Source organism: Pleurodeles waltl, chromosome 8 (assembly GCF_031143425.1).
Source record: "Pleurodeles waltl isolate 20211129_DDA chromosome 8, aPleWal1.hap1.20221129, whole genome shotgun sequence".
In the NCBI taxonomy this organism is placed as follows: domain Eukaryota; kingdom Metazoa; phylum Chordata; class Amphibia; order Caudata; family Salamandridae; genus Pleurodeles; species Pleurodeles waltl.
Window position 1 is genome coordinate 1,269,589,556 of NC_090447.1, and position 144,179 is coordinate 1,269,733,734.

Sequence of the window (144,179 nt, forward strand, 5' to 3'; positions counted from 1 at the left end):
CCCTTCAACGAGAAACAACTTTTTGGCTCTGAAGTGGATACAGCCATTGAAAAACTTAAAAAGGACACAGACACGGCCAAGGCCATGGGCGCACTCTACTCCCCGCAGAGCAGAGGCTCTTTCAGAAAAACTCCATTTAGAGGGGGGTTTCGTGGCCAACCCACAGACACCACCAGCCAACAAACAAGAACCACACCATATCAGGGTTCCTTCCAAAGGGGAGGTTTCAGGGGATATCGGGGGGGTCAATTCCCAAGGAGTAGGGGAAGATTCCAGACTCCAAAAACACCTCCACCTAAACAGTGACTTTCAAGTCACGCAACCCCTTCACTCAACACCAGTGGGGGGAAGACTAAGCCAATTCTACCAATCTTGGCAACAGATTACAACAGACAATTGGGTATTAGCAATAATCCAACATGGCTATTGCATAGAATTCCACAACTTCCCACCAAACATCCCCCCCAAAACACGCAAAATGTCACCACAACATTTAGAACTTTTAGGACTAGAAGTTCAAGCACTACTGCAAAAGGATGCAATAGAGTTAGTACCAGTACAACAAAAAAACACAGGAGTTTACTCCCTGTACTTTCTAATTCCAAAAAAAGACAAAACATTAAGACCAATATTAGATCTCAGGACACTAAATACCTACATCATATCGGACCATTTTCACATGGTCACACTACAAGACATCATTCCACTGCTCAAACAGCAAGATTACATGACCACATTAGACCTAAAGGATGCGTACTTTCATATACCAATACACCCTTCTCACAGAAAGTACCTACGGTTCGTATTCAAAGGAATACATTACCAATTCAAGGTGTTGCCATTCGGAATAACAACTGCACCAAGAGTGTTCACAAAATGTCTAGCAGTAGTAGCAGCACACATCAGGAGACAACAGATACATGTGTTCCCTTACCTAGACGATTGGCTAATCAAGACCAACACAGTAAAAAAATGCGCAAACGACACCACATTTGTCATACAAACCCTTCACAAACTGGGGTTTTCCATCAACTATACAAAATCACACCTAGAACCGTGTCAAACACAACAATATCTAGGAGCAACCATCAACACATCAAAAGGAATTGCCACTCCAAGTCCACAAAGAGTGCAGGCATTCCACAAGGTAATAAGTGCTATGTTTCCAAACCAAAAGATACAAGCAAAACATGTGCTAAAACTTCTAGGCATGATGTCATCATGCATAGCCATTGTCCCAAACGCAAGACTACACATGCGACCCTTACAACAGTGTCTAGCATCACAATGGTCACAGGCACAGGGTCAACTTCAAAATCTGGTGTTGGTAGACCGCCAAACATACCTCTCGCTTCTATGGTGGAACAGCAAAAATTTAAACAAAGGGCGGACATTTCAGGACCCAGTGCCTCAATACGTTATAACAACAGATGCTTCCATGACAGGGTGGGGAGCACACCTCAATCACCACAGCATTCAAGGACAATGGGATATACACGAAACAAAATTTCATATCAATTACCTAGAACTGTTAGCAGTATTTCTAGCGTTAAAAGCCTTCCAACCCTTAATAACACACAAATACATTCTTGTCAAAACAGACAACATGACAACAATGTATTATTTAAACAAACAAGGAGGAACACACTCAACACAATTGTGCCTCCTAACACAAAAAATTTGGCAGTGGGCGATTCACAACAACATTCGCCTAATAGCACAATTTATTCCAGGAATACAAAACCAACTAGCAGACAACCTTTCGCGAGACCACCAACAAGTCCACGAATGGGAAATTCACCCCCAAGTTCTGAACAAGTACTTTCAAATTTGGGGAACACCCCAGATAGATTTGTTCGCAACAAAAGAAAACTCAAAATGCCAAAACTTCGCATCCAGGTACCCACACCGTGAATCACAAGGCAATGCTCTATGGATGAGTTGGTCAGGGATATTTGCGTACGCTTTTCCCCCTCTCCCTCTCCTTCCATATCTAGTAAACAAGTTGAGTCAAAACCAACTCAAACTCATACTGATAGCACCCACATGGGCAAGACAACCTTGGTATACAACTCTACTAGACCTTTCACTAGTACCGCATGTCAAACTACCCAACAGGCCAGATCTGTTAACACAACACAAACAACAGATCAGGCATCCAAACCCAGCATCATTGAATCTGGCAATTTGGCTCCTGAAATCCTAGAATTCGGACACTTAGACCTCACACAAGAATGCATGGAGGTCATAAAACAAGCTAGAAAACCTTCCACTAGACACTGCTATGCATCTAAGTGGAAAAGATTTGTTTACTACTGCCATGCCAATCAAATACAACCATTACATGCCTCTACTAAAGACATAGTAGGATACTTACTACATTTGCAAAAAACAAATCTCGCTTTTTCATCTATAAAAATACACCTCGCAGCAATATCTGCTTACCTACAAACTACTCATTCATCGTCTCTATTTAGAATACCAGTTATTAAAGCATTCATGGAAGGGCTAAAAAGAATTATACCACCAAGAACACCACCAGTTCCTTCATGGAATCTTAACATCGTCTTAACAAGACTCATGGGTCCACCTTTCGAACCCATGCATTCCTGTAAAATGCAATATCTAACCTGGAAGGTCGCATTTCTCATTGCAATCACATCCCTCAGAAGAGTAAGTGAAATACAGGCATTTACCATACAAGAACCATTTATTCAAATACACAACAATAAAATAGTTCTAAGAACAAATCCAAAATTTCTGCCAAAAGTAATCTCACCATTCCATTTAAATCAAACAGTAGAATTGCCAGTGTTCTTCCCACAACCAAATTCTGTGGCTGAAAGGGCACTACATACATTAGACATCAAAAGAGCACTAATGTATTACATTGACAGAACAAAGCTAATCAGGAAAACAAAACAACTGTTCATAGCTTTTCAAAAACCACACATAGGAAATCCAATCTCTAAACAAGGCATTGCTAGATGGATAGTCAGATGCATTCAAACATGCTATCTTAAAGCCAAAAGAGAATTGCCTATTACACCAAAGGCACACTCAACCAGAAAGAAAGGTGCTACAATGGCCTTTCTAGGAAACATTCCTATGAGCGAAATATGTAAGGCTGCAACCTGGTCTACGCCTCATACGTTTACTAAACACTACTGTGTAGACGTACTAAATGCACAACAAGCTACAGTGGGCCAAGCTGTACTAAGAACATTATTCCAAACTACTTCAACTCCTACAGGCTAAACCACCGCTTTTAGGGGAGGTAACTGCTTTATAGTCTATGCCAAACATGTGTATCTGCAGCAACATATGCCATCGAACTGAAAATGTCACTTACCCAGTGTACATCTGTTCGTGGCATTAGTCGCTGCAGATTCACATGTACCCTCCCACCTCCCCGGGAAGCCTGTAGCCGTTTAGAAGTAGATCATAAATCTTAAACATCTGAACATTTGTAAATAATTATTAGAAACTCTTAACGTACATACATATTCACTCCATTGCATGGGCACTATTTATACCAAACAACTCCATCCTCACCCTCTGCGGGGAAAACAATCTAAGATGGAGTCGACGCCCATGCGCAATGGAGCCGAGGAGGGAGGAGTCCTTCGGTCCCGTGACCAAAAAGACTTCTTCGAAGAAAAACAACTTGTAATACTCCGAGCCCAACACCAGGCAGCGGACTGTGCCAAACATGTGAATCTGCAGCGACTAATGCCACGAACAGATGTACACTGGGTAAGTGACATTTTCATTCTCACTTGCCACATCCCTTAATAAATGTGTAACATGATGACAGCAATGGTGATTTTTATTATATATCCTAATCAAGCCCTGTTGTGGTCAGTTTACACCACTGGCATCATTGTACACATCCTTCAGTCATATATGGCTGAATCTGGGCAAAGGGTGCATGGCAGTCCCTGGGCTGCTGGATCCGCTGAGCACTTCTTTATTCTGTGAATAATATGCTTTTGGTATGGGAGCCTGCATCGTCCCTCTTACCATCTAGCCAGCTGTGCACAGCCTTTATACATGAGCTGCAAGCAGCAGGCATTACTGGTATATTGCAAGGCCCTGTACCAGGCCCCTGCAGGTGCTGTTTTCTGCAAATGACCTGCTATGTTTCACCTCAGCCATGTATAGCAATGCACACATTCAGGACCTCATAGGCTTCAAATGCATGGTTCTTGAAATTCAAAGTTTCCTTTTTTAACATTGCCCTCACCTTTGCATTTGCACAAAACTTGAAATTACTGGTTCATCAAACAACATGCAAGTTACTGGCATACATAAACTTCCCACTCCTTTAAACCTCTACTCCCACCTATGGATGTATACACATACCTTGAAATTTGATGAATAAACTAAACATGCTATTCTTAATCGTCAGAGTCGGCAAACATCCATTCCACAACTCCTCTGGCCTTTTCATGCCAGGTTTATGTTCCAGAGTAAGCGGTACCATACTGCTGTTTCCTTTGTTCTGTCACGTGGAAGGATAATTCCAATTTTTACTTCCGAGCTGAACTACTTATATTCTTCAAACATACTTTCCTTCACCGAAGTGGAAAGCTGTAACTACCTAGAGTACACATTGATAACTTCCCCATAGTAGATTGACTTACACAGTCCCAAAAATGAAGGTTCTTTCCGAGAAGGAGATCCCCCTAAAATACCAATGCCTAATGCATTGCATGAGCACACTGGAATACCAGGTGAAGTCCGTCCATGTTGTTTGTTTGTTGCTTCAATAAGGGGTCCCGGATGCTAGCCTTATGTCAAATCACAAATGCACAGCTGTGTAAATATTCTTTATTCTGACTTTCTCAAAAACAAAGGAAAAAAAGAGAACCCATTAAAACTTTACAAATCTTGGTGATGAAAAGTCCCCTGTATGATGATGGATGTGCACCAGCTAAACGATATCTGGATCTTGGTAACTGATTTTCAGCCATAGGTGAACACAGATCATGCGTGCGCGCCATGACCTAGGCCTCTCTTACAGATTGCAGTCATGTTAGACCTATGAGGGTGGGGTAGAGGTGCACAATGTATCCGCTTGTACTAGTAATGGTCTACTACACTTACCAAGAGTTCAGTAGTATGAGCATACTGTTTTTGTAATAGTTATCAGTAGCGTGAAGAGGCATTTTTATCTGTGTCATGAATGTGGGGCATATGGGCCCATTGATGTAAAGATCAGCTGCTCTGTGCTTAACTTGCCCTTGGCTTACATCGTGTTGGTATGCAATGCCGTACAGCGTGTATGTGTTTGTGTGTGCATATTGCGATGTATATGTGCCTAAATGTACTACAGTACATGGAGACCTGTAGGTTCCATACTGGAGATCCAGGGCTTTGGAAAGGCATGTGCCGGTGTAGAAGCCACCCCATGGAGATTTGTGGATTTCCACATTCCTTACAGGTGGGTTGGGCACACACATTGGTGGAAGCGGGGACTGACTCTCCTATGCACTTCAATAGGTTGCTTTGATTCTAGGAATGGTCATTAGTCAGTGAGGCCTGGGTACATTGTCAGGAAGATAAGACTAATAAGGGAAACACTGCAGAGAAAGGAAATCTTAAACGGCAGGGCAGAGGGCCTTGGTAACCTTTTGGTAGACGTAAATCAGTGAAGGCTAAAACCCAGGTGTAATCCTCTAGTCACTCCAGTGGCCTGTGTTGTGGGGCTATCAAGGTTGGAGTCGATCCTGCTGTGCCACATGGCTGCCTGAGTAAGTAACAGGCACTTCAAAAGAGGAAACCCCTGCAACACAAACGTCAAACAATGAGACAGTAAATCACATGTGTGTCTGTAAACAGATGATAAAAAGGGTAGCTTTGGTCTCCCAAATGGTCAAACACTAAATAGTCAAACTGTGGCTGTGGATCAGTGGGGTGAAACACAGCATGAATTCTGCCTATTTTGACCAGGTTCTGTCAGGCTCCCTTCTGGATGAGGGGATATCATCCAGGAGAATCAAAAACATTTGCCCTTGAGCACCAACATTTGCTGGCCTGCTGAGGCCAGAGGACCCTGTGAAGAGGAGAGTGCCTGGAGGGAGTGAGGTCCAGTGGGGATAATGTTAAGTAGATCCCATCATCTAAGTATGAGATTAATTCACAGTCTGTTCGGGACCGACGTGAGGATGTGGCCATCTGCCTCTGTGGTTCCCAAGTCAGTGACCTTGTATACCAGAAAAGGTCACCATGAAGGTTAGCAATCTCTGTACTAATGGGGCTGCCCGCCTGATTGTGACTCAAGTCAGTAACCTGTGTGCCAGATGAAACCACTGTGAAGACTTAGAGCTATCGTCCTGGGCAGCTCTGTGACCGGAAGGGGCCATTGCCCTGTGTGCCCTTGTTCATGATCTATATATGCCAGGTGGGGGCAGCGAGACTGAGGGAAGGCTGTCACCCTCGTACAGTGTGCCGAAGTAACACATAGCAGGTTGTGACCAGAACAACCAGAACGTCTATGTGATCATAAGACATTATGAAGCTGCCTGAGACCTACAACAAGACTCAGGAGGACTTACCGACCCCTGGATGAATGCCATGGACGTGCCTTGCCTGCAGCAACAAGACTACCACTTATTGTTTGCCATCCACTCTCTTCTTCCGCAAAGCCTGACCACTGAACACTCTCAGGCTTTCTGTATCGCATCACGAGTGGTGGGAGTGGGCAAGACTGATCACCATGCCACAGAGCCCTAGGGTGAAATTGTTTGAATACAGTACCCTGGCACTGAGATATTTTGGTGTTTAAAGCCATTTGGAACTTCTAGTACTTATACCTACTAATGTGGCCTGACCTGGATGTTGGCTCACATAAATGGGGAATAACCACGGTCAGTAGGTGGAAAAGTGACACTCAAACTTTGCTGAAGTGCCAGTCTTACGAAGATTGTGTTTATTATTTGTCATGTGCTGTATTTCACTTTGTGTTTGTATATAAATACTCATTTTGCCATGAAAGTGAGTTTCTGTTGGGACACAATCTATTAGGGTTGCTAAGAGTATTTTGGGGCTTGCACCTGTGCACACCTTGCACCTACCGCCTAACCCCTCCCAAAATGCCTTGGACTGCTCCACCCATGCTACCATTGAGTGTCAAGTAATGAAGGTGTACTTAGCCCAGTTGTTCAGGGTCTGTAGTATAATGGGCCTGGGGACAGCAGGAATAAAAGGCATATAGTTGGGCCCAGTAATGTCTGGTTTGCCCCATGGCCCCTAGAAAAAGGCTCTGGGAACATGATAATGGACAAATAATTATAAAACCATCCGACAAAGGCAGAAACATTGGTATAGTTGATAAAGACGTATGTGAAAGAAGCGAATCAGCATCTTGAAGATACAGTCAACTGTAAAAAATTAAAGGACAACTCAATTAACAAAAACGAAGGGATGAATGCAATATGTTTGGAACATTGTCATACAAAGTTACTAATTAACAAAGATGAATATCAATATTTACACAGATAATCCATCAACACCTATAATATATTTTCTTCCCAAAATTAATAAAAGGCTAATTGATCCACCAGGGAAACTCATAATGTCAGCATGTGACTACATATTTGCAAGAAATATCTAGATACGTGAACGAAAGCCCAGAATGCACCAGTAAAACAACAGAAAACAAGAATGGTGGAAATCTCAGAAAATCCCAGAATATCTCTATGACTAAGAGAAAACAAAGGGAACAACATGATATTCAGAAGCTCACAATGCTCTAGCGAAAAGGATGAAAATAACCTCAATCTAAAAATGGGCCAGGAAAGGGTGTATTTAATAGAAATAGAGATCGGCACCAGCATAAATATATACACAATTTCCAAGACCAGAGTGCACTGGTGTTGTCAATATGACAGAATGCAAATGATAATGGGAGACAATATGAATTAAATGATTGACCCGCTTAAGAAATGCATGAACCACACATCCTTAAGAAATGGTGATATACACAAATTGCAATTAATTGTGAAATGATGGCAAATAATTATGTGAAGATGAGATGCCAACGCAGGTATAATAGCAGGATAACATCAAGATGAACCAAGTAAGACACTTTTCAAACTCTGCGTGAAATACAGCAACCAATTTCAAATACGAAATTCAACTTCCGGAATGCCACCATGAAGGCATGATGAGAAGAGTACATGTATGGACACAAAAGAAATACTTGCCAGCCATGATCAAAACTGGGATAGCTTAAAACACATCTTTAGTTTTGGACCCCTTTTTAATATTGATATAATAATATTTTATCATAGCATAAACTCCTGGAGTACTACCATATTCTTGGATTCTTAGGAGTCAAGGGAGGCAGTGGAGTGCTTAAAGTGAAAACCAGCAAACAGAGTGTGCCAAACACTATGAGGTTTCTTTGCTCTACAAACATAGATGTATATATATTCAGTGAAAAAAAAACAGTTAAAAACTGAGTTGTGGTTCTGGCTCAAGCACCTAATATTACTGGATTTCATCACTCATGGTTATGGATGAAGACCACAAACATTAAAGCTTGCAAAGTTTGCCATGTTGTTGTCTTCATATCTTTTTTATTTTGTTTCTGTACCATTGGCATATAGATGTCTTGAGAATGGAGCAGCATAAGGTATGGCATGGGTTACATAGTCATTACTATAATTGGCAGATTTGAGTGGTTTTATGCATTGAGCGAGAACCATGCACACACACACACACACACGTTAATATCCTTGTGAGGACTATGTGTGGCCACCTGCCTTGTGGGGGCTAACATTCACCAATGTTTTTAAAATATAATAATAAGAGAAAAATGTTAAGGAAAATTAATGATACAGGATCCTGCTTCAAATTTGCAAACAAATTGTTATTTAATCATGTGCACAGAAACATCCTGTGAACGCGTGCTACCATTCTTATGATGCCTTATTATATAATTACCATTTGTGCATCACATGGCTAAATGTTTATTTTATCAACAATATACACAAATAACATAAAAATCTAGTCATGTATGGATTTCTGCATATATTTTCGGGGTTCAAGTCCCTAGAAAGATAATGTGTAAAGATTAATTTAATGAAGTCCTTAACTGAAATAGCATGTAAAGACAATGTGGGAGTCCACCAAATAGTGAATTAAAGATATTAAAGTCCAAACAGAGATAGTGTGTAATTATAGGAATGTTGACGCACCATAGAGTCAGTGTGTGAAGATTATCATGTTCAGGTCCCCACAAAGGCAGTGTGAGTTTACAATGATGTTCTAGCCCCCCTCAAGGATAGTGTGTGATTATAGCAATATTCAAGTCTCCACAGAGATAGTGTATGGTGTCTGTGATGATCAAGTTCCCAGTGAGATGATGTGTGAAGACAATCTTGTTCAAGTCCTTACTGGAACAGTGTTAAAAGACAATGTTTAAGTCACTATACCAGGTGTGAAGATAAAGATGGTCATGTCTCCACAAAGATAGTATGTTATTATAGTGATGTTCATGACTCCGCAAAGAAAATGTGTGGTTATTGGGATGTTCAACTCCATATGGAGATAATGTGTAAAGATAATCATGATGAGTACCCACTGGGATGATATGTGAAAATAATATTCAACTCCTCACAGAGGAAGCATGTCTATAGTATATGATTGTAAGCATGCTCAAGCCTTCACATAGATGTATGTCATTATAGGAATATCATGGACCTCACAGAGATAGTGTGTGAAGGTAATCGTGTTCATATCACCACAGGGATAGTGCTCAGGTTGTTGTGATGTTCAGGTTCTCACAAAGAAAGTCTGTAAATCTTGCTCAAGCCTGCACTAAAAAGGTCTTTAAAGGCAATGCTCAAGTCCCTCACACAGATTTAATGTTGAAGTCCAGACAGAGTTTGTCTGTAGTTATAGGAGTGTTCAAGTCACCACAAAGATGGTGTGTGATGATAATCATGTCCTGGTCCCCACAAAGGTAGCGTGTTATTACAGTGATGTTTCACACAAAGATAGTGTGTGATTATAGCAATGTTCAAGTCCCCAGAGAGATAATATGTGAAGGTAATTTTGTACCCACACCCTGTAAAGATAATGATGTTCATGTCTAAACAAAGATAGATGTTATAGTGATGTCTCCACAGAGGAAGCGTGTGGCTAAAGGGTGTTCAACTCCACTTTAGAATGTGAAGATAATCATGATGAAGACTCACTAAGATAGTGTGTAGAAATAATATTCAGTTCTCACATGGAGAGTGTGTGAAGATAATAATGTTGAAGTCCAAACAGATATAGCATATGATTATATGCATGTTCAAGCCTCCACATAGATGTGTGTGATTACTGAAGCATCATAGACCTCACAGAGAGAGTGTGTGAAGGTAATCATGTTCAAGTCCCCACAAAGGGAGGGTTAAGACTGGTGTGATGGTGTTCAAATCCCCACAAAGATAGTCTGTAAAGATAATCTTGTTTTAGTACCCACTGATATAGTGTGGAAAGACAATTTTCAAGTCTCCACACAGAGTGTGAAGATAAAGAAGTTCAAGTCCAAACATAGATAATGTGTGATTAATGTTATTATTGAAACATTCAAGTGCCCATACAGATGTTGTGTGTAGGTAATTATGTTCAAGTTCCCACAACAACAGTCTGTGACTAATTTGATGTTAAATTGCTCACAGAGATAGTATGTGATTGTAGGGATATTCAAGTTCTCACAAAGTTAATGTGTGGTTATAGAGATGCTCAAGCCCCCACAGTGATAGAGTCTGAAGATGATTTTGTTGAAGTCCCCACATAGATAGTGTGTAAAGATGATTATGTTCAAGCTTCATTAAAACAGTGCATAAAGACAATGCTCACGTCTCCACACAAATCGAGTGTGAGATACGAATATTCAAGTCCAAACTGAGATACTGTGTGATTATAGGAATGTTCAAGTACCTACAGATATGGTGATGTTAAAATGCTCACAGAGATAGTGTGTGGTTATGGGGATGTTCAATTCCCCACAATGATAGCATTTGATTAAAGTAAGAGATAGTGTGAGGGTAAAAGGATATTCAAGTTCTCAAAGATACTGTGTGTGGTTATAGGTGTGTGCTCAAGTCCCCACCCAAATAGTATGTTAAGCTAATGTTTAAGTTCCCAGACAGATTGAGTGTGAAGATAATGATGTTCAAGTGCAGAGATAATGTATAAGTTTAGGTATGTTCAAATCGCCACATAGATAGTATGTGATTAGAATGGTGTTTTCCTTTTCACCACAGGGATAAAGTGGAAATATTGGGATGTTCAAGTCCATGAAAACAGTGTGTGAGGGATACAGCCTTTACCCCACAGTCTGTACTCCACAGAATGTTAGCATGGATGCCTTTACCACACAGTCACTATTTGTTTTTTAAATTATATGATTATTATGTAATTAAAAAAAATTATATTTAAGAGATTTAAGGGTTATGGATTGAGTAAGAGTTCAGGGTGATAAGGTTTTTTAAGGCATTTTTAAGGTTCAGAAGTGGGTAAGCTTATGGGGTAATAAGGGCTTTAAGTGGGTTTTCAGAGTTCATGAATGGGAAGGGAAATAGGGCAGTAAGAGGCTTTTAGGGTTTAGGGATGGGCATGGGTACAGGATAGTAAGGGTTTTACCCAGGTTTTAGGATTCAGGGATGGGAAGGGTATTGCAAGACCTTTGTGGTCTTCCACCCAACTGTTTGCCTTATTCCTTCCTTTTTCTGACCTAGCTTTTGCTGGCCTAAGGACTCTGAAAATTTTACCAGTGCTAAAGTGTATGTGCGCTCTCCTCCTAACACTGTAACATTGGCTTATACACATTGGCATATTTAATTTACTTATCAGTCCCTAGTAGGGCAGTACCATATGTACCCAATGCCTCTATATTATATGCTACTAGTAGGCTTGCAACACTGATGGTGCCACCCACTCAGGTGTTTCTTTAAACATAGCTCAAGCCTGTCATTGCAGAGCCTGTGTGTGCAGTTCAAAGTGCCATTTCGACCTGGCAAAATAAACCTTTTGCCAGGCCAAAACTTCTGTTTAAAAACAAATGTCAACCCTCATTAGGCCTTTACAGACCACATGGCATGGTGCAATTTATTTAAAAAGTAGGGCATGTACTTTTAAGTACTACATGTCCTTCTCTCTTCCATAAGATAACATTAGAGTTGCATTATTGAATTTTATAAGTGTAATTTCCAAATGAGAAGAGATAACAAGTTTAAGGGGGTTATTACAATTTTGGAGGAGGTGTTAATCCGCCCCAAAAGTGAGGGTAAAGTGACAGATATACCACCAGCCGTATTACAAGTTCCATAGGATATAACACCGACGAGCTCCTAAACTCCAAGCGCGACTGCCAGAAACTAAAAAAGGAATGGCTCCTCAAACGCACACCTGACAGCCTCTCAGTCCACAAGAACACCACCCACAGGCACCACCAACTCATCAGAGAAGCCAAACGATCCCACTTCAAAGACCGCCTGGACAACAACGCACACGACAGCAAAGAGCTCTTCAGCATCGTGAAAGAACTCTCCAACCCCAGCGCCAACATCAACGACATCCCTCCATCCTAAGTACTCTGCAACGCGCTGTCCACCTTTTTCCACTGGAAGATCACTGACATCCACGACAGCTTCAACGCCACTCCCACGCCAGACCCCACCCCCGAAAGCTCCATCCACTCAGGTCAAACCGCCTGACCTCCTGGACCAACGTCAACGACACAGAGACACGCAAGATCATGAACTCCATCCACTCAGGATCTCCGTCAGACCCCCTGCCCCCAACACGTATACAACAAAGCCGACTCCACCATCGCCCCCCAACTACGGAAGGTCATCAACATCTCCTTCGAAACAGCGACATTCCCGGAAAGATGGAAGCATGCCGAAATCCGCGCCCTCCTCAAGAAGCCCAAAGCAGACCCCAACGACCTCAAGAATTTCCGACTGATCTCCCTACTCCCTTTCCCAGCGAAGGTGATTGAAAAAATCGTTAACACACAACTAACCAGCCACCTCGAAGACAACGACATCCTGGACCCCTCCTAGTCCGGCTTCAGACGAAACCACAGCACTGAGACGGCCCTTCTCGCCGCCACAGACGACATCAGACGCCAAATGGACAACGGCGAAACATCAGCCCTTATCCTCCTGGACCTATCTGCCGCCTTCGACAGTCTGCCACCGCACCCTGAAAACACACCTCCACGAAACCGGAATTCAAGGAAAAGCCCTCGACTGGATCATCTCATTCCTCTCCGGCAGAACCCAGAGAGTCCGCCTCCCCCCCTTCCGCTCCGAAACCACCGACATCATCTGCGGCGTCCCCCAAGGCTCATCCCTCAGCCCAACGCTGTTCAACATCTACATGGCCTCCCTCGCACAAGTGGCCCGACAACACAACCTCAACATTCTCACCTACGCCGACGACACCCAGCTCATCCTCTCACTCACCAAAGACCCACGCACCGCCAAAACCAACCTCCATGAGGGAATGAAATCCATCGCCGAATGGATGAGAAGCAGCCGTCTGAAACTCAATTCGGACAAGACGAAGGTCCTCATTCTCGAACCCACCCCCTCCGCCTGGGACGACTCCTGGTGGCCTACCGCACTGACCGACCACGCTCGCAACCTGGGCTTCGTCCTCGACTCCTCCCTCACCATGTCTAAACAGGTCAACGCAGTCTCCTCCTCCTGCTACAACACACTCCGCATGCTCCGTAGGATCTACAAGTGGATCCCGACAGAAACAAGAAGAACAGTGACACAGGCCCTCGTCAGCAGCAGGCTAGACTACGGCAACGCACTCTACACAGGCATCCCAGGAAAACACCTACTACGCCTCCAACGCATCCAAAACGCCTCTGCCCGGCTGATCCTCGATGTACCACGCCGCAGCCACATCTCCCACCACCTGAGAAACCTTCACTGGCTCCCCGTGGACAAGAGGATCACTTTCAAGCTTCTTACCCACGCTCAGAAAGTGCTCCATGACACCGGACCAGCCTACCTGAACAACAGACTCAGCTTCTACACCCCCACCCGTCAGCTCCGCTCCGCAAACCTCGCCCTCGCCGTCGTTCCCCGCATCCAACCAAAGACCTCCGCCGGCAGATCCTTCTCATACCTCGCCACCAAAAATTGGAACACCTTCCCTACCAACCTGCGACAGACCCAAGACCTACACACCTTCAGAAGACTCCTCAAGACCTGGCTCTTCGATCAGTAACAACAGCATCCCTCCTCCCTCGCCTCCCCCAGCGCCTTGAAACCCTCACGGGTACGTAGAGCGCCTTATAAATTCAATGATTGATTGATTGAAAGGGAAAAAAGCTTCTTCCACACTTCAAAGTGGCTCTACTTGCATTATTCTGCCCAAGGGAGGCGTGCCAATTTTGGAGTGTGGGTATTCTCACCCATCCACCGATGGATTCAGATCCATTCCCAGATTTAAAAACATTGGTAGACCTGGAAATGAGTCAGTACTGTAGGCCTCCATACCAGAGGCGCAACAATGAGAAATATCTTTGTTTTCCTGGTTGTTTACTCTTTCTAAGTGTGCTGCATTGTGCACCACTCTTAGAAAGAGATAAATGCCTTCCCATCCTGCACAAAAACAATCCTGCCTGCAATGCAAGGGTACCTATGTTGGTGTTGGTGCTACGCAGCCAAAGGTGCACCAGCAATAGGAAAGGACTGGAAGTCACCATATTATGGTAAATACAAGGCATTCCTGTCCTTCTCCTTTCACACAGCGAAGCAAAGTGGCTTGCTGTGTTGCATGAATATTTTATAAATCGGGCCCTTAGGGGCATTTTTGCAATCTATTGACGCAAGACAGTGCTGCAAGCCTTCTTGCTGCAGTGCCCTGCGTCAAAAGAAAAGGATGGCGCATTCCTGTCCTTTTCCCCTGCACTGGCACACAGTGGGTTGCCATGCACCAACGCAGGCTCCCTTGCACCTTGGTGCAAAGGTGTCTGCGTTGCGGGGATGATTGCTTTTGTGTAGGAAGGGACACCTTCCTTCACAAAAACAATCATGAAAGAGAGGTATTTTCCTCTTTCTATGTGTGCTGCGCAATGCAGCACAGATAGAAAAAGGAAATAACGAGGAGAAATAAAGTTTTTTCTCCTCATTCCGCCCCCCTTACATCTCCCCTGGGGTGGCGTAGGCTTTTGACATATTCCCAGGTTTACAAGTCCTTGTAAACCTGGGAGTGCATCAAAATCCATGGCTGTTGCATGGGAACACCTACTGCAACACCCATAGAACGCCTCTTCGACGCAGAGTAAGGCTGCGCAGCAACTTGCGCTGTGTTGCCTTACTCTATATCTACAAGGCCATAGCTACAAGGCCATGTAAAGCCATGCAAAGTCTTTGTGTGGCCTTGTAGATATGGTCCTGCCGCCTGTGCTGTTGGTGTGTCGAAAAAAGTGAACCACCAGCGGCGCAAATTGGTTGTAATTATGGCCTTTAGTATCTAGTATGGAGAATCTTTGCCCTGTGGCAAACTTTTTCTGCAGAGCCAAAAAAATGTGTGTAGAATATGCTGAACACGTCATCAACTGTCACCTAAACACAGGATTACTCTTCAATACAAAGATTTATAAAGTGTTCAACACCGCTACACAACTATGATGTATTAGGAGCACATACATTTTGTAAACACACCCATTAGCTGGACACAGGCTGTACAAAATTAGGTAGAGAAGTAATAAAGTAGTTACCTGCCACTATGTAAACTATAAATGATGTCATCAGTGATGTTATCAATTATGTCATGAGATGTCATCAGTGATGTCATTGAACATGTCATGAGTGAAGTAATATGAAAGGTCCTAAGGAGTTTATGGAAGGGGCACAAGTTATATTTAGCTCTTCTAACTACAACTGGAGAATGTCTGTGTTTCTTTTTATTCAAAATGTTGTTGTCACTGACATATTCACCTAACTATAACAATACTTTAACCTTTGTTTTTTTTCAGCGAACACAAATAGATCTATTTATCAGACCTAGCTATAATGTTACATTAATCTTTGTTTTTTCATGTTATTACTAGGTGAAAAAGTCAGTTTAAACATAACATTTTAAACAAAAAAAAACTGAAATTCATCAGTTATAGTTAACTGAAGTAAATATAACTTGCGCCCCCTCCATGCACAGTGATGTCATATACTATGTCATTTCAGATGTCATTGATGTAACCAATTATGTCATAGAACATGTCATGAGTGATGTAACGTGAGTTCATAAGCAGCCAACTTGCACGTTATAGAGGTGGCGACAGGGCCTGGCCTGCCCCAAGAGACACCCAACCTTTTTGAATTTTTTTTTTTATATTGTGTTTTTCAACCCTGTGGGTCACTCAGGCTCCTGCAAGAGTCCTGCGGGATTGTAGAGAACCCCCAACATTTTTTTTTCATTTGGCTCCTGGTGTTCCCTGCGGTCATGTCATGTTGTCCAGGGGGATCAAAGTACCCCTCCTCTGTCACTTTATACTTTATTGTGTTTTCATTTTAAGGACACAGGGACCGGGTTCCCCTGTCCTCTAGTGGTGGCCGCAACATCTCTCTTCATGTTGCGGCCAGCCAAGCAGAGTATGAACTCCTGCAGGATTTGTCATGAGGCGGTCGACTGGGGGAAAAGCCCCTGAAGTAGTGTGCTTGCTGGACTCCTGTGAGAGTCCACTGTACTCAACCATCCCGAGATCTATAAATTGTGAAGTTCACTTTCTCAACAACTACTGAATCGATTTCCAAACACAAAAAGCATACTTTCTGGGTAAAGATATGGCATTCTGTCAAATCTGTTGTAATTTCATTTAGCCGTTTTGGATACAATGTTGAGGTGGATGCACATTTCTTTTTGAAAGTTTCTTGAAGGTTCGTCAAGGGCGCTAGGTTCTTAGCAAACTGAAATATGCATTTCTTATGGTAACAAGGTCCATACTATGTTGGTCACCACTGTGTAGTTATATGTAAGTTAGATTTTCTATGGGAAGAGTGCTTTTTTTTGTTGTTCTATTAACTTTTGTGCCATTTCACAAATCTTTACAAAACTTTCTAAAAAAAAAAGTTCAGCTGGCTCAACTTGCAGGAAAGATTCAGGTTGATCTGTGAAGCGTTGGGGCCGAGAAAAAGGGAGTCCCAAAATGCTTTTTCCTTAAGCAATTTCAGGCATTTTTGAGTAATTAAGGTTAAAAGATAGACATATCTGGACTTTGATCCAGCTTGAGTGTCAAAGGTGTCCTGCAGGCCCGCACATTTAAAAAGTAGAGTGTTATCATTGGTCGCGAGGGCTTTTTTTCCTGACGGTCTACTCAGTACTGCAAAACCCATTGGTCCTCTGGTACTGAGGAATCTGACTGCAGCATGAAGTAAATGTTGATTTTGCCATGCGACACGGTCTGCATCATCATCAATAAAAGACAGAATAAGGGGGCAGACTCCGATGTAATCCTGTGGGATCCAGCTCAAACCCCTTGTGCTCCCGCTGGATTCAAGTGGGATCAAAACAAAACATTAAACAAAGGAAAATGTGGAGTGTGCATCTGTGGCCTCTTGGTTGCTTGCAGGGCATTAGTTGCCTGTAGGGGTTTGGTGTGGAGCTTGTCTGCTGGCCAACCCACCGCACACTCATCCAAAGGTCAAAGGCCCTGCGGCGAAGCACCCAGCTACGCCCGGCCGTGTTGCCACTAGCGCAATATCTAGGAATTTACAAAGCCACGCAACACATCGATGCCTTGAGTTATTTTGCACTACCTTGCGTCACGTAGGCATTACAAGGGTGAAGCATTGGTGTTTCTGGGCATCCACCCAAGTATTTTGATGCAAATCCATATTTACAAAGACTTGTAAACATGGGTTTCTCCCAAAGTGGTGCGCCGACCCGAGGCTGGCATAGCAAGGAGAAATATATTTGTTTCTCCCTGTCACTTTGTCTATGCAAAAGTGCCTCAAAGGATAGTTTTTGTGCACAAATGTACGCCATCCTGCACAAAAAATATGCTGAACTTATAGCAGACACCTTGAGCCGTGGTACTTGGGTGCCTGCGTTGGAGCTAAAAGTTTGCCAGTTCAACGAAAGTGCTGAACTGCGCCATATTTTTGCAGTTCTGCTCTCTCCCTTTCATACAGTGCAGTTCAGCAACTATCCTTCCTGCGTTGCGTGAACTCTTCTACATCCTGGACCATAGGTTAAAGTGGAATTATACGTAAGTAAGGTATTAAGATTTTAATTTATGTAAAAAAAACGTATTATGTAACTTACCTAAATATAACATTTACTACTATTACGCACTGCTTTTGGCTTCACATGTTACACCAATGATGACATCTGAAATCTATGGCATTCCAAGTTATACTTACGTCAGTTACTTATAACTGGTGATTTAAGTGTTTTAAGTGTTTTTTTTATCTAAAGCATTACTTTTTACTGTTAGAAGACCAACGAATAACTCCACTTTAACCTTTGCTGTTTTTCACTTTTTGAAAAAAAAAGAATCAATGTTTAAAGTGGTGTTATAGTTAAGTGTTTTCTGTGTTCCACCTTCCATATTCCCGCATTTCACCACTGAAAGCTTCCCAATGTCCCCTTGCCTGCCCTTACACATGCCACATTCATCCCATTTGGGCAATATCTGATGATATAATCTTGAGCATCCTGAAGTACCTGGAACATGTAAGTTGCTTGAAGCCAGAACTTGTGCTGTACTTAGCTTATCAATACTTAGCAGGTCCCTCAGTCTCAGCCGCCATTCCCCAATACCTGGTAAGCACATTTTCCCCCAGTGGAGGGTGATCACATGTCTAGTCATACACAGTGCATGATCAGAGTGCACTTGATATGTTTGTGTACTGGTAACCCAAGTAGCATGTATGCCAGGAATACGGGAATGTTTGCTTGAAACATGCATCCAGCTTGTTCTACCAGAACCAGCGGAGTTCAGGGCAGTTCTACATTAAGGCCCAGATTCTGAAAGGTGTCACGGAACGCAGCAGCCAAAAATGCAGCACTGTATTGCGTGACAGGGAGCGAGTACGAGAGCACCCTATTCACAGAGATATGGCTCTCACCTCCCCTCTCCCAGAGTGCTAAGGTGCTAAGGGTGCCTGAGTCTTCCATACGTTTCGTACAGGAAGGCTATACTTCCTGTGCAAAATACTATGGCTAGACAAGTGAAAAACTTCTCCTGCTTTGTATGTGTGCTGTATAGTGCAGCACACAGGAAAGAAAGGAGAAATTAAAACCTTTCTCCTTTAAAAGTCTGCTTTTCAGAGACGTTACATTTTGGCACTAAATCCTGCCTACTAATGTTAGTACATAGGGGTTAGAGTAAAAAAGCATGGGTGGTTGCATGGGAACACCCATGTAACACCCATGTATGCCCCCTTGACGCAACGTAAAGCAAAGCAGTGTTTCACGCTGCTTTACCTTACTTTTGGGTACTTTCCAGCGCAAAACAAATTTTGCAGTGGAAAGTGAATAAGAAAAATACATTCTGTACAGGTAAGCATTATTTTTGTGTTGCTAACCCAGCACAACATGTTTGAGAATCTCCTCCTAAGTGTAGTAATGTGCCCTTATCTTCACCCTCTCTCCAGCATGTGTAGGGGTGACATAGGCACCATATGTGCAAGGGGTGTGATTGAAGTAGAATGATCATTAATTAATAGCTGCTCTTGCCTTAATGCTTGCTGATGAGGTCTGTGACATAATGAAGCCATCTCCCCACTCCTTATCTGTCAGCCAACAACCTAATTCCAGTCAATGTAGGTTTCAAGCAATTGTTTTGTCTCAATCATTGGTGAAGAGCTATCTTTCAAAGAGCATGCGCAGGAGTTAGTGTCTAATCTGATGGTAAATAAACTGTTTCTGGAACTTTGTGATAACCCACATTTTACCGTTCAACAAGCCTTCTTTCATTGATGGGGTGAAATAAATATTGCCTACTATCAGGATAAGTGGAAAAGGAGGTAGTGTTCCTCCACCATACAGATGATCCCACACCGTCTGGTTGGCCCTAGTCACAGGAGAATTAGGTTACTAGCTGTAATGCTTTTGGGTAGACATGGGATAACTGAGTGCTTGCCATGGTTTGGTCTAAAAGGACTCTTTGTTCTTAGACTTCCTTCAACCCTACTAAATAATTAACAAAAGTTGGGATGCTTAGTATCTTGTAGCGCTCAGTGGTTTCACTCCTCTTCTTTCAATTAGAGGTGCACCTTGCTATACTGAGCTTCTTTCCAGCCCATCTGAAATTATTAATACCATTCTGGAGGAGCGTAAGCATGTTTGGGGGATGGCAATCATGGGGACTGTCTAAAACACGTTATCCTTGAGAAGAAAATTATCTTGCCCACAGCGATATGATTGAAGGATGAGATCTCTCCCTTATGCCATGTCTGGAGTTCTTTTCATGTTGCCGCCAAAAGTTATTTATAGTTGGATGTAGTCACTTGAGAAAATGTGAACATATGTGAGACGACCCAGCTTCTAATAAGCTAACTAAAACAACGTTAGGCATAATTTGGGGGTAAATGGTTTGGGTGTTAAAAATCCAAGTATTTCTCAGTTTGATAATGATGTGAGCGATACCTTAAATGCCCTTACATGGTAAATCTGCACTTGGTGTGTGTAAGAAATTTGGTTATTGGTTGGGGGGCAAAAATCTACTCAAGCAGCAAGCACAATCCTTGTCAGGGTGAAGTCACAAGCAAACTCCAAATTAACCTGTGCTCAACCCTCGGCTATCTTGGTACACAGCATTCAGGCTTAACTTAGAAGCAATGTTTAAAGTATTTATGCAACACACTGGTGTGGGATTCAAAAAATAATAAAGTAAAAACACAACATGAGGAAAATCCCACACCAATTTACAAAGATAGAGTAAAATTTTATAAATAAAACAAGTCCAAAACTACAAAAATCCAATCATTAGGACTCTATGATGGAACAACGATCCTGTAAACAACGCATTAATTTGAAGCGCAGGCGGAAAATGACAAAGCCTGAATCACTAAAGTCTAAACAACGCAAGCCTAAACCATAAAAATACACACCTATAAAGGAAAATACCTAAACCACGAAAACAATTATCACGCATGACTAAAGCACTACAAAGGTAATCAGAACAGACATAAAAACCACCAAAAATGAAAAATGCCAGAAACATACGTATTTTGCAAAAGCACATCTCACATTATGGAAAGCAGTGAAAACACAAAACAACTTTGGAAAATATGCATACAATAAATAGAATTAATAAAATACAGTTACAAAATGTAATTTTGGTTTGTAGAGTTACAAACATAGTCCTACAACTATTTCTACGTAAGCCAACAAGTATTTCTTCTCTGTAATTACAGACATTCTGCAACTGAAGCATATAAAAAAACACACTTCCAAAACGTGAAACATGAATACATGTTTAGTCATAAACATGATCTCTAAGAAAAAAGATATCCAAAACATATTTTGAAATAAAATATGTAAACCACTAAAAAACGTATGTATAAACAACCCTTCACCATTTTGTGCTCAGGGACACACTGAACACGTTACTGACAAGAGGAGTGTTCGTAATCAGAAAAAAAGAGAAATTTAATCTGTGGACAACAGCACCACCTAGTGACTAAAAAAGGTAAATAAATTGCAATATTTAATGATACACAACGAAAATGTAATGACAAAAAGTCATGTACTTTTTTTATTTTTTTATTTTTACAGACTTGTGTTACTATTGAGTACTCAACATCTCAAGATTAAAAGGTAAATAAAATTAAAACAAATACCTTGTGTTGTACACCTTTAAAAGTACTGAAAAAATGACTAAGACTCAAAGTTTGTATTACAACTCCGGTGGGATGTTACCCCACAGTAGGCGACCAATAGACAAAATTACCACACCTACTCTACCAGATACTCACAAACACAATGTGTTACACAGTAATTAAAAAAACTTAATGAGTACCATTACTGCACAGAGATTTTACCTGAGGAAAAAATACTGTACAATAACTGGAGAGAAAAATAACCCTACTCCTAAAGGTATTATATAGCACAACATATTACTATTCTCACACAACTTGTTACTTACCTCAGTGCACGTGCTGGACGTTGACCAGAAAACAAAATTACTATTCTCACTTTGCTACGTAGTTACCTCAGGAGAGGTGGAGGACAGTGACCGGGGGACAAAATTAATATTCTCACTCTGCTGGGTACTTACCTCAAGGCTGGTGCTGAACTGTAACCAGGGGACAAAATTACTATTCTGACTTCACTGGATACTTACCTCAGGGCAGGTGCTGGGCAGTGATCACAGGACAAAATTACTATTCTAACTCTGCTGGGTACTTACCTCATGGAGGGTGCTGGACATTAACCTGGGGGCAAAATTACTGTTCTCACTCCACTGGGTACTTACCTCAGGGCAGGTGCTGGATAGTGACCAGGGGGCAAAATTACTATTCTCACACCACTGAGTACTTACCTAAGGGCAGGTGCTGGATAGTGACCGAAACAAAATTACTACTGTAGCTCTACTGGCTACGTACCTCATGGCAGGTGCTTGACAGTGACCATGGGACAAAATTTCTATTGTAACTCCGCTTGGTACGTACCTCAGGGAAGGTGCTGGACATTAACCAAGGGGCAAAATTACTATTCTCACTCTGCTAGGTACATACCTCAGGGCAGGTGCTGGACATTGACCAGGGGACAAGGTTACTATTCCGACTCTGCTGGGTACTTACCTCAGGGCAGGTGCTGGACATTGACCGGGGGGCAAAATTACTATTCTGATTCCACTGTGTACTTCCATCACGGCAGGTGGTGGACAGTGACCAGGGCACAAAATTACTATTCTCACTCCACTGGATACTTACATCAGGGCAGGTGCTGGACATTGACCAGGGGGCAAAATTACTATTCTGACTCCACTGGGTACTTAACTCAGGGCAGGTGCTGGAAAGTGACCAGGGGGCAAAGTTACTATTCTCACTCTGCTAGGAACTGACCTCAGGGCAGGTGCTGGACAGAAAAAAGGTGGGGAAAAATACTATTCAGAATCCACTGAGTACTTCCCTCAGGGGAGGTGCTGGACAGAGGTAATGGGTATAATATAGAATTGTAAGTCACAACACTGAATAGGTGCAAAAAAATGGCTTATAAAAAAATTAAATAGAAAATGAAACGCTGTATAGCTTACTGGTTTTTTTTTTTGTAGAAAAGTAAGTATAGTATGAAAAACACTACATAATTTAAAAAATAATAATCAAATGAAGTAGCATAATCATTTTTTTTTTTAAATGACATTTCTTTTTTCCAAACCAGAAACGTGAGAAACCTAAAAGGATCAAACCAAAGACACTACCTGGTGTACCTAAGAACAAGAAATCCAAAACTTTTCCACAAGTACACGAAAAACTGTCATTAGCCACAGGTAATAACAAAAATTATAGCAATTGCAAAACTTAAAATAGACAAAAAAAAAAGATAAAATGGAAGTAAATAAATGACAAGGATTATTCCCCAAAAATGTGCTAGCTATTAATCTATCTTGTTTTCAACACAGTTTACAAAATAATAAAAAATTGTCTTTCGTATTGCAGGTAAAGCAAAGCAACAGATGAAGTGAGAAAAAAGAAAAAGAAAACACACATATATATATATATATATACATATATATATTTTTTTTAATGTATTCGTAACAGATTTTTCAAGAATGGCATCTCAATGTTAAGTCAACTACGTAACCTCATGCACAGGTCACAAACCTTTAAAATATCATGGGTATCTGTACTGTAGAGATAGAGTAACTGAACTCAGGAGCCATTGGAGGTGTGTGCAATACTTCTCTTCACATTGCAGAGGCAGAGCTGTTACTCTGGAAGGTACCGTTGTTAGGACAACAGAGTATAACCACTCTGTCTCTGTAATAGAAATAGAAGTAAGAGAGAATGTACAGCAGATTAAACTTTTGGCACATACCTCCAATGATGCCTGTTGGGAAGTATTAAGGGAAGTGGCACAAAATATTCCTGTACATGTTGCAGGTAGCATGCCCTCCATAGCAAATCTAAGAAGGATGTTCCAACGTGAAAAACTGGCAAGTTCCTCAACATGTAAAACCACAATCCTATGAAGATATTAACATCCCCCCAGAACTAAAAATAATTTTCTCAAATGAACCTTTCCTCCTGCATAACAATGAGAACCCTCAAAAGAGAATTTTGATATTTAGCACAACCCAAAACCTAGTTATCCTGTAAAATAGTGAAATTTGGATGATAGATGGGACATTTAAATCAACACCACATCCATTCAGACACATTTACACCATTCATGCAACAGAAAATAACAAAACAGTCCCACTAGTCTAACCATTGCTGCCCAACAAACATTCCTCACCTTATACTGAATTTGTAGCAGTAATCAAAAGAAAAACTATCAACAGAAGTTCGATAAAATTAATCATAGATTTTGAATTATAAATGATTAATATAATAAGCAAATTATATCCTAAAACACAAATGCAAGGATGCTTCTTTCACTTTTCTCAGGTGTATTGGCGTATAATTCAAAAGTCATCCTTGGTTGAGGAATATTTCTCAAGCAGCAAGCTACACTTTGATTTAAGAAAATGAACTGTATTATGCTTTGTACCATCTGACAGAGTAGATGAATATTACACTTCCATTACAGAATCTAGCTATTTTACACAAAACGAGGACAATTGACACAGTTATGAAATTACTTTGCGGAATCCTGGAATGACCATCTAAGCAGATCAAGTTGCAAGAGAAAACCAAGGTTTCGAACTGAATGGTGGAACTGTTACACGACCTGCTTAGAGCATGGTGCAAAGACTAACAATTCCATTGAGGGATGGCATAACTCCTTCAACAAAGCAATTGGCAAACCTCACCCAAACCTATATAATTTAATGGAAATTTTGAAGAAGGAGCACCGTTTCTAGGAAATGAGACTTGCTCAGTCACTGTCAAGTAGCCTAAAACTACGCATCACACAAAAAAGTAAAGAAATGTCAGAAAGACTATTGGCTAAACTATAAGAATTTTAATGGTGGCTTCTGACTATCTTGACAGTATATCATATATACTTCATTTCTAACCCATACTAACCAATATCTATATTACTTGCCCGTTTTAACTCAAACAAGAACTAAATCGGATTTTTTTTAATGTTTTTTTTTTTTACTAAATTATAAAAAAAGTTAGACTTCCTACCTGTAGGCTATTTCATGTCTTCAACCAATGATGACGTTATCAAACCTCCTCTCGCTGTAAACTTCCAGTAAAAAAGGCAAGTAGATTAGTCTCAATCAACTGAAAAAACAGTCATGTTATAAATCCACAAATTAATTTGTATTCCCCCCACAAAAAAAAACATTATAAGAAAAAAAGGCAACTAAGTTAGCCTAAATCAAGATTTTTTTTCCATAGTCCAAATTTCCTACAGTTCCCAATAGTTTGAAAGAAAGATGAATGAATTCACGCTTAAAATAGAAAACAATGTTAACGGTATTTGAAGGCCACAACATAATCAAAGAACGGAGAAAAGATGTAAAATTGTAAAAACCACACAAAGGGATTGGGGGAAAAAAAGAAACACAAGGCTTTTAAAACATGCATCATGATTAGAAACTGGACGTTATTTAAAAAAAAAATTAAAAAAGTTTAAAACAGTGATATACTATTTATTTTGTTACCACTACCTAAAAGTTTTTTTTTTTTTAGAACAGCTTCCATGTGGCCTTGCTAAAGCAACCTGTACAGGAAAAAAAAAAAAAATGGTTAAAATTAAACTTACCATAAAAATCCTATTACTTACCATATAACAACCTCCCTTGTCTCTCTATACTGTAATGATACCCTTCTAAGTACCTAAAATAATAAGTTATTAATTACTTACCTGAGCGAGATCTGTCCTTGAGGCACAAAACCACATTGATGGAGGAAAGCTGCGGAAATAGAAAAAGGACTATTTCCTTCCTCGAAAGCAATTGAAAAGAGTGGAAAATAGCATCAAAAATGTTAATAAATTTGTAATGTTTTTACATATTAGTAAAATTTTTTATTAATAAATATATTTTAAAAGAATTTTCAAACAATTATTTAATAACAATAAAACTTTTCAAAAATCTGAAAAGTGTTTTAATTTTTTTAAATTATGTTAGCAAAAAATAAAATGATATATTTGCTTGTATACATTTTGTAAAATGTATTTTTTTTAAAAATTTGAAACATATTATTTGTTTTATATTAAAAAAATATATTTTAATATTAAATTTATTCAACATTTAGTTATAAACAATATAAGTACTATCTTAGAATTATTATAATTCACAAATCATGGCAAATATGTTTTTGAGCATTACATTTCTGAATATTTCATTTTCTTTTAAAAATATTTTTGATATAATTTTAAAAGCAAACCAAAATCAATTAGAAATTAATAAAAACTAATACACAAGTATTAAAATTAATACTTGAGTATTAATACACTGCCCCACCCATTACCCAAGTATCCTTTGCATTCAGTCCCTAAACAAAAGTGTTGCATTTTAAAGATTTTTGTTTTATACTCCAAAAAATGATTTATATATTTTTCCCAAAACATTTTGCCTGTTCCCATTTGGAAGTTACAGCTTATTAAATGTACTAAGGTCACTCCAATGGCATCCAGTGGGAGAAGCAGGGCTTGCAATAGTGAACAACGGATTTAAGAGTTTTTCGTTACCAAGAAATCTAACACGTCAAATAATATGTCCGACATTTTATATACATTGGAACCCTGCGCTTTGGGCTGTTTAGGGCCTACCATAGGGATAACTTACATGTATTAAAAAGGCGGGTTTGAGCCTGGCAAAAGGTTAATTTTGCCAGGTTGAAATGGCAGTTTAAAACTGCAGACATAGGCTGCAATGGCAGGCGTGAGACATGTTTCAAGTAAGACGGTGGGACAGTAAGTGCTGCAGGCCCACTAGTAGCATTTAATTTACAGGCCCTGGATATATGTAGTACCACTTTACAAGGGACTTATAAGTAAATTAATAATGCCCATTGGGGATAAGCCAATGTTACCATGTTTTAAGGAGTGAGCACATACACTTTAGCACTGGTTAGCCTTGGTAAAGTGCAGAGTCCTAGGCTAACAAAAACAATAACATAAAAGTATAGAGGAGTAAGGCAAAATGTCTGGGGGAAGACTGCCTTAAGGTTGACAGGTCTAACTGTGTGGTACCAGAATGCTGTAGTCAAACGTATTGTCTAAAATTAACAATATGTCCTAAATATTTTTTTTAGAAAATTATTATCGCTTTGGAGGTAATAACAGAAAATCTACACCCAAAAGGACAATATTTTGGTAAGCAATGTTTAGGACACCATATTCAAGTAAGATGTATTTCTGTATACTAAATTCTGACATACATCTGCATAAGAGAAAGGCAAGTATCACTTTGATCACATTGGAGCACATAGAATTAGGAAATTCAAACAGAGGGTTGAAAAGCTAAGTGTGCACAGGAATCAAATGGCATTTGAAAGGGATTGACATACTCCTTATAATTAAGAACCACAAAGACAAACTTTAGGAAATAGTAGCAAATGGTTTAACTGGACTCTAAGTTAAATTCCCAGCTGCTGGCACATTATTAATATAGGTCCATAAAAAGGATGATGTGACTATTCGTTTTAGTTGTCATCTTCCACACATGTTACATCTCTCCACTAAATGGTCTTCCAAAGTGCTTAGGGTTCAGGTTCAATCTCTTAAAACTTTTGAAAGCCCTGGTAGAAGTTCTTTGCATATGGTGCCAAACCCTGGAATATGAAGGTGCCCATGCCTGGCAAAATGCTAAAACTGGCTTATTTTCTGGTAGTTTTTGCAATAAGGGGGCCACTAACATATAATGGTGCTCACCCTGGCATATCTAAGGTAATTATTGACATAAGGGAGCATCTCTGGCCTGATGATTGATTCCCACCCCTGTAGAAAATTGGTCTTAATTCTTAGCATATGGGTGTCATCTATGACATGGTGATGCCCACAGCTGGTGAAACGCTGTCCTTGGTAGATTGGTGGCAACTCGTGGCACATAGAGATGTTCAGTACATGAAGCTGTTCATTCCATCCATGACATGATACTATCAACACCTGGCAAGAGTCTTCCCGATATTTGACCGTTGAAAACTGTATTCACAATGGACCTTTGAACATCTTAGCTACATTCTGGTTGCTATCAGGTTGGGGGTTCAGTGTCACTTCGTGTTGCTTTTCTATATAAAAGTGTGTTCCTAATAGTACTGGTCTTTTGTCATTTTAATGTGACTTTTTTATGTGTGAATTTGCATTTGTACATCTTGGCAGATACCGTACAAGTCATTATTCATGAGCTATTGATGGCACCTAAGCCATCATGGTACCCATTTCATAGCTTTGCTGACTATAGAATAACAGTGGAAATGCATCCTTAGTAAGATGAGCATACTTGCCCACTACCTACCCTCCGTATAATGTTTGATCTGGCAAAAAACATTTTGATAATTTCTGGCCTGTTGTAGACATTAAAGGCATGTGGATGCCCTCTCTTGGAATGTGGCTTTTCCTGGCATAACAGTGGGAATATTTTTGATTTTGATGGATTTTGGTAAATCTGCATAACATCATGCAATAACCTTAGAGTGCTTGGCACATTGCTACTATTGGGCTATTGCAGGCATTCTGGGCAAGCGATTGTGATATATAGTGGTACCAGAAAAAATCTATATGTGTGGCCATAACACACATATAAATACTTGATGGATATGATAATTAATGTTTGAACATCAAACTTGTAAGTGCTAAATATGAAAATTTAAGCTTTATTTGAGGTAATGGAGTTTAATTTTTTTAGAGTGAAAATGCTTGTTTTTCATTGATAAGCTGATGCTTGGGGACAAAATAATTCAATTTCCAAATATATATTTAAATAATCTATTGATATAGTACTCCTAGTTCTATAATCTGTAAGGTTATTATACCTGTCTGCTGTCTAAACGTGTAAGGCCTTCCTAACCTGAACAACAGCACTATTGTCTAAGGCAGTAACCTCTGTTCAGTTCTACTGTACTACCTAAACTTGCAAGATTTGTGTTTTTTTCTTGTAACCTACCACTTACAATGAGATTCTGAGTCATACCATATAATTGATAACCTAATTGGAAGTCACACAATAAAAAAATGAAATGAAGTGTTAATGTGTTAATAAATGTTATAATAAGCCATGTAAAAAGGCATTTTCTGAATTACCTTTTTCACCGCTGACTTTTTAGGGAAACAGTAACAAGAAATGTACAATGTGTAACCCCTTTTCTCAAAATTATCCTCAAACAGATGAACCTGTAACACTTTTGGGGTGAATTAGGCTTAGCTGACATGCCAAACCCTGAATGTTTCATGTGTAATTCAAAGCCTAAGTATTTTTAGCAAATTTGGGTTAAAATTGTGTTGGAAAATGCACCCCTTGACCCTTTTTCATTAAGACAGGCTTACTCATTTTGCTAACTCTTTGGAATTCTAGGCAGATTTTGTAGCCAGTGTCCAAGACCAAGTGTTACAGGTCTACATTCAGTAGGGTAATGGAGATGCTAGATGCTCTTTTATTGAGCATTTCACATGCGTATTATTAATGAGTGGTTGTTCAGGACAGGTTTCAATCCAGTATTCAAAAGCAAACTATGGGATTTGGACACACATTCACATCTTTGCTTCCTGTATCAATGATACATTTCCAACGACGCCTGTTGTACACCATACTTACAAAGGCAATGAAACCTATGGGATCGTATGGCAAACTGAGAAAAGAAATACAGTTGTGGGTTTGGTGTAAAGGGCTGGCCAGTCGGGATTCAAATGGGATGAATTACTTGTTACTTGGGATCTCAAATCTAGTATGTCAAAGGGGTCCCAATTCACAAACGCATTTATGAGTATTTGAACTAGTACTCCTGTACTGAACTGGCCCCAAAATATTCTACTCCCTAATAGTACAAGTAAAAAGGGGGCAGAGTCCTTTGTACTAATTGTATATGAACATTCCAATTTTAGATATGATATTTTGAGGCCAATTCGCAAAGGTATTTTAAATTATGAAATATTACTATAGAAGTACACTACTTCTCATACGCAAAAAATCCTTTTTTAATTGGCCCCTGTGTGTTCATTCTAATAGAATCAAAAAGGCTTTGGCCTGCTACCTAGACACTATTATCATAACTTGCAATAGCATCCTGGTGTCATAACTTGCAATGGTATCATGCTCTAATACCATAAATTAAAGACCACAATAATCATAATGTACCCTATTAGTGCCTCAAAGAAGCAAAGCTCACAGTTGAAGATATGGAGGTTAGAAAATTGCCAATATCTATATTATTACTTTGATCATCAATACTCCAGATTATTTCCTTAAATTAAAGATTATATCAGAGGTGGACTTAGTTCCCCAAAAGTTGAAGACTACAGTAAACAGTATGAGTGGCAGAGCACTAGGCCAGAGGATTGCAGTGGTCCGCAAATACAAATAAAAATGCATTTGAAAGTCAGGTTCAAATATTACATAATATTACATATTTGTAGTTCATTAGGTTTGCAGTCCGTGCCTAGGTAAAGTAAATAGAAAGTGAAACAAACCTACTTTTGCTTTGCTGCAACCTCCAACTGCGTTTCAGAGCATATGTAAGAGTTAACTTAGACAATTCACCAACTAGCAAATGTTTAACTAAGGACCCTTTCTTCTCTCGCTGCCTGTCAAGCTCGAGCATTAATCATATTTACCCCCACACTCAGATAATACATCTAGTCTTCTCACATTACAGTGAAATAAAAAAAAACGTTGCACCTGATGCTGTGCTTTCCTCACTAGCTGATCACATTCCATCCCCGCAATAAAACCCAAATAGAGGTCTGCTCCATTGAGGCAAAGTTATGAAAAGAAAACAAAATCTACCACTGACAGTTCATCTCATTAGGAATGAGATTTACACACAATAGACCGCTAGATACTACCCTTTGTAACTTAACAAGGACATCAATTATTGCCCATCTCAAATAGCCAACTTCACAAAGATTTATGGGTGCCTAACTAAGCTCGGAGTGGGTGAGCAAAATGATAGATGTGAAGACATATTTCACAAATTCTGATTTTTATAGCAGGATTATATGCCTGCAAATTCTCATTAGTACAGCGGAAATGCTGCAGGGTCTGTGGAACTTCCACAGTGCTTACTATAAGGCTGGGGGACAGGAGTGCACTTGAGCACGTGGTGGTTAGTGGACATTAGTACCAGCTTTGTGTATATGCCTGAATCTTTTAATGTCTTTCACTCTGGTATTTCATCTAAATTATGTGGGTCTGAAAGACAACAAAAAAACTAAAAAGTTTCTCGAACTCAAAAAGGTGAAGAAGAAAAATGTAGTTACATTTTGAAAGTGCCCACAACTCATCAGAATTTACAGTGACAAAATATTTATTCTTGAGTGCACGCATATACATCTATAGTTTTGATGCATCTCCCTGCAAATCCAAGAAGTAACTTTCCAAATTTAGAGGTGTAGAATTGTTTAAGTCTTTAAGTGTAGAAATCTAGGATAACCGAGGGTCTCTTTATTTAATTCGAAATGCAGGGTTGGGGAAAAAAGCATCAAAATAGCATTTGGCTTTTAAATTCTCTGAGAGGCATATTCTTTTTAGCAAGTGGAAACGTTCAATTCAACTGCAAATTGGGTAGGAAGAATACCATATTTATTTAATTGTAAAGTAACATTGATTAAGACAGTTAGAACAATGTGCGCATATTTTTCTCTCAACTTTTAAATTATACTTATTTAATGTGTAAAACTGCTCTGGCTGGTGAAGATTATGTTCAAAAGCCATCTTTGTTAGACACTTCAGCCTTCATGGCTGCTGTCAGGTTGTCTCACCTCAGTCTGCTTCTCTTTGCAAATGTTTGTTCTTAGCAGCATTGCCCATCCCCTAGTCTGAGAGAGCAACCCAGCTTGGAAGGTTCACAGAGCACTGGTCTTTTGTCATTCTAACTCACCTTGTTATACTCACCTTGTTTTCATATCTGCAGCCTGTCATCCCCAAGTCCTGCCTTAAGTCACCTGGAAAGGTAAATATTGGCATCTTCAATTGGGCGACTGAGAAAAAGGCTCATATTAAAAGAAAGTAACACAACTTCAAATACATAAGAAGGATTAAAGGTAAATTATTGAGGTCCTTTTTTGGAAAATGTCACCATCACATGCACTATTGGCTGAAGTTAATTCACAGACAGTATTTTCAAAGTGTCCTTTATTACAGGGTTTATGTTCTCAAAGTCTAATGTCTTGAATTTTAAAGAGCACGTTGGTGGGGCAGGTACAAAATACCTATCAAAGAAACAATACTGTATAGAGGACTGTTCTGTTAGTGAAATGGTGAGTTTTCTGAAGCCATTTTGTGTAAACACAGGCTGTAGTGAAAACAAATGTGGGTTGTAAAATGTTGTTCTTGATGTAATTGATATTCAAAATAAAATAAAAAAATGTTAAAGAATAACCTCAACAGGATGACTCAGTGAGCTAAACCCATGCAGCTGGAATATGCAATGTGAATATTGTAACATTCTATGGTATATTATTTACAGGGCTTAGAATTGGAAAAGGTGTGGCATGAAGCACTACATAAAACAAGTTAATATTATTGTGAATAGAATTTGCTTTACGTGTGTAGTTTCAATTCTACATTGTTTCCTGGAGCATTGGAATATTTTTTGTCAATGTGTATTAAAATGTAAAACTAACTAGGTGAAAATGCTGCATTATGTGCATAAAATATTTCTTTAATTGAGATATGAATGCGTAGAATGCCACATATTTTGACTTTCCATCCAGCAGATTTGAATTTTCTCTTCCTCCTTCAAAAGATGGGAGATTGGCTTGTTGCTGAATGAAAATGATGTTAGGAAGTGAACTCATTAGAAAGCTGCCACACAATGTTTTAAATATTCTGTAATGAATGTGTTTTCCAAGAATTTCTTGAGACAACTCCACCTCCATTTGTGGCAAACATTATGCCCATAGTGCTCAAATTAGCTATAAGCAGTCATTTACAAAAGAAATTATATCTGTGTTATGCCTGCATATACAGATGTTAAACCTTTCAGTTAGAACATAACGCAGCACACTTTGCTCGGGTGGTACAATTGGTGGCGGCATGTATCCAGTTTTTTGATTAACACAAGAAATGTTCTGCTCGAACAATTCCCCAATGGAGAAAAGTCTGCGAAAGAGCATATGGAGAAGAAAATCATAAATCATCTGAAATTCGGGAAGCACTATAGGGATTTGTTTGAAATTCCATGTGCCTAAAAAAAATACCCTGCCATACATCAGAGTTGACCCAATAAGGTCAGTTTCAGGTGGCACACTGTCACCCAAAAGAGGGTCTAGAACTTGCTGATGCTCTGGCAAACTGGTGGTCAGAGTTTATGAAAAAGCTGGAGGGTTATAATAGGGTGAGGATCTTGGAGAGACAAGATCATTGCTCACTGGTGCATAGACCAAAACAAGAACTTGCATACCTACTCTGAAGGAGGAAACCATTTAGATATGAGCAGTGACCTAGGGGCCATATTTATTAATGTGTTGCATCACTTTTGCACCACACAACGGGGTGCATGCGTGATGCAATCCATAAGTGCACTTTATCAAGCCACGCAAGGCCACCCTGCGTTGCCCTGAGTGACTTGATAAATTCAGAGAGTAACGCAACGCAGAGCAAATTGCTTCTTTGCATTATTGTGCCCTGAGAAGGCGTTCCATGGGTTATGCGTGGGTGTCCCCACGCAACACCAGTGGAGTTTGACACAATCATAGATTTACCAGCAATGGTAGACCTGGGAACGGGACAAAACTGCTACGCCTCCCCAGATGAAGTGTAACAAGCAAAAATATGTTTTTTTCTGCTCATTCTATGTGTGGTCTGCAGCACACATAGAAAGAGGAAAATGCCTCTCAGGATTTACTTTTGTGCAGGATGGTGCCCCTCCCTGCACAATAACAATCCTGCATACAACACAGACACCCTGGGTACCTGTGTTTACGCTAAGCAGCACATTGTGCACAAGCACTGGGAAAAGGCAGATGTGTGCTATATTATGTTAAATACAGCACATTCCTGCCCTTTCTCTGTCACGCAGTGCAGCAAGGTGGCTCACTGCGCTGCAACACATATCGATAAACATGCCCTTCAATCTGCAAAGCTGGAGATACAGGTGATTGGATGCTAAAATAGCATTACCAAGCTCTGCGCGAAATCCTATTGTCAATGGGAACCTAGAGGAAAGATTGGCCAAGCAGCATATTGTGATATTTCAAAGTTTTCTGCAAAATTATACATTTTATGCACATTATGTCTGTGCTGTTGCATGCACAAAAAAATGTGTACTGGGGGGGATGTCTTGAGTAATGATCTCATACAAGACTCTGCTTGCTTGTCTTTCTGCCCTGGCTCAACATTTAGCATTATGTGAAAAACAGTTGTTTTGCATAAATTAAGTGAATTACATCATTTCTGTGACCTCTTAGTTTATTAACCACTGTGCACTTTTATCCCATTTGCTTAAACGTCAGCTTTCTTTTTTCTCTCACATCGCTGCGCTGCCTGATTTTTGGTAGTTTCAGAAATAACGTGCAAACAGATCACTTAATTTGATCTAAAATTCGTTTTAAAAAAAATATAATATTTACATGACATTGAAAAGCCCAAAAAAAAGTGTTACATGTAGCCAGTGACAGATATGCCACATTCTCATTGCAATGTGTTTAGATTCCTTGATGTGTTTAGTCTTGCAGTACCGCCTCCTGCCTACAGGAGCAGAGCTGAGCAAAATAATAAACACACTTCATGAAACATAGATCCCGCAAGGTCAATTAAAAAAAAAATGTAAAGATTGACACGCACACACACACAGAAAAAAATGGCCTATGATGTTGAAGCAGCCAGTCTTCATTGCTTGGCCTAAATGAAATTAAGCAGATTTTGAGACACGCTGTAATCATCATTTGCAGGTTCAAACTTTTGGTGAGATATTGTTGGGCCTGACAACTCTGTGTCTGCCTTCCTTAAAGCTTCAGTACAGTTGCTTTCTGTCTGCAGGCCAGTTAGCCCTCCTTCAAAGTTAAGGCTGGTACTGCTGTATTGCCTGACATAAAAAATGCTATTATAACCCTCCAGTCGGTCTCACCTGTCCATTTTCCTTGTGGCTTTGGGAACTTTTTCTTCATCATTTCTTTTTTCATGCTGGCATTCTAAGTGATCACTGATGTGCAACAATTCCAGAGGTTCAACAGTAAGGAAATGCAAAGGCAACACACAGAGGATATAATACTGGATTGCTTACACAGTCGATGTCAGTTCCAGTACTGAATAATTGCAGTTCTTCTGTTGGAAACAACACATTTCAAATGTTCTTCTCAGAAGTTTCTTCTTATTTGTGTTCTTAATGTTCTTGTGATACTAGGGTATAATCACAGACTAACCTTAAAATACACTTTTCTAAATCCATCCTGTGATACTGAACTTATAATTTGCAAAATCTGATGTCACTTATTTCTCACTGCAGCTCTGAAGATCCTCCCTCCAGGAGAAGGGGCCGCTGGTGGAGGTAAGTCTTGCTTCTTAAGAAGTTATAAAGAGATCTATTTAAGTAATATTGTATACTTTTTTCAAATTAATTTCTTTTTAAATATCGTTTATGCAATTTTACATTTGAAGACGATATTTAAAGTGGTGTCTTATTTGACACTAAGTAGTTGTCTAGTTCTCACATTGGGGGCAAAGATCACGTGACTATTAGGTCCCGATCTTGTAAAAAGTAACATAATGCAAAATAAACAGAAACAGAAATGTGGCATAAAGTCGAAAAAACATTGAGAATACATAAATCAGGTCAATGACCAAAACAGTTGTTATAATTCTCAGTTGCAGAATTGACAGTAGATATACATGATGCTTTCAAGAAACGTGTGACAGGTTATACAATGTTAGGTGTTCGGATTGGTCTTTGATGGCCTTTCTAGATATCCAGTGGTAAGGACAACCCCCTCTGCTAGACACTGTGGGCCTTATTCACAAAGGTAAACTTACACATTTTTGTAAGTTTACTATTATTTGGTATTCCCAAAACGATGATTTTAATTTTACTACTAGCAATTTTATGACTACAAAGATTCTGCAGTCAGGGCGGAGAATTCTGCATATTTCAAAAGACACCAAAAGATATCTTTTTATATGTGCAGAGCTCTTCACCCCAGCAGCGGAATCTCCAGGATTGTAAAATGACTAGTAGTAAAACTATTCTCTTCCAGGGGATCCTCATCAATAGTCATAAACATTGAATATTCCCGCCCTCTTGCGGGGACCCCGGAGCATACATAAAATACACACATATAAAAGTATGAAATATGCACGAAAAATATATATAAAGCATTTTTAGTAGACACATTTTCATACTAAACTCATATATGCATGTGTAAAACAGCAATGCAGACTATAATCATAAACAGGCTAAAATGCTTTATTTCTATGGAGTTTTATTTTTTATTTTTTTTAAAACAGTCCTTTTCAAAATTACAATAAGAGAAAAAACTTTCCAAAGCCCCATAGCTGGGCCTAGTGAAAGAAGCAGTAGCAACATCAGAGAAAAAAGAAAAAAAAAACGACATGGAAAACAAATTGAGCATTCTTAGCCAATAGGCTGCATGCAGGTTAACACAGAACCATAAAAATTCTGGCACCGTGCCTTTAAGACCCTGAGCACCTCCAGTATCCCACCATGCCTCAGGCGTGAAGGAGAGGTGAGAGTTGGTTCACAGTTAGGTCAGTTCTTTTTTCCGGCTTCTTCTGAGAGGATCCTGGAGCATTGAGCTCTCAGAAAAATACTTCAAAACAGCGTTTTTTCTGCTTTCACTCGACAATGAACACCTTTGTCTGAGTCAAGAAAATTTTTCCTGACTGAAAAATGCCTTCTCTTTTTATGAAGTGCCCTTCCTGTGGGAAGAAGAAGGCCCAGTCAGATCCACACACTCTCTGCATTGTGTGTTTGCCTCAGAGTCACTGCCCTGACACTTGCAGACACTGCAGGAACATGTCAAAAAGGACTCTGAAGGACAGGGAGAAGATCAGACTTCATGGTCTTCATGAGAGGCAGAAGACATCGTCCTCTTCGCTTCCCAGGCAGCCAACAAGCCATTCTCAGGAGAGACAGGCTAGATCGTTCCCCGTCGACGTCATCGCTGCCACCGTCACACCGCCATAGATCGACGGCGACCCGACCGACGTCGAAGGATACGACGTCGAAGGAACATGGCCACCACAGGGGCAGATCTCCGTCGACGGCAACCCACTGATCGACGTTGAGCCAGCACTGGCGTGCTCATTCGCCGTCGAAGGCCTCGCACCCCTCGACGGTGCGAAAAACGATGTCGAAATCGCCTCAACGGTGAGAGCGAAGACATCCGCCGTTGACGGCCCATCTCTCGACGGCGAGGCACACGACGTCGAGTAGGTCGCGGTCAAGGGATCGCCGGTCACCGTAGAGGCGCTCGACGTTGAGACCAGAGCAACCCACGTCACTCCCTTCGACGTCGTTGCAGCTGTCGACGTCGACACAGGTTTTGCCTGTCTTGCAAGGAGAAGAGCGTTGGCTTCCGCCGGCGGATAAGACCACTCCAACATCTCCGGTGGTCTCCATAAGGAGTGGTTTATCTGGGCGGTCGAGAGCTGCATCGTCTGGGCATGTCTCGCACATCAACTTGTCGCCAAAGTGGTTGGAGAGCCTTAATAGAACGACTGCCTCCCCAGACCCAGTACTCACCTTCGGCCTCTCTCCCGAGAACACCATCGCCAACAGCGCGGGCAGGACGGGCTCGTTCTGCGTCTCACGAGTCGGCCATGAGGCCTCGACGCGCTGCCACAGCATCTCGGAGCAGGTCACGCTCCCAGAGACGATCTAGATCACGGTAACGCCATCGCAGAAGGTCTCCTTCTTGGTCATCATCGGGGTCCTCAGTAAGAGAGTACTCCCCGACCTTAATGGATTCTCCACCAGCTAGAGTTTCCCCGGTGGACGATATCACAACCTTTAACGAGGTGCTTCTCAGGGGAGCACAAGAACTAAATATAGAGGTCCCGGAACCTTCAACCTCTTCATCCGTGATCTTTGAAACCCTGCAACATAGAGCGGTTTCAAAGAAATTGCTACCGCTAGTGCCTGGTCTTTTACAACCAACCATGGACACCTTTTTAGCACCAGCCACCCTCAGATCAGCTCCTGCTAGGATCTTGAAGAAATATAAGGCACCTGAGCAAGATCCTTTGTTTCTCAGGACTGATCCACCGCCGGACTCAGTCATATTGCCCGCAGCCCGGAAGACGCACTCAGTGGCATCATCCTCCACGGTTCCACCGGACAAGGAGAGTAGACACCTGGACTCTCTGGGGCGGAAGATGTGTGGCACGGCGGCTTCCATGATGAAGGTCTCCAGCTCCTCCGCACTCCTAGGCAGATATGACTGTTCACTCTGGGACTCACTGAGCAGGTTCGCAGAGAACCTGCCTAGGGAGGACAGGCAGGATTTTCAGGAGATCCTTCAGGAGGGGTGTCTGGTCTCCAATCAGGTCATCAGTGCAGAAGCAGATGGGGCAGACTTAGCTGCACATGGTTACGCGCATGGGGTTTGTGCGAGAAGGTCTTCCTGGCTGAGACTGACAGGATTGAAGCAGGAAGCGCAGCAGCGTATCCTAAACATTCCGTTCAACGGAAACTCGCTTTTTGGAACCCATACAGATGAGGAGGTGGCACGTATGACGACGGAAGTGGAAACCATGAGAGCAGTGGGCCTGGACAGAAAAAAGGTCTTCAGGCGAAGGTATAGACCTTACGACAGGCACCCTTTTCAGCAGAGGGTTCAAACCCCTCATTGGTCCCAGAGGCCACAACAGAGACAAGGGCGCCCACTTTTCCAATCTCGTAAGACCACGAGAGACCGAGCGTCAAGCAGACCACAGCAGACCACACCCAAAGCTCCTGCAAAGCAATGAGGACTCGCTTCCCTTAACACCGTGCACCACTCCAGTGGGGGGGAAGTATCACAGCATTCATTCACAAGTGGCGTGGCATAACAAAAGACAAATGGGTGCTCAACATTGTAGAGAATGGGTACTCTCTTCTTCTCCAACAACCTCCTCCTCACTTGCCACCAACCAAATGCAATCCGGCTCACATGAGCCTATTACGCAAAGAGGCTCACGTCCTTTTACGGAAAAAAGCAATAGAAAAAGTCCCAGTCGCGCACAGAAGGAGGGGAGTATACTCCCGCTATTTTCTGGTAACAAAAAAAGGTCGAGAAGGAGTTTTCAGACCGATTCTGGACTTACGACTACTGAACAAGTACATAAAAAAGCAAAAGTTCAGGATGCTGGCTCTCCACCAGATTTTCCCGCAGCTACATCGAGGAGACTGGATGTGCTCCATAGACCTGCAAGACGCGTACTTTCATATCCCGATCATTCCCAAGCATCGAAAATTCCTACGCTTCCGGATAGCCTCCCAGCACTATCGGTTCAAGGTGCTTCCATTCGGCCTGAAATCTGCCCCTTGAGTTTTCTCAAAAAGCGTAGCAACGGTAGCGACGCATCTAAGGAAGCAAAAAATCTTCATTTACCCATACCTAGATGACTGGCTACCGAAAGCCTCCTCTCCGGAGCAGGCGAGAAGCCATCGGGACATTGTGCTCAGTGTTTTCAGGTCTCTAGGTCTACAAGTCAACTACCAAAAGTCCACCCTAATTCCAACGCAAAATATCCACTACCTGGGAGCAATACTGGATACAGAGCTCGAAAGAGTGTATCCTTCGGAGGAATGACTGTTATCAATAAAGAGAAAGTGTCAAGACCTTCTGAAGTCTGACGCACCTACGGCCCGTCAGGTGACATCTCTACTGGGCTCCATGGCCTTGTGCATTTTCATTGTCCCGAATGCCAGGCTACATATGAGGCCTCTTCAAGAGGCGCTGGAAAACAACTGGAACCAGAGCACAGGCCGCTGGGAGGACAGAATGCGTCTTCCGATAGGAGCACAACAATTGTTGCAATGGTGGATGCACAGACCTCACCTGTCAGTAGGAGCTCCGTTTCACCAGTTAATCCCGTCCGACACTCTGGTAACGGATGCGTCGCTTCAGGGATGGGGAGCTCATCTGGGTTCCCTTCAAGATCAGGGCCTGTGGTCCGACAACGAAAGCGAGTACCACATCAACCTGCTGGAGCTCAGAGCAGTCCATCTGGCTCTCAAGTCTTTTGCTCCATCGATTCAGGGGAAATCTCTTCTAGTGCAAACGGACAATACGACGACAATGTATTATCTGAACAGACAAGGAGGAACGAGATCCCTGCCCCTATCTCGGGAGTCTCAGGCCATCTGGCATTGGCTCCTAGCGAGAGGAATGTCGCTTACAGCAGTTCACCTACCAGGGCAACAAAATGTGGAGGCGGACTTCCTGAGCAGAAATCTCGAGGACGCCCACGATTGGGTCCTCACGACGAGGTCATCAAAGACATCTTTGCTCAATGGGGTCGGCCTCAATGAGATCTCTTCGCAGATGAGGTAAACAAGAAATGCCCAGACTTCGCGTCCAGGTTTTACCGTCCGGGATCTCGAGGGAATGCCCTGTTGATCGACTGGTCAGGGATATTTCTCTACGCTTTTCCACCGATTCCCCTCATACCTGCGGTGATCAACAAACTCTACAGATCCAGCACCAGAATGATTCTCATAGCTCCGCAATGGCCTCGTCAGTTCTGGTACACAGATCTCCTCAACCTATCGAAACAGCCTCACAGGAGGCTGCCGTGCAGACCGGATCTCCTTTGCAGGCTGGGAGGCAGGATAGTTCACCCCAACATTCCCTCTCTGAGCTTGACGGCATGGCTCCTGAATTCCTGCAGTATGGGCACCTAGGGCTCTCGCAGGAGTGCATGAACATCTTAAAGGAGTCCGGACGACCTTCCACGCGGCGTTCTTACGCGTTCAAGTGGAAGAGGTTCTACATATGGTGTCGTCAGCAAGGTCAGAATCCTATACTGGCTCAGGAGGTCATACTGTCTTACCTACTCCACTTGGCAAAATCGGGTCTGCAAGTGTCATCTATTAAGGTACATTTATCTGCCATTACAGCCTATCGTAAGTCACCTTCTCAGGAATCCTTTTTTACAAGACCAGTAGTCAAGGATTTCTTAGAAGGTTTGAAAAAGGTTTTCCACCCATTCGGAAACCCTCCCCTCCATGGGAGCTGAACATAGTACTACCGAAACTTATGGGCCCTCCTTTCGAACCTATATACAAAGCCTCTTTGCAACACCTTACATGGAAGACGGCTTTTCTGGTAGCCATTACTTCCGAAAGGAGGGTCAGTGAAATTCAGGCTTTGTCCTCCAAAGAACCATACACAGTCTTCCACGAGAATAGAGTGGTTCTATGAACTCATCCATCATTCTTACCGAAGGTGGTGTCAGATTTTCACATCAATCAGACTATTTCATTACCAACTATTTTCCCCAATCCAGATACTCCGGCGGAGAAAGCTTTGCACTCCCTGGATTTGAAAAGAGTGCTAAAATTTTACGTGGATAAAACCAAATTAATTAGACAATCTCACCACTTATTTGTAAATTACGGTCATTTGAGAAAAGGAGAGGCAACCTCGAAACGAACCATATCTAAATGGATAGTTTCATGTATTGTTACTGCATATCAATTGGCTAACAAACAACTACTTGCTAGGCCTAAGGTGCATTCGACAAGAGGAAAGGCGGCTACGGCTGCCCTCCTTAATAATGTTCCAATCTCTAAAATCTGTAAGGCTGCAACATGGAAGTCTGTACATACATTTACTAGGCATTACTGTTTGGACTCAGATGCCAGAGCAGACGCCCAAGTTGGGCAAGCATCTCTGAGAAATTTGTTTGCATAATACATATCTATTCCTGCACTTCTATAAGACAGTCCGCAGAGTTAAGGGATGGGCTTGCTAATCTATTCAATGTTTATGACAATTGATGAGGATCCCCTGGAAGAGAAGCATAAGTTACTTACCTGTAAATCCTAGTTCTCTTCCAGGGGTATCCTCATCAAAGTCATAAACAACCCACCCTCCTCCCCGGACGCAAGTCTCCTAGAAGTGCAGGACACACTATCTTTCGAATCTGCTGCACAAGTTGTCACTGTAAAAAAAGTACTGACCTAACTGTGAACCAACTGTCACTTCTCCTTCACCCCTGAGGCATGGTGGGATACTGGAGGTGCTCAGGGTCTTAAAGGCACGGTGCCAGAATTTTTATGGTTCTCCTGTGTTAACCTGCATGGAGCCTATTGGCTAAGAATGCTCCATTGTTTTCAATGTAGTTTTTTTTCTCTTTTTTCTCTGATGTTGCTACTGTTTCTTTCCCTAGACCCAGCTATGGGGCTTTGGAAAGTTTTTTCTCTTATTATAATTTTAAAAAGTACTGTTTAGAAAGAAAGAAAAAAAAAAACTCCATAGAAATAAAACATTTTAGCCTGTTTATGATTATAGTCTGCATTGCTGTTTTACACATTTATATATGAGTTTAGTATGAAAATTTGTCTACTAAAAATGCTATATATATATTTTTCGTGCATATTTCATACTTTTATATGTGTGTATTTTATGTATGCTCTGGGGTCCCCGCACGAGGGTGGGAATATTCAATGTTTATGACTTTGATGAGGATACCCCTGGAAGAGAACTAGGATTTACAGGTAAGTAATTTATCCAACTCGCAGATTCTGAATACTAAAAAATAGTTAACTAACACAAAATTGGTTAACTAACACAAAAGTGTAGCTTTACCTCGGTTAATCAGACCCTGTGCCTTTACACATCCATATATATGTATACAGACAGTGCTTAAGAGGAGACAAGCCAAATAGGTGAAATAAGCAGAAGCTTAAAAATGCAATGAGAACATGACAAAGTAGGTGAACTATTGTAGTGCATATTCAGGGACCCACAGAAGAGTAGGGAAAATGAAGGAGCAAGTCAAAGAAATGGGAAAAGAGACAAAAATAAAGGAAAGGAGGCGACAATATCGTTAACAAAAATAGGTCAAACCATTGTAAACCATGGTCCACTTCTTGGTCAGGATGTTAATACTCTCTTATAGAAGAGGTCATCAAACATTTTTGCTCTCAGCCCCTTCTAATGATTTAAAGTTGCCCCCCCTCCATAATTATATGGCAAGGATTTGGAGAGTGGGAGGGGGAGGGATAATGGCAGCGGCAGGCTCATAAGATCATTCATGGGTGCTTTTCTGTAGCTCTAAATCCACATTAAATGTGGGACTTATAAAAAAGCAACAGCATCAAGAACAAAATTGACCAAAAACACTATTCCACATAATTGGGGTGATGTGGGCCCCAATGCACCTCCACCTTCTGCTCTAATGATGGCTGTAGACCTGAGAAGCAGGTTATCTCCTCTTCGTTCACTCCTTTTCAACCACGCCTGACCATCACTTCAGTCAAAAAAAAAATCCAGTCTCTTCCTAGAAGAAAATGAGTTACTGCATGCTGCCCCTCTTTTTTTGTGCCATGTGTCCTAATGCTTAGAAAGGAAATGAGCCCCCATGTCTGCTTTTTATTTTAAAACATTTATAATTGTGATGCAGTGGGCACTTGGGAAAAATGTAACTGCTCCTGTTTCACTAATGACAACTACTGCCTTGCTGTGGTCTCTGCCCTTTTTAAACAACATGGGCTCCCATCTCACAATATCCCTCACCCTACCACCTCTCATCATCGCTCTCCCTCATCTCTCTGATGCCCATATCAAGGTTTCTCCTGGAACAGGAAGTATGCTATGCGCCGCTAATACAGCTGCAGCACCAATGATATCTACAGTTCTGCAAAGCAGGCTGCCTATTCTTCCCACTCAACAGGGCCATTACTTCTAGGCCAAATGCCCAAAGCAGGCTTTCTGCTGCTTTGTGTGACAGTAACTACAAAAACACATTTTGCCCACCCCTCCCTTATTGATTAGTTTCATTTGCAACAGTTATGAACTGGGCCCTAATGCTAGCAAGAAAAGTACACCCTATATTCCTTTTCATAGCAAGACTGCTATAACTGGGGCCCAGTACCCACTCACAGAGGGTGGGGGTGGCCCCTGTGCTGTGAAACAGATAGTAGAGAAATAAAGAAGAAACATGCCTTCCCACCAAGGTACCAGCTACCTGAAAGAACTGTAAATCTGTAAAATGGTTAATTACCAAATGTAAAGGCTGCTTTAGAGCCATTGTAGGTTTTAAATAATAGAATCACTCAGCTTCGTGGTGACAAATATGTATTCTTTTTGAATATGTGTCCATTAAAAGGAATGCATCCTTTTAATTGGCACATATAAAAATGTTTACACTTTATATAGTTTGAATGCTTATCATTAAAATGTATATTTGTAAAGCACATGTTTTTATCTTAAAAAGTATTTTACAGCAGCCTGTTTTATATAGTATAATACAAGTTTAAAATAATGACATTCACAGTGCTTTCTGTCACAGACTGGGACCTCTTAGCACTATAAATAAGTCACTGGTCTTCACTGCACCAAGCAGGATTTAATTCTGTGACTCTGGTCACACACGAAAATTATGTGCAGTGATCACATTAGGCAAATGAGTTTTCATAAGGTAAAAGAGTATATTTCACTTTGATTTTTTTAACTTGCATTTAATTTTCATTTGAGGTGTGTGTGTTTTTATATGTAATGGTGAAAAGAAAAACAATAAAATGCCAAATTTGTAACTCTTTGTTCACACTCACTGACCTTGCCCCATGTCACTCAGTAGTATCGTTCTCACACTATTTTAATGGACCTTAACTGCTGCATGTAAATGAAGACAGCCTAGAAACACGCCTTTCGCCGTTTCAGTTTCTCTTCGTTTATATGCAATTTCAGGCCCATTTGCTACCACCACCCCCACCCTCCAAGAACACATCTACGGCCCCCCCGTAGTTTGAGTTCCTTTGGTCTCTCCTGCCTGTTGACATGAGCTTCGTGTTGGAATGACATCCTTCATCTTCATTTGGAACATGAGGGAAAATAAAAATGAAAGAGCCATTTTGGAATGGAAGCAGTTTCAAAGGCAATTGCCTCATCTTCCTTGACATCTATATTGGCAAACTTCTTATATGCAGTCCTTCTTTTTTTGCTGTGACATGCCCTCTGAGGAGAATACGACTGATGCTGCCAATGGGCCCTGGCACTCAGAGGAGCTGATAAGCACGTCACAAGCACCCATCCAGGAGAGGGTTGCCACCTTAGTCAGTAAAAAAAGTAACTGCCATTTTTTCTGAAGGGCCAAGAGTTGGAAGGTGAAAATAACTTGTGCAGAATTTTCAATATTTTTTGTGACATGAAAGTGATGCCTCTGCTTGCTTCAATAATCATTTAAACATCATTTAAACCGTTAACAAATTATTTGTATATGATTTCTTCATGTACTGCTGGTTTTAGGGTTATATTTAATTGGTATGGACATATATATACAGGCCTAGCTCATAAAATACCAACCAAGTGTCAACCCTAGAACAAGGTGCCAGGACTTCCAGACAAACAGCACAATGCAAGATTCCAGCTATGATGCTGGCTGTCTGAAGGGCAGGTGGCTACGGAACTGGTAAATGACAGACAGGGGCCCATGGGCAAGGCAGCTAGGGAACAGCAGCAACCACACACTCTCAGAGAGTTACAAAAGCTTAGCAAGAAAGCCAACAACTGTATCACTACTGAAGCACAGGGAAACAATTTTATTTCTGACACTGAATTTCAGTCTTCAGTTTTAATTTTGGGTGGGTTCATTAAACTCGTCGCCCAGTTGCTTGTAGGGCGAGATCAAAACTCCATGGAATTGTATATCACATTCGCCCCCTAGCATCTTTAGTAAGTTAGTTGCACAAAAACACTACACTTGCACATAGTTGTCAGTTATGGCTGAGGATTGTCAGAGCATAGGTTGGACTGCACAACCTTGTGTGAAGGAAGAATCCAGTGATTCATCCTTATGGAAAAAGAGTTTCTCTCGTAGGGGATTTACATGACAGTAATAAGCGTAGAATAATTCCCCGCCCGCCTGCGGGGACCCCGGAGCACTTTTTCCAATATCACTTCTTAAGTGTCCCTGTTCGCCTCCCTTCAGCCAAGACACTTAAGAATGTTCCCATGCAGCCTATAGGAAGGGCTACAGTGTCCAAGCTCCTGCATTCAGATTGTCCTGGAAGTAAAAACATTAAATGTTTGTCAAATGAAAGCCATTTTCCAGACCAGCTACTTCCCAAAAACTTCTTTTATTTCACAAAACCCCTATAAAGGAGTGCAGAACAGTGTAGTCCATAGGCTGCCATTAGAAATGAAGAAAAGGGATACTGTGCCTTTAAGAACAGCCAGTCCTCCAGTATCCCATCATGCCTAGAGAGAGGCTGTTACCTCAGTTCTTTTTTCCAGCACCTGCTGACAGGACCCTGGAGCATTGAACTCGACCTTTTAAAGTTTTTTCTTTTAAAATTTCAGAGAAAAGTTCTGAAAAAAGGTTTCATTCGACGTCTTTTGTCTTTCTCTACTACATTTTAAAGTTTTCTGACAGAACTTTAAGACTTTTTTCAACAAAATGGCTTCCTTGTTTGACAAGTGCCCTAAATGTGGCAGAAAAAAGGCTAAAACAGAACCTCATGAGCTCTGTATTATTTGTCTACCCTCATCTCACATTCCTGCCTCCTGCAGAATCTGCAAGACGTTCTCCAGGCGCACTTTGCGTAACAGAGAGAAAATTCACCTTCAAGGGAGAACAGAGAGAAGAAGACAAGGAACCAGTGGGACCTCTGAGCGAGGGGAAGGTCAGTCTTCCACCAGGTCTCATACCTCAGCCTCCAGTGGTCGTGGGAGGTCTGAGAGGCGCTCGTCAGGGCGAAGATGACATCGGTCCCGGTCGATTTCGAGAAGGTCGACGCTGAGAGGAGGTACGGCGCCGACATATTCGCCGTTGAAGTCTGGTTCGACGTTGTTCAAAAGCCACCAGTCAGCGTCGAGGCATAGTACGACGTCGAAGACCCCGAGACGCACGATGCCGAGGAGCAGATTGGCGTCGTCGGGGTCGACGTAGACATGGCTCGTCGCCACACACAGCTTAGACGTCGAGACGGAGAGGGAGATCGATGTGAAGGACTCCGTTGACGTCGAGGAGGCCGTCGACATCGAGGGGTCACAAGAGGCGGAGAATGTATTCCTCATCGGAGCGCTCTTCCTCGGTAGTGCTGCTGCCTTCCTCTCCTTCTTCTCGTCCGTCTCCGCCTCGGTCCCCTCCTCCAGAGCTTCCGTCAACGCAGCCTCACCCAACTGGCCAGGAGGCGCCGCAATCAACGCCTCTCCCAGCACCTCAAGATCGGTTAGTGTACCGTCTAGATCGTGCTCTGCATTACGTCATCGTTCACGCCGTGAACGGGACTCCTCCAGATCAAGATCATACCGCTGATCGAGGTGTAGATCAAGCTCAAGGGAGCGTGACAGAGACTCTTGGTCCTCCACCAGAGACTATTCACCTACGTTGTCGGAATCTCCTCCTCCTCGATCCTCTCCGGTGGATGATATTAATACCTTTAATGAGGTTCTAGTCCGAGGGGCGGCGAAACTAAGTATACCGATGGCTGCTCCTACGCCATCGACATCGGTCATTTTTTAGACGCTTCAACAGCGGTCAGCGGCCAGGCCATTGCTACTTCTAGTGCCGGGCCTCCTGGAGCCCGCTATGGAGGTCTTCCTCACACCGGCAGTGACAAGACCTGCACCGTCCAGGCTGCAAAAGAAGTATCACCCTCCGGAGCAAGATCCGCTCTTCTTGCGTTCTGATCTGCCACAGGACTCAGTCCTTATATTTTGGCGGCACGCAAGGCCCACGCAACTTCTCCATCCTCCACTTCTCCTCCAGATAAGGAGAGTAGGCGACTGGACTCGACAGGTCGTAAGGTCTGTGGCTCTGCAGCGTCCAAGATGAAAATGGCGAGCGCCACAGCCCTTTTGGGCAGGTACGATCGCTCCCTGTGGGACTCCATCTTGCAAATTTGCAGATCATCTCCCAAGAGACCACAGAGAGGACTTTTTAGAAGTTGCTAAGGAGGGCGCTATGGTCTCCAACCAAATAATAAGCGTGGCAGCGGATGCTTCGCTGCTTTCGCCACATGCGTACTGCCATGGTGTAACGCTCAGGAGGCACTCATGGCTGCGACTCACGTCGTTAAAACCTGATGCGTAACAAAGACTTTTAAATCTGCCATTTTCAGGATCCACGTTATTCGGATCGCACGCAGACGACGAAATGGCACGAATGAAAGCGGAGGTGGACACATTAAAGGCAGTAGGATTTGACAAGCCTAAAGAGCAGCGCAGGTCCTTCCGTCCTTTTCATCGCCGCTACACCACACAGAGGGTTCAAGCCCCTCAATGGGCCTCTACGAGGCCACCCTAGCAGTACCAGCGGCCCTACCAGCAACAGCGTAAGGCGCAGAGGGGACGATCAGCCCATCAGTCCACTCAGAGCACCCGACAGCCCACCACCTCAAAGCCCTTAGGATTTCCTCCCCCCAACTTCGTTATCCACTCCGGTGGGGGGAAGCGTCACCAATTGCCTGGTAGAGTGGCAAAAGATTACAACAGATGCTTGTATCTTAGACATTGTACAGAATGGATATTGTCTCAGATTTTCTTCACCACCTCCGGCCATCCCTCCAAAACAGACAACTGCAAACCTCGATCTCCTAAAGGCGGAAGTTTCCATCCTCCTCGAAAAGAGAGCAGTGGAATCAGTTCCCCTCAACCAACAGGGGAAGGGTATCTACTCAAAATACTTTCTCATCCCAAAAAAGGACAAAAACGAACTCAGACCCATTTTAGACCTCAAAATAGCCAACAAATGGATCCGAAAGAAGAAGTTCAGGATGGTATCCTTACACCAGATATAATTCGGCAAGGAGATTGGCTTTGCTCAGTGGATCTACACGATGCAAATTTCCACATCCCCACTGCAAAGAAACATCAGAAGTTCCTGAGGTTTTTGGTAGGTCAAAATCACTTCCAGTACACGGTCCTGCCATTCGGTCTCAAGTCTGCGCCCAGGACCTTTTCCAAGTGCATGGCGGTGGTGGCAGCTCACCTCCAGGGGAAACGGATCTTCATCTACCCGTGTCTCGACTACTGGTTGATCAAAGCATCCACGTATGCAGAAGCAAAACGGCATTTCCAACTGACCTGCGACCTTCTGTTAGGTCTTCATATCAACTTTCAAAAGTCAATGATAGTACCAGTCCAGAGACTACATTACGTAGGAGCTACCATAGACACACTGCAGGCAAAAGTGTGTCCTTCGGAGGAACAACGCTTATCTATTCTCCGGAAGTGTCGGAATCTCCAGACGCCGAGTCTCCCAACAGTGTGGACAGTCTCCTCGCTCCTCGGATCCATGGCATCCTGCATTTACCTGACGCCCAATGCTCGCCTCGTCATGCGTCCACTTCAGGAATGCCTGGAGGACCAGTGGGATCAGTGCTCGGGGAGCTGGGAAGATCGCATTCACCTCTCCACTCATGCAATCAGATCTCTAACCTGGTGGTGCTGTCCATACAACATCCTAAAGGGGATGGCATTCCAGACGCAGCCTCCGACGTAGACTATTGTGACAGACGCCTCACTCCTCGGATGGGGAGCTCAGATGGATCACCTGTAAATTCAGGGCCGATGGACACTGAAGGAATTGTTATACCACATCAATCTCCTAGAGCTACGAGCGGTACACCTAGCTGTCAAGGCGTGCCTACCCTCCACCACAGCAGACAACTTGCTGGTGCAGACGGACAATACCACCACTATGTTCTATCTGAACAAACAAGGGGGCACCAGATCCAGAATCCTGTCTCAGGAGTCCCAGACAATTTGGCACTGGCTCCTGGCCAGAAAATTGAACATAGTGGCTATCCATCTGCCAGGGGTTCAAAACAGTCAAACGGATGCCCTCAGCAGAGTTCTGGAAGAGAACCACGAGTAGGTGCTCAACAATGACGTCACTCGAGACATTTTCCGTTTGTGGGGCACACCTTCTATCGATCTATTCGCCACAGAAGAAAACAGGAAATGCCGCGACTTTGCCGCCAGATTTTACCACCCACAGTCGAAGGGCAATGCTCTGTGGATGGACTGGTCCAACAAATTTCTGTACGCTTTTCCACCAATTCCGCTGATCCCAGCAGTCCTCCTCAAACTGTCAATGACATCAGCCACAAAGATCCTCATTGCACTGTAGTGGCCGAGGCACTGGTGGTTCCCGGATCTTCTTCAGAGATCACTCCAGCCACATCTCAGGCTGGACCTCCTGATGAAGTTCGGCGGACAATTGAGGCATCCCAATCTCTCATCTTTGAATTTGGCGGCATGGCTTCTGAGCTTGTCCAGTATGGTCATCTCAACCTGCCACCGGATTGTATGGACATTTTAAAGGAGGCAAAGAGGCCTGCTACGCGTTCAGCGTATTCCTTTAACTGGAAAACGATTCTGCATTTGGTGTTCCTCTAGAGGGATAGATCCTACATCTTGCAAAGAAGATGTTATTCTGCCTTACTTGTTGCATCTGAGACGATCGGGCATCCAGCTTTCCTCCATTAAAGTGCATTTAGCAGCATTAACTGCTTATACAAAAGACTCCTTCACAGACCTCTTTCTTCACAATCCCAGTGATAAAAGATTTTCTAGAAGGGTTAAAGAAGGTCTTTCCCCCAATTAGATGCCCCTCACCACCAAGGGAACTTAATGTGGTCCTTTCACGTTTAATGCAGGCCCCAATTGAACCTATACACAAGGTATCCCTCCAACACCTCACTTGGAAGACAGCCTTTCTAGTAGCGATCACTTCAGCACGAAGGGTCAGCGAAATCCAGGCCCTCTGTGCTCATGAACCTTACACAATATTTAATTCTTCCAAAGTAGTCTTACGGACACATCCGAAATTTCTATCTAAGGTCATATCCGACTTCCACATTAACCAGTCGTTTGTCTTGCCTACGTTCTTTCCAAACCCTTACACTCCAGCTGAGAGGGCTCTCCACTCCCTAGATGTTAATAGAGTATTGAAATTTTACCTAGATAAGACCCCTCCTGTACGGAGAACTACACAACTGTTTGTTAATTACGGACCTGTACGAACTGGCTTAGCCACCTCCACACAATCAATAGCGAGATGGATAGTGTCTTGTATTTTATTGTGTTATCAACTAGCTAAGAAAACCTTACAGGGTAGGCCTAGAGCCCATTCCACCAGAGGAAAAGCGGCTACCACTGCTCTATTGCGCAATGTTCCTTTAGCAGAAATTTGTAAAGCTGCGACTTGGAAATCAGTTTACACATTTACTAAAGATTATTGTTTAGATTCGGACGCTAGAGCAGATGCTCGAGTAGGCCAGACTTCGCTTAGAAACCTCTTTGCTTGAGTACATATGAATGGTTTACTCTAACTGCTCCTCCGCTGGTTGGGGGGATGGGCTTGGTATTCATTCTACGCTTATGATTATACATGGAAATCCCCTACGAGAGAAGGTATAGTTTCTTACCTGTAACTCCAGTTCTCTCGTAGGGGTATTTCCATGAAAGTCATAAGCAACCCTCCCTCCTCCCCGGGGGAGCAGTTAGATGTCTTGATACGTTTATTCTCATTGTCAGCCAGTAACTACCTGCAAAAAGAACTGAGGTAACAGCCTCTCTCTAGGCATGATGGGATACTGGAGGACTGGCTGTTCTTAAAGGCATGTTATCCCTTGTCTTAATTTCTAATGGCAGCCTATGGACTACGCTGTTCTGCACTCCTTTATAGGGGTTTTGTGAAATAAAAGAAGTTTTTGGGAAGTAGCTGGTCTGGAAAATGGCTTTTATTTGACAAACATTTAGGGGGTTATTACAACTTTGGAGGAGGTGTTAATCCGTCCCAAAAGTGACGGTAAAGTGACGGATATACCACCAGCCGTATTACAAGTTCCATAGGATATAATGGACTCGTAATACTGCTGGTGGTATGTCCGTCACTTTACCGTCACTTTTGGGATGGATTAACACCTCCTCCAAAGTTGTAATAACCCCCTTAATGTTTTTACTTCCAGGACAATCTGAATGCAGGAGCTTGAACACTGTAGCCCTTCCTATAGGCTGCATGGGAACATTCTTAAGTGTCTTGACAGTCCTCCTGAAGGGAGGCGAACAGGGACATTTAAGAAGTGCTATTGGAAAAAGTGCTCCGGTGTCCCCGCAGGCGGGCGGGGAATTATTCTACGCTTATGACAATCATGGAAATACCCCTACAAGAGCACTGGAGTTACAGGTAAGAAACTATACCATCTAGAACATTGAAGTGATGAAATTAACCTATTAAGTCAAAAAGCTAGAGCACTGACCTAGCAACCCTCATGCCAAATCTGATAAGAGAATTCAGCTCTTAATGGCTTGCGACAGTCGGTACAAACACTTTCTTTTGTAACAATGTATTTTGCATTGAAGGGAAATGGGTAAGACAGAACACTTAAACCCAGCTCATGGGCTTACTGTTTAGTATGTTCTCTTCTACTCATGTTCTTTTTCCTGTCAATGTCCTTACTTTTTCTTAATTTCCCTTGTATTCGGTCTCACTATGCCTGAAAAGAAGCATGTTAGCAGTTGAACATGCAGCTTTGCATGAGTTTTCAGCACTACCTGATTCCACATCTTGTATGTGCTTGCCTTAACTGCCTATCTTTTAAACCAGCCCCAGCAGCCTGTTCTAGAGTAGAAACTGTAGCACAGCACCTATCATGTTTGTTGACTGGAACTTGTGTCTCTTGCTTGATGGTAGAGGAATATGATATAAGTTAGCAGTTCACCACAAACAAGAAGCTTTCATTACCATCCTGCTGCCTATGCACTAGTTATCAATGAAACTCTGCTTGATTACTGTTTGTAATAGGATAGAGAAAATGTTTAGTCTACCCAGGCAATAGTGTGACATCTCTATCACTAGATCTACCATTCCTTGCTCTGCTCCATTTTGAGGTTCCTTCCATTACCAGAGAGCATCCTGGAACATGTGAAAGCAGAACATACAAAAGCATTACAAACTGAAGTGCTTCTCTGAGTTACAAATATCATGATTGAGTAGGTGTGATGAGAACAAAGCCCACAAATGTACACCTACATTGGCACCCTCATTAGATTATATGTTTCCTAAGAAACATTTAAAGCATAGTATACATTTGTATCCGTTTTGTCTACAGTCTTATCAAAATCCCCAAAGCCCAACGTTTTCTTTGATCCTCTGGCTAAGCTTATCATTTTCTGCAGAAGTTGATTAAACAACGGGTGTCGATATATGAACAGTGTACACCATTGTGATCTCAAACAGAATTTGCATCTAAATTGTTCTTATGACTGATCTTTGGCAAGTGACAGTGATGTCCTAATACCAGCACTCCTTTCACATCCAACCCAGTGGGACCATGTGGTGAGCACGTTAGAGTCCTCTAAACAAGCATAGAAATCAGCTTCATCCACACTGTAACAAATGATATTGAAGTGTAACCCCCCATTCAACATATCCTTCTTAGGAGATTGGGTCTTTTCTTAAATATTCCTCAAGCTCAGAAAAGAAAGCACCACCTCTAAAGATAGATACGTTTTTGGAAAGAGAAAGCAAGCACTGACAGTGCTAAAGGTTAGATTTTGTACATTGCACAAACTCGAATGCACAGAGCATACTTGCATACATGGGCACAGAACCTGCTCACGCGTTCAGGCCAGCAGAAATAAAAGCACAATATGAACACAGATCATACAGGCATCTTTGCAGAGTGACAAGCAGTCAAGAATACCTCCATCTACTTTTTTATCTTCATTCAAGTCATAAATGTTTAAATTCTCACGCTTAAGAACTCTTTATTATATTTTTTAAGCTGGCAATTTAAACCCAGAAATTCGGTATAGCCTTTCGGGAAGCCATATTTAAATATTTATTTTTTTATTTTATAAAATATTGAAAATTCATTATTATCAATGCTCAAAATAAAATGAAAATTGCTAAAGTTAACTGTACTGCTTATTTTGAAAATGAAAAAAGTAAAGAAAATGAGGTATTGGACCAAGTAGAAAGTTCATTCTTCTCATCAAAAAGAGTGGTGATGACACATCCAGCTTTCATCTGTTTTAGTCTTGGATTATTTATACATCAAACTGGCAATTTCTATGCTAGAAGATTATAAAAATCAATTTTTCCAGTTGAAAGATTATTATACATGTGGTGGATGTTAGAGGAGAACTCCACCTTTTTAGATAAACCTACAGTTATTAGGATATCAAAACATCTGTTTATCAAAAGGGTCTCATTATAGTACACTTCAGTACATTTAAACAACTGATTTATAAATGGTTTGTTACCTGTAAATTCACATGCTGTCAGAAAGCAAATGTAAACTAAACCTGGTAAACTCAAGGCACATTCCACAAGAGGAAAAGCTGTTTCTGCAGCTTTGATAAAAACATTACACTTTTACTAGTATTTAGCCTCAGAAGCCACAAAGCAAATACCCATTAATCTAGGTGGGCCACTTTTTATAAATATATTTGGTTAGCTTACTCTCACTTGTAATATGGTTTTACCATCCTGTTTACTTCTTCCACTGCTTTCTGACAGGGATCGGGTTAATACTTGTTTTAATTGTTAAATCTGCATCATTTCACCTAAGGTACCTGAAGGAAATATACTTTACCCCCTACATGATGGGAAAATCCGCTGCTGCAGATGTAATTAGCTACAAGCTTTACTACGGGAGTTTGCTTTATCTTGGCCTAAGTGTCTTCAGTTAATACAAACTAGAGTAGCCAAATATGTCACGTGCTCACAGGTTCACCTGTGCTATTCCTCTATTACATTCTCTGGACTAGCTCCCCACTTCTACCACGATCAAGTTCAAAATGCTGTGAATTTTGCACAAGACCATGTTTGGTTTTTCTCAACATTTGACACAACACATCATCCCTTACCAACCTCTTGCACTCTATGGGCCAGATGTAGCAAGCAGTTTTGCCCATTCTGTGTCTATGGAAAAATGTGTTCGTACATATGGCCCTATGTTCCCAGAGTATGGGTCCTGCTTGGTCATTTTTTGTCTATGCCCCTTTACTGTTGAATACTCTTCATGTGGACAAACTATGGTTTTTCAACATGCTTTGTTGCCCATTTTCAGTCAGATGCCCAACATATCCTGCACACACCTGGAAATGCTAGATTTAAAAAACTGCCTCTTTAAGGCCAACTAACTCCTTTCAGACCCTGACAGAGTTGAATGCTGGTCTGTTTGGCTTCCATCCTCAACCTCACCTCAACCTCTGATGTTGTTTTCTGGCTTCTAAATGATGCTTAGCATTCTGGCTTCAGCGTTTGCTGCTTTGGGATTGGAGCTAGCACCGGGCATGGAGTTAGTACTTGTGCCTTGCCCTCTAACAGTTTTAATTCTGCATGTAGTCAAGATAATGAATGAGGACTACATGAAATTCCTACCATTAAGAAGGTGACCAGACCCAAATGATACAATCCATTGTCCAGGTTGTCTGCCCTTTTCAGTTCTGATTCAGATGCACCTCTTTTCTCAAAGAGGTAGCAATGTCCGGATGGAGAGGATGATGAGTTTGGCAGTTTGCTTGTGTGCTTGCAGTAGAGCATTTGGAGATGGGGTTCTTGCCGAACCTCCAAAACAAAAGATGTCTAAACTCCTCTCCTGAGGTGGAACATTCACTGCTAGGGTTGTGCATCTCTAATACTCAATTGTCCACACAATGGCTGAAGTTTGGGATTTTCCTCTTCAATGAGTAAAAGTCCTCTATGGGTCTCTCATTTAAAGAGTAAAGAAACCATTTGACCTGGCCTGTTGGCCATGGTGTGATCTGTGAAGCACCATTGCTTCTCGGTTTCCTTCCTGCACCATTACATCAAGCACAAATGGGACTCTGGGCCTGATTCTAACTTTGGAGGACGGTGTTAAACCGTCCCAAAAGTGGCGGATATACCACCTACCGTATTACGAGTCCATTATATCCTATGGAACTCGTAATACGGTAGGTGGTATATCCGCCACTTTTGGGACGGTTTAACACCGTCCTCCAAAGTTAGAATCAGGCCCTCTGTCTCTGGAACCCTTAGTTTCCTTTCCTAATAACCATCTGCACTAACTTTCAGGCAGCCACCAGAGATGTCTCTTCACATATTTTATCTAAATAATTTAAAATGTATTTGCATATTTATGTATTTATTAGCAGCAATAACATTTCAATCAGAAGTGGAGAAAACATGTCAAGGAATGAAAGGCATGTAATGTAGATATTTATATCAAACTGGGTGATTCTCATATTTTTTTCACGTTTCCATAATGTGTTATCAGTGCAATTTCGAACTCTTGGCACAAGGGGGAGGCCCAATTATTGGCTACTAGTTCCTGTGAAGTGAGGTCTATAAAAGGCCAGTAATTGGAAGGCAGCACAGTGATGTATACTTCTACCTGCAGAGTCCTCACCCTGTGAATATCCCCAGGCACCAGATTGGATCCGGAGATTTTTTCACCACTGCTCCCAGACACTAGCAGGAGGCATAATGCGGCACCACATCAACATCATGCCACACCAGTAAGGAAATCCAAGCCTAGTGTAAGTGCCACCCATGTGCACTGACATCAGCTTCCTTTCTTTTTACGCCTTCGGACGCAGAGACAGAGACTGCTGACAAGATTTTTTCTAGCCAAACTCCCAGGATCCTCCCATGCCTGCTGTTTGCCTACAGAGAGGTGCCACAGAAGGGGGTTGGATTCAGCCCCTTTGAATTACTGTTTGGGCACCCTGTAAGAGGCCCATTGTGCTTGGTAAGAGAGTCTTGGGCGAAGCCTCACAAAGAGTCCAAGGAGAATGTGCTGGATTATGTGGTGGGCCTGCTGTCACGCATGGCTGAGTACATGAATAGGTCAAGCAGAAACCTGGAGGCCAGCCAAGAGCTCATGGAGCTCTGGCTTGACCATTCTGGAGGACTGCACCAGTTGAACACTTGGGCTTCACCACAAGAAGAAGATCTTCCTCGGTGTACAATGAAATATGGCCCCACCTAAAACAGAAGGGTTTAACAGTTTTAGAGACTGTAACAAGCAAATGTGAGAGATCTCTACAAGGTCTGTCTCTTCTGCCTCTGGGGTTTAGGGTTGTTGTACGGCTTCAGAAGCTGCAAGGTCTGCACCTGGATAAACCCCAAGGTGATCCTGGATCATGAAGCTAAAATTTACACCACTGAACCATCACCAATTGCTGATTGTGAATCCCACTCCTGGTCAAAATCAAGATTGCAGATCTGCTCCCGCACTTAACCGTGCTCTCTCAACGTATTCCCTTTCACTCTGAAGTCCCCAGGTAAGTCAAAGAAAAAGAAAAGCAATAAGTTAAAGCACAATTTCTCCCTATCCTGACTCTCTCGACCCAAGAAGTTGCATGGACTGAAAGGTGCCTCTCGATCTCAATCTTGATCCCTACAGGAAACAAACCCCCAACTTATTCTGATGCACCCCAAGTTTCCAGGTCGATCGTGACTGTAGGAAAATGGGCTATTGGTAAGGGCAGGTAAGTACCTACACTTAGCAATAGGCCACTAACCTCCACTTAGGTCCAGTTAGGTCTCAGTAAATTAAACCTAGCTCAACCCTTGGTAGCTTGGCAACGAGCGACAAGGCTTAATTTAGGAGACAAAGCATAATGCATTCAAATATCATAACACAGTAATTAAATAAAACACAGGAAACAGTTTAAAAATCAAAAACCAATTCATAAACATAGGAAATATTGTTAGCTTTAAAATCACACCAAAACGAATAAAATCGCATAAGGGGAACCGGAGATATGAATTTCTAAAGAATTATTGCTTTCTAGCACATAGAAACAAAAAGCGCCAATCTGGTCATCTGGTCGCACCTTGACTGGGGCAAAGTCAAAGTTTAAGGCCGACCACTATAGAGCCCGGCTCGGCTACAGCCCGCGGGAGGCCTCAGTCAAAAGTTTACCTTAGGACTTAGTCGTTTTTCTGGAGATTTTCTTCAGCAGGGCGAACCTGCCAGTCCAATCCGACCTCCTGGAACTCTTCCTCGAATACCTTCGGACTTAAATGTTTTTTCGAGGTGAAAATCCTTCGACTGGGGCAAACCTGAATCTTGATCCGACGTCCTTGGAGCCCTCGTCGGATACGCTGGCGGGAAGTCCCGGACAACTTCCTAGGTTCAGACTTAGTCACTTTTTTGGAGATTTTCTTCACCGGGACAAACCTGCAAGTCAGGCCGGGTCGTGGTTGATGCAAGCCGGCTAGATTTGCTGCGGCAGGTCGGTTCCTCTGTGGAGCTTTTTTCCAAAAGTTCTCAAAACTTCTGGATCTTCTTCCAGATGTTCTTTTAAGGTTCTTTTGAGGTCCACAATTCACCCCAAGGTTCCAGAAGCTCTGAGATGCTCCTTGAGGGTGCGGACTGCAACTCCCAGAATGCACCTGGCGCAAACTCCTTTTTGGCTACAAATCCTAAACACACCCATCTCCTGCCCTCTCCTAATCTAATCAAGGTGGCACCTAATTCTCTGGGGTTGCAGGATGTGAGGGTGTTTCTGGTTTGCTCCAAATGTCCTTCTCTGCCTTTGAAGACCAGTTTGGCAGCCCTCACCGTTCCTACTTCCCCATCTGCTAAGCGAAGATCTCCTCCCCCAGGCACATCTCTTTGTGTTGAGCCAGGCCACTTCACACCTCATCAAGGGTGCCAGAGGGTAGTCAATCAGAGAAAAGCAGCAAAAACTCTGCAGGGCTGAAGTTGGCAACTTGTCAGGTAAAGTTTAAAACTCTTTACCTGAACAAGTTATGCTAAATACCACAACTGGAAGTTGTGGGATTTATTATAACAATTAATATGATACCAAACTTGTAGTATCTGTTACTTAAGGGGATTTTTAAAATTAAAATAAAGTCTTCCCATTCTAGCCTATGGAGGCCATTCACTACAATGAGGGAAACACACATTTGGCTGTTTTACCTCACCAGGGCTTATAAAACTACTTTTATAAGGTCCCTGCTTATAGTTACATGGCACCCAGCCCTAGGGGCACATAGGGCACACCACCTTATGTGAAAATAAGGTAGTTGAAGACTTTGGAACTACTTTTAATTCCAAAGTCGAATTTGCATGTAACTTTAATTTAAAAGCAGACAGCAAGGCAGGCCTGCCTTTAAAATGACACTGGGCACCTCAGCAATGTACCTATGGGGGCACTACCTATGCTGGGGTCCCTAAACCTCCATGCCCTACCATACACTAGGGACTTATAGGTAGGTTTATTTTGCCAATTATAATTAGCCTAATTTGCATATCCACTTTACACAGATCACAGGCCCTGGGACTGGTAGGCAGTACCCAACGCACAGCTAAGAGTCAGTAACCACCAGTACCTGTCCAAAGAGTTTGGGGGTGACCAGGGCAAAAAGGAGGACTTTCCTATACTGCCCCCCACCCCCAGATGAAAGGTGATGTGTACTAACCTACACCCTTTTAGTCCTCATCAGCTAAGTGGAAAAACCTGGAAAGGCCATCTGCATTGGCATGGGCAGTCCCAGGTCTGTGCTCCACTGTGAAGTCCATCCCCTGTAGGGAAATGGACCACCTTAACAGTTTTGAGTTCTCCCGCCTCATTTGCATCAACCATCTGAGAGGTCTGTGGTCAGTTTGTACACAGAAGTGAGTGCCAAACAGGTATGGCTTCAACTTCTTCAGGGACCAGACCACAGCAAAGGCCTCCCTCTCAATGGCACTCCATCTTTTGGGCGTAGTCGTCTGCTGCTGAAGACAACTGGTTGATCTTGGCCCTCTTTATTAACTTGTGCTGACAGTGCCCCAATCCCTTCCTCTGAAGCATCTGTTTGCACTATAAACTCCTTGCTATAGTCAAGGGCCAGTAACACTGGTGCTGAACACATAGCCTGTTTAGGGTGTCAAAAGCTTTCTGTTCCGACACTCTTGGGTCCAAATGACCTTCTTGGGCTGTTTCTTTGAGGAAAGCTCAGTCAGAGGGACCAATATGGTCCCATAATTCTGAAAAACCCTCCTGTAGTACCCAGTCAGGCCAAGAAAGGCCCTGACCTGAGTCTGGGTTTTAGGAGCCTCCCAATCCAGGATAGTTTGGATCTTGGGCTGGAGAGGTTGTACATGGCCTCCACCAACAGGGTGACCCAGGTACACAACTGAGCTCTGCCCTATCTGGCACTGGCTTGCCTTGATAGTCAGGCCTGCCTGAAGCAGGGCCTAAAGCACTTCCTTCAGGTGCACCAGGTGGTCCTCCCAGGTGGAACTAAATTCAGCTATATCATCCAGATAAGCTGCACTGAAAGATTCCAACCCAGACAGGACTCTATTCACCAACCGTTGGAAGGTGGCAGGAACATTTTTCAGGCCAAAGGGCATCACCTTGAACTGAAAGTGGCACTCTGGTGTGGAAAATGCTGACATATTCTTAATTCCTGGACTTAATGCAATCTTCCAGTATCTGAGGTCAGATCACATGTGCTCAGGAATGTGGCAGCCCCCAACCTATCAATGAGCTCATCAGCTCTAGGTATGGGGTGAGCATCAGTCCTAGTGACTGCATTTAGACCTCTATAGTCCACACAGAATCTCAATTCCTTCTTCCCACCTTGGGGATTAGGTTTGGGTACCAGTACCAAGGACTGTCATAGGGCTCAATTACCTTGAGCTCCAACATCTTAGCCACTTCAGCTTTGATATTGGCCGTGACCTGGTCAGACAGTCTGTACAGCTTGTTTTTGACAGGTAAGCTGTCACCAGTGTCAACGTAATCTACACACCAATTGGTGAGTCCAGGGGGTCAGGGAGAACAGACTAGCAAACTGTTCCAAACCTTTTCTGCAGTCTTTCTGTTGCTGGTCTGTCACCTTGGGAGGGAGTACCACTTCCTCCACTGATCCATCTTGTTCATTTGAGGACAGGAGGTCTGGCAGAGGTTCACTCTCCTCCTCCTTCTCTTCATCAGTGACCATCAGCATGGTCATGTCTGCCCTGTCCTGGTGGGGTTTCAATCTGTTGACATGCAGGATCCTATGAGGATTCCTGGGGGTGCCAAGATCCACCAAGTAGGTAACCTCACTCATTTTCTCCACAATTGTATAGGGCCCAGTCCATTTGGTCTAAAGTGCCCTAGGAGCCATAGGCTCCAAAACCCACACCAGCTGCCCTGGGTGATACTCAGGCATGGTAGCCTTCTGGTCAAGCCAGAGCTTCATGAGCTCTTGGCTGGCCTCCAGGTTTCTGCTTGACTTTTTCATGTACTCAGCCATGCGTGACAGCAGGCCCACCACATAATCCAGCACATTCTCCTTGGACTCTTTATGAGGCTTCGCCCAAGACTCTCTTACCAAGCACAATGGGCCTCTTACAGGGTGCCCAAACAGTAATTCAAAGGGGCTGAATCCAACCCCCTTCTGTGGCACCTCTCTGTAGGCAAACAGCAGGCATGGGAGGAGAACATCCCATCTCCTCCTGAGTTTGTCAGACAAACCCATAATCATGCCCTTCAGGGTCTTATTAAATCTCTCCACCAGACCATTGGTCTGTGGATGATAGGGGGTGGTGAACTTATAAGTAACATGGCTTTCAGATAGGCAGACAAATTTGTGCCCCTATCTGAAACCACCTCCTTTGGGAATCCCACTCTGGTGAACATACCAGGGCCCTAGCCACTGTGGGAGCAGTGACTGTCCAAAGGGGTATTGCCTCAGGGTACCTGGTGGCATGGTTAACAACCACTCAAATTAACTGTCTCCTGGGGGCGTGGCCTGCTGAGCAGCGAGATGGCCGCTCTCTGAGTGAGCTCCGCCGGCCAGACCAAAATCCGGCAATTATCCTACATATTGGGGCGAGTCTAAGCTGCCAAAACCACTACCAAAAGTATAGGAGGCGGTGAGGAACAGGCGTAAGTACAAGATTCCCACCTTCCATCGCCTGAGAGAGGCTGGGGAACTGCGCGGCCTGCAGGCAGATTTGACGGAGGCGCATGCCGGGGCTCGCTTGTAGGCGAGCCGTAACTCGGGCCTGAGGCGTGTGCTGACGGCGGGGCTTGAGCTGGAGTGCACTGATGGATCCAGGTGTTACTGAAGCCGCTCGAGGAATCCTGTGAGCGCTGAGGGGTTGGGGCGGCCCCTGGGCTGCCTAAATGTGGAGTTTTGCAGAGCTGTGTAGCCGAGTTGCGGCTTGGAGGTCGGAGCGCTGCTCGCCGACGCGGATGACGCCGGTCAGGCTAGGGACCCCTATCGAGGTTATCTACGCGGCATTTGGGCTGAGAGCTGACGGCCGGAGGTGGCCCGCTGGGCGCCGCTGCTGACCCTGCAACTGGTGTCTAAGTGGAAGATTTTGGAGGCGGCCGCCGCCATTTTGGAGTCAGACTCCGGTGCCAAAGTGAGGTGGTGAGTGGAATAGTGAGCGGTTGGGTGCCGACGCGGGATCGCACGGATGCGGGGGGCGCCCTGCGGGGGTCATCTGGAGCTCTGGAGGAGGCGGAAAGTGCCTGGTCTGCCCGGGCGCCGTGGGTGGCGTGCTTCGATGAGGCGGAGGTGAGGCGACTGGGAGCCTGTGCGCAAACACCGTGGTGCAGAGGGAGGAACGTGGATCACAGGGACAGGAGCTGCTACGGACTATCTGGTTGTCTCATGAGTGTGGGGGGTGAACGGAAGGGCTTCCCCCTCCGCCGCCCTGCGCCTGCGGAGGGCCTGGTGGACATTTGCTTGTGCCCTGGCTGAGGTTCTGATCCAGTGCGGGGAGTCAGTCTAGGATAACCCAGTGGAGGTGCTGGCGACGTTGTCGTGGCCTGTCAGAGTGGACCTGCTGCCGGAGGGATTGCGCGGTGGTCGCTGCCCGAGCCTCAGGCTCCCATTTTGAAATCAGTCAGCGGGAGTGCAGTGGAGGGGGTAAAGGTGCCCTGCTGCGGTTATTCGGTTGTGTTGGTGGCTGGGGGCCTTTGCTGATAGCGCACGACAGGGCCCGGTGGGTCTCTCTCTGCCATGGGGAAGCATGATTCTAAGCAGCCGAAGCTGAACTTTGACCATAAGCGCTCCACGCGTCAGGGAGAGTTGGAGCAGGGGCCCCAGGCGGCGGAGGGGCGCGACCTGGCCGCTGAAGATCATGGCGAAGATTTACGCACGCTGATGCTTGAGATGTGCTCTAGCCTGCGCAATATTGATACTAAACTGGACAATCTCACCAGTCAGTTAGACTCTGTGAAAACACAGGTGGCGACGCACGAGACGAGGTTGGACACGCTTGAGGCTCGCCAATCTGAGTGTCATGAGTTTCAAGTGGAGACGAGGGACCAGCTCCTGCACATGGACAAATTATTGGGAATAATACATGCGAAGAATGAAGACTTAGAAGCGCGGTCCCGGCGTAATAATCTACGCATAACGGGGGTCCCGGAGACCACTGCCATAACTAAAATGGAAACCTATATCACTGAACTCCTACACGAACTGTTTGATCCTGGTCTCTCGGCGGTGTTTGCGGTGGAGAGGGCGCATAGGTCTCTGGGTCAGAGGCCCCCAGTTGGAGCGCCGCCCCTGCCCATAATTGCGAGAATCTTGAACTACCAAGACCGTGATTTGATCCTTAAACTGGCAAGGGAGAGAGAAACCATCACGCATAAGGGTAATAACATCTCCTTTTACCCTGACTTCACACCGGCTGTCCAGGCGGCCCGCCGGGAGTTTCTACCTGCAAAGCGGCTTCTTCTGCAGACGCAGATTCCGTACTCTCTCCTATACCCGGCTAAATTAAAGGTGTCCTTCGAGAGGTCTGCCCGCATATTTACTGATGCCAAGGAAGCAATGAAGTTTGCCAAACATGTGGGACGCAAATCCGTACAACGTTCCAGCAATGTTGCAGAGGCAACGGATAGCAGGCTCTGCGACAATGAGTAAACGCGGATCTAATCTACTATATCCTGTGGGGAATGGCTCTTATTTGTATGTGGACTTCTATCCGCTAGAGGGGGTAATGTACTTGTGATGCCTGGGGTTTAATTGTAGACATCTACTATTTTCGAGATGTATAACTTATTAGGTTTTGAGTGGCTAGGATCCCCTGCAGATCTTCCGGCCACCCCATGTCACACGGGGGAGTAGCCGGCATCGCCACACCCCCTCGGGAATGTTCCCTTGTTTATTAAAATGTTGCTCTGGGGTCAGTGCGGGGAGGGTTAATCTACGACCCGGTTGGGGGGTTGGAGTGGGTGGGGGGCGGCTGGTTGGGGTTGTTACTTTGTTGTTTACTGCCAACATCCATTGTATGCTATTTGTGAGGTGTCTTGTGCGTACAGCCTGGTCATTGTCAACATGTCTTACTGCACTTTACATGATGTGTGTGAGGAATGCCTAGAGTAGATAAAACTTTGAACTGTCTCACCTGGAATGTTAGGGGGCTCCATGACCACAGGAAGTCTAGGTTGGTACATGCATATTTGGTGCGGCACTGTGTGGATGTCTGCCTATTGCAGGAAACTCATTTGAACACCGCCCCTGCTCAAAGACTGCGTCACACCAGATGGGGGCACGTTTATTCAGCTATCTATTCCAACTATGCCCGGGGGGTGGCGATACTGATACGACGCAGGTTGGATTTGCGGGAGAGCGCTGTTCAATGCGACCCAGAGGGGAGATATGTTTGGGTACAGGGCATTGTGTGTGGTGTTTCGGTAGTATTCGTGGCTGTGTATGGGCCTAATGCTGACTCTCCAGGTTTCTTCCATAGGCTTTGGGGGCAAGTGAAAGCCACTGGATGCGATACAGTTATATGGGGAGGTGATTTCAATGCAGTACTTGATGACAAAGCAGATAGGAAAGGGGTAGCTCGTACATTGAATCCGTTGGCGGGTTGCGCGCTGCGGGAAATAATGCTGGATGGCGCGCTAGTTGATGTGTGGCGAGGTAGGCATGGGGACCTGAGGGAGGGCACCTGTATATCGACCTATAGCGGCGCGTGGTCCCGTCTAGACTTCTGGCTGGTGTCGCGGGATGTTTCACTTTGGACGGCGCAGGTAGAGCACATGCCCCGTACGCTGTCCGACCATGCACCCTGTATGTTGAGGCTACTACTCCCTGGTGGTCCTTTTCCTGCGTTTTCGTGGCGGCTCCCACCTCAAGCACTACTGGAGGTTGCGTTCAGAGAGGAGATACGGACTGATATCACTGACTACTTGGAGCGCAATGAGGGATCGGTGGACACGGAGACGACTCTGTGGGAGGCCTTCAAGGTCGTTATTAGAGTCCAGTGTATAGCTCGCCAGGCGGGTGTACTGAGGGCGATACGGGGCACACTGGTAGCGCTGGAAGCCGATATAAAACAACTCAAACGCACTTTTTTAGAGGCTGGAAAATCAGAGGTGGCGGGGCTGCTGAAAACCAAATTATTGGAGTATGACGAGGAGGCGATGCGGGAGGTCAAATTTCTAGGGAAATATGCGGAGGCGAGGCGCTACGGCGAGGGTGGGAGGCCGGGGAAGGTCCTGGCAAATATGATTAGACCGCCGCGTCACGCGACGTATATTCATGAACTGCGCACGACTGATGGCGAACTGCTTCATGACAAGGAGGACATTGTAGGAGCATTCTCCAAATTTTATTCTCGTTTATATACCAACACCCAGGATGAGTACCCGGAGGGGCTTGCATCCTTCCTGGATTCCATTGCGTTGGTATGGTTTAATAATAACCACAGAGAATATATGGACCTCCCGATAGACGCCGGAGATGTGGCACAAGTTATCATGAGCTTGCCGCCTGACAAAGCGCCGGGACCCGATGGTCTGACCACAGCTTTCTATAAGGCGTACGTGGATGAGCTGTCGCCCCGGTTGTTGGCAGTGTACGAGGAGGCCCTGGAGAGAGGGGTGTTGCCTGCCACCATGCGCGAAGCGCTGATTATCACGCTTCTGAAGCCGGATAAACCTGCTGACGATCTAGACTCATATCGGCCCTTATCTCTGATTAATGTGGATGTGAAAATTTTAGCACAAACTGCTCGCGAACCGGGTACAGCCAATGTTGCCTATGGTCGCACTCCCTGACCAATCCGGTTTTATACCGGGAAGGGTGACCTCCCACAACCTGCGAACGATATTCGCTGCATTGCATTACCTACACCCTGAGGTCAGGGCTGCCGTGGTGTTTTTAGATGCCACTAAGGCCTTTGATACGCTTGAGTGGCCCTATTTATTTCATATACTGGAAAGGATGGGTTTTAGTACGCTGCTGCTTAGGAAAATTCGCCTGCTTTACACTTTGCCTACAGCCAGAGTGCGGGTGAATGGCCTGGTGTCTGATCCGTTCCCTGTTTTGCGTGGTACGAGGCAGGGGTGTCCCCTCTCCCCGCTGCTATTTGCCATGGCTATGGAGCCGTTGGCAGCTAGGATTAGGTAACATCATACTGCAAGGGGGATAGGCTTCAGTTCTAGAAACCTTCTAATATCATTATACGCGGACGATGTGACCCTTTATCTTATCAATCCTGCTGATAACTTGGATCCCATCTTGCGGGAATTTGTCCGCTTTGAGGGCTTTCCGGGCATCTCCATCAACTGGTCTAAATCGGTGATCTTTCCCCTCACGGACAGCACTGCGGAGGTGTCATCCGAATACCCCCTGCGCTGGGAGGCGGAAAAAGTTAAATATTTGGGGATTTGGATTAGCCGGGACCTTCAGGAGATCTGGGGCCTTAACTTTGGCAGGGCTATGATGTGGCTGAGCGAGAAAGTGAAATTATGGGCTTCCCTGCCCCTGTTGCTAACTGGGCGGATTGTGTTGACAAAAATGATAGTGCTACCCAAATTTCTTTATTTATTCGTCAATATACCTATACCGCTTACGTCGCACTTCTTTACCACTTTGCGGTCCTGCCTGGTGGAGTTGGTGTGGTCGGGGGGACAGGCCAGGGTAGCGTGGGATACGCTGGCACTGCCACTGAGACAGGGAGGTCTGGGTGCCCCAGATATAAAACTGTATGCCCTCTGCGCCCAGGCTCAGTTCTTGCATTTTTGGACCCACCCTGTCCCTTTTCAGCCCCACGTGGCAGTGGAACGAGATGTGGTGGCGCCCCTTCCAACCGGAGTGGCGATATGCGCTAAGGCACGGCGTCCTAGAACAGATGTAGATACGGCTGGAATGCTGCAGTGGGTGTGGGAGGAGTTGCGCAGGAGGGCGGGGTCCCATTGTTGTATGCTCCATTGCTCCCTTTGTTGCATAACCCGATGCTGCCTTGTGTGGCTGATGGAATAGCTGGTCACCTAGTTGACAGGCTGAATCTACGCACCTTTGCGGACCTCTTTCCCAATGGCAAGTTCATGCCTCCCCCGGCGCCGGAGGAGGGGGGTACGGTGCCTTTTTCCAAATTATTTCTGTACCATAAACTACGTGCGACGTGCCGGGCACTGTTCGAAGGGTTCCCTGACGCGCCACCAGTCTTTGCAGCTTTGGAGGCGGTGGTGGGCTCCCCGTCTCCCCGTAAGCTGGTAACTCGTATCTATAGCCATATGCAAAATAAGACACCGGGTGTGACGCCTAAATCTATGCTGTATTGGAACGAGGAGCTCCAACCTGAGATATCTGTGGAACAGTGGGAGTTCTGTTGTGGGCAGCTTACGGAGATTTCGCCAAATTACAAGCTGCGTTTAATACATTTTAAATACCTGCATAGGTTCTACAGAACCCCCATCAGCCTGAAAAGAATGGGGATTAGGGAGACGGATGAATGTTGGCGATGTGGGTCGGCCTCGGCCTCTTTTCTACATATAGCATGGTCCTGCCCGAGGTTGGAGGATTATTGGTCTCAAATTTTTATACTGGTAAATCAGATTGTGGGCCGCTCGGACGTCCCCTCCCCCCTGATTGGGCTACTGGATATGTCAGAGACACTCCGCCACAGTCGCGCAGGCTGCATGCATTACTTCTGCTGTTTGCTAAGCGACGGGTGGCGATCCACTTGGGTAGACGAAGGGTGCCCGCGGTGAGGCACTGGCTGGTGGATGTAACTTATGGGCACACGCAGCTAACCACATTCTGGGAGTTACTGCCGGCTGCATCCAGGCCCCGTGACATCTGGGATCCGTTTGTGAATTGGGCTGGGGAACATCAGAGCAGGGAATCAGAAGGGGCTATTTTGTGTTAATGATCTCTGGGAGGTGGGTGACGGTAGGGACACATTGCACTCCTTTCTTCTCACAACATGGAGGCAGTGCTTGTAACACCAGTGTGACCCTAGTCGCTAACCCTGTTTGACTCCACGGCTGCCCTCTCTATACACTAAGGCAGAGTGCTGTGTCCCTCCGTGCTCCTGTGTCCAATCTAGTGGCTTGGAATTCCTATTGATATGGACATGATGACTATTATAATATGTTCCTTTCTGTATGACACCTAATAGCATACTGTATGTAACACACTAATGATGATAACTGGCAAGTTTGTTTGTTGTATATTTTTTATATCGCAAAATGCTTAATAAAAAATAAAATAAAAAAAATTACCTGTTGCCTGAGGCAGTTGGTGGGTCTAGGGGACCAACAATGTCAAACCCCACCCTCTCAAAGGGAGCCCCAACCACTGGCAGTCGTATCAAGGGAGCCTTTGGCTTGCCCCCCGCCTTGCCACTGGCCTGGCAGGGAACACAGGAGCTGCAAAACTCCCTGACTTTTTCTGACATTTGGGGCCAGTAAAAATAGTTGACCAGCCTGTTCCAGGTCTTGATCTGTCCCAAATGTCCAGCTAAGGGAATATCATGGCTTAAAATGAGGAGGAATTATCTATACTTCTGGGGGACCACCACTCTCCTGGTTGCCCCTGGGTTGGGGTCCCTTGCCTCAGTGTAGAGAACTCCATTATCCCAGTAAACCTTGTGGGTTCCACTGGTATCCCCTTGTTCTTGCCTGGCAGCAATCCACCTTAGGCGCTCAAGAGTGGGACACTCTCTTTGTTCCTGGCCCAACTCTTCTCTGGTGGGCCCACCTGCCCCTTTCAGTTCTGCCAAGTCAGGCAGAACTTGCAGGGGGAGTGGCCTGTCCTCAGAGATCAGGTCCTCCCCCCTCAGGTTTGGATTCCTCCTGACCCTCTGTACTTGTGGGGGCTGGCAAGCCAGACCAAGTGCCCTTTCTCTCCTTCTTGGAGGCTTGGCCCATTGTTCTAGGGTCCAAATGCCCAGCACTTCCCTGTTGTGCTGCCTGTGACCTGGCCCATTCAGGGAGGTCCAGCATCTGTGCATGGACCCTTCTCTCCACCTCTGACCATTCAGATGCTTCAAGATCATTTCCCAGCAGACACTCTGCTGGGAGGGCAGGAGCTACAGCTACCTTCTTAGGGCCAGTCACACCTCCCCATTCCAGGCGCACAATGGCCATGAGATGGAGTTTGGTTCTGCTATCTGCATAAGTCACTTGGTGGAAGACACCAGATAAGACCTATTCTGGAGAAACCAGCTTCTCTGTGACCATTGTTACACTGGCTCCTGTATCTCTCAGAGCTTCCACCTCAGTCCTATTGACTTTAGGCCTCTGCCTATACCACTCCATGCTGGGAGGTAAGGTGGCCATAGTTGCAATGTCTACCCCACCCACAGATACTAAGGTGACCTCAGTGTACCCTGATCCCAGCCCTGGGCTAACTTCCACCCCCATCCCTACACTAGCAATCCCCTGGGATTGCCCACCAGTGGGGGGCTTCTTGGGGCAGATAGCATCTCCTCTTTTGTGTCCAGATTGATGACACTCAAAGCACTTGCCAGCCTTAGTAAGCTCCTGAAACTTTCCTGTCTTAACAGGATCATAATGCTTTCCCTGATACCCTTTCCCCTTAGAAGTGGAATGGCTTGGGGCTCCCCCACCCTGAGAAGTTTGTGGGGACTCTTGTGATGACTCCTTTGGCTTTTTAATCATCTTTCCCTTGGTCCTTCCCCTGAGAAGAACCATGTCTTCCATTTTTCTGATCACCCCCTAGGGGTTTCTGGTTAACCCTAGTTCTTAACCAGTCATCTGCTGCCTCCCCCAGCTCTCTGGGGTTGGTCAACTTAGAATCAACTAGATGATGGCGGAGTTTCTCTTGGGCACAATTGGTTAGAAGGTGCTCCCTCATAATCAAATTGTAAAGCCCCTCAAAGGTACTTACCTTGTTGCCCTGTATCCAGCCCTCTAGTGCTTTAACTGAGATGCCTACAAAGTCCAGTCAGGTATTTGTCTTTTGGGTGTCCTTAAACTTGAGCCTATACTGCTCTGGGGTCAGACCATACTTTTTAGTTAAGCATCTCTTTATACTGGGGGATGAATCTGCCTCCTTCCCCCCCTCAAGGTTAGGAGCCTATCCTTCCCAGAGTTGGGGACCAACTCCCAAAGAAGTGAACCCTAGTACTGAGGCTTAACTCTCCCCATCTGGAGGGTCCTCTCAAAGGCCCCCAGCCACTTATCTATGTCATCCTCCTCTACATAGGCAGGAACCACCCCCTTGGGCAATCTGGGGCAAAACCCCCACCCATGGACACCTCAGCTTCTCTGTCGCTGCCACCATCTCTTTTCTCTTCCCTTGCCCACTTTTTATTTTCTAGGGCCAGCTACTCTGCCTCCAAAGCTATAAATGCTAGCTGGGCCTCCAGCTCTCTTTCCCTGAGGGGTCAGGTTCTCTCCTCCTGAAGGGACCCCCTTCCCCCAACTAGCTTTGGGTATGCCCCTAGTGACTATGCGCAGTGAGGACCGGTCTTCCTCCTCCTCACTTAGGCTCAGATGCCCTCCCTCCCCTGAGTGGTTGGAGCTAGCATCCTCCCCTGCTTCTTCCTCTTCTGGAGCTTCCTCTGAGCCTACTTCTTGGGCCTCAGCCCAAGCTGTCAGGGATTTAATCAGGACATGCTTCCTGAGGCCAGTGGTTGCAGGCAACCCCCTTGCAGTACACAACCCCCTAAGCTGGACTACTGTCAGTGTGGGTAGGCTAGCCAGATCAAGCTCCATGGTTCCCTAGTTTTGGGGCAACAAAAACATTTTGCAAAAATTGGAAACAAGAATGTAGAAAAATAACAAAAATTCAATAACTGAAATTAATCCAAATTAAAAATTAAAAACAATTTTTGCACTAGGACAATTTAAAGGATTTGTAATTTGTTTTAATTAAAACTGTAATGTGATACTGAACACAAGTACAAGATCCCACCACTGCGCACCACAAATGTTGGAAAATGGGCTATTGGTAAGGGCAGGTAAGTACCTACACTTAGCAATAGGCCACTAACCTCTACTTAGGTCCAGTTAGGTCTCAGTAAATTAAACCTAGCTCAACCCTTGGTAGCTTGGCAACGAGCGACAAGGCTTAACTTAGGAAACAAAGCGTAAAGCATTCAAATATCACAAAACCATAATTAAATAAAACGCAGGAAACTGTTTAAAAATCCAAAATCAATCTATAAAAATAGGAAACATTTTTAGCTTTAAAATGACACCAAAATGAATAAAATCGGATAAGGGGAACCGGAGATACGAATTTTAAAAGAATTATTGCTTTCTAGCGCATAGAAACAAAAAGCGCCAATCTGGTCATCTGGTCGCACCTTGACTGGGGCAAAGTCAAATTTTAAGGCCGACCGTGATGGAGCCCAGCTCGGCAACAGCCCGCGGGAGGCCTCGGTCAAACGTTTACCTTAGGACTCAGTCGTTTTTCTGGAGATTCTGACCTGAAACTCTTCCTCAGATACGCGTCACGGAGACCCTCATTGGAGATTTTGGCCTTCTGACTTAGTCGGTTTTTGGGGGGGAAAATCCTTCAACCGGGGCAAATCTGAATCTTTATACGACGTCATTGGAGCCCTCATCGAATACGCTGGCTGGGAGGTCCCGGTCAACTTCCTGCGTTCGGACGTAACCAATTGTTTGGCGATTTTCTTCACTGGGACGAACCAGCAAGTCAGGCCGGGTCGCGGGTGAGGCAAGCCGGCTAGAGTTGCCGCGGCAGGTCAGTCTCTCTATGCCGCTTTTTTCCAAAAGTTCTCCAAAATTCTGGATCTTCTTCCAGATGTTCTTTTAAGGTTCTTTTGAGGGCCACAATTCACCCCAGGGTTCCAGAAGCTCTGAGATGCTCCATGAGGGTGCGGACTACAACTCCCAGAATGCACCTGGCGCAACTCTTTTTTGGTCACTGGACAGTGGCCAGCTGGTTGGTTTCTTTAGGAGCTGGTGCAGGGGACTCGTGTTAGCAAGTTTTTACCTGTCGCAAACAGGGAGCCCCTCCTTGAACCAGTTGAAGCCAGGCAAAGTCCTTCTTGTGGTGGAGCCCAAGTGTGCAGCTGGTGCAGTCCTCCAGAGTGCAGTGTCCAGGTGCAGGCAGGGGTCTAGCAGAGCAGTCCTTCTTCTTCTGTAGTTCTTCCTTGTTGGAATCTGATAGGGATCTGAGGTGTGGGTGCAGGTCTGCCAGTTTTAACCTTGCTCCTATGTAAAAAAACAGGGGGGTCCTGGTTCTCCAATCAGGGGCAGGGTCCTTCCCCCTGTGATGACCACTTCCTGGGAAGTGTGGCAAAAATCAATCCCAGGGAGCAACATTCCTCAAAAATCCATCATGGCTGAAAGTGATTTTTGGAGGTTACATCTGGCTGAGCCCACCCACTGGTGTGGCTACAAATCCTAAACACACCCATCTCCTGCCCTCTCCTAATCTAATCAAGGGGGCACCTAATTGTCTGGGTTTGCAGGATGTGAGGGTGTTGCTGGGTTGCTCCAAATATCCTTCTCTGCCTTTGAAGACAAGTTTGGCAGCCCTCACCCTTCCTACTTCCCTATCTGCTGAGGGGAGAGCTCCTCCCCCAGGCACATCTCTTTGTGTTGAGCCAGGCCACTTCACACCTCATCAAGGCAGCCTGGCCAGTCTGCCAGAGGCTGTCCAATCAGAGAAAAGCAGCAAAAGCACTGCAGGGCTGAAGTTGGTAACTTTTCAGGTAAAGTTTAAAACTCTTTAACTGAACAAGTTATAATAAATCCCACAACTGGAAGTTGTGGGATTTATTATAACAATTAACTTGATACCAAACTTGTAGTATCTGTTACTTAAGGGGATTTTTAAATTCAAAATAAAGTCTACCTATTCTAGCCTATGGAAACCATTCACTACAATGGGGGGAAAACGAATGTGGCTGTTTTACCTCCCCAGGGCTTATAAAACTATTTTTACAAGGCCTCTGCTTATAGTTTAATGGCACCCAGCCCTAGGGGAACATAGGGCACACCTTATGGGTGACTTATATGTAAAAATAAGGTAGTTTAAAACTTTGGAACTACTTTTAATTCCAAAGTCAAATTTGCATGTAACTTTAATTTAAAAGTAGCCAGCAAGGCAGGCCTGCCTTTAAAATGACACTGGGCACCTCAGCAGTGCACCTATGGGGGCACAACTTATGCTGGGGTCCCTAAACTTCCATGCCCTACCATATACTAGGGACTAATAGGTAGGTTAATTTTGCCAATTATAATTAGCCTAATTTGCATATCCACTTTACACACAGCACTGGCCCTGGGACTGGTAGGCAGTACCCAGGGCACAGCCAAGTGCCAGTACCACCAGTACCTGTCCAAAGAGTTTGGGGGTAACCAGGGCAGAAGGGAGGACTTTCCTACACTGACACTGCAGGAGATACAGGTAGCAGTCCCAGTATTCAATATTAAAATGTGGAATTATTCTGTGGCCTATCCTACTTTGACAGCTAGTTCATCTATCCTCAGAGTAATTTTAAAAAGTTTCACCTTCTCTCATAGGGGATTTCCATGAATAATCATAAGCGCTGAATAGTTCTGTCCCTTTGCGGGTACCGCAGAGCACTGTTCTTTAATTGTCTTCTTAAGTGTAGATGTTCACCTTTCTTCAGGAAGAACTGCAAAGTCACTTAAGAATGTCAATATGTAGCCTAAAGTAGAGGCTAAAAAGGCCAAATTCTTCATCCTACTTAGTTGGAAAAGGGGTACTGTAACTTAGATATGTATTAAAATGCATGGATATTCCTAAAGATTTTGCAGAAAAATATTTCACAACCTGTTTGCAATGCTACATAAGGATGAAGGAATACAGGGCAGTGTAGCCCATAGGCTGCCATTATACAGAATGAAAATAAAGCTGTGCCTTAAAGAGCAGATAGTCCGCCATATCCCATCATGCTTAGCAAGAGGCAGTTGCCTCAGTTCTTTTTTCCGGCTCCTTCTGACAGGACCCTCAAGCATTAAGCTCCACCTGTTTATAGGTTTGTCACAAAAATGTCTGATCAAATCATCTTGATTACACTTTTTACTCTACGTTTTCATCTTGCTTGAGTATTTTCTGTCTTTTTTGGTAAACTCCTGACAGAAATGTAGGCCTTTTTTCACATCCAAAATGCCTTCACTTTTTGACAAGTACCCTCGCTGTGGCAGAAGGAAGGCACACGAGGTCTGTATAATCTGCCTTCCAGCTTCACATATACCAGATGCTTGTGAGATATGCAAAAACTTCTCCATACGCACCCTGCGTGACAGGCAGAAAATTCCCCTTCAGGCCAAAGAGGACAAGTCAGCCTACCAGTAGGACCTTAGAGCGAGGGGAAGGGCAGTCTTCCACCAGGGCTCTTACTTCGTCATCTGCGGCAGCTTCTAAACGTAGCTCTGGTCGTAAACGACGCAGGTCCCAGTCGATGTTGAGAACGTCGAGGCAAGTAACAGCGGCGACATGTTCGCCGTTGAGAACAAGCTTGCCGGCGAAGAAGCAACACCGCTCGCCTTCGCATCGCTTTTCGACATCAAGAGTTTATATGCCGTTGAGACGACATGGACATCCGACGTCGAGGAGTGCTTCTCTCTCAAGGTCGCCGTCGACACCCGACATCATAGAAGATTGACCACCCGACGTCACGAGGGATCACCGTTGAGGGATACCCAACGTCATGAGGGATCAACATCAAGAAGAATACGTCAACGTTGTACATCGACATCCAGGAGTTTGTCAACGTTGAGGCGGTCTCCAAGGAAGAGAAGGGTTTACTCCACATTTGAATCCTCCGCCTCTCCCGTGATACTACCATCTTCTCATCAGTCATCTCCTCCACATACGACAATGCCTTCGCGATTTCTCCACCTCCATCAGCTCCTTCAGCTCCTGTGGCGCCTTCTGAAACAGCCCTTACGACTCCTGCAGAATCCTCAAGACATTTGCATCATCAGTCTTCAAGATACTCCTCAACTAGAGACCCCTATCGTCATGACTTTAACAGGTCAACATCTCGCTTCCATCGTAGGCATTCCTCATCGTCTACCAGAGACTATTCTCCAACTCTGTCTGACTCTCCTTCACCACGAATCTCACCGATTGAAGACATCAACACTTTTCAGGAAGTCCTTGTACGGGGTGCTCCCTAACTTAACATCCCTATGGCAGTACCTACACTGACAACATCAGTTATCTTTGAAACCCTGCACTAATGGTCTTATGCAAGACCCCTGCTTCTGCTGGTCCCGGCTCTGCTTGAACCGGTGATGGACCTATTCTTGACACCAGCCACGGCCAAAACTGCACCTTGTACACTCCAGAAGAAATATCGCCCTCCAGAACAGGATCCTTTATTCCTAAGGGCAGACCCAACACCAGATTCTGTAGTTATTGTCGCTGCCAAGAAGCTACATTTGACTTCTCTCCACCAGACAAGGAGAGTAAAAAGATAGATGCGGCAGGCCGCAAAGTTTGTTCAACATCGGCCATTTCCATTAAGACAGCTAGTGCCAGGGCCCTTTTGGGCAGATATGATTGTGCTCAGTGAGACTCCATCAGTCAATTCGCTGATCACCTTCCCAACGATAAGAAGGAAGATTTCCTTGAAATTATTAATGAAGGTGCCCTGGTCTCTACCCAGATTATAAGTGCAGCAGCAGATTCTTCTATATCAGTGAAGCATTATAATGGGATATCCCTGATGAGGCATTTGTGGCTACGTCCTACTTCTCTCAAACCAGAAGCGTAGAAAAGAATACAGAACCTCCCATTTACAGCTTCTACTCTGTTTGGGTCTCATGCGGATGATGAGTTGTCTAGAATGAGAGCAGAACTATACACTCTTAAGGCTGTAGGCATTGAAAAAACAAGAGAGCAGCGGAAATCTTTTCGGCCCTACCACCGTAGGTTTTTCTCGCAAAGACTTCAAACTCCGCAATGGGTGCCACCTAGATCTCAGCACCATCAGCACCAGAGACCGTTTCCAACTCAACGCAAACAGATACAGGGTCTCGATCTAAGAATAGCCAACAAATGGATTTGGAAGGAAAAATTTAGAATGCTATCGTTGCATTAGATCTACCCCCAGCTTCACCAGGGAGATTGGCTTTGTTCCATAGATCTTCCACATTCCAGTTACCAGAAAACATCAAAAGTTCCTAAGATTTCTTGAGGGACAACCTCTACCTTTCGGCCTCAAGTCAGCTCCCAGGGCATTCTCGAAATGCATGGCGGTGGTGGCAGCCCATCTAAGAAAACATTGAGTCTTTGTCTATCCATACCTAGGCGATTGGCTCATAAAGTCATCCACATCTCAAGAGGCCCAACTGCAGTTCAATTGGACCTACCAAATACTCCAATGACTGGGCCTTCAGGTCAGCCTGTTTTTTCTTTTTCCCATATTACCCCTCTCTTCCCAGCAAGCCTTAGTTCCCTACTCTTTATGGCTCCTAGTCCATTATGTTCTATGTGTTCTTCCCTATTTAAGATGGTGTCCTTGCACTTCCTGTTGGTCTCTTCCTGTTTTTTGGTATTTAAGGGCTGTGATTCTTTCTCCCCTTGCGCTGCAACACTTTCTGTTTCGATGGTGTCTTCGCTACTGCTTCCTCGTATCCGTTACTGGTTCACGTCTGTTCCAGTGTTTTTTCCTGTACTTATGCTCTTGTATTTACCTATTCAATTTGTTCCTGTTTCAGGAACCTTTCCTTTCTGGAGTTTTTTTTCCCCTTTCAGGGTTTTTTTCCCCTCTGGCACTACTTCTGAAGGACACGGCCTGCCCTTGGCGTTTCTATTGCCTGCAGCACCGTGGCTACCAGAAAGCGTTGCCCCTACCTGGGCCAAGGGCAAACATTCAGGAACAAGATCCTCACCACTCGTTCTGCGGACTCCAGGTTAAAGCAGCGCGTAAGTCGTGACACGTTCATCGATCCTCCATAAATGTCAAGTTCTCGAGAGAGTGAGCTCCTCAGTCAACAGCAAGAATAGTCTTGTCTCTACTAGAGTCAATGGCGTCTTGCATCTGCCTCACTCCCAATGCTCGCCTCCACATGAAGCCTTTGCAGGAGTGCCTGGAAAACCAATGGAATCAGCTGATGGGCAATTGGGAAGACAGTATTACTCTCTCTCCATATGCAATACAGTCCCTCAAGTGGTGATGTTCTCCGAACAATCTCCTGAAAGGGATGCCATTTCACCAACAGGTTCCCACACAGACGATAGTCATGGACGCATTGTTACTCAGATGGGGTGCCCATATAGATCATCTACAGATTCAAGGCATCTGGTCTCGGAAGGAGTATTCGTATCACATCAATCTCCTAGAGCTAGAGTCCATCTCGCGCTCAAAGCCTTCCTTCCTGCATTCACCACAAATACTCTGCTTTTTCAAACAGACAATACGGCCACCATGTATTACTTGAACAAGCAGGGGGGCACCAGATTCAGGACTCTATCTCTGGAGGCTCAAACACTCTGGCACTGGCTTCTGGCCAGGAACTTAACAATAATAGCAACTCGCCTCCCTGTCATAGAAAATGTTCAGGAAGACGCTCTCGGCAGAGTGAAAGACGAAAACCACGAGTGGGTTCTACACAGTGACGTTGTACACTAAACCTTCTCCATGTGGGGTACCCCTTCTATAAATCTATTCGCCAACACCAGAAAACAAAAAATACCTAGACTTCGCTTCCAGGTATTACCATCTAGGGACATTGGGGAATGCCCTATGGATAGAATGGTCAGGAAAATGTATTTATGCTTTTTCGCCACTTCCCTTGATCCCGGCAGTCCTCATCAAACTGTCCCACTCCAAAACCAAGACGATACTTATCTCTTCGGCGTGGCCACGGCAGTGGTGGTTTCTTGACCTTCTTCACTGGTCACTCCTTCCACGTCTCAGACTGCCATGACGTCCAGACCGTCTCATGAAATTTGGAAGTCAGATGAGACATCCCAAACTCTCGTCGTTGAATTTAGCAGCATGGCTCTTGAGCTAGTGCAGTATGGTCACCTTAAGCTTCCTCAAGACTGCATGGATGTTCTAAGATAGGCAAAACAACCTTCTACCAGATCAGCATATGCCTTAAAGTGGAAAATGTTCTGCATGTGGTGTCTGGACAAGAGCATAGATCCAACGACATGCTTCTTCATATCTATTGCAGCTAACAAAATCTGCCTTACAATTCTCATCCATCCAAGTACATCTGGCAGCTCTGACTGCATACAGGAAAAGTCCTTCACAAACCTCTTTCTTTAAAATGCCAGTCATTAAAGACTTCCTAAAGGGTTAAAAAATATTTGTCCCCCTAATAGATGTCCTTCTCCTCCATGGGAGCTTAATATAGTTCTTTCACGTCTGTTGCGACATCCCTTTGAGCCCGTACACAGGCGTCTCTCCAACATCTTACTTGAAAAACTGCCTTCCTTGTACCAATTACTTGAGCTTGCAGGGTTAGTGAGATCCAGACCCATGCGCTTAGGAACCATATACAGTTTTCCATTCCTCCAAGGTGGTAATGAGAACACATCCAAAATTCCTACCCAAAGTTATTTCTGACTTTCATGTAAACCAGGATATCTCTTTACCAACTTTCCTTCAAAACCCATCTACTCCTGCTGAGAGAACGCTTCACTCTCTGGATGTGAAGAGGGTTCTAAAATGTTATCTAGACAAAACTAAGGGCCTGATTACAACTTTGGAGGAGGTGTTAATCCGTCCCAAATGTGACGGATATACCACCAGCCGTATTACGAGTTCCATAGGATATAGTGGACTCATAATACGGCTGGTGGTATATCCGTCACTTTACCGTCACTTTTGGGACGAATTAACACCTCCTCCAAAGTTGTAATCAGGCCTTAAATCCTTTCACAAGTCACAACAGCTGTTCATTAACTATGGCCCAGTTCGAACAGGCCTGGCCACCTCCAAGCAATCCTTGTCCAGATGGATTGTATAATGTATTTTAGCTCTGTTCCCAACTAGCTAATAAGTCCCTTGATGACAGACCTAAGGGACATTCCACTAGGGGCAAGGCAGCCATGGCTGCATTAATGAGAAACATTCCGTTAGCAGGTATTTGTAAAGTGGGTACATGGTCGTCTGTCCACACCTTTACTAATCACTTCTGTCTTTATTCTGATGCTAGGTCAGATGCTCAAGTAGGACAGGCTTCTCTTAAAAATCTCTTTGCATGACTTAATATCACTCTATTGTTCTGTCTACTCCACCGCTGTCGGGATTGGGCTTGCTAATCTATTCAGCGCTTATGACTATACATGGAAATCCCCTACGAGAGAAGAAATAGTTTCTTACCTGTAACTCCACTTCTATCGTAGGGGTATTTCCACGATTGTCATAAGCGACCCTCCCTCATCCCCGGTGGAACAGACCTATTAATAATATTAATAAGGGTTGCTAATTCCTTCATCTCAGCTAGCAAAGCCTACAAAAATAACTTAGGCAACTGCCTCTTGCTAAGCATGATGGGATATGGGAGGACCATCTGCTCTTAAAGGCACAGCTTCATTTTCTTTCTGTATAATGGCAGCCTATGGGCTACACTGCCCTGCAGTCCTTCATCCTTACGTAACATTTCAAAAAGGTTTGTGAAAGATTTTTCTACGTTTCGTACGTTACAGTACCCTTTTTTCAACTAAGGTGGATGAAGAATTTGACCTTTGCAGCCGCTCCTTTAGGCTGCATATTGACATTCTTAAGTGACTTTGCAGGCCTTTCTGAAGAAAGGCGAACATCTACACTCAAGAAGACAATTTCAGAACAGAGCTCCAGGGTCCCGCAAGCGGGCACAACTATTTAGCGCTTATGACTATCATGGAAATACCCCTACGAGAGAACTGGAGTTACGGGGTAAGAAACTATTCCTTTTTTCTCATTATGATTGTAATAATCACTCCAAATAACTATTGTGAAAAAATCGTCCTCTTGATTTGGAGGTACATATGCTAATGCTTCATTTTGTTTTTAATTTCAAACTATCTGCCAATCTCTCATGTATTCTCCTGCTAGGGATATTTTGTTCCATTTTGGGCAAGATAGCCTGGGAAAAGTGAAAAAAATCCCTGAATTTGTGAGTCAGTGTAGACTTTTTTTTTAACCAAAATCATGGCCAATCAACGTCAATTATGATTTTTTCATGTTTTGCATTGTTACTTTTGGTTTGATTCAAGGTTACAAATTCATTATATGTAGAATAGTGCTTGTCAAATAGTAAACCATACACCAGGAGCACAGTAGTGCCATTAATTTTAGGATACACTGGTTAAATTTGGGTGAAAGGGTGGAGAGTTATCTTAAAAGTCCTACAGATCATGTAAATTCTGCTTTTTTCAAGTATCAAATTTTATTATAGTTGTGTACTTCTGGATAAAGCATCATTTATATCTTTATTTTGTTTTCATAATAAACTGTACAAGGTTGTTAGTAACTTGCTTGTTTACTTTTGCTTTACAGTGTTCAATACTGTGAAATGATATACATATGATGTAGTTCAAGAAAGATTTCTGGCTTTTCCAATATTTGTATTTTTTCTTGGGGCTTTTTGTCACTGGTATAATATTTCACATTTTCATTCCTCTTAGGTGATGAATTTCAGTAGCTGTGCCAGCATCCTTCCAGTAGTAGTCTTCTTAATAGCAAAATTAAAACGGTAATATTGTAAAATTATTGTTTGTGTTTTCCTTCAATATAAATTGGGTTTAATAGTAGGTAGATAGCACAATAGTTGGTTTATAGTTGGAGTCCTCGTTTAGTGGCTTCTGATCCCCAGCGAGAACTCCTTTTGAGCAACCACAAAATAGTGGAGCTCATTTTTGTAAGTTTTTTTATTGTTTCTCTGCTTTTTCAATGTAGAAGTCTCTTTAAATATGTGACAGAACGTTTTTTAGCATAGATTAAAACATATTTTGCTGTGCCTCTTAGGGTACACTAATGACACTATCTTGATAGGGGACTATAGCAATTTTGTATATTGGGAATTTTATTTTTATTTGCTTAGCAATAAGAACCAAAATACTTTCAAAATCTTTACTGGAATTTTCAAATGTGTTGTACAAAATATTTTTTTATATAATTTGTATTAAATAATTACATTTTGAGGAAAGCAAAGTTAGAAATGTATCACAAATTTTATACATGCATAGGAATGATACTTTTCATAGAGGTAGATTACAATGTGATGTGAAGGCTTACTTTGTAGAAACCATAATGCAAAGTACCACAATGTAATGTGCCAAAAAGTAAAAACTGACATTTGTCTGAGAGTGTTGCATCTGCTAGTTGAGGTTAGACAGTGAGAGATGTCGGAGCAAGGTAACAAACCTGAAGGTGTCTGAGTCCTTGTACGCAGCTCTATGCTGGAGTAGGTGTTACCATATGGCACATCAGCCCACCTTTATAGGCCTGACTACCAGATCCCTGAGAAGTAATAAAAAATATTGATCATATGCACAGCCTTTAAACTAGCAGATAAGTAAGCAAATTTCAAAAGGTTTAGTCTGAGGCTAAAGACATTCAGCGCTATACAGTGGTTAGACTGCAGGGTCCCAGCTCTAAATTAGAATAACTCTTCATAGCCAAAATTTGATTTACTCACTACAGGATTTAGGCCCTCATTACAACCTTGGTAGTCTTTTGAAAAGACTGCCGAGGCTGCGGGAGCCAGAATACCGCCAGTGCCGGCGGTATTTCTGGCTCCCTGTAGTCACATCTACATTGCTGCCGGCTCATAATAGCGCCGGCTGCAATGCTGATGTGCAACAGGTGCTTTAGCACCTGTTGCGCTTTTCAATGCCTGAAATTCAGGCAGTGAAATGCGCGACTGGGCTGTGCCTGGGGGCACCTGCACTGCCCATGTATGGGCAGTGTAGGTGCCCCCAGGGGCACCCCGAGTCCCCCTTACCGCAAGCCTTTCCATGGTGGTGTTTACAGCCGTGGCTAGGCTGGCGGTCGGGGACTCATAATCCCCAGGGCAGTGGTGCTTGCGCCGCTGCCCTAGGGATTATGACCGCCAGGCGAAATCCTGGCAGCATAGTGGAGGGGCCGGCGGTATGGCCGTGGCTATTGCGCCATGGTCATAATAGCTGGCGGAACACCGCCAGCCTGTTGACGGTGTTACCGCCAGCTTTCCGCCGACTGTCTGGGTCATAATGAGGCCCTAAGTGTGTGGCAATGGACTCGGTGAGGAAAAGTCACTGCTGCATCTCCACGGAAGAGTGAAGATTGCAGGGCTTGCACAAGTAAGAAGGTCAGTGGCTCCTAGGATATTTAATACTACATGACTGGGGTTGAGTCAAGTCCTGACAACTTAATATGCAATATCCCTCAGCCTTTTTTCTTGTTGGCTGCCATAGCATTACTCAAGATTCGGGGTGCATATAAAGCAAGGTTTGATCCCCTGAAGTCTAGATAATGCTTGCATGACTAGGAAAATGTATCACTGTTAATACTGTCTATGGCAGAAGGAAGGCTTCTGTCAATCACCCACACAATCTACTTGTCCTAGTATGGAGCACCACCTTGCTTGTGTGCACCTAGACTGCCAGAATCCCAGGACAATGGCAGTATGAGGAGCTGCGCTCCACTGTCTTCCACCTTTGTTGTCCTGATCGCAATTGCTCGGGTAGTCTAGCTCAAACTATCTGATAATCAAGATATAAAGAGGTGCTGAATATCTTTCCAGCTACAAATTTAGAGTGTACCTTTTTTTCTTGGTGCCTGTGTGTGGCAGCAGTGGGTAACCTGCTACCCAGTCAATTCCAAAGGAAAAAAAGAAAACACCTTGATGATAATGATTAGTTTTCGTACATCGCTATGGAATTACTGACATGAACTCCCTTTTGCACTAATCACAATAGCAATGCAAAATGCTACTTGAAATGTAATTAATTATCCTTGAAATGCAATGGGATAGTCCCAAAAAATGAATGGACAAACTAGCAAGCCCATTCTCGATCCCAATAATCAGAAACCTAAGAGGGCTGACCCACCGACCCTTTTCTGAATGTTTTGTGTGAGTGTTATAGGAGTGTCTATTGTCTATGCCATGTATGTCGTGCTGATGTGGCGATGGCTTGTCAGGCTGTAAAGCTGCTATAACCACACTTAATAAGATCTATTGGTTTATGAAAAAATCAACTAATCATTTTGACGTGCGTTACTTTCCATCCCCTTGTTGATACTTTCTTAATTCAGTAAAAGTTGATAATTATGTTAGCACAGCTCAGTTTTAATGTCAAATTGTTACAGTGGAACAGCCATCACTGCAATTTCAGGTAATGCTTGTGTTGTACAATATTGTTCGTAGCACATGATGTAATATCTCCACTTAGTTATTGTGATAACATAAGGAAATAATTTGTGTTGGCACCAACATTAGTCACCCTGTACATTAATGGCCTTATTGAAATACTGAATGACATCAATAATGATGCCCCCTAGATTGGCCTCAGAAAAGGTGCCGGCGCTGATGTTCGCCTATAACACCCTCCTTCTTTCAAAGACCCCAGAGGGCATTCTAAGGGTTCTAGACAGCTTTAATGCCTTCTATAAGTCAAAGGGTTTAGAAATCAATGTGACGAAAACCAAATTTATGGTTTTCAATCTATCGTCCTGTACCTGCCCCAGTCCAAGTTTGAATGGGATCACCCTGAGTGAATGTATGGATTGGTTGTTTCATATTGCGAAGCAAAGATTCAGAGTGGTGCAATTTACTGGCAAGGTGTTCAGGGGGTCTTTCTTTAAGCCAATTAGTTCTACTTTTGAAATTTATAAATCACAAGCCATGGGGGCAGTTATGTATGGGGCCAAGCTATGGGGCCATAAGCGGGCATCATGCAGACTGAGAATACATTTTTAAGGCAAAAGTTCAACCTTCCCCTGATTACCCCATTAGTCCCGTGAGGTTCGATCTGGGCCTTAAGCCCATCTCGGAGAGAACTGGCCTCAAACCTCTCCTTTTTTGGAGACAAATCTGGGCTAAACTGGAATTGATCTCCTAAAGATTGGCTTTGGAGGACATCTTAGGGTCACTGGGGTCGGGGAGATTGCCAAGGCTTTGTTATATTAGGGAAACCCTGAAAAACATGGGTAAAGTTTGCCTGTGGGACAAGCCCGCGGAAGCCTGTTTGATCATCTCCAAGAAGGACCTTTCCAAATGCTACAACGCTTACATCTACTCTCACTTTTAACAAATGCATCCCTAGGCTCTTTGACCATAAGATTCTTACGCCATAATGATTTTTACAGAATGGATTTATTAGCCAGGAAGTTGTATTTGCAGTTTCAGGCATGGATTTCTGCCTCTGTGCATGTTACCAATAAATGGAGCAGTAGGAGTAATGCCTTGGGCCTGGCCTGTCCTGTCTGTGGCCAGACAGAGGAAACCGGGGGCCATGCCCTCTTTTTCTGCCAGGCATATAAGAAACCCAGATCAAAATGTCTGGTTGCACTGGTAAGGAACATGGGTATATTACAGTATGCTGAAGCACTTAGAATTTTGAAAATAGACACACATCAACCCATTAATTTTGCTGTTTCTAGGTTTTTACGTTTTGGTGTGTTAGAAAAAGGTTTGTTTAAATGCCTAATACCTTTGAGAGGGGTTACTTATTATTGCCTTCGTTCTTTTTATTATTATTATTATTATTATTATTATTTTTTGCAGGGACATTGTTCCTTGTTCTAATTAACACTGTTTGGGATGTGCTAACATTTTAAATGTATTGGAGAGTCAACCATGTTTTTAGATTGAGTTCCTGAAGCAATTATTACATGATTTTAATGAAATGAACAATGTGTACATTTTTTATATGTACTTTTATGGCTTTTGTAGCCGCCATAAAGTTTTTTAATGGAAATGGAAATAATTATATATGATAACATTGTACTATTGCTTTTCAGTAGACTCTTCTTCTGCAAATAAATGTCAAGCCCGGGGGCAGAGGTAAGAAAACATTTTGCACTTATACAATCTGTCACCATTTTTAAAGCAGTTTCTCTGTAAAGTTTTCAGAAACAGCAAACAATGCTTAAAATATTTGATTTTCTCCTTGACTTTTTCTCTGTTTCCTTGTTTTTCTGCCAAAATTGGTTGTATGCTACTCTGTTCCGTGGTCATGCATGTTAATTAATATATCAGAATAGATAAACTAGTTTCTTATAACCATGCTTCACCATTATTTTTTTATTAGAAGTTTTAGTTGTTATATACAACTCAATTAACAAACAGCAGAGTAGTTCACTGTTGGACTTAATTGGTACATGCAGAAGTTGATAGATATTAGCTGTCACACTTTTTGAAAAACAGACACATAACAAACAGACGCAAGGTTACATTTGCAGTATAAGCAAGGGGCAGTTTTTTACAGTTGGTTCAGGTTAACATCACAGAGGCCAGTCTTCCACAGCAAGCCCAAGGTACAATCAGAGGAGTGGTTCACACAATTAAACATTCACCACAAGCAGAAGTCCAGTCTCCAGGACTCATCCTAATGCCCAAAACGTGTATCTATCCATCGTACAATTGCAGTCAGTCCTCTAGAGTGTTTTATTTTAACAAATAGAATTACAAGGGATCCCTAGATCTCTGTAGACAGGAGGCATGGTGGAATGGTAGAGTTCTAATTTTTCAGTGCAGTAGACCATATCATAAAACCATCTCTTAACAATGGGGGTTTTAGCTCTCCGCTAGGTGCATACTTCCCTTCTCTTTGCCAGTAAAAGAGTGACAGATACAAATTGTGGCACGATATGTGATACGTTGGCAGTCAAACCCAAGCGTCCCATCTTTGGAGAGGGCTCTTGTGGTAATTTTTTCATTTCTGATAGATTTTCAAACATCTTAATCCAGTAACTTCTAAACTTCAAGGTGGATGAAGGCATCTGGGGTCTTGGACCAGAGGCAGGACCCTGTATTTGACCGTTGTGAGAGGTGAGCAAGCCATTTGGAGACAGGTTCCCTATTTGCTTACAGCAATAGTGCCACTTCTTGTCTGAAATCGTTACCCCAATCTCTGCCTCCCATCTCAGAGTTTCAGCCTGCATAGTAGAATAAGTATAGTCAATTTGTCCCAGATTTATCAAGCATTTGTGTTTTCCTTGCATGGCACAAGGCAACGCAAGGACAACGCAAAGGCTTCAGTAATATTTACAAAGTCGCCCAAAGGCTATTTGTGCTGCCTTGCATGGCTTTGTAAAAAAAATGTAAGGCAACAAAGCAGCTTGCACAGTGTTGCACTACATTTCAAGCTTGTAGGTGTTCCATGGGTAGAGCACGGGCGTTCCCATGGATCCACCTATGGATTTTGGCGCATTCCCAGATTTGCTAAAGCCAGTAATCCTTGAATGTGTCAAAATGCCATGCCTTCCCTAGTAAGGCATAAGGTGGAGAGATAGCTTTATTTCTCTTTGTTACTTCCTCTTTCCATGTGTGTTGTGTTCTGCAGTACACATAAAAAGAGGAAAAGGCTCTAAGGTCTGTTTTTTTTGCAGGAAGGTGTCATTTCCTGCAAAAAACAATCCTGCCCTTACTGCACACATCCTTGAGCATGCTATCTTTGTAAATATGGAGCATTTCTGCTCTCTTTCTTTAAAAAAAACTCTGCAACTTTTTTTGATGCCCTGCGTGTGTAAAAGATTAGTAACTATGCCCCTATGTGTCTAAGGGCCCGATTATTAGTTTTACCGTAAGACTGTCAAAGAACCATGGCCCAAAAAGACCGCCAGTAGACTGTCGTATTACAATGTAAACAGCCTGAACCACCGCCTTTCAATGCAATCAACGACATGTCAGAACCGCCGCGGTCGAAAACAGTGGCGGTCGGCGCTCTGACATGCCACTGAGCTTGGGGAACCTCTGACAATATTACGATGACACTGGCCACACAGCAAACTCCCAGCGGCGGTTAGCTAATGGTGGTCGACCGCAGCCGTCAGCTAATGATGGTCGACCTAGGTGGTATGCAGCCAGTAAAGCAGAAGACAACTGCCCATTGGATAGTTGAAAAAACAACACAGCTGACACATATAGGGCCAGTGGACACACCTATGAAGCACAATATAAAACCCACCCAAACCCACACCATAATCATTTGCATTCCCAACTGCCGCAGAGCCAGAACAGACACTCACATTGCAGCATTCCATTTAAAATATAGCTTTTCATCCATTTACAAGACAGGCCACACACACTGTACCATTTATCTAGTTTTTCCTTTGCACCATCCATTTCTCCCACATATCAGCACCACCCCTCTTTTGTTTTTACACAATGTCCCGGCTTAAAACCCCGTTTCTCAGTAGATTAATTAAAAGGCATGGTAGATAAAATCCGTAGAGTAGAGTCACAATTGTTTGGACCACAGGTCCACAGCTCTCATCTCAGTAGGAAAATGCAAATGTGGCAAAGGATAGTTGACAGGGTGAATGCCATAGGAAACACCATGCCCACAAAGGAGGATATCAGGAAGAGGTGGAACGGCCTCCTCACGGACAAAGTACATTCCCTGGCCACCAGGCAACACATGGAAACCCAGAGGACTGGTGGTGGCCTTCCCACTGCCCAAGCAAAATTCTTACCCTGGGAGGAGGAGGTCTTGGCCATCCTGCATCCAGAGGGATTGACAAGAATACTTGGAGATGTGCAGTCTGGTAAATCACAACACAAACACTATCAGGAATGCATCATATCCTGCATGCCCACTGTAGGAGGCTGGCCTGGCTTATAGTGGGTACCTTGTGGTACTTACTCCCTGTGCCAGGTCCAGTTATCCCTTATTAGTAGAATAGAGGTGTTTCTAGCAGCTTAGACCGATAGAGGGTAGCTATGGCAAAGCTTAGGCTGAACTAGGAGACATGCAAAGCTCCTACTATACCACTTATATCATATAGCACAATATCATAAGAAAACACAATACTCAGAGTTACTCAAAATAAAGGTACTTTATTTTTATGACAATATGCCACAAGTATCTCAGTGAGTACCCTCAGTGAGAAGGTAAGTAATGTACACAAGTTATATGTACACAAACCCAAAACAGGTAAGTAAGAGTAAGAAAAGTAATGCAAACAGTGTAGAATTACAATAGGATGCAATAGGTAAACATAGGTCTAGGGGCAACACAAACCATATACTCCAAAAGTGGAATGTGAGTCACAAATGGACCCCAGACCTATGGGAGCTTGTAGAGTGTCACTGGAACTGTAAGGAAACAGTCAGGGTGTCCAAGATACCCCCCCCAAGACCCTGAAAAGTAGGAGTAAAGTACACCTACTACCCCAAAAGGACACAATAGTCGTGATAGGGGGATTCTGCAAGAACCACAAACACCAGAAAAGCACTGAAGACAGATTCCTGGACCTGAGGACCTACAAGGCAATTGGACCAAGTCCATGAGTCGTGATAGTGTCCGGGTGGGCAGGAGCCCAGGAAACCCCGGATGAAGGTGCAAGGAAGCTGCCTCCGGATGGAAGAAGCTTAGGATTCTACAACAACGAAGAGATCTAGGAACTTCTTCTTTGGATGGAAGATGTCCCACGGCGTGCTGAAGGTTGCAAAAGTGTTCCCACGCAGAAATACCACAAACAAGCCTTGCTAGATGCAAGGGTCACGGTAGAGGTTTTTTGGTGCTGCTGGGGACCAGGAAGGACCAGGATGTCGCCCCTTAGAGGAGGAGACAGCGGGGGCGCTCAGCAACTCAGAGAGCCCCCACAGAAGCAGGCAGCACCCGCAGAAGTACCGGAGCAGGCACTTGGAAGATTTGTGAACCGGAGCTGGCTCAGAGTTACAAAGGAGGGTCCCACGACATCGGAGTCCAACTCAGAGGGTTGAGCACTGCAGGATGGAGTGCTGGGGACCCAGGCTAGGCTGTACACGAAGGAATCCTTGGAGGAGTGCACAGAAGCCGGAGCAGCTGCAAATCACGCAGTACACAGGTTTGCAGTCTAGCGTGGGGAGGCAAGGGCTTACCTCCACCAAACTTGGACTGAAGGATGACTGGACTGTGGGAGTCACTTGGATAGAGTTCCTGTGTTCCATGGACCATGCTCGTCAGGATGAGAGGGGACCCAGAGGATCGGTGATGCAGTCTTTTGGTGCCTGCGTTAGCAGGGGGAAGATGCCGTTGATCCACAGGAGATTTCTTCTTGGATTCCAGTGCAGGGTGAAGGCAGGTGACCCCCAGAGCATGCACCACCAGGAAACAGTCAAGAAAGCCGGCAGGATTAGGCACCATCTGTGCCCATCAAAGCATTTCCAGAGGCTGGGGGAGGCTACTCCTCCCCAGCCCTTCACACCTATTTCCAAAGCCAGAGGGTGTAACACCCTCTCTCAGAGGAAATCCTTTGTTCTGCCTTCCTGGGCCTAGACCCCAGGAGGGCAGAATCCTGTCTGAGGGGCTGGCAGCAGCTGCAGTGGAAACCCCGGAAAGGCAGTTTGGCAGTACCCGGGTTCTGTGCTAGAGACCCAAAGGATCATGGAATTGTTACCCCAATACCAAAATGGTATTGGGGTGACAATTCCATGATCTTAGACATGTTACATGGCCATGTTCGGAGTTACCATTGTGACGCTATACATAGGTAGTGACCCATGTATAGTGCACGCGTGTAATGGTGTCCCCGCACTCACAAAGTCCGGGGAATTTGCCCTGAACGATGTGGGGGCACCTTGGCTAGTGCCAGGGTGCCCACACACTAAGTAACTTGGCACCCAAACTTCACTAAGTGAGGTTTAGACATATAGGTGACATTATAAGTTACTTATGTGCAGTGAAAAATGGCTGTGAAATAACGTGGACGTTATTTCACTCAGGCTGCAGTGGCAGGCCTGTGTAAGAATTGTCTGAGCTCCCTATGGGTGGCAAAAGAAATGCTGCAGCCCATAGGGTACTCCTGGAACCCCAATACCGTGGGTACCAAAGTACCATATACAAGGGAATTATATGGGTGTACCAGTGTGCCAATGAGAATTGATAAGTTTAGTCACTAGCCTGCAGTGACACATTTAGAAAGCAGAGAGAGCATAAACACTGAGGTTCTGGTTAGCAGAGCCTCAGTGATACAGTTAGGCACCACACAGGGAACACATACAGGGCACATACTATGAGCACTGGGATCCTGCCTAGCAGGATCCCAGTGACACTAGGGCTAAAACAACATACATACAGTGAAAAATGGGGGTAACATGCCAGGCAAGATGGTACTTTCCTACACCTACACCTCACCTTTTGTCACTGTGTGGTACAATCACGTATCCATTATGCAATAGGCAGACTAGCAGAGATGTTAACACAGAAATGTACAGTTTGCTATATCACACCACATGTAGCCATCCAAAAGAAATGTCAAAGGTTGCAATGGGGGCTGTAAAGGTAGAAAGTTTATAAAGTCAAACCAAGACTTTGTGAATGTGTCAACTTTGATGTTTGTGTCCTCATCCAACCACTGTGTGCCAAATGAAATGTCATACAAACAGACACCTCTTTAGTGTCAGCGGAGAGGGTGAAGTGACTACAATTAAAAGGAGGCCTTGTCCCTGTAAGTCAAAACCAACAGGCCGCACTGCATTGCTAGTCAAACACCTCAATGCGTTCTCTCAAGTCAGCTAGCCCCTTTGGGAGGAGACCTGTGGGGTAGTGGGAGGGACACAGACAGTCACATGGTCAATACCTGCAGTTGGCGTTGTATCAGTAACTAGAAATCAACAAGCCACACTGCATTACTAGTCAAACACCTCCATGCCCTCTCACCATACATGTCCTATCACACAGGAGTAACTACTCAATGTATGAGGCTCAATTTTGCAACTTACATGTCCCTGTACTGGTAAGCCCAAAGGAATGTGTAAAGGATACACATGACACTTTAGCAAGTGGACACAACTAGTACGTCTAGGGCATCGGAGATGTCTCAACAGATTGCATTGCAGCAAGCTTATTCAAAATCCACTGCGCAAACGATGGAGACATCTACACCCACTTCACATTTAGGTGGTTGCCTCTAGCTAACACAACTAGGCCTTGGAATGGCCAGATACACATGGTAATCCTACAGTATTGGTCACAATTATGTTTAAAGTTGACATGTCTGTATCTCCATCCACAGTGGAAATCAACAACACAACTAATGTGCAGCCTCAGTGAAATAGGCATGGCAAGCTCATCACTTGCCAAGTGTATAACTCCAATGCCATGGGAACAGTACCAATACAACACATGGACTGAAAAGTGATTAAGGCTCACGTATGTGGTAACAGCACTTCAAATTAACACAATAACTACCATTTCTCAACAGGTCAATCTGGAACATCAAACACCCAGACTGCCAACTCACCTCCAGAGGAATCCCTGACATGGCAAAGTGATGATAGCACAGTGAACACCCCTAAAACAACAAAAACAAATATTGAAACTTGACCATAAATAGGACTGGTTTTGCTCAGTCTACAAATGGAGAACGCAGTAATGGAAACATATCTGACACAACAAGAGCTGCATGACCACAGTTAAACTAGGAAATAGCAAAGTCACAACACAGTCTGTGAAAATGAAAGGGCAGTGTCCCAGGACTGACACATATCCAAGAATCATCATCTGCACTTGCTATCACCAGGAGTATACTGGACAATGACATCTCTTGAGCTACTTACAATCACGAGAAGTAGGTGTTGATAAGATCTTGATGCACGTCTACTCCTTCCTCTTCACCACCATCTCCATCATCATCATCTGCCAGGTGAGGGTTTCACCCAGGGGCCCCTCAGGCTCATCGTCCTCCGCAATGTGACGGATGATCCTTCACACTGCAATGTTGTGGCAGTGATCTGACAAACCAGTAGAAGAGGGCTGCACCACTCCAGTTAATAAAAAAAAAAACCTTGCCTTCAGGAGCCCGAAAGTCTGCTCCACTTGCCCCCTTATCCTGCCATGGGCCTCATTGAAGTGGACTTCACCTGGTGCTCGTGGGATCCTCAGTGGTGTCAACAACCAAGGACGGTTGGGATAGGCTGAGTCTCCAGTATGGGATGAGATGGAAAGGACACAATGAGCTACACACTTCATGGTTATACCACCAGACATTGAACATACAGAGTAGTTACGGATGACACTTATCAAGAACCAGCCTCTGTCCGCTTGCAGTTATAACATCAGTTGAGGAACTGTGCTGTTACGCAGGATGAATGAGCCGTGGGCTGAGCCTGGAAACATGGCACATATGTGGGAAATTTAAAGATATGCCAAACAGATGACCTGAACAATGCTCAAATGGAGGTTTTTCATATTCTGATACACTTGTTCCCTGTTATGCAGCAGCACCAATCCATCAATGGCTCCAACTACATGTTTGAGGCGTGCTCAGCTATAAAGCCATGCTTCACAGTAGGCAAGTCCTCAGGCCTGGGGAACCTGATGTAGTGGTCAACGTGTCTAATCATTGGAGATAGCACAACCCCTTAATAACATACTAAACATGGTTTGGGACATATGACCTGCAGTAGCTACTGTGAACTGGAAGGATCCTGTGGCCACAAAGTGCAGTACTGCCATGAGTCTACCTATAGGTGGTGTACAGTATGGATTACTGTTCTGTATTATGAGATCTGGCTCCAATTGACAGCAGAATACACAGATAGTTTGGCGGTCCAACCTATATCTCCTGATTACATCATGTTCAACCATGGCACCCAGGTCTGGTCTTGGACTGTAAACTGGTAGATCTTGTAACCTCCCTCTCCCAGGGAACCTACATGTGGACACAAAACATACATAGCTAGACACACAGTGGCTATCAAGGCATGTCTGAGGTATGTCACTAAAGGCAGCATCCCAACACATTACAGTCACAAGACACACTACAGCCATTGCACATCACAACGCAATACTGCTCGAGGCCCAACTAAACATCCCTTTATCATGCTACACGTGTCCATGAAATGTGGCACTGGTACACACACAGATCATGTCCAGAATTGCAACTTCTGAAAGTACTTATGTATGTGTCCACCGATTAAACCGCCATTGGTGGACGATGTTGCACAGCTGTCACATAGCATACATGGCTAGGAAAACATCTTAAGTCATTTTCTGTGGGCTTTCTCACAGTCAGATGAGGCCCAAGCGATGTAGGGGTGTAAGAACACCTAATTCCAAGTTGTGATGCATCATATCATGTAAAATTTAACTGCGTAGCCTAGACTCATAAAGGCGGATGCCTAACCTCCTAAATGGACATTTGGCAACACCCGCCGCCAGAGGAAGTCTATCACGTGGTGGCCGGTTACAACCACGTCGTAAACAGCCATAGTCTTACGTTGTTGATTGTTACAGTCGTGGGCCAATGGCTGTGTCCGTCAGCAGTGATGAATTCAGGAAAAAACCTTCCTTGCCTCTTTACACTGCTGCCATCAACACCTCCACCATTTCAACTGCTGTGTGTCTACTCTGGGAGCAATCATGCCTGGCAAAGCAAGTGAAAGGGCCCCTGCCTTCACACCAGACGAACTGGATTAGCTGGTTGAGGAGGTCCTTCCCTACTATGGCTCGCTATATGGCTCACCAGAGGAGAAAGTAAGTGAGATGTCCTCAAAACATAGTCTATCATTCACCATCATCTTTTCTCCACACAGATCGCATTTGTGCTTAAGTGTGATAGTGTGTCAGTATGGTGCCTGTCCCAAAATCTGTGAGAAATGCTTTTGATATCCAGGGTGGGTACACAGAACAATGTGCCCAGTGTACAACACTTGATTGTTGTGCAGTTTGTCCTGCAAGCAGCATAAAGTCCCCCCTCTGTTACACGATTGTGCAGATGCAATCCAACTTTGCAATCATGCAACTCCCCTCACTGAAGGTTACATTTAGTTCACCTCACTGTCACTTAATTTGAGTAACAGGATGTGCATGTCATCAGTACTGCTGTGCCACATCTGTGTGGTATGCAGCTGTGTGTCAGTCAACAATGGACATTCAAGGCAGTTCAGACCACAACAACTTTACATATACCAAAGTTGTAATTCACAAACCCCTTCAGAGTGGCCATGAAACCAGGTTTACCCCGAAATGGTGCTCACATGATGTACTGTTGAGCAACCCAGTTTTGGTTCTGCAATGCTCATGTATGTCCTTCATACACAGCATGCAGGTAACAAGGCCTAGCAAGCATATTCACAGTGTATGCCATAGCCCAAGTGACAAGACACTGGCAGTGGACTAGGTAAATGAGACATCATGCTAACACCCTTTGCACAGGCATGTGCTTGGATAGTGTTTACACTGGGTGTACAGGTCTTACATGTGGCCTGGATACACCCTCATAAACTACATTAGGGAAGTGGACTTAAATATCTATTTGTCCTACAACATTTTTCCATACACGTCCCTGTTCATGACAGTCTAATAACATCTGTCCCTGAGCCATGTCTGTCCAGTAGAGGCCAATCGAGAAAGTGACTGTTCCACAGTGTCAGCAGTGTGACTCAATAGCTTGGTGACATTTGTCAGAGCTCAAGGGACAGACCCTGACATGATTGCAGACACCGCTGTAGGTATGCCACGTGTCCTAATATGTCACACAATTTGCTTGTGGCTTAACCTTACTACTACATGAAAAGGTATGTTGACACAATAGGTTGTAGACATGCACACTCCTCCAAAGAGATGTCGCTTCAATTTACACCCATTATTGCCATACATTTTTTAGGATGGTGAATTTCTCACTGATAACACCTGTTTGCACTGTCTACAGTAGGGCAATGTGCCTTGGTGTGAGGTGTATGTGCATTCATGCACAAGGGGAAAGTTGGCAGTAGGGATATATGGTGATGTGAGGCTGGTGCTGGGTAACATCACAGGACAAGTTGCATGTTATGGGATAAACTGTGACAGTGTGTGTAAACAATCACTGGAAGCCATTACTAGTGTTGTGAGGCATCCTGCTTGTCACTCCATGAAAATGTGAACGTGTCCCTGTATCTTACACACAATGTGTGGTCCTCAGGTACTGTTTAGGAAGTATCTACATGCCTGTTCTAGGTGTGTACAGAATATGTGTACAGACAATCATTTATCTAGATGAGAATCTAATTTGTCCACCTAATTTGTCTTTTGCATTCATGCAGGTCAACGCCCATTAGAAGCAAGGGATATAGAAAGCCATCGCCCAGAAGGTGCGGACCCTGGGGGTCCATTGCAGGTGCAGTGTCCATTGCAGAGAGAGGTGGGAGGACCTGACACGCTGGGCCTGGAAGATCGTAGAGTTCCAGCTGGGGATGGCGCACACAGGACCCTGACCCCCCTAATGGCCTGCATCCTAGCAGTGGCCTACCCAGAGCTTGATAGGCGTTTGAGGGCATCACAGCAGCTACCACAGGGTGAGTATCAGACAGACTGATCTCACATTACATGGCTATGTAGATTACTTTGAGGCAGCATTCTCCAAAAAACATGTTGTGTAGATCCACATGAAATACACAAGACGTGTCCAGGTTTGTTTGGTGAGGAATATTGTACCCAGAGGATCTCAAATTGCTATTGTTCCTGGAACCAGTAGAAAATAGTGTAGGCCCATTACCAATACACTATCATGAGCCTACACATGGCTAAGTCCAGTAGTCAAGCACATCATGATGTATGTTGTGTTTACTGACATGTAGGTCCAACATTGCACTGGTCTTCAGTGTGTCAGTCCAAACAACAGAGAACCTGGACGTGTGGGACACTGTGGTCAGCCATGTGTCTGCTCAATTTTTTGTATTGTCACCTGTGCAGAAATGTCCCCTTGTCTACAGTATGCTAAGAGTGGTTTTCCATCACTGCGGTCTATCATGTGATGTGGCCACATACATGTGACATGGCATGCATTGTCCATGTTGGAAGAGTCAAGGTTCCACTGCCAGCATCTCTTTTTGCTTCAGATTCACTACATTGATGTGATGCCAAGCTTGTTCCTGGACATTCACTACCTACAATGTGTAAGGTGACTGATGATTTCCTGTTCACAAATGTGCATGTGTGCCATTATACACGTATGTGTCCAGCATGACATGAGTCTCAGCTAGGACTCATCAGTACATTTGTTACTTATGGCTTCACATTGGGGTTCACACTCCATAGATAAATGTACAAATGTCAAACAACACATGAGACAACTGGAGATGCTTGACAGGTGGATAACACCATGTGTGTACTAAGGTGAGTCCTCTGTCATCTGTGTCCCACAGTCTACTTGTCATTGGTGTGCCAAGAGTGCTTATGAGTCACTGCTGTCTCTCATGTGATCCTGGCCACACACATCTTACATGGCAAACAGTGTCCAATGTTAATGTTACTGATCATTACCTTCCCTTGTTATGTAGCAATTGCACAGCGACATTTTTGTTTAACTACACTGTGGGTATCAGGGATGATGACAAATAATTTGCAGGTAAGTCTTGTATCTGCCAAATATGTCTGTGTCACACTTACAAATACAAATATGTTGAAGGTAGGTAAATGGGATACTGTGGGAGTTGTACTGAGGTCTGTGCCAACATGTCACAATGTATATGTGTAACAATGGGATTGATATGTGAGCTCAATTATGTACACAGGCATGCTTCTGTCCACTAAGGTTGGACTTAGATGTGTAAGTCCAACCTTTCCAGACACAACAGGACAAGTCATGGGTCATGTTCATGTATAGATGCATTTGTAGGACAGGACTGTGAGACCTATGGTGCATCCTTCCAATGCGTGACTCAATGCCATGCCATAGAACTTTATTATTCCTCTAAGTTCTTTGCACATCAACATTGCTGGAGGTACTTCACTTGCCTGTTGATATTCGTCAGGGAGTTAGATGTGGGACACTTCGAATCACATGTGAGAGTGGACACTCAATAAAATAATGGACATGTTTCTGCATCTCAACATGATACAGTGCTGTGCCTTCCCAGTGTGAGTATTGTAAGGTGCCCTTCTTCTGCACTGCAAATTTAATGAGCCATTAGGACATTTGTAGTAAAGACGCATTGTTGTGCAGCATTGCATGCAGGAGTTAGAATGCAGTTTCAGTCAGGACAGTTGACTTCCATGGGCAAAAGATATTCCTTGAACTATGGTCAGGTGTGTAGATATGTCCCAGAAATGTTGGCAGATACTTCAGATTACCTTTCTGTGGAGCTGAGATATATGGCAATGTGATGTCACTGCAACTCACATAAGAGTGACACAACATGGGAAATTATGTGCATTTTTTGTCAGTGGTGTGTTGGCACAGTGTGACATGGTGGTTAGTATCAAGCTGCAGTACAGCATACTGCATCATAGCTGGCTATTTCCGCCTATCATCTCTTCCAAAATTGTGATACAATCATAGGTGCCTTTGGTGATTACAATTCCTTGTTTGTTACTTTGATGGTGTTTTTGTCAATGCCATTGGATGTGCTGTTAACATGTGAATGGGTTGCTTCAAAAATACATGAGGTACTTGGATGTGACCAGTTATCCATCATGCTCAATATGTCTAGTGTATAGCCTAGTCCAGTCATGTTTTGTATGTGTTTTATGATGCATAGATTCATGTGTGCTACTGTTGACAAACCATGTACCAAGTATGCTTGGGATGTTCCACTTTTTGAGGCAATTATGTAGGGTCTGTTGTCTGAGGGCATTTGTATGTAGGGACACTGTATTTGTTTCACAGCCGTTGTACATGCACTGATCCCATTTGTATTTGTCATTTCAGCACCCTTGCAGACAAGCAGAGGGCACAGGGTGCTGCAAAGTGGGGAAGCAGCTGCCCTCGGGAATGAGTCAACCTCCAGTGCCACTCCCTAGTGGTGGCAGACCCATCCGGACCAGCATCTACTCTATCTGTGTCCGCCACCCCCAGTTCCATCTCCACCCTCCCAGTTGCTCCCCAACAAGTTGGCCGTGCCCACTCCCCCAAGAGAGGAGCGATCTCCTTAGCCCAGGCACATCACCCCCTGCCCCAGGTGCCCCTACGGCCCTCAGTGAGGAGGCTAGTGAACTCCTGAGGAGTATCTCTTTGGGCAAGACCGTCATTCTGAATACCATCCAGGTACAGAGCAGCCAGATGCAACAAATTCTTGCGTACCTGGAGGGCATTCATAGTGCAGTGCCTGGCCTACAGAGATCTTTTCAGGCTCTTGCTCCCTCCCTGACGGGTGCCCCCAATCCTTCACCCCACCACCTTTCTCTTCCCACTCCCACACTCCTCCCCCCAGACCCACCGAAAGCACACTCACAACTTCACACTCACACACCTTATCAGACATAAGCCCCACACAGACACAAGTGACACACGGCCCACAAACATGCAAGCATGCAGCAGCCACTCACCACTCTTCCACCCACCAGTACATTCACCACACCTGCAGTCACCACAGCAACACCCTCAGGGATTGGCACCACATCACTAGTCCAGCCATCCACCACCCACAGACATGAGCACCACACCCAGCATACATGCAGACAGCCACACAACATCCACAGACACAACCACAAGTAAAGGCACACCGACAGACTCCACCCCAACATCAAAGGACACATGGAGCACACACAGACAGCACAACAACATTCACAACCACTACTGCCACAGTCACACATGTCAGTCATCAGAGGTCAGTGCCACCCAAAAACGCAGAAGCCTGCTCTCACCACCCAACATTCACCAGACATACATGCAGACACTCCAGACACCCAGGGAACAATAGGCACAACATCCACAAACACACAATCCACTTCCTCAACCTCCCAACACCTCCCACCTCCCGAATCCCCTACTCATTTTCCCAAGGAGGATGTCCGCTTTGCCCTTGCCCTTACCAGTGAAGATACCAACCACCCTACAAAAGCCAAGAAGCCCCTACCCCCTTCCAAGTCCCTCCCTTCTACCTCCAAGACCTCCCCTGTTAAACCCACCCTTGATCCTAGTATTACCTCTTCCAAAACCCACCGTACCTGAACCCCAATCTCAGACACCAGAGCCCAAGATTCTCCCTACCAAACCTAAGACCACCCCTCCCAAGCCTGAATTCAAACCCCCCCCCCACCAAACCTAAAACCACCCCTCCCAAGCCTGAATCCAAGACCTCCCCTCATAAACGAAAACCACCCCGACCTGAAGTCCCCCAGGGATGTCACATGAGGTGCCTGGTTTGCCGCTAGATTTCCCTGCCTATGGAGGTACCTGCAGCAGTGTTTTTTGAGGCAGGTTGCTTGGCACAGTACTGTGCTTGAACTGTGATGACTTTGGACTGCCCATGTGATTTTATAGCATATTCTGTTTTTCAAAAATATATACTTCCAGGTTCTCTGTTGACCCATTGGTCTGTCCCTTTCTTTTGCAGCATTCTGCTGTGCCTGAGTAGCATATGATGTGTAACTTAAGTTGTGTTCATTCCAACCTGATTGCTGCTTCACATGGTTGTTGAGACATGACTTTGGAACCAGTGGTGTTTTATGCAAGACAAGAGTAAGATGTTTTGGGCATGTACATATGTGTCTTCACCTTCGGGTTTTGGTTCATGTGGTAAGTATTGATTGGCTTGCCCAATGTACACACCTATTTCTTTATGTTTCTGCCAATGCAGGTATTTTGCCAATTTGTTCCTATGTGCCAACTAGGGGTTTGTCCACACATGGGGAAATTCGTTGGTGCCACCTACTTGTCCATTTGTGTTGACATGGGTCCCATATGATGTGTGTTCCGTACACTTACCTGTTCAATATGTGTGACCTATGGTTTTACTAGTGTCTATACTTTTTGGTGTGGCCCTTACACATAGACCACATAGGCTGTTTTGTGATATAGTGTAGATTGCCCTGATACTATTGAGGCTCATGTTTCCTATGGTGGTATCATTTATTCCTGCATCTGTGACGTGAGGTGTGACCCAGTGTCCATGGCTACCTGAGTTCCCCTTGATGTTCCTATGGATATCTTGCAGGGGTTGTTCACAAGATGTGTACTGTCTGTTTGTTTCACACATTACTTTTCATCCAAATTGGCTGGTATTCTCTAACAACGTGGGTGATGTATGCGTCCCTTTCAGGGACTTCTGGGAGTTTCATGTAAACAAACACATATATGTATGTCCAAATGTGATGTCACACCAGTACATGTCATGTACCCACTTTGAGTGTGTGACTCTCAGGGATAACCAATCACAATTTATACAGGGAGCACTTGCACTTTAGCAGTGGTCAGCAGAAGTAAAGTGGCCAGAGTACCAAAAACCAGCAAAAACAAAGTCCACCACAAGTCAAAAATGAAAGAAGTAGAGGCAAAAAGACAGGGGAAACCTCGGCAAGGATGCCAGGTCTAAAACCAAGGGATACTTCAGCTCATTAACAGACGTTTTGGGGGGTCAACAGAAACACTGTGGATTTATTCCAGTTAATGGTGATGCCTGATAAAGTTTTGAATAGTGTGCATTTTCTAATGATGGGGCTGATATTGCGAGCTGGGCTATGCAAGTAGAAAGTAATGTCATCTGTGTACAGAAACACAATAAGGGGTGAAATTAATACCACTATCTACATGCAACTACTTAATTGTACATTACAGGGATTCTGATACAGGAACATGTAATAATGGGGAGTGAGGCAAGCCCTGCTGAGTACCTTTTTCTACGGGTACTGAATCCAATAAAATACATTTCATTCATACTGTGCTATTGGCTGCATGTACAGTAGAGTCACCCAGTGCATTGAGCTATTAGATAGGCCCACTCTAGATAGGACAGGGAGGTGAATGCCTTTGTGGCATCCAGAATCACTGCCACAGTATTCAGCTCTGAGTTCAGCTGGTGAAATAAGGCAAACAAAGAACGATGGTCATGAGAAGTGGACCTTCCAGAGGTAAATCCTGCCTGGTCAGGGAGTGCAAGGTCTGGTGACGAGAGTAATAACCAATGTAACAGTACCTTAGCAAGAACCTTCTTGTCGGCATCCATAAGATATAGCAGTGGTATGAGTCATACTGCGAAGGGGGTTCACTAAGTTTCAGCAGTGCCACGAGTGTAGCTTCTCTGAAGGGGGGGATATGCCTTTCTCCAGCACCTCATTATACACGTGCAAGAAAAGAGGAGCCTGTAGGTGTGAGTAAGCTTTGTGAACCTCTGCAGGGAAGAAATCACTTCTGGGACCTTCGATGTGGGAAGTACCAAAATCACAGTTGTGATCTCTCCCAGAGCAATATGCAGGTTCAGACATTGTCGCTGTGAGCCCCCCCTCCGCCATATCAGGGTAATACGATAAAGTATGTAGTGTACTTCCTTGGGAAGATGGATGTACGTAATGCATGTACATTAGAGTATGTCATGAGTTTATCGCATGGTATTTCTGACATCCACCTCTAGCTGAGCAATTGCATGGGACACACATGGGGAACACAAAAGCGCAGATAGGGTCCTGTCTGGCTCTCCACTTCACCACATAGCCTGGCTCTTGAGTACCTGTGTAGGTATTTCTGTTCTAGATCTGCTATCCCAGTAAACCGTGCCAGTTTAGCACGAAATTCGCCAGCACGTAAGCGTCAGAGGCCTGCAACAGGCGCTCTTCAGGTGATTTTATTTTGGTCTTTAGCTGGATAAGCAGGCCCTACGGACCCCATGCTGCTTAGCCATATATATGTTTTGAATGTAGGCATTAAAGGCCTCCCTTGCAGTGCCCACCGAATCAACCGAGTCTTCATTAACCTGAAAATAGTTTGATATTTTAGACCTAATCTCTTTAAACCTGTGGTGAAGAGCTAACGCAGATAAACGCCAGATGAACACTGTGTTCAGATTGCGTTTTTTTAATCAGAGGTTTAATTGGTGTGCGGTCGGAAAATGTACATAGGAAGTCATTTTCATCCAGGGACTTACATCTTGCTTGTCTAGCCAATAATCTAACCATGCCAAGAGGCACTTGCTGTAGACATATGTGTGTGCCCCTCTTAACTAATGGATGCCTTAATCGTCATACGTCAACCAGTCCATCAGTATCCATAACATCAACTAGTTCTGCCACGGCCACATGGTGCGTGCAGGTCATGCAGTCGGAGCGGTCTGTTTGCCTGTTTACAACTAAATTGAAGTCTCCCCGTAAATACTGTTTATCCAGACGGTGTGGTACATTTTAACCAGACCTTCCGCTTGAATTCTGGGTCATATGTGTTAGGACCATATCTATTGATTAGTGCCATATGCCAGACATTTATGATGGTCTGATCAGGTTGTAGCACCCCGGTGGATCGTTGACCTCATGGAATAGTCTAAAGAGGATACCAAGTCTGACCAGGAGAGCAGTCCTCTGGCGTAGACACAATGCGCTTCCAGTACTCTATAGCCGCAACCCATAACAGCAAGGCGAGATCTTGTGGCACTGGTCTTGTGCATTTCCTAGAGGAACGCAATTTGGTCTCAATCTAGGAATGAGAGCACCTGCCTGGTTTTTCATGGGTTATCTATACCTCCAATATTCCATGTCAGGAAATGGAGCAATAAATACACAAAAGGAGAGCACTGGGAGTGTTGCTAGCCCACACCGCCTCCCTAAAGAAATCTATATAATCACTAAAGGTGTGGGGTAGTAGGGAACCGAAAGTAAGACTGGGTCAGTCTTAAATCGGTGTTGGTTAGGTGGCTTTGGATCCTAACGCGGGGAATCATTGTTGGAGAATATCCAGACGGGGGGGTGCTGTGTAGTCCCACAGGGGAAGGGGGAGTCTCCCTTACGGACTAGGTGGTCTCACACACATAATAGTGTCATGCTTCATCATATGACCACCTAGCCCCACCCAAGCAAGATGATACTGCTTGGGCGGACTCAACCTCTTGGTTAAAAGAACCGGAGGGAGTACTGAAATTAAACTTACTGGATAGTTACTTAGATCCAGCTGAGGTGAGTAATAAAATTACCAAGCATGTTACTGATAGTCGCTGCTAGTTTTAATATAGGTGCATGCTGGTAAGACTAAAAGCAAGGGGAAAAGGCTCGTTGGAGAGTAATGTCTCCTGGAGTCTAAAATAAAAAATGGATGACCAACATGTTTCTGCCCTCACTAGGTGCTGGTAGGTCAGGGGCATTCGTCAGGGTCGGAGCACACGCAATAAGTGGAGTGCTCAAAGTGGATAATGAATGGCCTACCTGAACGGGTAGTTCACGGTGGGGTAGGTCAAGGGGTAGGGGGCGATTTGCCTCTGGTCTGGCTAATGCCGGGGAGGGGTTTTCCCTTTTAGTCACACTCACTCCAAAGGGAATACCATGGGGGGTACCTACATGTCGGAGCCTGGAAATGGAGCAATGCCATTATTTCCTACTCTTGGATGAAAAGTACTGATATCAATTGGGCTGGAGTAAGATGTGGAGTGGTAAAAAGTGTGATGTTGCTATATATGCGGCGGAGGGGATGCATCAACGTGTGGCATGCGATATATTATGTGGTACTTTCTGCATGTAGCTGTTGTGAATTCTACCAACAGATCCCCTACCCACATCAGCCACACCAACATGCTAGCGGTCGCCCTCCCAAACAACCTATTGAACCCACACCAAGGTGGTATAGGTGCATTTACATGCATAGCAAACAAGTCCTTAACCACAATGGGGGAGACTAACCAATGCCTCCAGTATGGGGTGCTTTCTGCGTGAATATGACATAATGGGCAATCAACAGAACTGCGGTTATCAGGGGGTATAGAATAATGTCAGTTGCTGCAGTGCTTCTAGTATAATGGAATCCCAGAACGTAGGGGTAGCACATAAAGGTGTGATTATGCAGCAACAAATCAAGAGCTCCATTTTGGTCGATCTACTGCCCATCCCAACTAAGGGGCCCCTCATGCCATATTTAAAAGCTTCCCATGCAGTTACCTGCCACATATTCAACCAGTCAGTGCATGCCGACCATTTATTAAGTATTCAACCAGGCTCGTCAGTGTATGCCGTAGCAGCAGGGCTCGAAGCGACGTTCTTTATTGCCCTATGATGCTCCATCTTATTCAGGACCTTATTCAGTGAGCATGAACTTGTGGTCGATGCAGCGCCTTGAGACACTACGGGTGATTAGCTGCGCTTTAGAAATCACTGGTTGATTGATTGCTAAATACTGAGATTATGCGTTTCACAGAAGGAGTTGCACTGTATGTTTGAAATATATGTGGCTTGTTACGGTGGGTGATCTTTAAGCACATAGGGTAGAACATTGCATATGGTATGCAAACCTGCTGTATTTTGAGTTTCAGGGGTAGGCTTTCACAATATGTTTCCTTGGCAGCAAGGCCGAAGTCAGGAAAAATTGAGAGGCTGTTATATTTAAGTGTTAAGAGCCTGTTTCCTGCCAGCTGGAGGGCAGTGTCCTGATCGTCCCTCACAGTCTTCTCCACGGGGCTTGCCACTTGAAGATGCTCTCCTGGAACAGTTTCTTCAGACTGTTGTGGTAATTTTATTTAGTGTTACCGGGATGAGGAGGGATCGTGGACCTGGCACAAGAAGCCTCATGTTACTGCAGCCATCTTGGGACCAGGCATGCTACTGTCCCCCTAGGTTCATCATCATAGGTACTCTAATTCAATTCAGTAGCACCTGTCTGTCTCCTTAAAAGGAACTAGTATCTTAAACATGAAGAAAACCAATGCTTCATTCAGAAATATTTGTTTGTGTGAGGCTTACCAATTTCTGCTGATTTTGAAGGAATTAGCCCCACCCAAATGAGACACTGAAGGGGCAGAGACCTTTCTTCTATTTTGTTTCCTTTATTATTTATTTCCCCCTTTCTTCAGTATGGACTCATAAAACGATGCAGCCTAGTTTCATCTTTACATACATTTTTAGTCTTTCTTTTTTTTAACAATTTCATTTAGATGTTGAAGATATTGGTAGTGGTTCTTGTAAATGTTCAGTGGTAGAAAAATAAATTCTCTACGTCTGTATGTGTAAATGGGATATACAACATTTTCACATAGCCCTCGCTCCTTTAAATATCGGGAGGGAACAGTGACAGCATTATCAGTAAGGGAGACATTACATGTTTTGGGGGGGCATACAATGTAAGACATTACAGGAGGACCGCCCCACAACACCTGAGTTCTTTTCATATAGCTGACATACTCTTTCAAACTTATAGACTTTGTTGTAAATATCAGCTGGTACCCTTTCCATCGCATAAATTGGCCAAACCTCTCTGCACCAAACAATAATTGGGTGAGTTGTTTTCTCATCTGGGCCAGGGCCAGTCTGGCTGCCGAAAGAAACTGTGAGATTAGCCTTTCCAACATAGTTGTCAGGGGGTATATATTATTTGGTATTTAGGCAAAATATCACGTTTTAAATATAAAAATACTGTAAAAAATCATTGTCAAAATATTGTTTTTGTAGTATTTAATGTTGTTCTAAAAATATGGATGCTAAATACTGTCTTCCTTATTATAGTTGTAAAAATATTGTCTTTTTAATAATTTAACATGTTTTAGTTAATATATAAGTTAGGTAGGAATTTATAATTGTTATTTATTTATTTTTTTAAAGTTTGGAATTGCAAGTGTTTTATCACTTATTCTTAAATAAATGTAATCAGTAATTTAAAGTTTAGTAGCAGTTTGTTGGGTTTGTAGGGCAATAGTGTGGGAAGTTAATGAAATTATGATTATTTTAGATTTAATGGTAAGTATTTTTAATTACTTATTTAATTGTTTGTTAACTATGTTAATTGTTTACTGTTACATTATATTTTTTTACTTTATTTTGTTGATTTTATGTATGTTTTAATCTTAATATTAATAATAGAACGTTATAATTTAGTAGCAGATTTCGTTTGTAGAGGAACAGGGTGTGAACTATAGTTATAATTATTTTAAATGTAATAGTATTTTGTATTGTTAATATTTAATTGATTATGAAATGTTAACTTTTATATTGCATTTTTTAAATTATTTTGTTAATTGTATATTTTAATTTTATTATTAATAATAGTATGTTATGTTGTAGTACTGGGCTGCTGGGTGTGTGGGGAATAAGGTAGGAGGTTAATTAAGTTACAATGTATTCAAAATAATATTTTTTATTTCTGATGGCTACATCTACGAGTGAATTCCTCACCTTTTGAATATTACCTTGCACCAGCATTTCACAGATCTTTTTTATTTACAGCTATCCCACACAGACAAGGGCTTCGAAATCTTTACTACTCCGCACACAACCTCTTGTGATGTCAGGAGCCATAAAACACCCTTGTCGGTGTGCTGACGTGCGTTCCCTTTTTCCACGCCTTCGACACATAACGGTCTTCTCATAGACCTCTTTTCCACTCGGGAGAACCCACACTGCCTGTCATTCTGCAGCCTCAAGTATCTAGTGTAAAGGGCATTGGGGGATGCGTTTCAGTTGAACTGGAGCTCCCATCTGATTTACTTGTTTCTTCCGATACCCCTTAGTTCCTCAGGTGTTAAAAAATGTTTGCGTAGAACGGGCCCCAAGTCATATTACGAGCCCCAGATTGGCTGTGAAGGATGTGGTACACAGACCTTCTTCACCAGTCCATGTTTCCTCCACTCTGTCTCCCTCTCACAGCAGATCTCCTCTCTCATTTGGATCTACACCTTATTTGTTGCTAAAGTCGCCCTAAGTGGCCAGGGTATGCCCAGAGGTGGGTCCCTTGTGCACTGTGCCACTGGATTCAAGCTAGCCTGGCTGATGAGGTGTGATACCCAGAATGCTGGTTTCCGGTCCAGGGAGGACTTGGCCTGGCAGTTCGTCTAGACTGTTCCCATGGGGAACAAGGTCAGGACTGATTTGCATACGCTGGGCCCAAAATGGGGTGGCATGGTGAGCAAAAGAACAATGGATTAAATCCAGATCTGTGACCGGGGATGAGTGTTTGAACAGTTTTAGTACTCCGTCCATCATCCCTTTGTGTTGATCTACACCTCCAGGGTTTATTAAGGGCAGCTACTCACTCATAAGGGTCTCAAGGCACTAAGAGGGTTTATGTTCTGAGCTTCAGTCGAAGAGCCAGGTTTTAAGGTCCTTCCTGAATCGGGGTAGCGATGGTGACTGCCTGAGGTGCAGGGTGTTCCAGCTCTTTGCCGGGGGGCAGGTGAAGGATCTCCCAAAAGCTAAGGGCTTCCGTATGCGGGGTACAGTGGCTAGTGCTTGTTGAGCGGCGGGTTGAGGTGGTCCAGTCTTAGGTTGTTAAAGGCCTTGTAAGCGTGGACAAGGATCTTGAAATTAATTATCTTCTCGATAGGGAGCCAGTGGAGGTCTCTTAGGTGATTGGAGATATATTTGCAGTCAGGAATGTCCACAATGAGTCTGGAGGAGGCGTTTTGGATGTGCTCTAATTTCATGAGGTTCTTCTGGTGGTACCGGCAAGGAGGGCGTTGACATGGTTGAGTCTGCTGGTAACCAGGCCATGAGTTACGGTTTTGCAGCAATCCTTTGGGAACCATTTGTAGATCTTCCGGAGAAGTCGGAATGTGTGAAAGCAGGAGGATGTGACTGAGTTGATTAGGTGGGTCAAGGTGAGCGATGAGTCCAAGATAACACTGAGGTTGCGTGCGTGGTTTGTTGGGTTGGAGGTGGGTTGCCGAGGATGGATGGCCACCAAGAGTCGTCCCTGGCTGATGTGGATCGTCCAAGAATGAGGATCTCAGTCTTGTCAGAGTTGAGCTTGAGGCAGCTGTCATTCATCCATGGGGCGACGGTTTCCATCACGTTGTGGAAATTCTTCTCGGCAGTAGTGAGGTTTTCGGTCAGTGAGATGATCACCTGGGTCTCATCGGTGTAGGAGATGATGTTTAGTTCGTGGTACCTGGATGCAAGAGGGGCCATGTAGATGTTGAAGAGTATGGGGCTCAGGGAGGAGCCGTGTGGCACTCCACAACTGATCTCTGTAGGTTATGACAGGTAAGGCGGGAGTCTGACTCTCTGTGTTCGGACAGAGAGAAAGGAGCGCATCCATTGTAGGGTCTTTCCACGAATGTCGGCTGCGTGGAGCCTGGAGCAGAGGATGAGGTGTGAGATTGTGTCGGAGGCGGCGATAGGTCCAGTAGGATGAGGACTGCTGTATGGCCGTGGTCAAGGAACAAGCTATGTCATATGTGGCGGTGAGGAGGGCGGTCTCCGTGCTGTGATTGCTCCTGAACCCTGATTGGGAGGTGTCCAGGATGCTGTTGTCCTCGATGTGCTTACGGAGCTGAGCGTTGATGGCCTTTTCATTGACTTTGGCTGGGAAAGGCAGTAGAGGGTTGGGGTGGTAATTCTTGAGGTCCAGGGAGTCGGCCATGGGTTTCTTCAAGAGCGGGTGGATCTCAGCCTGCTTCTAGTCCTCTGGTAAGGTGGCTGTCTCTATAGAATAGTTGAGGATGTGTCGTAGCTCGGGCGCAATGGATGTGTTAGTCTTGTTGAAAATGTGGTGAGGACAGGGGTCCGTAGGGGCTCCGGAGTGGATGATGCTCATGATGGTGCGGGTCTCGTCTGTGGTGAGGGTGATCCAGCGGTGTTTGTAGGATATGTGGGCAAGATGAAACGGAAAGCAGTGCATAAAAGGACTTTTTCATGGTAGATCATCCTTTGTTTTAAGATCTGCTACGCCATGGTTCACAAAGAACCTCCAAAAGGTATTTGTGCTTATTCTACTAGAGCTAAAACTTCACTTTCTGCTCTAGCTAGAGGTGTCCCTGTAGTTGACATCTGTAAACCCACAACATGGGCTTCCCTCCACACATTTGCGAAGTATTATTGTTTAGACTCCAAAGTGAGGCAGGACAGTGACTTTTCAGTATAGGCAGACATACACACACCTCAGAGTGTGGCACTGCTTGGGTACTCTATTCATAAGGTGAGAAGTCTGCAGGTACATGTGTCCAGCTGAAGAGCAAGTTACTTACCTTCAGTAATGCTTTTGCTGGTGGATACAGTACCTACCTGCGGATTCCTCACCAACACTCACTTCCCCGTTGCTTGTCTGCATATACCACAAAGAGTTTTGTATATATAGTTTGAGTTTTTATACGTAAATATTTGGTTTTAGGTTCTGTGAACTGTAATTACATTTGTGGGTTAGTTCAATGAGTTTGCCTCCAAGGTATGTAAAACGAATGGGTGGAAACTGACATCAGCATGCTGACGAGGGCTTAGTATGGCTCCAGTGACGTCATGCGAGGTCGCATGTGAAGTCATGAAGATTCCGAAGTCCTGGTCGACGTAGGAGAGTTGTGAAGAAAAAATTCCACGGAACGTTGGCACATGGGAGTATTTAAAAGGTGGGCAATACACAGTTGGATACTTTATCCACCAGGTAAAGTGTTACCGAAGGCAAGTAACTTGTTTGTTTATGCAATATCTAATTGAATTTCAAATATTAAAACACTTATTTTATTTTATTTCATTTTTCAAGTGTTTAATTTTTTATATGTATTTTTATATCAATATATATATATATATATATATATATATACATATATATATATATATATATATATATATATATATATATATATAGTATCTTTTTTAGGGGGCGTAGGGTGAGAAAATTCCAAAATGAAATTATGTTAAAGATTTTTTCTATATCTGATTGATTGATTATTGACAAATTAAACAGTGGAGACAGAACATGAAAGTATATTGATGACATTTTTAGTGAGATCCATACAGTGTTTCCAGACCCGCTTCCCTAATTCCAGTATACCCATGTATCAGTCGTCAATCATATGGAGCCCTTTGGGACTGGGCCTGCCCTTGAGGGTCCCAGAAAGGTAAGGTCATTACAGATGCCTCCCCTGCATGTTTTCCAAGGTCCCCAGACCTTTGTCCATTTGCAGGGGCACCCACTATCTTCATACACCACCCTTTCGGTTAACATGATCCAGTCCAATCTTTTTTCAAGTCTTCTGACCGGGGAGGCTACTATGCACCATCCAATCTAGCGATGATATGTTTGGTCACCGTAAGGCTCAGTGACTACCATATCTTCATCATACTTGTCACCTCAGTCTCTCCCCCGATATTCAGGAGTCACCACTTCGCTGATGCTATGAGTGAGCTCCCTGTTATGCACCCATCCACTCCAGTGCCTCTGTGCAGAAGGTTTGGCTTACTGGGCAGGCCCACAAAGTATGGTGGAACTTACTGGGGTGTCCACATATGCATCAGCAGTCTGCCCTCTCCCCTCTGGACCCGTTTTAAACAATAAGTATTGGACATAATATGTTCTATGGAGTATTTTTAATTGTACTAGTCTAAACCCCACCTGTATGGCCACCTCCTGTAGGGATGCCACGGCCTCCACCCACTCATCATCCTCCATTTCTCCTAGGTAGTGTACCCATTTCTCCCTTAGCTGTATTAAGGTGTCAGGGATGTTGCTGACTAGCTTTCTGTATGTTAGGGAGGATACGTTTTGAGGCATATTTTTGTCCAGTAAGCGGTCTTTCAGGGACAAAGACTCGGGCAGGGAGGGTCCCCTAGTTCGTGAGGTACCTGGAGATAACAATAAACCTCAGAGGGTGCTAGTTGGTAGTCTCGTCTAAGGTCTGACCATGGGCTTACTCCCCTGTTCGCCTAGAGGGCCCAGACTTTAGAGAGACCAAAACAGGGCCTTCAGGTAACCCAATGGCTGCATAAGGAATCTGTCCATGCAAAACGCTGGTTCATGTGGAGGAATGTGAGCCCAGCAGTTTATGGTGGTGAGCTGAGATGCCCAATAATGTTTTTAGAGGTCTGAAAGGGATATTCCCCCATCGTACCATCCCCTGGTGAGTTTGTGTAGTGCTATTCTGACCGGGCCTCTGTTCCAGAGCAGGTAGCTAAGATCTGAGTTGATTGCCTTGAAACAGGAGTCTTGTACTGGGTAAGGCATGCTCTGAAGAACATATAAAAAGCGTGGCAGGACAGCATTTTAAAGAGGGTAGCTTTGCCCAAAAGAGACAGAGGCAGGGAACGCCAACATTCAATGTCTTGTCTCAGGCTAACTAACTGGGGTAAGAAGTTTTTGGTGTAGAACAGATTGGGCTCTTTGGTGATATATATTCCCTGGTAGCGAAACCTGTCTTTCGCTGCTGATGCCTCACAGTCTTATGGCAAGCGGGGCACCCAGCTCCTGCGGAGATACACCAGAGGCTTCCTCCAACTTATAGTGGAGCCTAAACAAGAGCCTAAGGCCATAATAATTTGAGTGAGTCTGTTAAGTGTATTGTCAGGGTCTTTAACGTAAAGAAGGATGTTGTCGCCCATAATGATATCCTATTGTCCCATTCCTCTTGCCAGTTAGGACCTCTGACCAGCAGGTCTTGCCTGATCCAAGCCACCAGAGGCTCCGTGGTAAGAGGAAAGATCAGCGGCACAGGGGGAAACCCTGTTGGGTGCCATAGTGGAGGTTAAACACTTGGGACACCACCTCATTTACCCTTACTTGGGCCAGTGGTTGTGTATAAATCAATCTGACACAGCTGGTAAAGCAATCTGACCCAGCTGGTAAAGCAGGGACCGAAACCCAGCCTAGCCAGGACCTCAAACATATATGGCCATTCTATGGTGACAAATGCCATTTTGGCATCGAAGGAGAGTACTAACACATTCTCCAGTGAAGGCAAGGCAGATTAAGAATGGTACTGCAAGTAGGCATAAAGCCTGACTGGTCCGGATGGACCAGGGTAGTGACTACTTTGAGTAAGTGAGACACCAGCCCCTTGGCAAGGATCTTGGCTTCAACACCGAGGGGGAAATTAGGCCGGTACCAGGAACAAACATCTGGAGGCTTTCCCTCTTTGGGTATGACCTCAGTGTTGGCCAGGGGTTGGGCAGGCAAAAAGCTCAATTGTCTGGATTCCTGGAACATGCACAACAAGTGGGGACCTAGTTTTGCCACCGTTAGTTTATAAAGTTCTACTGGCATACCATTCGGGCCAATGGCTTTGCCAGGAGTGAAGTTTTGATTTGCTTGTATGATTTTGACCTCTGTAAACTCCTCCTCCAGGAGGGCCATGTTGGTCCAGTCAATAGTTGGGAGGTGTATGTCTGTCAGGAGCTCTTTGGCCTCCTTCCCCATGGTGGTAACCTTCTGGGAGTATAGTTGAGTATAGTAAGTGGCAAAAGTCTCCACCAATTCCCATGGGTGTTCTGTAAGTGCAGCAGTATGTGATCGTATTGTTGACAACCATCGACTTGCCTGTTCCCTCCCTCCTATCTAACCAAGCCTGTAGTTTGCCCGCGTTGTCACAGACCTTGTTGAGATGGTGGTGCATTGCTCAGGGTTCAACTTGGCAGCCTCTGAGGCTGCCTCTCTATATTCTTATTTCTTTAACTGCACTGTATGTTTAGTGGTGGTAGAGTCTTGGGTAAAAAGATCTCACTCAAGATCCTGTAGTTCTCCTTTAAGGGTCAGGAGCTTGGCTCGTTTATCTTTTTTGTGCCCCACAATTAAGGAGAGGTCTTGCCCTTTGCCCACTGTCTTGTATGCTTCCCACAGAGTTTGTGGCGAGTCTACAGAGGATTCGATCTCTGTGATATAATCATCTGTCGCTTACATATCGCCTTCGCTAATGAGTGGGATTTTAAAGTAGATGGGGTTGGTCCAGATCTCGTGGCTGGTGGGGCTCATACCTGGTCCTAGAACCGCCCAGATTGGCGAGTGATGAGAGATACTCCTAGCTAAATATCGACTTCAGAATAGTTGTGGGGATGGTGTCTGAGGGTGAGGAGGTGATCAGTTCGGGGTAGGATGCTGTGTGCCCCAGAACAGAATGTAAACTGTTGTGAGGTAGGATAGTGGGTGTGCTAGAAATCAATCAGGCCAAATGCCGAAAGGAGGTCCGACAGTGGACGGCGCAAGGTTGACGCCTGGCTCGGAGGTAGGCGATCTCGCTCTTCGCAGAGCACCAGGTTAAGATCTCCTCTCAGTAGGAGTATGCCATTGGGCATTTGGAGCAAAAAGGCTCCAAGATCGGATTGCATTAGGTCATGGAGGCAGGGGGTTGGTAATATAAACAGAGCAGGTGTTGATCCTTGTCCTCCATAGGTACCGGTGAAAGCTGCATAGCACCCTGAATGTCTGACCTCCACGTGTGGTGGATAGTGAGTGGGAGTGATTTGCAAACTAGAATTCCCACACCCCTCGAACAAGCGGTATACCCTGCGTGTACTTCCATTTTTTAGCTCCATCTATCCAATGTACGACATGTGTTGCCTAACACATGGGTTTCTGAAGCACGACAATGTCAGCTGCCTGACGCTTAATGTACTGCAGCACAATTTTACCTTTAATTTTGTCCCCCGGGACAGGAATTTTATCTTGGACTAAGGTGTTGTGTCTGTCATATGTGTATGGCGGTGTAAAGCCGGGCCCTCTAGCGGCTCCACAAGCCTCAGGGGTAGTAAGCGCTATATAAATGCAGTTACAATTGCATGCACATGAGTCTTATCAACTGTTACACTTCTGCTGGAGAGTGGTCTGTAGATCCAAACACTTCTAGACACAACACAGTGAGAAAATGTATAGTTCTCAATAAACACTGCCTTTATGGACTTCCGATTAATATGGCAACATGCTATGATGCTCAACAAGACTCTCAGTTACAGTACGCCTTTTCCCATTTGCATCCATCCAGTGTGCTTACAGCTCTGGGGCTGTGACCATCATGCAGTGAAACAGTGAGAAGCAGTCCATGGCACTTTGAGTTTGCTTACTAATGGCTTTTGCCGCCCTGCTTGTGAAGGGAATGCCCAGACGTGAGACGTGTGTCACTGTGCCACTGGATTTAAGCTAGCCTGGCTGATGAGGGGCGATACCGGGAAACTCGTCCCAGGATGCTTGTCCAGGGAGGACCTGGCCTGGCAGTCTGGGCTGGACTGTTCCCATGAGGAGCAATGTCAAGACTGATTTGCATATGGCTGGGTCCAAACTGGGGTGGTGTAGTGGGCAACAAATTGATGGATTAAACCCAGATCTTTATGGCTGGGGGTGAACATTTGCATTCTTCAGGATTCTGTCTATCATCCGTTCTTTTTGCATTTACTAACTGCAGCAAAACCATAGAAGACAAAATGGAGGCCCACAGAAAGACACCAGATCTGTGAACCAGCAAAACAGGGAGAGCACAGAGGATAAGAGCACACCCTAAACATGGCAATTGTTTAACACAACTGGGTTCCCACTAAGAATAGTTAGCATATGTGGGATGACTCACACAGGCAGAGAGGGAACCTGTAAGCTCCTATTTATGAATACTATGTTCCAAATGAACAAGCAAGGGGGAATGTGCTGCCCCAGCAGGTACACCTAGAACCAAGGGGCCTTTACCACAGTGCCAGATTGGGCTCCTTTACTTTTACCATTGGATTCCTTGGTCTGTAACTTGGCTTAGCGAAAATGCTGGGATTAGCAAACAGTAGTAATAACTCCCTCACAGAGGCTTCAAGTTAAGTACTGCATCTTCACAGGATTGCTGCCCTGAAGAGTGGGCCATGGCAAAAACAAGGAAACTAGGGGTCAAAGAGCCAATAAAGACCTAACTCTGTGGTGGATCCACAACTAGTCCACATCAGACGCCAATTGAAAAGTCACTATGATAACTGCAATCTTTACAAAAAAATTTAATGCAAGACTGTGCAAAGGAGTTGAGTTGACCTTTGGAAAAATAATCCAGAGAAATGTCCTTCCTGTGAGCAGAACTACAACAAAAAATCAAATATATTCAAGGTGATCTCCAAACCCTCCACCAGAGGATAATGGAAATAGAACACTGCATGGATTCAGCAGACTTCACTGGATGACTGACGCACTCTTGCTTAGTGGCACTAGAGTTGAGTATGTCAGAGAAAATTCTGAAGTATTGGAAAACAGGATTCGCAGGGAGAATATCTGTGTACGTAACTTAAAAGAGGAAATAAAACGTATATATTCTTATTGAGTCTATTCATAGCAGTGGTGCAAGTAGATTAATTTACTTCAATAGGGATAGAGATCGCACATATCACGTGTGTAGGAGGCTGGCTCTGATAATAATGAACGAAAATGACATGCACTATGTAGAGAGTCCAGGCAACCCCACCTTGGTGTAGAGAGGCAAAAATAGACAACCCATTTCTCTATTTTTGTGATAGTGTGAGCCAGCAGCTAGGCTTACCTAGGAGTCTTGCTAAGATTTGTTGTACTCACAGTATCAATAAATGAAGACACACTAAAAATAACTTGAGTACAATTTATAAAAATAACATGGATCTTTATATAATTTTTAAGACCAAGAACTTCATGACAAGGTAAGTAGCTTTTAAGTTAAAAATACTTTTCATGTTTCAAAAGTCGGCACAGTGCAATTTTCAGGATCTTCAATGTTACCCTTTGGGAGGAAAACAAGAATACAGTTTTGCAGGCAAGTAAACAATTTACAAGTCCAGTTTTCGGGTTTTGAGGTTAACACCAGGCAAGGTTAAAATCATCACTAAGAGTGCACCCACAACGGCACAGGGGCGGCCGGATGCAGAGGTCGAATTCGGAGTCCGGTGCTCAATGTTAACCAATGAAGACTGGGGGCCCACGAAGATGCACTGCTCACAGTGAGTACAAGCGGCATCAGAGGATGGTCTCCGGGGGTCGAGGTAAGCACACGTGGGCCACAAGGCAGCACCATACTCACACCCTCAGCTACAAAGGGGCACCAGGTGCAGAGTGCTAATACAGCATCAGGCTCCCAATGTTAATCAATGGAGACAGTGGGGTAACCGAAATGTGCTGATCCCAGGTGAGTAGAGCAGGGACAGGGGTCGATCTCCTGAAACTGAGGTAAGTACAAGGGAGGTCACAAGGCGGCACCAAATCTACACCTTCAGCAGCACAGTGGCGGCCAGATGCAGAGTGCCAACACAGCGTTGGGCACCCATTGTTATTCAATGGAGGAGATCGGTTTCAGAAACAGGCTGCAGGCTCTGGCCAGGAGGCTGGGTGAAGACAACTCACAGCTGCGCAGGTAAGTAGAGATGCCACACCAGTCCAGCTCCCAAAGGTCCAGGGGCTCTCAGTGCAGGGGTGTCTTCTGGTGCCGGGAACAGCTTACCTGGCAGGTCGCGGTCAGGGGAGTCTTTTAGTTGCTGTGGAGTCCGGCAGAAGCTATGGGGAACATTCACAGGACCGGTGGGCCACTTGGACTCGGGCTGTGTGAGTCGGGTGCAGAGTTGGTTCCAGAGGAGGTTTAGCGGTTCTGGAGGAAGACTTCTTCTATAAAGTTTTTTTTTTTTTTTTGGAGAGGACCACGGGAGATCTGGGTCTCTATTGAAGGCATGTATTCCTCTCAGGGCTTTGGAGGTCGCTAGGCTGCGGGACAAGTTGCCTTTTGGTGCAGGTTCTTTGAGGTCTGCAGACAGGCCGGTATGGCTAGGGGCCAAGTCAGTTGGTGTCTTCAGTCTTCTATGCTGGTGCAACTTTTGTGGTGTCTGGCTCTTCTCAGGTCGTCAGGAATCTAAAGTTCTGGTCGGGGTGACACCTAAATACTGTATTTAGAGGGAGTTAGGAGGAGTACCTGGTACTAGCCAATGTGCATCCTACCTTAGGGTGGCTACACCCACTAGGTGACCTCCTCCTTTGGGAGGGGCACAAAGCCCTGATCCTATTTGGCTATTTTTCCTTTCATGCAAGATGGAGGAAAATTAAATGGAAGGGTCACCTCGCCTGCCACACCTGAGGGTTAATGTTGGTGAGGGTGGCCACTGGAAGCAGCAGAGGCTGGGGTCGCATTTCAAAGGCGGTATAGCCTTTGAAGCTTCCCGCCTGAGCAGGATCCTGGGGGAAGGAGTTACGCTCTCACCCCAGGAGTCCAGGATCATGACTGGTGGTCACAGGCTGGCTAAGACCAGTCAATACAAAAACAACAAGTGATGGACGGAATGCTGAACATTGTCAAACACTCACCCCCAGTCACCCCCAGTCACAGATCTGGGTTTAATCCATCGTTCTTTTGCTCACCATGCCACCCCAGTTTGGACCCAGCCATATGCAAATCAGTCTTGACCCTGTTCCTCATGGGAACAGTCCAGCCCGAACTGCCAAGCCAGGTCCTCACTGGACCGGAAACGAGCATCCTGGGACCGGTTTCGGGGTTTCACCCCTCATCAGCCAGGCTAGCTTGAATCCAGTGGCATGGGAAGGACGGGACCCACGTCTGGGCATACCCTTCCCACTTAGGGCGACAAAGCAAAAACAACAAGTGATGGACGGAATGCTGAACATTGTCAAACACTCACCCCCAGTCACAGATCTAGGTTTAATCCATCGTTCTTTTTCTCACCATGCCACCCCAGTTTGGACCCAGCCATATGCAAATCAGTCTTGACCCTGTTCCTCATGGGAACAGTCCAGCCCGAACTGCCAAGCCAGGTCCTCACTGGACCGGAAACAAGCATCCTGGGACCGGTTTCGGGGTTTCACCCCTCATCCTCCAGGCTAGCTTGAATCCAGTGGCATGGGAAGCACGGGACCCACGTCTGGGCATACCCTTCCCACTTAGGGTGACAAAGCAAAAACAACAAGTGATGGACGGAATGCTGAACATTGTCAAACACTCACCCCCAGTCACAGATCTGGGTTTAATCCATTGTTCTTTTGCTCACCATGCCACCCCTGTTTGGACCCAGCCATATGCAAATCAGTCTTGACACTGTTCCTCATGGGAACAGTCCAGCCCGAACTGCCAAGCCAGGTCCTCACTGGACCGGAAACAAGCATCCTGGGACCGGTTTCGGGGTTTCACCCCTCATCAGCCAGGCTAGCTTGAATCCAGTGGCATGGGAAGCACGGGACCCACGTCTGGGCATACCCTTCCCACTTAGGGCGACAAAGCAAAAACAACAAGTGATGGACGGAATGCTGAACATTGTCAAACACTCACCCCCAGTCACAGATCTGGGTTTAATCCATCGTTCTTTTGCTCACCATGCCACCCCAGTTTGGACCCAGCCATATGCAAATCAGTCTTGACCCTGTTCCTCATGGGAACAGTCCACCCCGAACTGCCAAGCCAGGTCCTCACTGGACCGTAAACAAGCATCCTGGGACCGGTTTCGGGGTTTCACCCCTCATCAGCCAGGCTAGCTTGAATCCAGTGGCATGGGAAGCACGGGACCCACGTCTGGGCATATCCTTCCCACTTAGGGCGACAAAGCAAAAACAACAAGTGATGGACGGAATGCTGAACATTGTCAAACACTCACCCCCAGTCACAGATCTGGGTTTAATCCATCGTTCTTTTGCTCACCATGCCACCCCAGTTTGGACCCAGCCATATGCAAATCAGTCTTGACCCTGTTCCTCATGGGAACAGTCCAGCCCGAACTGCCAAGCCAGGTCCTCACTGGACCGGAAACAAGCATCCTGGGACCGGTTTCGGGGTTTCACCCCTCATCCTCCAGGCTAGCTTGAATCCAGTGGCATGGGAAGCACGGGACCCACGTCTGGGCATACCCTTCCCACTTAGGGTGACAAAGCAAAAACAACAAGTGATGGACGGAATGCTGAACATTGTCAAACACTCACCCCCAGTCACAGATCTGGGTTTAATCCATCGTTCTTTTGCTCACCATGCCACCCCAGTTTGGACCCAGCCATATGCAAATCAGTCTTGACCCTGTTCCTCATGGGAACAGTCCAGCCCGAACTGCCAAGCCAAGTCCTCACTGGACCGGAAACAAGCATCCTGGGACCGGTTTCGGGGTTTCACCCCTCATCAGCCAGGCTAGCTTGAATCCAGTGGCATGGGAAGCACGGGACCCACATCTGGGCATACCCTTCCCACTAAGGGCGACAAAGCAAAAACAACAAGTGATGGACGGAATGCTGAACATTGTCAAACACTCACCCCCAGTCACAGATCTGGGTTTAATCCATCGTTCTTTTGCTCACCATGCCACCCGTTTGGACCCAGCCATATGCAAATCAGTCTTGACCCTGTTCCTCATGGGAACAGTCCAGCCCGAACTGCCAAGCCAGGTCCTCACTGGACCGTAAACAAGCATCCTGGGACCGGTTTCGGGATTTCACCCCTCATCAGCCAGGCTAGCTTGAATCCAGTGGCATGGGAAGCACGGGACCCACGTCTGGGCATACCTTTCCCACTTAGGGCGACAAAGCAAAAACAGCAAGTGATGGATGGAATGCTGAACATTGTCAAACACTCACCCCCAGTCACAGATCTGGGTTTAATCCATCGTTCTTTTGCTCACCATGCCACCCCAGTCAATAACCAAGCCAAAGCTGTTACTTTTTCAGGGGGCATCTCTAAGGTGCCCTCTGGGTACATTTTGTACTTATTATGCTGAGATGTTTGATACCAAACAACCAAGGGTCGAGAGAAGCCATCATGTAGCTGGGGAACTCGTAGTGACCAGTGTCCAACCCATGCACTTACTATGGCTTCCCTGTACACTTACAAGTCTGAGAATTGACAAAGACACAGTAGGAGCTCATGCCATATGCCCTCACATGTACTATAGTGCACCCTGCCTTAGGGTTGTAGGGCCTGCTAAAGGCGTGATTTATCTATATTGCATCCAGTGTTAGGAGATATGACACCCAGGCTGAGGGCCATGTTGTGTTTTCAATTTAGTTCTGCACCAAGACACCCTGCCCGCAAAAGCAGCAGTGTGTGCATTTAGGGAGACGGTCCCCGAGGGTGGTACTATTCGTGATGCAGCCTTTAAGGGCCCTTCCTTCAGTATCCTGGCCTTAGGTAATAGGGGTACCATTTACTAGGGACTTACAGTGATAGCTAAATGTGTTTGCCAATAATGCAGAATAACTGTGCAGTTTTGGGGAAAGAACACTGGCACTGGGCACCTGGTTAGCAGGGACCCAGTGCGCTTCAGTCAAAGTTGTATCCAAAAACTAGGCAAAAAGTAGGTGGGAGGCACTGCAACAAGAACCCAGCACCCTACATTGTGTATTTGTCAAGCACATATTTACCCAAATTGTGGGCTTCTGGGTGGTAAAATAACGTGTTTATTGTAACAAAACTCAACGGAACTCATTTTATTGATCACAGAAGAAGGAAAGGCTGAGTGGACTTACCTGGATTCAAACATGTGGCCATGAGATTACACACAGATCCCTGGATAGGGTGCATTTGTCCACAACCGCAGAGTAGGGATGCGATCCAGAGAACAGAGACCTCGTTATCAAAGTGGCCATAGGCAGAAAGAAAGCATACTTTGAGTGAGAAAAAAAAATTAAGTTCACCTTCAGGGATCTGCAGACAACTCAGATATCCAGCTATCAGCACATGGGCATGTTGAGGTTATTTGTGATCACAACCCAAAAGATCCCTCAGGAAATAATTGGCAAATCCTCCCAGATCTGTTCAAGGATCCTATCTTGAAGGAGCTAGTCCAAAAGATATTAAATATTTTAAACTGAATAGAGATGAAGCTTCCAGGTGGGATGGCTTTAAAGCTAAGGCAAGGGAAGGGGCTATGGCACTGATAGCCACCAAGAGGAGTGACAAGAGATTGCTAGAAGACAAGTTAACTAAACTAAAAATGTAAAAGTCTTGGAAAGCATGACATGCCGAAGCCCTTCCATAAAACTGTAGACTACTGGCAATCATATGAGGTCATATAAATGTTCTGTGAAACAAAAGGCAGAAAGGATATTACAGAACAGAATAAAAGGTTTAAAACAAGGATAAAAGGAGTAAATGAGAAGAGTTTTGGGAATGTTTTCAAACTTCATATTCCCATTTGCCACAAGTTGAGAGTGGGGTCAAAAAGTATTTGGAAAACCTTAAAATACAACTTTGATTGGCCAACCAAGAGAAGAACTACGCACATTTAGGCCCCAGAAGTAAAAAAAAGCATTGAAGGATGATGAACATCTCTGTGGCCATATGGCTTTACAGTATTATTTTATAAAACGTATATCTCATTTCTGGTAGATGCAATTCTATAATTCTTTTGAGAAACAGTCAGGAATCACCCACTCTATGCAGGGATCTAACTTTTCCTTTCTGCATAAGGTGGAGAAAGACCCCAAACTATCCTCTGCATATAGACAGATTGAACTTCTTTACATATACCTAACTACGTTTACAAACATTTGGCAAACAGGTTGACATTGTTTATGCTCTGTCTATTCGATGCAGACAGATAGGGTTTGTGAAAGACAGATAAGGACGCAACAGTGTTTGCAGAATTGCCTACCTAGTTGAGAAGGTCATGCACAATTGGATCCAAACAGCCTTGCTCAATCTAGATGCTGAGTACCCCTTCAAACTGTTAGTTCAAAATACCTGGAGCTACCTCTACCCCACCTAGGCCCTGGCTTAAGGATGTTGGGCTGTATTTTGGATAACTATAAGAACCCAAAGGCACCAATTAGAATAAGTGGTATTCCCCTCACAATCCTTCATGCTTTGGAAGAACATGAGGCTAGGATGTCCAATACCGCCCATTCCTTTTCACTTGGCAGTCAAACCCCTCTGCAATTGATTTGACACAACAGAATGAGGGGTAGGCTGTAACATTTGGAGGGCTGTGGTACAAGGTATGATTTCTTTGCAAATGTCAATATTAGTGACCAATCTGAGTGACTTTGGAGAAGTTCCTGGCTTTAAAGTTATTCACCAGAAGTCAGAACTATTGAACCTAACCCTTTCAAAGAAGGAACAATTGGAAGTGGCCTATCTCTTTGGCTAGATTTCCAAATCGCTTAGGTACATAAGCCTGACCATTACAGAACATATGGAGACGCAGTATAAAGCTAATCGGCCAGAACTAAAAAAACATTACAATTCAGAACTGATCACAATGTCCTTCAATCAATGCAGAAATGACCTCACTGTGTCAGAAAAAGGTAGATTATGATACTTTGAAATAAGACACTGGATGATATAATCCTTGGTTATGAAAGTGGCTATTAGGGAGAACAGGAACCTATGGAATTTTCAGGAGAGGGGGTTATATCCCTGATAAAGAGTTGGGACAGAAGACTGGGGTAAGATGCACAGAAGTGTACCACACAGAGAGGCAGCTTCCTCACTGTTATACCAATAATATTTAACTCCTGTGTGATTTCACCAAGTGTACCCAAGTGTAGCAGAGACCTGTTCATTATGAAATGCAGAAAAGGGAACCGTGATCAACATTTGTTGCTTCTGCCCATTCATTACTCTTTACTGAAAAGAGCACCCGAATAACATGATGGGATTTTGGGAGTGCAAGTTCCCTGCTGATCCAGGTTTGATTCACTTGGGCCTCATGGGATGTTAAACTGAACTGTTAAGTTGGAACAAAGTAAGCGTGTCGTGGCATATACTGGGGGTGCCATGATAGCAATGGATTGGGAAAAGCTTAAGCTTCACTTAAGCTACACATAACAGGCAACTTCACCCAGTGCGGAACTCTCATATGCAGACCAACAGGGCCTCGGTACCAGTCCACCAGTAACATCACAGCCTTCATCCTGCCCTTCGTCATCGACTCCAACATCTCCATCCTCCTCAGAGACCAAAACTTTGACCTGGGAGACCAACCCAACCCAAACTCCATAACCCTTCTATAAAACTTTGGAAAGCTCGGCCTCACGCAGCATGTAACAGAACCCACTCACGCCACCAGACACCTCTTGGACTCAATTTTTATGTCCTTCAGCAACAGTGCAATTGACAAGCCATTACAGATCACCAGGACAGACCACAGCCTCATCAGATTAAGGATTACATTCAGCGATACCACAGATCCACAATCACTGGAACCACCTGCCGAAGATGGAAAAACATCCTAGAGGAGGATTGGTCCTCCACTCACTCACCAGCCCACACACCTCCAATCTGCTGTAAACCATCAAGAACTTCAACAGCTGGTTTACTGGATGCGTGAACACCCTGATGCCCCTCAAGTATTACAAACTGACAAGAGCTCAACCACAAGCAAGCTGGTACACAAAAGAATGCAGCCAAGCAAAACCGCATTGCAAAGCCATCTTCAAATCCACTGCAACAGATCTGGCACACAAAACACTCTGCTCTTACAAACTCTACCGAAGCCTGCAACAACAGCAGGAGAGAAATCTTGGCCATTGTCAACAATTTCACCACACTTGCAGCCATCTCTAACAGCACCAGCCCCTCACAGGACCTCCGCAACAAACTCTCGGAATTCGTCGATTACAAGACCCCCTCCCTATACAGATATTCCGATCATCAACTGGACCCTTTTGCCCACACAACCCATCTCCCATCTCATCCAAAGATCTGACCCTGGCCCATGGCCCCCTATTCATCACAAACAACAATGCTAATGCCATTAAGTCCATCTACTCCAGGGCCCAGTCAGACCGCTGTTATTGTAGCCAATGTACACTTGGAACACTTAAATCCAAATATGGGGGAAATCACTGTTAAAGTTCTCCAGCAGTGTAATCCTTTATTAAAAGAAAGAATTCCCTTTCTAAAATAAAGTTACATTCTTCCAACTTAAAGAAATATACTGTTCTCCCAAATAATAGCAGGAGACAGAAATATGATCACGCCAAGTGGCAAGCGCTCAAGCATATCAAAAACATGCCTTTTGCCCCTAGGAACTATTAACCCAGCAGCCCCATTGGAGCATCAGCATTACTGCCTTAATTGGCACAAAGCATCAAAATCACTTGAATTAACTATCACAGCATTGACATGATGTGGAGGTATGGAGGTGCAGTCTGATGTCCTGAAAGCTATGGCTTAAGTTATACTTGGTTTAGAGAACAATACAACAATTGTCTGGAAGTACTAGACACCATGTGCAGTCTCTCAATCTGTGCCTTGGAACTGTCAGTGTTCCCCTACATTTGGCAATTTCCATTCTCTACCAATGCTAATGCAAACATTGATAGATACATTGAAACAAGTGACACAGTTACCAATTATTCAACCAAAAGTGGGTCCAGAATAGACAAAAGAAGCATAAAATAGGTAAAGACACAGAACTCAACGGCAATAAAAGCAAAACTAAATCCACAAAAGAGTGGAAGCAGAAACTATTGACTAATGGGAAGTTTGGAAGAACAAGCCCTAAATTTGGTCTCAAAACGTGCCATATCAGATGACTTCCTTAGGGTTGCATTTGAACTCACCATCTTGTAATGACATCTGTTGTCACTCAACCTACGTCTATAACACAAGATGAACAAGTTAAAACTATAAAGCATACCTTAAAGACTCCAGGTCACATCAGATTTGTACTTGGGATTTAAAAGTAAATTGTAAAACACTTAAGAAAGTTAACATCCAAAGTAAAATTACAAATTATTTAACTGAGACAACCACAAAAAGCACCATGCTAAACCAACTAATGCCAAGCCAGGTAACAACTCACAATATTTCTTCTTACAATGCAAATGTGGCTACATCAGAATTAACCATAGTGACGCACGGGGTTGAGAAGGCATCTAATTTTACCAACAATTGTCAAAGCTTGAATCAAGAACTGAAAAAGCAATAACATTGGCACTAACTGTGAACATGAGATGAACAAGCAAAATTTAGAGTCAACTCCCCGGTCACCATGACAAGAAAACAACATAGATTAAATGCAGAAACTACTAAAAGCAAAAAAGTCCAACATAAAGGAGGCCTGACCACCTTAGCTCAGAACAGCCACCTGACTATCAGCCAAACTTAACAGAACGAGAACTCCCAACCGCTGTCGAAGGTAATAACATACAAAAACTCCAATAAGCTGTAAACACAGTAGAAGGACAAGAGCTTAATGGCAAATTGCCTCCTGAAATTAGGAACCACTGCAAAAAAATAATTTACCAATTAGTGAATTTTTTGTAAAAATTACGCCACACCACAGCCATTGGGCATAAGATACAATAACACAAGTTTTTGGTGAGACAACACAATAAGAGATAACTAAACAACCACAAGAGGTTTAGGATACAATGGAATCTCAAAATCACAAAAAGATAACAGAGCTATAACAAGTCTGTTGCTTTACTATGTTTGACAATACAGATCCAAAGGCTATTATGACATCACCAACAGTGGGAATCTGCTACAAATTTTCAAAGCTCTCCCATCAATAAACTTTATTACCTCAGACGATATTGACAGCTTTGGCATTATAACCTCTATATTTACCACAATGTATGAAACAACAGTATTTGGTTGGTCCAAACATGAGCATGCTGATCTGGTTTAATCATATAGGGATGCCGTTCCAAGTCTGGGCATAAGTGTAGAGAATCCACCAGAAATAATATATTCTACCCCTCCTACCTCATGTAATCATTTGCACCCAAATTTACTATATGGTCATGCGTCTCTACTGAAGTTGGCAATAGATGTGACAAATCTCATTGGGTCAGCTCAATCTGGCGAACAAGTTCCCGGGAGCACAGGCTCATGAAGATCTTACTATTTAACAGACCGAGAAATAGGAACCAAAGAGGCTGCCAGAATGAGACACGTTATGACCACATCCGGGCAATGTCTCCTCTAACTACAAACATCACTCCTACCATAATGAAACCGAAAGGGCAGAGACTGGGAAAAAGCCTCAGATAAAAATATATTCCTGGGCTCCTGGAATGTGTCTGGTCTTCAGAGGATAAAGAACACCAAACACCATGTAAACAAAACTTAGTACTTCCTACGTTTACATTTCAGTGTTGTCACATCAACCAATTATACAACAGTATAGACGATGATGCATTGTAATCCTTCTGAAACACTGCATTATTTGGTGATCAATTTATAACAAAAGATAAACGTGAATTAAGTATATACAAAAATTAATAGCCAATGTGTGTTGTTCCATCTGAAATTCTTCAGGGTTAAAATAAATACATAAAATACATATAAAATACACACAAAATAAAAGAAATATTCACACTTTATTTAAATACACATTTACAAATTTAAAAACAAATAATCAATTATAGCCAAAACAACTGGTTATAGAAATACTGCTTCATTGAGCAGACTTACTCTTGAGTTTTACAATAATAATACATATCAAATAATGATAGAGCGTCCCATGTTCATCAATCCAAAAACTGCATAGGAACATGAGAACAATGGCAAGCATAAGAAATAATACAATATTTGCCAAAATGTTGATCAAACTGTTACAGATAGCAACTCAACAACACTGTTATCCGTTTGGTAAACCAATAAGTAGCCCGTCCTTACCATAGAGAGCAGTAATCACTATAACCAAGTACCGTACATTACCTCATCACATTCAACCTGTGCAAATATCAGATTTTTGTATTATGTCATATTTCAATTTATGCCTCAACTTGCCTTTTAGTGATATTTTATTTTAGAATTTTTTAAAAGACCAGAAATTCCTCCTCCAATTTGTATAGAGCCCGACCACCCAGGACCACCTCGCATTCCGGAGGCAGCTCAAAACCTGGCTCTTCGAGCAGCAGTAACCCTCCTCCTCTAGCCCCTTGAGACCCTCACGGGTGAGTAGCGCGCTTTATAAATGTTATTGATTGATAGATCACTCTTCTGGAAAATTCATCAATACTCGAATCAAAAGGTCTTTGAGGCATAAAGTTAGAGGCTGGCTTCAAACCTCTAACTACAAACATGTCCTCTTTAATATCAGAAATGGAGTGTCTCAATGGATTGGGCATGCAAATAACTGACAAATTTACAGATTACCTGTTGCTAAAGTAACCCATTATTTTTATTTTCCTTATGAACTTGAAAAGATCCACATGAACATTTACAAAGGCACATGATTCCATAGGGCAAAACGTTTGACTGTTACTTCAATTTAATATTTTTCCAAGATTATATTTGGCAAATGAATAATCGCTTAGTGCCTTTATTATTTGTTGAATTTTTCCTCATGCCGTATCCATCATCTGCAACTTCAATCTGATTCCATATTTATTTTGACCCTTCCTAATCTGCTGTCTGGTTTGGAATCCAGTTCCTATGTTATCACTCCCTGCTGATGATATTGATGTAGTTCTCAGGAGTACACTGTCACATTTAGCATTACTCATGCTATCCTTTTTGTTTCTGATATTAATTATGTCATATATTTGGCCAAATGTAAATATTCGCCCTTGTCTAAATCATTGTTATACCTCTTGATTTTTTCCAACTTTGTTTTATTTAGGTAGAATTGAAAATGACTAATCTATCTTTTCAGTATCTCATAGTTCTTGGCAGTAGCCTCAAGGAAATTCTTTTCAATAATTTCCCAACTTCTTTATTAAGATTCTCATCATACTGCATGAAGATGAGTGATATCCTTCCTTCCACTCTTCCAAGAGTCACTCTCTAAATACTCAAACTTTGAAAAGCTAAGGATGCTCCTGAGGACTTTCCATGGCTGACATGTGTAGTAACCAATGTGAAGGATGACCGTCTGATCTCCAGGCTGTACCATTTATTTCTCTCCATCAAGCATGACACTACAGTTCGAGTGTGAGATGCTTAGACAGGGGAACTGGGCATTCCCTTTACTGTCAAGATTTGGACTTTTTGTTGCTCCCAAACCCATCACATTTTGATTAATTATAGGCACACACAACTGCATTTTAAATTCCTTCACTGTTGTTACCTCTCCCTGTCGGACAGTGCTAGATTCAATCCAGATATAACTGACCACTGCCCTAAGTGCCATTCCCTAGGAGCAGACTTCGCACATTTGACCTGGACATGTCCGGAGATTTCTGGTTACTGGGCCTCCGTCTTCATGCACGTCTGTGCCATTGTAGATTTTGAACTAGTAACCAATTCCCATGCTCACCCTCCTGGGCCTCACTGAGGACATACTGCGCTCACCTCGTCACTTTGCTTCCATGGCCCTTTAGTTAGCTAAATGAGATATTGCATTACATTGGGGTAGTCGCTGAGTCCTCACTTCCTAAGAGTGGCTTAAAAGCATGACCCACTGCAGCAGTGTTAATGAAGACTGTGCACTCCTTCAATTCCCCCATATCTCGACCCCAGGGACATCTGGCAGACCTTTCGAGACTACCTCCACACCCCGTTGCGTGTCTCCTTGGACTATGCCCCTTTCCTCCTTGTCTGTTCATGCAGGTTCCATTTAACCCATATTCCACATACTCACAGTCTGGTTATACACAACTAATGCTTTTTATTGTGTTGCTAACTGTGATAATATTCTGTGATGCTAATGCATTCTGTTTACATATTTTGGTGATGTGATCTACGTCAGCTTGTATTTGTGGTCTGTTATTCTAAAACATTAATGAAGACAATTAAAAAAAAAGAAAAGCTAAGGATTCTTAGTCCTCTCTGATTCTTTTTATTTTCAATATATTTTTTCAATGGGGCCCCATCCTACCATTCAGTGAGTTTATTTTTCTTCAACCTCTCAAGTCTCAAAAATATGTTTTTAAACCCTCGCCTTTTTGTTGTCTCTACTTTTGTGGATTTTCCCATACTGGATTTTTAGAACAAGTCCCCCATTAGTACTTCTCATCCACTATCAAAATATATTCTTATTTGTACATGGTGGTAATGGCCTGAATTAATACAACAAATCATTTACAAAGTGGCTGTTAAGGCACTAAGATAAACCACACATATCACTATCACCTAACAACACAAAAAAAATAAAAGTCAGTGCAGGGGTTTTAAGGGCTTAACTACAACAATCCCCTAATATGGGTCTCCCAACGGTAGGCCTGACACGATAATTCTATGTAAGCAAAACACAGCACTCCCTATGCATTGCAATTCTTTTGAAACATTGCTTTATTTGGAGTTCAATTTATAGCAAAAGATAAACTTGATTGAAGTATATACAAAAATCAATTGCCAACACATTTTGTTCCATCATAACTTCTTCAAGGCTAAAAAACATGTTTAATATCTGCAAAATGAAATATTACTTACACTTTATTTAAATACACATCTCCTAATTTAAAAACCACCTCTTCAATTGTAGCCAGAACAACTGATTATAAAAACACTGCTTCATTAGGCAGAATGAAATCATGAGTATTACAATAATACATATCAAAGAATCATAGAGCATCTCAAGCTTAACAATCCCAAAAACTACATTAGAAAATGAGAACAATCGCAAACATAAGAATGAATACAAAATTCTCTGGAACGTTGATCAACACTAGAACTAATTTATCCATATACAAATTGAAGTAATTTCTATTGTAGGATAGAAACAATACATATTTTTTAAAGCATGTAGCGGCGTATGGTGTGTTAGGACACAATCTAAAACATGGTTCGACTTACTTGTCCAAATCATCAGACACATTTTGATCAAATTAAAATGCATATCTTTTTCTCATCAGTGGGTTCTAGTTCATTTATACACCAGCTAGAAAACTGGGCTGCATGACTGGCGTGTTTGCCACTTTCATAATGACATCATTAAATCTTAAATCAATGCCAATTTTAATAGACCAGACATACCTACATGCTCATGTTATTAGGTATAGAAAATAAGGTATGTGGTGTGTGTTTGTTATTATAGCAGATATCTAAGGCAATCCATGTTTTGAATGTAAGAAACATGCATTATTAGAAATTGAAGAATGAAAACCTAAATCCACTAAAGAATGGAGGCAGAAATTATGAAAAGAGAGTTCTGGCCGAACACACCCTAAATGTGAACACCAACAGTGCCATCATATTAGATGATTCACTTAGGGTTGCATTTTGAACAGACCATCTTGTAATGACACCTGTTGTCTCTCAACCCAAGTTTATGTTATAAGATTCACAAGTTATAAAGGTAAGGAATACCATAAAGATGTCAACGAACACTAGGCTTGAACCTGTGATAAAAAAAGTTAAAAAATGATTAAAAAGCTTAACAAACAAAATACAATTATGAATAATTTAAGTGAGATAGTCACAAAAAAAGGTTGTGCCAAGCCAACTAACACCAATCCTGGAAACAACTAAAAAGCTCAACAGAAAAATGAAGCTGCAGTGACACAGAGGGTTGAAGAGGCATCTACCTTTACCAATAATACTCAGTGCTTGAATCAACAACCAATTGTTACAGTCACAAATGAATAACATTGGCACCAATTCCAAACAGAAGATGAATAAGCAAAATGTCAATTCCCAGGGTCAGCTTGACCAGAAAATAACATAGAACATATGCAGAAGCAATTAAAAGCAAAATTGTTCATTATAAAAGAGGCTCTGCCATCTTAGCTCAAATTAACCATCGGACAATCAGCCAAACTTAACAGAATATGAGAACTCCCAACTTTCATTGACGGTAATGACATGCAAAAACAACAAACATTGTAAACATGGTGGAAAAAGAAGAGTTTAATGACAAATCGCTTCTTGAAATTATTGTTAGGAAACTCTGCAAAGCACAATTTATCAATTTGTGTGAAACTCAAAATGATGAGGCCACACCATAACCACTGGCTTTGGGCACAAGATCCAGTAACACTCACATTGTGGCTGGACAGCACAACAAAAGATAAGTGATAGTCACAAGAGGGTACTGTTTTTGCTATTTCCAACACTAAAGTCTGACAACTATATAGAGAATTAACATCTCCAAAGCAATCCATCAGCTCAGAGCACCTTAGGTGCCCAGGACTTTGGAAAGATATCTAGTGAAAGATCAATAAGGTATGTCTCCAGTTATCTGCAATAGGGGAACCGGAGTAACAATATTGCACCCTACATGGGGGCATGAAAGAGGAACAGGAATCAACGACACCTTAAAATCACAAAAAAGATAACATTTGCAACAGAGCTAAACCAAGTATGTTGCTTTGTTCGACAATACAGATCCAAAGGCTATTTTGGTATCTTCAGTAGAGGGAATCTGCTACAGAATTTCAAAGTTTTGCCAGAGCTAAACATTATTACCTCAGAAGACTGATAAATTTGGCATTACAACCTCTATATCTGCTAGAACTGATGAAACAACAGTAGTTACATGGTACAAACATGACCATGACTATCTGATTTAATCCTCTAGACAACTTTGCAAATTGTTGCATAATGGTAGAATAGCTTCCAGAGCTATTATATTCTACCTCTTTACATCAAGTAATCTAATGCAGCCAAATTAAGGGTGTTGTCAGCCTTTTCTATTGAAGTTGACAATGAGTATGACAAGTTACAAGGGGTCAGCTCAATCTGGCATATAAATCCACTGGAGGGCAGACTTATCAAGAGCTTACTATTTAACAGCTCTGGAAAGAGGAGCTATGGAGGACTGCCAGAATTCAGCTAGGTCTAGCCATTTCCAGCCAATGTCTCCTCTACCTACAAAATATCACTCCTACAGTAATGCCACCAAAAGGGTGCACAAAGGAAAAAAACTGTGACAGGGCTTGCCTGGCCTAAAGATGGCCACCTTTTAGGCAAGCTCCTTCAGCGCCCTTCATCCTACTTCAAACTCCTGTCATTGTGTGAAGTACAGCACCCAAAGCTGATGCCCTGTGTGCCAGAGGTGCTGGTGCCCTGCATCTGCCACAATTTTGGGGTACAATCGTGCCTGGTGACATGCGGTGATTCACTGCTGACTGCCGCGCAGAAGTGATTCTGTGCATGCCGCGGGGCCTGCCGGGGATGGCTTCCTCCCTGGACCCCTTCTCTTCTGCCTATTCAGAGCTCCCAGTTTTGCAAGGGGGCAGTGCATCCTAGCGATGTTGCTGCTGTCAGCTGCAGGAATGCTTAAGACCATCATCTCCTCGGCCAGCTTTAACAGCCTGTGACTTGAGACGCCATGCCGGAGGCGGACACTTCCTCGATTGGTGTTGAATGCGGAGGAAGCAGGGCACTGCCTACATACTGCAAAAATGTAGACTATAGACACATAGAACCATACACTTGCTGCTGTATTACCTCAACCTGGTGAAACAGTTATCTGGCCCTATTTAACCTCCTACGTGGGCCGCTGGCTGGGGAGCCACATTGCTGGAGGTGATTAATAACAGCTACACACATCATTTCTCATCGTAAATACGCCTGGTGTCTTCTCCGGCCACAGTTCGGCCTGCGTACCTCCCATTGTGAGAGACTGCACAGATGGTTCCCCAAAGTGCCATTGCCTACCCCACTGCACCACTCGGAGTAGGCAAGCTTCAAAGACTGCACCAGGACGTCTACTGTTGTTTGGGCAAAACTGGACATGATGGGCAAGGCTGACAAGTCACATTCCAAACTGCCGTTTGACCAACGGACACCTCCTTGGACCTGAGATGGGAGGTGAACTTTGGCAGACCTTGATGGCCATGCAGCATAGTTTAACTAAGAACGACAGAATGAAAGATGCCCTCACATCTCGTATGGATAGGATGTCAGAGCACATCAACAAGCAAGTGGAGAATCTGTATAAAGAGGAAAGACATGTCAGAGTCTAAAGATGAGCAGGTCTCGACTGTGAGAGCGCAGAAACAACTGAAGAAGTCACTGTCGACCCTGCAAGCTAAGGCAGAGGACTTGGAAGCACTCTCCAGTCAAAATAACATATGCATTATTGGCTTGGTAGAATCCACCATTACTAGGAATATGGAGACCTGTTGTGATTCCCTCATCCAGGTCTACTACTTGTGTTGTGGGCAGCCAGCTACCCAGGGGTGCTGGCTCAATCATGTTACGTAAAATAATGAATGCAGTCAATTGCATTGATTTGCCATTGCTGGGTTTAATCAAGGCTTGTTACTTGTTGCTGCTAATGTGCACAGTTGCCATTGCCAAGGTTTGTTTATTCTACTTTATTCTGCTCCCACAAGGCTGGTTTGTAAACACCTGAGCCTCTGCACTAGACCGCTGCTGTCCTGGTTGCTAGGCAACACCCTCCTGCTCTTCCGTTTGCCATGTGCTACACCTGCCTTCTTCTAAGAGAAACTATAAATAACCTCACACAGGTCAGGCAGTGCTCCTTTTTTATTTCCTGTTTCTACAGAGCTTAGGTCAAGAGGGTCAGCCAACTCCTCCAAGCTTCTTCACTGTTGCCCGGTAACCAAAGAAAGGACTTCTTCCAGTAAATCTAAGTAACAAAATAAAAGGTACTCACAGGAGTGTGAATGCTTTTGAATTAATCCTTTGTGTAGTTTTTAAAAATACTTTGGTGGCTTTCATTTCAGAAAGAGAGACATTCAAGGTAGTTAGCAAGAATGTCTGAAAGACTGTTTAGCCTTGTTTATTTTTATTATTACTCTTATTCAACCTCTTGTTGTCTTTTACTTGTGACCTGTAAAAGAAAGCGACACACCTAAAATCTGTTGTAAGAATATAACCCTCATTAATGTTTGTGTGTGTGCCACCTGTTACTAACAAAATCACAAATCCCTACAAATCATTTTCAGCTTTGATCCATACTCAACCTCACTGACTGACACAAAAAAGAACATGGGAGCAATCATGTTTTGAAAGTCTTCTGAGCTCTATTATTCAACCAGTGCTTATGCATATTTGCTTGTGGGAAGAAAATATTTGTGTTTTAGTTAAGTTATGTTTAGTGTGTGCAACAAAGTCAAGAGTGATTACTTAACATGATATAGGACAAGTCCCAGGTTATAGTGGTGCATTCCTGCCAGCCCTACGGAGTGGAGAGAAAGTACAAGGAAGTGAGTTGAGTGGCAGGTAACTATCTGGGGGTCTGAGTGAGTATGTGAGCGTTAGTTGCTTAGTGGGCAGCACTCACTCATACCTGTTCCTTTCCCCTATAGAACCTGACTCCTCAACAATGCAGTGACACCGACCACATACACCCTCAAGAGTAGGGGCCCGGTTGGACCAGCCAGCACTGGCAGTATCTCTCTCTTTCATCCAAATCCCCCTCTCTTTAGGGACACCTGCCGTGTGAAGATCGACAGTGCCGAGAGGTGTCCTGGGAGGATGGGGAAACAGTCATCGCCCCTGCAGATGACCTGCTTTTCAGGTGGGTGATTGAGCTCTCACAAGACCTTTGTGGAACAACTCCTTATAGAGTTACTGTGGGAAGAGACATTTTCTTATATATTGGTAGTGGAGCACACCAAATGTTCCGTTGGCCCACAGCTGGTGCCAGGAGCACTGCCGATCATTGCCAACTACTTAATTATCGAGATCGGGATGCAGCACTTCACCGACCCTGGGAACTGCAAATGCTTCACTAGAAGGGCACAGAACTTTCCATTTTCGCACACTTTACAACTCATGTACCGGAAGCACTGAGGCGTTTTCTTCCTGCCAAGCAGAAGCTAAAACCTGACTATACTATGCTGTACCTGGCTACATTGAGAGTGACTATAGATGGCAAAACTAGGATCTTTAGTACCCTAACCTTCTGAGACAATTTCTTAAACAGCAGGAGATGGCGACTGGAAGAAGTTGGTCACCAAGATCATGGACTGATGCCTACATCGTTTTCCATGTCGCCTAAGTATTTCGCTGCTATAGTCCATTTTAATCAATGTTTCACTTGATGTTGCAGTTCTTATACTTACTATTATGTGCACTGCAGCATGTGAGTGATGACGCTACACTGATGAGTGTGACAATTGGATGGGTCGGTGCGGCCGTTGGCTGCGCTGGTCACCAGTGATTTACTATGCCTGTTCGGTGCACGGTTGCGAGTGAGATTTATGGAGGCAGCTGGGATGGTGTTGGCACTATGCACACATCAAGATTCCACAGAAAGGGTGTGGAGTGAAGTTATGTGATTATGGGCCTGATTTAGATATTGGCAGACAAGTAATCCTATCAATCAAAATCTAAATCCCATAATATTCTATGGGATTTAGATTTCGGTAGACAGGATTTCCGTCATTCTTGTGACGGCGTAACTTGTCCGCCAATGTCTAAATTCGGCTTTATGTCACCTTGCTGCACAATTGACAGTTTACACATCCTGGACACAGCCTTCCATTGACATTCTGTTGCAGGGGTGCTCGGCAAGCATAATCTGTCCCCATGTGTGCACCACACTATTTTTCTGGGGTTTTCTATTGGAGGGGATGGGAGAGTCAGGGGTGGGTTTTGTACTGCTGTGCCAATTGTTGGGGGACATAGAGTTGAAGGGAGGAGGTGTTAGGCGGACAATTAGTACAGTTTGTAATGCAAACATTAAACACAAACCCAGCACGTGCTGCTCCAGTGCAACCACATGCAGTAACACCAGGCATCAATCCTGCAACTGTACATTTGAACATGGGTAAAGTACCCGCCTAACGAGAAGAGATTCCATTTTGGTTAGCTCAAAAAATAAACACACTGGAAGCAGTATTTCCCCATACTGGACCTCAGGATAAGCATAGAATATTAACTATATGCTTGCCATTTGGGATGGTTCTTTTAGAAGATAACTGCAATACTTGGGGCACGGTATTTGCTAAGCTCTATACTACCACACATGGTACACCAACACTTGCCAATTTACTGGAAGTGTTAAAACAAATTCAAGACGAATACGGAGCTGCCCCGGCCCTGGACTTGGGGATGCAATATTAAGTAAGGTAATATTAAGTAACCTTAAAGGGGAAGCAGTTGCACTAGCAGTGCGCATGCGGCTACAGTATGTTCCTCCACAGGATCAAGAACGTGAGCTGCCAAAGATTATCGCGGAGACCTACTCTAGTATTGGCCGAGATAGTCTGGGGACCAGACCTATAAAACCGCAATTACAGGGTAAATCTAATAAAGATTCACCCAAGCAAGCTCCTGAGGGTACTAAGAAATACTGGGATAAAAAAACAACAAACATCTAAAAAAGAAAGGGGAGAATCTCCGCATACGGAGACCCCACAGAATGTATATAATCTCGGAAATAGAGATAATATAAAAACACCTGACAGATATCAATGTACTGATACATGCCAATCTCATTCCTTTCAGGGCTCACGGGAAAAATGCAGTGAGAGAGGTGGGCGGTCAGAGAGAAGAACTGAGTATGTGAAACAGAGACAGGAATCACAACGATTTACAGAAGTTTCTGTTAAAAAAAGAAGAGAAACTTCCCCAACAAAAACACCAATTTAAAAAGGAAAAAAGTGGCAGCAGTTGCAGTTTGTCATACCACTCAAGAAGAGGGCTCTACTGAAGAACAAGAAGTGGGCATTAGCACTATTAGACAGCGCGGCAGAGGTCACAATAGTTTGCCAGAACCTTCAAAAGCATCTGGAGGTGAAAGTAACTGATGACTTCTTACAAATTGAAACTGCGGACATGCGTGTCTCCACACCTGATAGGGTGTACAAAGTAACGTTACAGTTAGAAGACATTGAACGCACAATCAACGCAATCTTTTGGGGCCGCATCGTAAACATATATGATATTCTACTGACCAAGAGGGATTGGCCACCTGAATTTGTCCGTACTTCCCATATGAGGAAGAGGTTATCAAACCTTCTTTCTCACCCCTTGTTTCCGATGAGCTCGCAGAATTAATTGTCGCAGGCACCCGCGTTATATTGCAATCACGTAGGGTAGGATAAAGATTACCCCTATCATGTAATTCCAATTAAAAATCAACCTCGACCTCAACCACAATATCGAATAAACATGATGCTAAAGCACCTGTGAGGGAAATCCTGACACAACAGGAGTACCAGGGCGTAATCGAACCCAGCATCTAACCAATGAATAATCCCTTATTCCCAGTAGCTAAACCAGACCATTCGTACAGAATAGTCTTAGACTACAGACAACTAAACAGTCATACATGCACCTACGCTATACAAAACTCACATAGCACAGCACTCATGAACAACATAGTGCATAAAAAATACAAAACAACACTTAACATTTCCAGTGGTTTCTTCTGCCAAAATATAGCGTCTGAGAGTATACACTTAACAAGTTTCAGCGCACAAGGCTCCCAGAAAAAATTCTGTCGTTTATCGCGAGGGTACAAGAACAGTCCAGGACTGTTCGCAGCTCATGTGACTTCAGTATTGGACGACATTGGCCCTGAAGTATTGTCCTATGTAGATGATACTGATATCACGGATGATGAATTACTGCAACATCTAAGATGGGTAACCTGCATTGTTGTGGGATTTGCTGAATTCAGCTATAAATTCAATTTAAAAAAAACAAAAATAACCTTCCTTAGTGTCCTTTTTCTGGGATTTGAATTATCAAGTGAAGGAAAGAGTCTAGCACCACAATTCTTAGAAAAATGTGCACAGTTAAAACCTCCAAATACCATTAAAAACCTCCAATCACTACTGGGTTTCCTAACTTTGGCAGAACTTACATTACGCATCAGGCATAAAACCCTTATATAACTTAATACGTCCTGACTTTTCCAGTAAATTTTGGACAGTTGAACACACACACATTCTCAGAGCGTTGCAAAGAGGCATGCTTGCAGCAAAACACTTACACACAAGGGACAATAAAAAACATCTGATCATCGGAGTAATTGCTGGTGCCATTGGTTTCACCTATGTAACTTTCAATGAGGGTGAGACAGTCCCGATTGCATACAAATCACATTTGTTTTCAGCAGTAGAACAACGCTTTGCTCCCACTGAGAAAATTCTACCTGCTGTTCAGATGGCTGTCGTTAAAGAAAGACCAGTGGCCCAGGGGAAACGCATTATTGTCATAACTCCAATTCCAGCCCTTGAGCTGTTACCAAAGCCAGCGTTCCAAACGCTTCCACGTTAGATTCAATGACAGCCACTGATGTGGACTATATCTTCGAGCCAAAATTACAAACTCAAGAATGTTTGTAAAATGAACTAGAATATCTAGAACCGGCAAATACACTGCCTATTGATCAATATCAAATAGGCGGTCATTATGAACACGGCGGTAAACACCTCTGACCGCCTTGGCAACGGTGAACAGAAGACCGCCATTGACGGTGAACAGAAACCCACCATATAATGAACTAAAAACCAGAATCCGCCAAAAATCACCAGTCACTGGCAGGATCCTGTCGGCGGAAATGCTGGACCTCCCACCCCGCCACTGCCGAGCACACCCACATCCCACCCTCCAAATAATGATGCACAAATCACCATGGCGGTCAGTGGAAGCCGAACGACCATTGGCGATGCAGACCGCCACGGGCGGCAAGTGGACCAAACAGTAAGAAGTGCACACATTGGGTAAGTTAGAAACCCACACACCTGACACACATATACAACACCATAAAACACTCACAGACACACCCCACAATCCTTTGCAACGAAAGTAGGCCAACGAAGACAGAGAACACCAGAAGCAGACACCGAACGTCACAATACACAAGACTCACACCGAACCACAGAGGAGCACCCTCACCGCGATTCCACCTCCAACACCATTCACCACACTTACCATGTCACCCCCCCCAAAACATCCATGCTTCACAGAAAGGGAGCTAAGGACCCTGGTGGACGAGATCCTGAAGGTGGAGCCACAACTATTCGGGGTTCAGGTGCAGCACACACCCATCGCCAGAAAGATGGAGTTAATGCAGACCATTGTCAACAGGGTCAATGCAGGGGGACACCATCCATGCACCAGGGACGACATCCACAAGAGATGGAATGACCTGAGGGGGAAGGTTAGGGCCATGGCATCCAGGCACCACATTGCAGTCCAGAAGACTGGAGGAGGACATCCACCAACACCACCCGATTACACTGACTGGGAGGAAAAGGCACTGGCCATCCTGCACCCTGGGGGCCTCACTGGAGGAATGGACTCGGTTAAGTCATCTACAATTAACCTATATCCATCATACCTGTAATGCATGCACCACCCCACCCCTCCATCATCCACCAGGACCACTACCCCACCCAGCCCACATTGACAACATCCAGTCACCCTGCATGCCCACAAACCCACTAACAAGCCCACATCCCTCCCCCTGTGCACAGCCACCTACCTGTAATGCATGCACCACCCCACCCCTCCATCATCCACCAGGACCACTACCCCACCCAGCCCACATTGACAACATCCAGTCACCCTGCATGCCCACAAACCCACTAACAAGCCCACATCCCTCCCCCTGTGCACAGCCACCTACCCCTACAAAGAATTACAAAGGCACTACACCACCCACAATGCACCTCCTCATCCTAAGCAAAATGCAGTTGAAACCTCACAAAGGCACCCTACATGGCCCCAAAGTGTAAAACCTGCACAAAATAGCCCATCCCTGTGTCAGAGTCACCAGATCCTCCGGGTACGTGCACGTTCCAAACACTTCCACCACAAGACAGCTCCAATACTCTGATTAGATTTGTCACAGAGTCTAAGAGAGTCCAAGTGGGGAAAAGGTAATTAGGAAGGGAACAGCTGGGAAGGAGACCTGCAGGAAGCAAGAGGTTAAAACACACAACATCAAAATTACATCTCATGAAATCAATACTCTGCTATGACTCTAAACATCGTCATTCTGAAAACATGAACAACCTAACAAATAGTCTTAAAAGGACTAGGCTTTTAGATGACTGAATACCTGTGGGGGGAACAAGAGAGGTTAGATAAAACTTTCAGATTCAAGTACTTTCTTTAACATAAGAATCAGGAAACAATCTGAGTAATTTCTGAACTATCATATGAATCTTATTTTAAGAATACATATCAGGAACACACAGCATTACATCTAAAACTCTGGTCTTTTTGTGTTCTCTCAAAACATTGGAAAGTGAATTGCGCACATTGCAGGTTTTCATATAAGTATTAAACACCATAGAAGAATTGTGCACCATAGCATAACGTAGATTCAAGGAATAAATCACGCGACTTGTCAACTCGAATACTACCAAGCAAATGCCTTAGAATGGTAACGCAGAATAAATAACACTAATTAAGCACGAAGAAAGAATCGCGTGTCTTGCTGATTCGAATGCCACCATGTAACTGCCAAAAAATGGTAGCGCACAATGAATAACATGAATTAAACACAAGGAAGGAATTGTGCGTCTTGCCGATTCGAATGCCACCATGTAACTGTCAAGGAATAGTAGCGCACAATGAATATTATAAATTAAACACAAGAAAGGAACCGCGCGTCTTGGTGATTCGAACGCCACCATGAAACTGCCAAGGAATGGTAGCGTACAATGAATATCATGAATTAATCACAAGGAAAGAATCGCAAGTCTTGCCAATTCGAATGCCACCATGAAACTGCCAAGGAAATGGTAGCGCACAATGAATATCATGAATTACGGACAAGGAAAGAATTGCGCGTCTTGCTGATTCGAATGCCACCATGAAACTGCCAAGGAAATGGTAGCGCACAATGAATATCATGAATTACGTACAAAGAAAGAATCGGGCGTCGTGTCGATTCGAATGGCACCATGAAACTGCCAAGGAAATGATAGCGCACAATGAATATCATGAATTATGCACAAGGAAAGAATTGCGCGCCGTTCCGATTCAAATGCCACCATGAAACTGCCAAGGAAATGGTAGCGCACATTCACACGAGCATGAGCAAATTGTTTCGCATGAAGAATTAGGCCCAAGAATTCAAGCGTCCTCGATTACGGGGTCGGGGGCCCCACCCAACCTCTGTCTTACCGCCCTGACTAAGGATCACTACTGTAGTGTGAAGGGCAGAGGCCTGAAAGATCAAGGTAGGCCTCCGGAACAGGAGCTCAGGAAGTTGCTGCTGCTCTGCACCGGGACCTCTGAATAGTGAGCACGTGGATCTGGACTGGCTCCCTTTTATAGAGTCTTGGCCCAGCCCACAACCACACCCAGGCATGCTGCAGGGAAAGCTTCTAGAAGGCCCTGGAAAGGGACCACACCCTGACTCATTTTGAAAGCCTGCAGCAATACATTGCAAATGAAACAGTTTTTATAAGCACCTTAGGAATGAGTCTTCAGGATTGAATTCTGCAATGCAAAAGGTTAAACAATAACATATCAGCACAATGCATAAATTACATTATCTTGAGAGTGTTGGGTTTTTGCATTCTAGTCGCCCGTAGAGCGCGCACTGTCCTGGTGTTGACACCCTGTGCACCCCATCCGATCATGCATTTGTAACAGATATGTCCATTTCCCCCAACCGGCACCACCACCCATGCCACCCTGACGGACAGGACAAGGAGTGCCAGTGACCCCCAGGGAGAAAGAGGCACCTCACAGGACAACGGGGATGGAACCCTGGACACTGATGAGCAGGCTGGCCCCTCACACAGTCCTGGACTGTTCCCATCCAGCAGCCCCACCAAGGATACCACTGACACCCCTACCACCCACGCAAGAACATCAGCCCAGGGCAACCGTCCACACACCTGTGTATCCAGGCCACAAACTGGTGGAACACAAGTACAGAGGCCACAGTCACCCCCTGCCAACAGGCAGGAAGACGATGGCCCCAGTACAAGTGGCACCACCAGACCTGTGCAAGGGACACAGGCACAGGGGACTAGGTAGGTCCAGTGGGAGGGCATCAGTGGCCCAGGGCGGAGGCAACGGGATGGATGCTGCAGCCCAGGACGTGATCTCTAAGGTCCTGGGGGCCTACCAGCATACCCATGACAGATTGGCCCAGATAGTATCCACCCTGGAGCATAGTCAGAGGATGCAGCAGAAACACCACCAAGAGGCCATGGAGCAGTGGAAAATGCACAACGCAACAATGCCCAGCATAGCAGGAGCGCTGCTGCAGCTTGTACAAACCCAGTCTGAGACTCACACAGTACAGGAGACCCCCACTATAGCACAGGAGACAGACCGGACAATGACAGCATCAGCAGCAACATTCCACGAACTACCCTTTAGAGGAAACACAAGGAACAACAGTATCATCCTCTATAGGTCAACAGCAGGCGCACAAATGGACCCTCAGGCCAAGATATGGGACTGGAACCCCTGCCAAAAACAAGGCCCCCTCAAAGAAGTGACTCTGCAACAATATATCCAACAGCTATCCCACACAATCAATCACCACCAATGCTAACAATCAATAAGAACTCATGTAAGCATTGATGGACCTACCAATACTTACAACAAGGCTACCACCATGTTGGCATTTAGGATAACCACCCATGACCAACTGCCATCACTGTAATTTGCACTATTCAATCCCTGCACCAAATAAAACACAAATCACACCTGTAACGCTGTCCCCTGTCATAATATGTGAACAAAGTGAAGTATGGATGCAAATGCCTGATAACTACTTTATTTCTACCTGCGTTGCATGAAAGTACACTCACCTTACATGTTGTTGTGCCTAAATATGTTAACAAAAAGAACCACTAAATTTCATTCCGTCCTATGCAGACCTGGACACAGTTGCAAGTAGTACATTCAACCCCCCCCCCCCCGGATGACAAGGCACACTGACAGTATGTTTCACAAACACAAATGTCAGCCCTTAGTCCCACATAGTTACTGGAAGTAGAGTTGTATCAGCTGGGTCCTGGAATTGACATCTTCCCCTTCCTCATCATCACCATCACTCTTGCACACTCTCTGAGGTAGCTGGTTTGGATATACAGCACCATCCACCTCCAAGAGGGGGATAGAATTTCTCACTGCCACGTTGTGCAGCATGCAGCAGGCCACCACTATTCCACACACCTTTTCAGGCCCATTGGCCAGAGAACCCCCCAGAGATATATAGATAATGAAATCTAGCCTTCAGGAGACCTATTGTGCGCTCTATCACCCTCCTGGTACGTCCATGGGCCTCATTGTAATTCCTCTCTGCATCTGTTCCCGGATTCCTCACTGGTGTCAGGAGCCAAATCAAGTTGGGATAGCCAGAATCACCTAGAAAAAGGTGCAAAACAGGGCAGTTATTGTCAAGCCTCAGAGTCATACAGCCTGACTGTCTGCTAGGTGGCAGTTAGTGACAGAAACACCTACCTATAATCCACCCTCTGTCCTCTTGTAGTTGTTCCATCTTGTGTGGCACACTACTGTTCCTCAGCACAAAGGAATCATGGACTGAACCGGGGAACATGGCATTCACATGTGAGATGTACTGGTCTGCAGTACATACCAATTGAATGTTCATGGAGTGAAAGTTATTCCTGTTTCTGTACACCTGTTCACTGGCTCTTGGGGGTATTATAGGTATGTGTGTGCCATCGATGGCAGCTATAACATGGGGTATGTTGGCAAAGGCATAGAATTCAGACTTGATGGCAGGGAGGTCAGTACTTTGGGGAAACCTCACATAGGACTGCAGGTTTCGTACAAATGCATTCAGAAATCTTATCAGTATCATGCTGAACATTGGCTGTGAAAATCCAGCACCCATGCCCACTGTCACTTGAAAAGAGCCCGTGGCCAGGAAATGGAGTGCAGAGAGCACCTGCACTTCAGTAGGGTTGGCATGCTGATTACAAATTGCCAGAGTCACTGCAGGATCCAGTAATGCACAAAGTTCGAGAATAGTTGCACAGGTGAGTCTGTAATTGATTATGATGTGACGCTCCACCATGGTCCGCATAACCACAAGTGGGCTGTACACTGATGGGGCCCTTCCTTGCCAAAAGGGTCTGTACCTAGGAGTATAATGAAACACGTGTGAGGAACACACATACATCGGCACACATTGTCAGTCATTGAGCACTGCTGACTTGATTGTAGCGACTCAAATGCTAAATGTTTTTGACATAACAACAACTAGACCATAATTATTGATCAGGGTTTGTAATGTGTGGTATTGTTAATGGTCACATGCATAGGTGTGTTAGGTGAACATTAGGGCCTGCATTGTGCAGATAGCAGTATTATAAATGCATAATTAA

At 44.2% G+C, this 144,179-nt stretch overlaps 1 long non-coding RNA gene across 1 annotated transcript; it reads left to right on the plus strand.

Moving 5' to 3' along the window:
• Window positions 1-35,048: 35,048 nt before the first annotated feature.
• On the plus strand, window positions 35,049-99,836 carry LOC138249211 (uncharacterized). The gene is made up of 5 exons (XR_011194787.1): window positions 35,049-35,744; window positions 81,155-81,222; window positions 85,476-85,515; window positions 95,686-95,937; window positions 98,292-99,836. It is a non-coding gene; the product is annotated as an uncharacterized lncRNA (long non-coding RNA).
• Window positions 99,837-144,179: the final 44,343 nt, after the last annotated feature.